Raw genomic sequence first — 144,179 nt, 5'->3', positions numbered from 1 at the left:
AGGAATGGAAATCTGAGTCTCCTTTTTTCTTTGAAATCTCTGCAGAAGTAGTTGAAACTACAAAAAAAAAAAAAATGTATTTTCTGAAGTTCAGCTATCTATGTTGTTCCTGTGCCCCATTACCACAGGTAAATGAGATGACTACATTGAATTTTAAGTTTGCTAAAAGCCATCGCATTCGTTACATGCTGTGAGTCCCACCCTTCAAGTTATTAAGACACTGTACGTATCCTCCATAAAGGAGAGAAAACATCTTTATTGGCTAAAGAGTTTAGTTTCGAACATTCTTCATAAAATGTATCTATACAGAAACAGATATTCTGCTAAAGCACAGCTACTGGTAATAGAGAACCAAATATGTTTGGGATCCAAAGATGTTCCTCAAATGCACCATACAAAAAAAAATTGCCATTAGAAACCAAGAAATTGGGTTTCAGTCTATCAGTCATTAATGGTATTATATAAGTTAGCTTAATTTTTAAACATTCGTTTTAAAAGCCCAAGGTCAGACCCATTTTAGAGATGCTCATGGATTTCTGAAAATAAGGTCTAAAGCATCAAGATGGTACCAGAATAGCCTTGCAGGATGGGCTCCCTCCCTCCTAAGTTTACGTGGTTACCTTGCTGTCTGGAACCTGGTAGAGGGCAGGCCCAGGTGGCCAGTAGACATTAGCCACCCCACACCCCTTCTTTCTCCCTTCTTCACTCATCTAATGTTTGTCGGGCACCTTTATTTCTGGTGACTCCTAGTAAAAAGTTTTGCACAAAGAGTATCTGTGTGGTAATTTCTGTGCTGTTCTAAGTTTTCTTAGCAGAAAAGTTTCATAGCACTAATAGGTTCTTTTTAGCCTTTTATTGTTTTGAGATCTGGTTACCAAGTGGCTTTGGCAGCAAGAAACACCTGCAATCCTAGCTCTCAAGTGGAACATTTGAAGTCGAGGTTAAAAGTTCTCGAATAGCATTGCCGATTGCTTAACCATATTCAAATACCTTGTCTAAGTTCAGATGACTTTGTTTGCCAAGCAATTTTTATAAATTAGTATTGCTTATCTCAGTACAAAGTTGTGACACGAACAGTGCTATTTCTTCTATTGTTTTATACCTCTTAGTTTTGATTCTCTAACAGGATTGTAAATGTCAAATGTCTGTCATCACAGGCCATGTCTTCTTCTTAGGATGATGTGAGGCACATAGTAGGCTCTCAATAAATGCATTTATTGATAGAATATGTTTCTAACATTTTAATCTCACTTACTAGTCCCGCTTACTTGTTTCGGCTCTTAATTGCACAACTAAATCTACATTTACATTGAAAATTCTTTGAAATATATTCCATATTTTTTTCTTTGGCAAAGTGACCACTTTAGTGGTAGACTTCAAAGTAGAATAATGAAGTACAGTACATATCTTCTAATCTAGTCATGCAATTATAGCATTTCTTACAGTATTAACACTCTGTCACTAGAAAATCCTCAGGCAATAATGACTAATAAGGAAAGCATTTCCTGGCAACTAATGACCGGCATGGGGGCGCTTGCTCTTGACCCAAAGCCAGCAGCCCTCAGCCCAGCTGGCTACTGCCTAAACCGGACATGCCAGGCCTCCCTCTGAGGTTACTGTGTATTTATTTATAAACTGTTAGTATAGTGACAAGAAATTTAAAATGAGACAATGTTTAGGTGCTGTTCAGAGGAAAGTACCTGTGGGTAGATCGTGATACTTTTTTAGTTGTAATTACATGACTCAGATTATTCTTCCTCTCTGTGGGTGACATAATATATATTCAACATTTAGGACTTAAACGTTAAATAAAATCTGCTTTTGGAAGCACATAGAAGGTACAGAGGTGATAACAATAATATAGCTAGCACTTATTGAGCCTTTATAAGATGCCAAGTTCTATGATAAGCACTTTACATGCATTAATTGATTTAATCTTCATAATGAATCTGCAAGGTAAGTAAGAAGAAACAGAGGCACAGATAGGAGAAAATAACATGTCCCAAATCCATAAGTAGTAAGCAGTAGAGCCTGGATTTAAGGCAAGGCATCCAACTTGATGCCAACTGCTATTCTGTGTTATTACAGTTCCAATAGCAAAACAAAGCAAAAACATTTAAGCCATTATTAACAAATTGTAAAATACCAGAAGTCTTGTATGTACTACTCTATATTGCTTCTCTATAAGATGGCCTCAAATTTTTTCAACAGAAAAATATTTGGAAGTTACGAAATGTTCTTCAGTTAACTTAGATAACACCCAACAAATAAGACAAAATAAATGCTTAAAAAAATAAAAAGTACATTGTCAGTGAGACTATTATCAGAGTCCACGAAAATGTTGAAATATATTTTCATCTTATGATAATAATATTGCAAGAAACTTACAGTTAAAATTTTGTAAGTACCTGTATGAGTAAAGCGGAATGAGAATGCACAGAGAGAAAGTTTTTCTTTCCAGAAATATTTCCCTTACAGTCTGGAAACTTCCTTCACCTTTTTTCTTATTACAACACTGTCCACTAATTGGCAATTTACTTTAGTTAACAAATTTCCATTTTTGAAACACAAGTGCCCCTGGAGAGTAAAGATAGCCTCCTCATTAGTTACTCACATCAAGGTAAAAATTATTTCAATGAGCTTTCTCTTAATATCTAGCTTAATGTTTAGCCCTGGGGTAATTTGAGGTGCAAAAGATAGTTGGAATGGTGAGTGGAGGGCTGAGTTATTTTGAAACAGGAGAATTTGAGTTGTAAGAGCTATTGTAAGACCCCACCACAGGGAAGCCTCAAGCAGGAATTGGAACATACGTGGGAACCAAGAAATAGAGATTAGAGGGAGAGCTTATCACATTTGCAAATGCAAACATTGTGACCTACAAATGCATTTAGAAGCAAGGGCTTATCCCTTTTCCAGACCCTAAGCACTGGGAAACAAGTGATAGTGATACCACAGCACTAAGAATGTCTCCTCCTACTTGGCCTGGTGTTGCTGGGCCAAAGCCAAAGCCTGGATCCCTGTTCCCTCCAGGCCCATCTACAGTGCCCTCTGCCACCTGTCACCTGCTACAGCCCATCAGGTGTTCTCCGTCCAGCTGCTTTCAAGGTCCAAAGTAATTGGCAGCTGAGTTCAGTACCTGAGAAATTGTATTGCCTTTTCTCTGTGTCTGGGACTTATTTTATTGCATTAAAAAAATTTAACAGTCTTAACTTGGCTCAGAGGAGTCTAGAACTACAGCACAGGGAATTTTTTTAATCTAATGGGGCGTAGGGTATAATGCAAACATATTCAGTTCTCTGTACTTATGGTGCATTCTAGCACAAAGAAGGACTAGCCTCCTGACATTAGCATTTTAGCTACAGGGCTGTCACTTGTTGGTTCTTAACCTTTACTCTGCTACTACAGACCTAATGGATGAGGGTCACATATGCATCATAGTATGCCTATGGGCATACTGAATTTAAAAATAAAAAAAAAATCTGATGTAATCTGATTTATCTATTTTTGTTTTTATTGACTGTGCTTATGATGTCATATTCAGAAAATTATTTCCAAGGCAAATGTCAAGAAGGATCTCCCCGATGTTTTCTTCTAGTAATTTTACCATTTCAAGTTTTATGTTTAAATCTTTAATCCACGTTGAGTTAGTTTTTGTGCATGGTGATAGAGATCCAATTTCTTTCCTTTTTTGTTGTTGGTGCTTTTGTTTTTTTGTTTGTTTGTTTTTTGCATGTGGGTGTCCAATTTTCCCAACACCATTTGTTGAAGAGAACATTTTTCCCCATTGTGTGTTCTTGCTACCCTTGCAGAACATTAGTTAATGGTAAATGTGTGGGTTTATTTCTGGGTTCTGAATTCTGTTCCATTGGTTCATGTGACTGTTTTCTATGACAGTACCATATTGTTTTGGTTACTGCAGCTTTGTAATTTATAATTTGAAGTCAGGAAATTTGATGCATCCATCTTTATTCTTGTTCAGGATTGCTTTGGCTATTCAAGATCTTTTATAGTTTCATTTGAACTTTCTGATATTTTCTACTTCTGGAAATAATGCTGATGGGATTCTGATAAAAAGATTTTGCACAGTAATAGAAATAATCAGCAAAATAAAAAGGCAATTTAAAGAATAGGAGAAAAATTTGTATACCATCTCACTAATAAGGAGTTAATATTCAAAATAGATTAGAAACTCATACATCTCCATACCAAAAACACAGATAACTGAGTTAAAAAATGGGCAGAGGACTTAAATAGGCAATTCTCAAAAGAAATCCAGATGGCCAACAGGCAAATGAGAAGGTGTTCAACATCTCTAATCATCAGAGAACTGTAAATCAAAACCACAATGAGGTATCACCTTACACCTGTTAGGATGGCTAGCATCAAAAAGACAAAAGAGAACATGTGTTGGTGAGGATGAGGCAAAAAGGAAGCCCTTGTACAATATTGATGGAAATGTAAAATAGTACAGCCATTATGGAAAATAGTGTGGTAGTTCCTCAAAAGATTAAAAATAGAACTACCATATGATCTAGCAATCCCATTTCTGGGTGTAGATCTAAAAATAATTGAAAACATGATTGCAAAGAAATATCTGCACTTTAATGTTTATTTAGCATTGACTAAGATATGAATACAGGTTCACTGTAGCATAAGACAAGATATAGAAGCAATATAAATGTCCTATGATGGATGAATAATGTGGTATGTATTCATGTGTGTGTGTGTGTGTGTATATATATACACACACATATATATACACACATACATATATATATATATACACATACATATACATACACAACGAAATATTCTGTAGCTTTGTTTTTTTTTGAGATGGAGTCTTGCTCTGTCGCCCAGGCTGGAGTGCAGTTGCATGATCTCGGGTCACTGCACCCTCCACCTCCTGGGCTCAAGCGATGCTCCTGCCTCAGCCTTCCGAGTAGCTGGGACTGTAGGCATGCGCCACCACACCCGGCTAACTTTTTGTATTTTTAGTAGAGATGGGATTTCACTGTGTTAGCCAGGATGGTCTTGATCTCCTGACCTTGTGATCCACCCACCTTGGCCTCCCAAAGTGCTGAGATTATAGGCGTGAGCCACTGTGCCCTACCAGTCTAGTTTTTAAAAAGAAGGAACCTACCCATTTACAACAACATGAATGGAGCTGTATAGCTTTATGCTAAGTGAAATAAGCAACACACAAAAAGAGAAATACCACATGATCTCACTTATTTGAGGAATCTGAAATAGTCAAATTCATAGAAGCACAGAGTAGAATGGCAGTTGCCAGGGGCTGAGGGCAGGGGCAATGGGAGGATATTGGTCAAAGGATACAAAGTTTTAGTTATGCAGGATGAATACATTCTAGAGATCTAATGTACAGCATGGTAGCCATAGTTAAATAAGTATTAAATTTGCTATAAATTAAATAATAAAAATACTATGTTTTTACTTGAAATTTCCTAACATTATAAATCTTAAATTGTCTCACCACATATATACACACATTGACATACAGAAATGGTAACTATGTAGAAGTGAAATACACTAATTGCCTGGAATTTAGTCATCATTTCACAATGTATGCAATAAATGCAATTTTTATACCTCCATGATATCTCAATAAAGCTGTTTTGAAAATGAAAAGCAAACAAACAAACCAAGTGATATAGTATGGCTGTGTCCCCACCCAAGTCTCATCTTAAATTGTAGCTCCCAAAATTCCCATGTGTTGTGAGAAGGACCCGGTGGGAGGTAATTGAATCATGGGGGCTGGTCTTTCTCATGCTGTTCTCATGAAAGTGAATAAGTTTCACAAGATCTGATGGTTTTATAAAGGCAAGTTTCCCTGCACAAACTCTCTCTTCTCTTTTTGCCTGCTGCTATTCATGTAAGACATGACTTGCTCCTCCTTGCCTTCCACCACGATTGTGAGGCCTCCCCAGCCATGTGGAACTGTGAGTCCATTAAACCTTTCTTTTGTAAATTTCCCAGTCTTGGGTATGTCTTTATCAGCAGCGTGAACATGGACTAATACACCAAGCAAGCACTTTTACATTAGAAGTAACTTGTAATGCCTACAATTGTTGGTACATCAATATTGGTAACACACTCTACATGCTGTAGAAAGGCTGCAGGCTGTTGGTGGCCCCTTGGCAGCACTATTGTAACACCCTTCTTTTCTTAAGAAAAAATATTCACTGCATATGAGTGGATTATACAATAAACTTCAAACCCACTCCAATTATATGTTTTCTTACATATCTATAAAATATAATTTTTCATAATATGCCAGTCATGTAAATATTGCATTAAGTAGTAACTAATCATTTTCCATATCCCTCACAAGTCATGTCACTCACCAGTATGTCATGGCCCATCATGTGAAATCATTGCACCAACAAATTAAAAGGCCAATATCAAATTTGATGTGGATATTACCTCTCTGTCTTACAAGGTATAAACTAACCCAGGATTAATCAATTTCTTGATTGGTTATTGTTATAGGGTTGAATTGTGTCCCTCCCCTCCCCAAAAATCACATGTTAAAGTCTTAATCTCTAGTACCTCAAAATGCGACCATATTTGGAAATAGGGCCTTTTAAGGAGGTAAGGACAATAATATGAGATCATATGGGTAGATCCTAATCCAATATGACTGCTGTTCTTATAAGGAGGTTACGACACAGACACACAGACCATGTAAAGACAGAGACAATCTACCAGTCATGGAGAGAGACCGAGGAAACCAATACTGCCAACAGCTTGATCTCAGACTTCCAACCTTAAGAGCTGTGAGAAAATAAATTTCTGTTGTTTACCCAGTTTATGGTACCTTATCATGGAAGACTCAGAAAACAAATAGTCATTGACTCTAAATGGCTGAATTTTACTATTGTCAGATTTCTTCTCTAAATACATCACAAATACTGAAAAAAAAAATGTCTGTACTGAGAATCAAAAATGTGTGTTTTTATTTGTAGTTTTCTTGTTAATTACCTTTGGTAAACTAAAAATTTCTCTTTGTCTAAATCACCCCTTCAGTAAAATTAGAGATTTTACTAGATTTGTTCTCTCCTGCTTCAACCAGAACCACTCTACTTTTATTATTTTATATCATGGTCTTATGTAAGATTCCATTTGAAGATGACTTCAATTACTAAAGATATCCTTAAGACCATAGCCAAATTCGACAATTTCACTTGCCAACCATCTTCTCTAATTTCATTATATGATAATTGTCAATAGTCTATTCTGAAATATAGAATATATATATAGTGAATCTATGATAGTTCTACTTTAAAGTTATTACTTTGCCACTTGAATGACTTATATCCATTTAAGACTTTATTTCTGAGATGATCAATAGGTATTTTATATTTAGCAAATAACAGATATTAGATTCTATACAAGTCCTTACTCTCTCAATTCAAGATAAATCTATTGGGCTAACTCACTTTTATTAAATGCTTTTCATGTTTAAAAAATAATGTGGGCGAGGCAAGCCTTATAGGGATACTTTACATTTATGAAAATTGTTTACTCTGTTGCTTTCTGGATTTAGTGGCCTACAAACAAAATACAAAATCCTCTTCCCCCACCACGCCAGCTCCAGTATTCTTATTGATTTCCTAAAGTTGTAAATAGTCATAAAATCTAATAAATTTTGGTACTGGCCTTTTGAATCTCATGCAGTAAGTTTAAGTGTAGCTAGAGAAGCTTTATTTATTTATTTTTAGTACATTCACCAAGTGGTTCTAATGAAATGGGTATGAGGATTGGCTTTGAGGAACTACTGCATTACACAAAGCCAGTGATGAGGTGGAGATGGGAAGGTTAGCCAGGCAAGATGAGTGAAAAGGCAGAAAAACACTTCATCTTGGGGTGGGGGTTAGCGTAGGGATAGTGAGGTATGGAAAGGGAAGTAAAGAGGGAAGAAAATAACACTGTGTAGAAATAAACCACAGATTATGCAACATCCCAGTCTGGTCATTTTATTTGAACTATTCTGACTGGCTTAATCTTCCTGTTGTCAGATTTCTTCTCTAAATACATCACGGTTGACTCACAAAGAACAATGAGATTGAAGTGAAAGACCCATGTAGAGATCCCTCCTTGAAAAAAAATTTCTTAAAACCAAGTCCTCCAAAAGAAAACTGATTTTTAGAGGTTTTAAAAGGGCTGTTTTGGCCCTGATTCCAGTTACCAAGAATTCTCAAGATGCAGGTAGAGTATCCCATTAAGCATTCAAGAGATGTTTTTAATAATTAAGGGACACAGGCCGGGCATGGTGGCTCATGCCTGTAATCCCAGCACTTTGGGAGGCCAAGGTGGGCAGATCACGAGGTCAGGAGTTCAAGACCAACCCAATCAACATGGTGAAATCCTGTCTTTACTAAAAATACAAAAATTAGCCAGGGGTGGTGGTGCACGCCTATAGTCCCAGCTACTCGGGAGGCTGAGGCAGGAGAATCACTTGGACCTGGGAGGCGGAGGTTGCAATGAGCCGAGATCGCACCATTGCACTCCAGCCTGGGTGACAGAGTGAGACTCCGTCTAAAATAATGATGATAATAATAATAATAATAGGACACATATTTTCTTTGAATTTTCTGTAATCTTTCAAAATGTTAGATATCTGGGAATCTTAGGATGAATTACATTTTCCTTTTGGCAGGAAACACCACTTGCTGATTGAGTTTGAAATGAAAGTGTCCCCTATTGCACATGGAATGGGTGACAGGACAATTCCTGTGTAGCACTGTTAGTATTGCCCCCTGCAGTACAGATCAGCATAGTTACACCTACCATCCATCACATGGAATACACACACACACACACGAAAGAAAAGAAAAAAGATTCTTGCCATTTCTCCGTCAGGATTTTTAAATTAGGATGCCTGTCAATTACAAACATTTGCATTTCCTTTCTTGGCTCACTTTCTCTTCTTTTATACTTTTTGCTTGTATTTTTCTCATCTGTAATCATACTCTTCTATCATTTTGTCTAGAAATCCAACTAAAACATAGAGCTGCCTCTGGGGAAATTCTGTGCTTTTCGGTAAGCTTCTTGCTTTGCCTCAGAAGTTCTACCATTTGACTCATGGAGTGTCCTTCACTACAAACTTCTGTCACTCAGAAAGAGAAAGATGCTCTGTTTCCCTCACTCCCAACCTTCCACAGCGTGTCTGGCTGGGTCTCAGCCCACAGTTTCTGAGTTGGTATCAGACAGTAAGTCCCTGGAAACAGGGATTGGCTACTCTGTGGCCCTTAGCACACTGTAGATCAAAAACAGTTAACTCACAACAAATATCGCTCTATGGACAGTGAGAAAAAAATTATTATTTTTCCATTATACGAAAGCTATCATTATGGGATATTTTAATTTTTTTTTAGAAAACAATTTTAAGTTCCAGGCCAGCACTCTGATGGTTAGACATACTACACCCTACTTCATTTAGGCCGTGCTGATGCCTTTACATATCTAAAAATTTGTTCATCAACTCCCCTCTTTGGCATAATGTGTCAAAAACTGATGCTCCAGACTCTCAAAGAACTGTGATTGCCTAACACTGGAACCAGTAACAGCACGAATAGATTACAATTCATTATTTTCTAGTCATCAGGTTTCACATTTTTGTAGGTTAGATTCTAAGTATCTGTGTGCTCTTTTTAATTTGTTGTTTCGTCTAGTATCCTCTCTAATCCTGACTTGTTGGCAGACACATTTGGGGAAAAAAAATTGTTGATCGTATTCTGTCTCAGCGAGACCATTTGGAGAAATAATAGAGATCACTTCCACTTAAAATACATCCACCATGTGCTTCTTGATAAAATTCTTTAATTACTTAATTCCCCTTTTAAAACAGTGAGCTTAACTTCTCAATTTGCAAAATGAGAGCCTTTGCAGTTCAATTAGGAATTGAGCCAGTTATTCATGTATATATATTTACTGGCATGTTTTAATCTCAAACTAATTTAAACACCATTATTTTTAAAACATTTATTGTTAGTATAATATACAAATTTAAACTCTACAGAAGAGTATATCATGGAAAGATGTGTTGTTTACCTCTCAAGTAAAAAATAATTCATAAAACCATATATAGCCCTATTTTATCTCTCTGTATCTGTCTACCCATGTAAAAAATAATTCATAAAACCATATATAGCCCTTTTTTATCTCTCTGTATCTGTCTACCCATGCCCTAATTTGGTTTCAAAAGAATTTAAGATACAATTATTATATTTTGACTTTTTGTATATTAAAAAATGTACCACTGACCCAGAATTTTGGACATTAAAGGTTAATATATATTATCTTACTGAAAAAAATTTTGAAATACTTTTTCAAAGTTAACTGTAAAAGCCACAGCACAGAGTTTGAGGTAATACTTGTCACCAAAGACTCAATATAGTACATAGTCCCTAAATATTTTTTCCATGATTTGTGTTATGTCTTCAAAATTTGAAGAAAATAATATATAATATAGGGCTGGCATGGTGGATCATGCCTGTAATCCCAGCACTTTGGGAGGCTGAGGTAGGAAGATCCCTTGAGCCCAGGAGTTTGAGACCAGCCTAGGCAATACAGTGAGACCCTATCTCTACAAAATGAAAATTAAAAAAAAAAAAAATAGGCAAACATGGTGGCAAGCACCTGTGGTCCTAGCTACTTAGGAGGCTAAGGTCGGGGGATGGCTTGAGCCTGGGGAGGTTGAGGCTGCAGGGAGCTGTGATCATGCCATTATACTCCAGCCTGGGTGACAGAGTGAGACCTTATCTGAAAAATAAATAAATAAAATAATAACAGTATAATATGTATCTGTGAAACAGGTTTTAATAACTGATTTCAATTTGCTAGTACACATTTTGTAGTTTAAGATAAACAATTGTCTTAGAAATAATAAAATACATTTCAATAACTATATTCTTTAATCCACTCTTATCCCAATGGTCTACTGCCAACCTTCTCAAACGTGATTTTTTTATAGTTGTATACCAAAAGACATTCACACTTTTGTAACGCAGCAAGCTTTGAGCTACAGAATTTTGTTTTAATGTTCCAAAAACATCATGCAGTTTCTAAGCTCCAAAGTCTCTTTGTCCACTTATTCATCCATCCATCCAATAAATATTTAATGAGTTTCCGTTATATACATTACTCTGCTAATTTCTGGAGTTACACACAGAAAAGAAATGGACAGAGGTCTCACTCAATGTTGTTGTAATCTTGTACGTTAGATATGTCCACATTTAACCATAAAAGGAATTATAAAATAATTGCTGTGGATAAGGTTCTATATGAATCTAAATGAGCTCCAAAAGTAGGGTCTGGGAAGGAAATGAAGAAAGGCTTGGAAGAGGAGGTAGTATCCAAAGTGGGACTTCCAAGTCACATAAGGAAAAGTGGATATAAGAAAATGATTTAGGGAAGACATTAGCAAAGCCAGAAAGAAAGGAAAGCTTGCATCATATAAAGAAAATAATAGGTAATTAATTTGGTTCTGGCTCATGAAGAAGAGTCATGGAAAATATATATGGAAAGTTTAGGCCAGATTCTACAGTCTTACATGCTAATCTATTGGACTTTGACTTTTACAATTTGTGGCCAGCCGGATGAGACACACATTCTATTCTTGGCTTTCAAAGTACCCTAAGACCTAGCCTTGGCCAACTTTTCCAACAGTGGTTGTAGGTGCTCTATTAATGTCTGTTGATTTGCACTGGAAGTGAATTTCCAACTGTGCATTCGCATGTTGTCTCCAACTTTAGTAAACTACTTTACTTAGCATTTCCCACACATAGCCTGAGATCTCTAGTTCTGTGGCTTTGCTCACAGTTTATTCCATTTGTCACTTCCTGTCCGTTTTGCTTGTTAACATACTCTTTTTCCTCATCACCCACGGTTCATTCTAAATCCACTAACTAGAAATAAACCCTATCTTCTTTGTATTTCTATTATTTTTACTTGTAACATTTACCACATCCTGCAATATGGTACAATAATTTGAATATATTCTTAACTTTCTTATAGGATTATACATATTTAAAATGCAAAAAGAAGAACATTTAAAACACTGTCCCATTGAATTTCAATGAAATTTCATCCACAATGATCAATTAAGCTCTTAAGGATATGAAAAGAATTGGGATTTGGCTGATATGAGATGAACAGGACAGAGACCCTGAGGGCTGGGGACTTGCAATCTAGTGTGGAGGTTAAATACCTTCACTACTCAAATATCAGGCAAACTCAGTAAATATACAGGGAAAATTCCCTAAACCTTCTAGAGAAATAAAAACCTGTACTGCAGGAAAAAAAAACAGTTTTATAAAAGATTCCCAAAACTATTAACTAGTTCCACCTAAAAGCAGCAGCAAAGATAATCAAATACATAAAATGAGCATATTATTCAATTCCCCAACTTAAAATCATCTAATGCTGGTGACTGAGTAGGTACTTACAAGTCTGCTCTATGAGCTCCATCTTTCCCAAGATATTTTTCATTGCCTGTGTGTGCCAGAAAACTGGAAAAACGTTTAACTTACTACAAGTGATTGATCCAAAAGTGTGGCAGCAGTCCTGCTATCCAAAAATACCAGGTGAAATAGCAGACAGCCAGATATGCACAGCTGGATATGTTTTGCCTCTTTTGGGTCGTCCAAGTTTACCACATGTCAGTTCAGCAATTTAGGATGGATTGGAGACAATCCAGTAGAAAGAAAGGGAAAGTTGTGTTGGTTGCAGTCTGCAGAAGTTCTCTTTCTTGTGTTCTTAATTCATCTCTTTCTCAGATGTTTGTGGTTTGTTTGTCTTTTCAGTTGTGGCGGTGGTTAATACTGCTGATGGGAAAATAATTTGTACAACCTGGGCAGATCTTTTAAAGTTGTAAGTTTACTGAACGTTAATCTGCAGGTGCCCAAATATTACCTATTTGAAAACCCATGTCATCATTGCATAAACTCCTAAAATTTGCATCCATCAATGAGATTTGCCAGTTTTCTTTTTAATCCTTTACCACCCACTTGAAGTGGCTAAATTTAGATGTGTTCCACTGTCTGCTTCACTCATTTAAATAACTGCAATTACAAGCTGACCTGCAAAATAAAGAGCCATAATAGGATGCTTATTCAGATCAAACTATCTTAAATGTGTGTAAGAAATATGACTATTCTAAGGGTCCTTAACAAGATAAGGGTTAGGCCAAATTTGAAGGACAAGAGGAAACTATTCTGTCTGCCATTGCCCCAGGCCTTGGTGTAGTAAAGGAGGTCTACTTGTTTACAATTACTTATAATATTAATCTATTTCACTAAATATTTATTTTTCTAATTGAAAGTCGCTATTATTTTTTTTGCTCCATTACTTTTTAGCACTTGCCACCTCCCCTCAATCCTCTAACATTGCCTCTTACTATTCCTCCATCAAAGCACCAAGCATCAGATAGCAATGCTTGCATTTAATTGTGAAACAGCTTATTTGCTGTTTTTACATAAAGGATATAGAAGCAAGTTGTGGGGCTGTAAAAGGGTACTAGGCCAGGACTCTAATTACATTGCTGTCTTGCTGTAAGCCAACTATACAAATGTGGGCAAGACACTGCACCTCCATAGGGTTAAAAAGCTCTCGAATTTAACCATTCTCCTCCATTATCCTTGACAACAGGGTCAGGGAAGCACAGTTCTCTTTCTGTATATTAAAATAAAGAAATAACCAGATTTATGAAATTTGTAATACATTTCCTTGTTTATACTTAAACAAATCTAACACACTGAAAAATGTACTCTTTGTATAATCGCATGTGGAAATAACACCAACACTCTAAAAATGTAGGCTCTTTGTGAATGTGAGACTTGAGTAAATGGCTACTTTTCTCATACCTCAGTTTTGGCTGTGCCTCCAATTGACTCATTTTTCTTTCTCTGCATTACTGATTTGTAACTGTACTGCACCATTCTAGTCTTGTCTTCACTTTGGAGCCATCCTTGATGCTGATCAAATCATTTTAATATATATGTGATTGACACTCCCCCATTTTTTGCCCACAACTCAACCATAATGAACTACCCACTGAAGTTCTTAGAGTATCTCATTCTCTCTTACATATGTGTTTGAACTAGTTGTTTCTCCCCCTAAAATTATTCTCAGATATCTCCTTTTGTTTGAAATTCAAGACATCATGGGCTAGAGAATACCATCCCTGACACACCATTCTTAGCAAGACCAGAGATCTGTCCTCTAAAAGTGGCCTGATTTTACACATCACACACTCCATGTAATTATGTGTTTCTAATTAGCATGTCCTAGATAAATTTATAGTTAACTGATTTTACTAAATGTATACTTAAAAGTATTTGGAATTTCAATAATCAACTTGTTCACAATACACCATATTTAAATCAAAACCAATAGGATTTGCAGTATTGGCATTCATTAAAATGATTTTGTGGTTAAGGAGAATAGGTTAGATAAACAGCACTAGGATGAAAGATGATTATTCATAAACTAAATTATGTAGCAACAAGAACCTTGCCGAACCATCTCATCGGCTCAAGTAGGACTCATGGGTAGGGCTTTGGGAAACTTCTTCCTTAACTGCGGTAAAGCTCATTTACACCAGAAGCAGATATTTTCTAAAGACCAGAAATACATTTCAGGGGCAAATGAATGAATAGTGACAATGTAAATTGTTAATTTCCCCCCTAAAGACTTCACATTTCAATAGGGCTCAATGTTTTAAGCTCAGCTTAAGAATCCAGGACTAAAGGAAAGCATTTTCAGAATTGGAGCAGAAAAGTGTGTGTGTGTGTGTGTGTGTGTGTGTGTGCGCGTGCACGCGCGCGCATACCATTCTCAGCAACCTAAAATTGTATAAGTAATTTTTCCCTATATATAATGCTGTGTTTGTGGAGATTGTCTTCTGACAAATTAGAATTAAATTTCCTTAAAGACCTGTACTAAATTTCATATTTCCCTTGAATTCTCCAATATTGCTTGGCATATACCAAACATTTAATAAAATTACAGCATTAGTTGATATTTATTATTACTGCCTACTGAAACAATATGGATCAGAAAAATGGTTATGTTCTTATGCTCCAAAAGTTGTTTCCCCAAATCATGATCCCCATTTTTTCTCTTACTGAAAGAAGACTCAAAGGCTAGAGACTGAACCACATGAATCCTCAAGGTTTCTTTTCAACTTTTTTTTTTTTTATCACTATAGCAATAAATTGGAGGAACCCACTGCTGTGATTTGACCACGACCCTCAGCATTGATTCATCTCAGGATCCTCAAAAGCACTGCTGATTTGCAGTGTCAGAGGATCCAGATCAAGTACATTTAAAGTGCTCTCAATCAAACGCAAAAAGGATTGACTACCTTAAAGATCCAGGCTTTGATTTCAACAGTCAAGAAATTATTTCTGGCTCCACTTTCAAGGAAAACCAAAAAGTTAAAAAGAGAGAGATGGTGATAGAATATAAATATAGTTAAAATATTTATAAGCTATAAGATTGCATTTGGCAAGATCAACTTTTCTTCTACAATAGTGGGAGATGTTCTGTGGCATTCCAAGTTGGCTCTGTGATGATATATTCTCAGTATTAATGTGTCATTTGAGAATGTCTTGATGTTTCCCACATTGATTCTCATGTCATTTCCCCACCATGCCTAACAGGCACAGGAAATGGGCAACAGAAACAAAAGTTTCAGGTACCATGATGAAAATGACAAAGTCTCCTTAGCCTTGGGTATGGAAAACAGCAGCAGCCTGGTGCTTCTCTAGAGCAGCTCTGACAGTCACCAGAAGAGAGGGGGTTGTTGTGAGCAACAGTAGCCAGTGGTGTGCAAAGAACTTGAGAGATGGAGGTAAATGCCAGGAAAAATACAAGTTCAGGATACTACTTTGTACTTTATGGAGTCATAAAATCTTTATTCTGGAAAGTTCAAAGCCCTTGACAGACATTTCATTAGTCCTCCCTCTCTCCTTTGAGGTACACAGGTGGCAAGTGTAATTATTGTCATTTTTATGAATGGGAAAAAATGAGGCATGGAAGGTTAAGTAACACATTGAAAATTACATAAAATCACATAAACAGAAGACTCCACCGACCCCCTCCCTGATGCTTCCTTAAATGCCCTATGACCTTTTTCACTATGTTGGTCTTATATCACGCTTTTCCTAAAAGCAAATGCTTTAAACAACCTCTTCTGTTCATTAACATATGCTGCTTCTAAAATTTAGAAAAAAAGGAGGCTAAAAAAATAAACAGAGTCTTGGTTTATGTTTCAAACGACCAAATAATTCTTTCTATGCTACTGATATAATCTCATATATCAAATTTATTATATTTTTAACAGAACTTACAGTTGATTTTCTTAGTTCCAGTACTTCCTCTAAAAGATGCCTTAAATCCACATTGCTCAAACACATCCTCTGATTCTAAAATCTATATGTTAAAATGAACTCATGATACTGCTAAGCATCTCAGAAAAGATGAGTCAGATGACGCCTGTAAGGACCAAGAAAAGAGAACGAACTCCCCTTCTTCCTTACAGCTGGCAGAGAACCACCAAGTGGCGATGTTGGAACTATGCACTGCACTCCACCTCCATGTCCTGAAAAGACATCTTTGCTTGGCAGCTCTTCCAATTGAAACATAAAAAAAAGAGATGGTAATAGCAACCAAATGGAAAAAGCTGAAAATTACTAGAGAAGGGGGAAATTTTAACTTCTAAGAAGATATTAGAAAGTGGAAACTTTACAAAAATTCTTCTCACCAATGAGGTTGTCCAAAAATCACCCAAATTTATTATAGAATAATAATAAGTAAATTTGTGCATGAATCAGTGATGATGTAAAACTATCCTGTAAGTATTACTGAAGGGTTGTTTTTTTTTCCTATTTAATTTACCTTCAAAGTAAGGCTTCCAGGATAAGGCTTTCTACTGTACTTCATTATACAATGCCATGTTGACCTGATATGTTACCTCAGATGTGAATCTAATAAGGTTTGATTTGTTATGATAAGACTAAAATGAAACATATCACTTTTTTCATGTCTCCTTCTTATGAGCACAGGTGCAATAAATAACCAGTTTCAATATGGGAAGTATCTTGAGTCTGATTCTTAAAGACACCTTTAAAAAGATGATTTTTTCTACCATATGCAGTTTATATAGGAAAGTATAACTGTGTAGCCAAACCCCTGTCTCTATTAGTGCTAAAATCGAGTTGAAAACTAAATGCCTGGCGACCTCACGAGGATAATTTACAGGAGTTTACACTCCCTGGTAATACGGAGTGCTTTTTCTCATCTGCCCTTATAAATGTACAAACTGGAAACCATTAGAAAAAAAAATTGGTTTAGCTTTATCCCATACGTTACTAATTGCTCTCTTATCAACATATGAACATATTTTTATGTATAAATACCACGTTTCCTTTTGTCTTTTAATATACTAAAAAAAATACCGATTGCTAAATACTGGCTTTGAAGCTGGTCTTAGGCTCTTAAAATGGCTGTCAAATATGATATTGATTTATTAATAACTCCCATATGGTTAAAAAAAAAAACCTTTCCAGATCTTTAACATCTTTCAACCATTGCAGTTAATTGTTGTGTTGAAATACTTTTCTTGATCATTCTTACCTAATTCCTTTGTATAAGATTATACTTACTTATTTCACTGCTTAAGGATTCACATTGCTTTGGAGTTCATTTTTTCCATAAGAAAATACTTTATTCCTGTGAGAGAGAAATGCAGTACTCATATATAATGCGGCTGTGAAATAAATGTAATACTTTATGTACTATTGTAAAGAGACCTTCTAAACTCTAATTTCCTGGGCTGATAGTGAATAATACCTATGTCTATGCCTAATAATCATTCATAATACTTTATTTTTTTCTAACAAAAATGACAATCAGTATGGCACATGTTATAAAATGAAACCTTTAGCATATTAACAGCTTCCAAGACATGATTTATGGCCAGAATAACATTTGTTGTATTTATGTTACCACTGCAACTACTACTATTATTAATAATAAAAAGGGTTTATTTCAGAAATTATACAACTTAGAAATTTAACTTATAGGTGATTGACAGATGGAAATGCTTAACCATTTTTAGTTCAACCTCAACATTGTAAAGGTAGCATTTTTATGTTTCTTCAGTGCCTTCTTTTCTTCCTGACATTCCTAAATATACAGCCTTGGAAGTCATTACTTTCCTGGCTCCCCACTGGTATTTCTCTTTATAAGCAACACCACTTTTTACAAGAGATCTCTCCACTATAAAATTCATCAGAGACTGTGTGTTTAACATACTTCACCTGAATCCCGCTCTGTCTACTATTATATTTTTGCTTTATTCGTTAATTCTGAAGACTAACTTTTGTCCAGAAATAAATGGTCTAATGGAAGAAGGGCATATACTTTTATTTTAACTGTATTTTATTGGCAAAGGATGCCTATAAAACTTTGTTTCAAAGAATTCTGAGGTTATTTAGAAGGTCTTTGGAAAAGGCTCCATAGGTATAGAAAAGGGAAGGACCAACTATGTACCTCCCTAATCAAGATGTATCTATATTTCCTTAGGAAAGACAAATTCCCTCATCTCTATCCTCAATGGAAACTAGATATCAATATATATTGAACTGCAACCAAATTCAAGTTGCCAAGATAAAAGCGACATCACATTAATATGTCTTCTAAACAGTCAGCATCTCTATATTTGTATTTCCAAGGTAAAATTTTTAGCTGCAGATGAGTCTTAGAAAATAATATTGATCATTTACTCTGTAGAAAGAAATACTAGGATAAAATTTTAATTCAGTTTATTGCCTTTAAATTTCCAGGGACATACATATTTTTTACTTGATAATAAACATGCAAAACCTCAGTAGAAACTGAATGTGAACATTTTTTAAGATAACTTGAATAAAATGTAACTAATACTCTGATTTACTGGGAAATAATTTAAAACCCAAAACATAACAACTATGATGTTCAAAATACATTGAACATAACTCATTCTCTGATTCAGGATGTACTTCCTGACTTCACAGTGCAATCTGGTCATGTTTATGCACACTGATTACAAAATAAGGTCCTGAAACTGGACAGAGGCAGTATGCACAGTCAAGAAGTGCTGGAGGCAGACATACTGTGTTGGCCTCCTCACCCATTCATTTTTATCAGCTCTGTGCCTCAGCTTCCCCATCTGGAAAATGGGGATGATAGTAATACTACCTACAGTTCTGACACCTTCACTTAACACATAGCAAGCCCTCCATAAGTGTTAGTCATTACTGTCATTATGTCATAAAGTATGCAAAATTGACCTGGACTTTTTTTATAATTGAAAGACAGACATTGAAGCATTTGTTGTATCTGTGTGTTGGGTTTGGTAGTATATTTAAGCATTGTGTTTATTTTATTTTGACAAATCCATATTTTGATCTACTTCCTTATTATGTTTTTCTTATGACTAACAAAATATGTCCTGAATACCCCAAATATAGATATTTGTACTTCCTTATATTCGAGCTGTTCCAGATAGTTTACTATTTATTTTGATCTATGATAACTTCATTTATACTATCCGATGAAGACAAATATTTATTAAATAAAGTCATACCTTTAGTATAAATTCCACCATTTTAAAAAATGAACAGGCAGTTTTGGAATGACATCCATTGACTTTTATAAAGAAATTCTTTTTAAAAAATGTAAATTGATCTCCCTTCTTAAACTCTAAAGAACATGGTATTTTCATACCTCATTGAGTGAGATATTGTTTTTTATGTTCTACTTCAAGAGAGGAAAATTTTTATTTTAAATTTTGTGGTTGAGCAGTGAATATGTAAGCTGAGTGGAAATTTCTACCCAGCTTGGATGCTTTGCTGAAGGGTGCTGAGAATGAGATTAGAACTGAGTCCTGTATGCCTAATGAGTAACAGATTTTGATATAAAAACAAGATTCTGTATTTGGATATCTTTGATCTAAGACTACTAAAAAGAATAATAATTGTGGTTATGGGCAAGGGCCTGTTAAAGATGGGAAAATTAGAACTTAAAAAACAATCATTGACTCTAAATATCCAAACTAATTTCTAAAAAGAAATACATTATTTAAGTGTGAAAATATTTGACTATTTTTTTCTCTTGCCGGTGTCTTTTCTCATATCTGTCAGCACTAAAAGCCCTGGCATGCTCTAAAAGTTTGTTTTGTCAGTCTTGGATCCCACAGAAAAGAATGTAAGGGATCCTATGGGTACTAAATTTATAACCTTAGATATGTAGGGTTTGATAAGCATTCAAATATTTTGTTGACTAACCACATCAAATCAAAGCTGTGAATTTCACCAATCACTAATGATTCCAAGGAACTTGGATGAGATCATTGTATGCAAATCTCCAAGGGTTTAGGGCTTAACCCAGGACGCTTGAAGGTGAAAGGCAAACCCCCTCTTGGCTGGGTCTTCCTGCTAGTTTTGTGTAATTATCAAATGGGCCCTGGGAATTTGTCCAGCAGCCATCCAAACACAGAAACATACACATTTCACTTACAGTTAGTACTGTGGCTACCTTGTAATAGAAGAAAGTCAGCAGGTTCATGTTTACGTAAAATGCTTTGAGACTTTAACTCTGAACCAGTCCAATGACCTTTAGCATTGGGAATGCTGAAACATCTAAGAGCACTCCACCTCCAATGCTGGTTCTGGAAATGGCAGAGCAAATTAGTTGATGAGGCTGTGAAACTCCCAGAAGCACTTCTTCTGGATACTTCATTTATGGGAGTGGGAACTAAGCATATCTGAGGGGCGGGAAATGTCACTTTACTGCTGGTAATGCTGTAACTCAGCTGTGAGCAATTAGGAGTCTTGCAAACTGAAGGCTCTCAGAATTCCACAATTCCAGGCAGCATGGAGCTTGTAAATGTGTGCTTGTAATATGTGTCCCCAGTACACACATTTGTGACCAAATCATTAGAAATCTTTCTAGAAAAAATAATAGGTCATAAGTACAAAATTCTAATTTGTACTTCAAATGTTTCATGGATAGAATATAAAGGTGGGTCCTCTTGATTTTTAATCCTATTATAAACCTGTAAAGATTGGATGGCTACGAATGCAAAGTAATCTTGCCCTGCTCATGTGTAGTAATATCTGCACACAGTAGGAAACAGGTCTCATGATCATTATTCTTGCTCTGTGTTTGAAACCAAGTGTTAATATTAGTCAAATATAACTTCTTAGAATGAACATTGGCATTTACTTTGTTGATAAATTACTATATTAAATATATTTTTTAGATTTTCCTGCCACGAATTAAGGAAGAAATTGGTATTTAAGAACAAAAGGTACGTGATACCATGTACATACAATGTACCAGAGGTACGTTTCAACAACGTGATATGTTAACTTGAAATATTTATGATTACTTCATAATGAATTAGAAATCAAGACCATGACTGAAGCATATCCATAACTTTATGACTTATTCTGCATTCAGAACTAGCTAAAGAAAACAATGGCCTTGGTGTATTACAGATGTTCTTTAACCCAGCCGTTTTTAAAGTCCCCGTTTGCTTTAAATAAAGCAGCTCCTACTGTAAATGCCTTTTATTTCTTGATTTTTAAAAGAAATTCCGTGACTTTTCTACTAAAAAATCCCCAGTCCTGACTGTGCACTCTTTCTGCTAGGACATGAGATTCCCCCCAAAATATCTGAAAGACATAAATGTTTCGGAACTTTTTCAGCAGAAATAAATTCCTGTCATAAAAACATCATGAGCTCATTCAAGCCAGGCTCAATAGCAGTTGCCTGGGGGCAAATAGATTAATCAAAACCAGGAATTCTCTCTCCCACACCTCTAGGAGTGAGTCCCTAACATTTCTGTAGCATATAAACAATTTGCCTATAACATAAGGGCAGCTAAAGGGAATATTCTTAATATTTAAAATATAATCTACTTTTTTCCCTTCACAGAGATTTTTTTTTGCCTGTGTGCTTAAATATTGTTTTCTTTTCCCTATAACTCTTCCTCTTCTATTCTTCAACTAAATTATTTAGTAAATGCATTAATCTCAGCCTTTATTTGTGCTCTAATGCTTTTCTGATGGGCTTCTCCTCCACAGCTGCCTTTTTAAAAGCTGCATTTTGTGTACCTCTTTTAGACAGCTCCCAATATAACCAGATGCAAGTATAGCTGGGGGCAGCTGGAGATATTCACCATCTATGTGGAAAAGAACTTGCATTAGTATTAACCTCATGCTTTCCCTGCCACTAACTTTAGTGACATGTGATGGTGACAGTGATGGTAAGTTGCTGCTGCTTCTTTCTTTCTTCATTACTAGTTCCTTCTATTTGATTAACATGACACAAAGTTGCTCAGGGTGAGACAAATCCTGTGGAAGACTAGAGAACATAAGAAACCATCTGTACGGTTCGTGGAGCCTCTCAGGCCTCGTCTGCTTAGGGCCATTATCTACTTGCAACTCCTGCTAGGGCTGTAAATGCCAACAATAATGTTTATAATATTAACAGACAGTTATCAAACAGAACCGGCTATTAGGGTAAAGTTCCTATTCCAAGGATTCGAGTAGGTGTATCCTTTTCTATCTTCACCCACCAGGCCAATCATGAAAATATTTTTTAAATTGCTTTTATTTGATATATTCTAAGAATATATCCTAGGGTCTTTTCTAATCAGAGATCCTACTGATTATGTCACCAACTGAAACCCATAAACATCATATTTGTCCTGGAATGCACACACCTAACATTTTCCTCTCATCTGCATGAAGCTGAATACATGTTTTCTATTTATCTCAACCTTCTATTGTTCTTTCTTTCTGATTATTCTCTTTATTTTTTCCTGGGGTCAGATCTAAAACTCATTCTACCTACACTTTTCTTGATTTCTGATAGTTCTGCTATTTTAATATATCAATGCTTTGAAATCTTGTTTTTTGTTTGTTTGTTTTTATTTTGTTTTGTTTGGGACGGAGTCTCGCTCTGTTGCCCAGCCTGGAGTGCAGTGGCGCGACCTCGGCTCACTGCAAGCTCCACCTCCCGGGGTCACACCATTCTCCTGCCTCAGCCTCCCGAGTAGCTGGGACTACAGGCGCCTGCCACCACGCCCGGCTAATTTTTTTTTTTTTTTTTTTTTGTATTTTTAGTAGAGACAGGGTTTCACTGTGTTAGCCAGGATGGTCTCGATCTCCTGACCTCGTGATCTGCCCACCTTGGCCTCCCATAGTGCTGGGATTACAGGCATGAGCCACCACGCCTGGCCTGAAATCTTGTTTTTTAGGTTTACTTTAATATGGATTGTTTCCCCCCATCAATCTGCCCAATAACTTCAGTACTTGCTTGCTCACCTGCCTGCTATCAGTGTCATCTGGAGACTCACAGTTTTAAGTCTCTGGCTACCCAGGTTTGGTACCTCAGTAGACACAGATTTTTTTGTAGACACGTACTGATGACACCACTTGGAGGTTCCTCTCTAGGAAATCCAAGAAACCCCTTATACTACTGGACATCTGTGAGTGGATGTACTATTGCCACTAGAACTATCCAAGCCTATTTGGACATATGCAGTACATATGTCCTTAGTATATATTTTACAGAGAGGTTATGTAAAGTTATCAATGGCATCGAAAGTCTTTTTTCCTCTATGAAAATGATGGTGTTTTGTTTTTCTGGGGACAGAGTTATAACTCTTGTAGTTGTGACCTTTTGCTTGCAGGTTGTTTTGACCTCCCACAGAAAATCTCCCATATCTCTGTTTCACAAACATCTCTCTGCTTGGACTATAATTACTGCTTCCTAGCTATTTAAAATAATGCCACTCAAAAGTCTTTGGTGTCTTTCCAGACTTAATTTGGTCTTTGTTTTTCCCAGTAGAAGGCACACCTGTTTGCTTTTTAGGCCCTATTTACATGTGCACTGCAGCAGAATTGAACGGTTGAAAGTATTATTGCAAGGTTGGTGAATTGGCTGCATTCCAGAGCTTTGTTGTGGGTGGTCCTGTCCTGTCATTGGCGGTTGAACATGACATTAAGATTATATTTGGAAAACTGCTCAAGGAGCAGTGAGTGTTATCCATAACAGATCCAAGTCTCCAGCACTAATTTATAGGGCATGAGTTAGATGGCCAATCAATACTCATTATGATCTAGTCTCCTGCATGCTAACCTTTATGCTATAATTTTCAAATTTGTGCTTATTTAATTAGTGTTCTTCTAAAACTGTGAAATCTGTTCTTTTTATAATCTTCTGTGTGATTATAGCTATTAGTATGAGATGCTTGTCATAAACTCTGTTGCCTTTAAAGTAACACTAGTACACAGTGTTTTGACCATAAAGAAAAGAAAGAAAAGAGAAGATAGAAAGTCAAAAATCTGTTGCATATGATTTACTTTTTTCCTAATGGCATAGGAATTGGCATTTAAAGGTTTTCTGATATTGAGACCTTTATGTAACACTTTATTCATGCCTTACAGAGATGAAAGTGTCAAAGAGAGCCTGAAGTTCATGGCAGGTACATACTTCCAGGTGTGCTGTGTTGGCTTAATCAGGATTCTATAAAATAACTGAAAACTAGTTAATAGTTCTGAGTCTCAGACTCCATTTCTGTTATTTATATGACATATTGAATGAGACTTATCTACAAGCCAAGTATGTGCCAGGTGCTGGGGAAACAGAGGAGCTGGGTTGGGAAGGGACAGACACACTTTGCTGGATGTGGGAAAGTTTCATGGAGAAGAAGACAAATGAGTGGAGTCTAGAAAAATGGAAGGTTTGAGGGGAAGGAAGGTGAGGAGAGCGGAGGGAAATCCAGGACAGGAACAAACGTTAAAGCTCAGAGATCCTACTCAGCATAACATGTTTGAGGAAATACAAACAATAGTGATTCTATTTATCAATTGCTTATTGTGTGCTAGGCTCTGCTATAATTATATTATCAATATTATTCAGACATTTAAAACTCTGTGGGATAAGATGGAATATTGATTCATAGATAGACTCATGCATACATAGATAATTGATAGATTATGCATGTATATTTAATTCTTAGAACATCCTTACAATCTGAATAAAATTATCTTAGCGTAGATAAAAACACTAAGAATCAGAGATACTGAGAAACATATCTAGTACTACACGCTAAAACTGTCTCCAAAGTCCATGTTCCCTTTTCTATCCCACACTATGCTTCTGTCAAATTATATTCACGTCAAGTCATATTCATAACTCATCTAAAGATAAAGCAAATTGTAGTTTCCTCCAAGGCAGTTACTATGTCTTATAATTCCTTTCAATAGTCAGAATCACTAAGATATGGCACATTTAATAATGATAATGCCCTTTTAAAAACTGCTTTTCAGCTCTGGGTCAAATACAATGACTTAGAAGTTCTAAGTAAACATTGCAATTAGAATCCAATGATCCCTTTACTCCCTACACACATATATACACATCAAGGTTCACAGCTTTCTACCATTCCAGGTAACATCTGGAAAACAAGGTAAAAAAATTATAATGACTAAAAAAAAATACTGTAAACACGTAATAAGTAAATTCCTTGGGCTAGAATTTTTAAAAACAAACTAATTGGAATAATATATTGGTAATAAATCTAAATACTTCTTGATATAAAATATCAAAATTTCATAGGGACCAATTACTTCCTTTCTTGGGACTTCATTCTTAGGAACCCCTCACTGCCCCCTCCACCACAAGGTAACAAACAAAAGGTAACAAACCCTATTATTTATAATATTAATTATTAAAATGTTATACATCAAATATTTAACAATGGGTGAACAACAAAATGATGGCTGACCCTCTGCTACAATTTGCCCCTCTTCTAGAGTTTACATCTCAGTTTTTACAAAAATAAAATACCTAAAACTTGATAATAAAATAAAAAAGAACACCTTGTCTTTTCAATGCAATGTTGCAGTATTATTGAATAAGCTCACTCAAGGAGGTGCCTTTATGTGACTCCCGTATGTTACATACTAAAGGTTCCCATTCTGTCAAAGTACATGTAAACTTGAAGATGTTTGTGTTATCAAGGAAGCAATTATGGTTTTATTAAACTACAGCATATTAACTACTTTGGTATCTAACCTAGTGATGCTATTCCAGCACTCCTTCTTCAATCCTACATAAATCCTCTCCCTTTAATTCTCCTTTGAGCCAGCTCTATCTTTCTGTTGATTTTCTCATTCATAATATTTGTATGAATCATATTTTTAATTTTTTGAAAAAATATTTATTGACTTAGTAAATGGCACCAATTGTTTACCCAAAAATACTGAGGTCAGCCTTAATTTTTTCTCTTTCTCTTACATCTTATAATTAACCCATTAATAAATCATGTTGCCTCTACATTCACATTTCACTACTTGTTTCAATCTGGCCTAAATTACTACAGTATCTGTCTAATAGCTCTTCAACAACCCCTCTTGTCTCTGTCTACGACCAACCCTCTACAAAGTACTCAGCAGGTAGGTACTTTCAAACTTTCAAAGACTCTGACATATGAATAAGTACAAAGTTTTATTATGTGTCCCCAGCCCTAGTCCTATACATTTTCACCTCTCAATGATGCCAACCTCATTTCGCACCCCTCTGTCACTGGATGAAAACATTCCACATGGACTGGCTTGCTTTTTTTCTCCAAACTTGAGGCGTGATTATACCTCAAGGCTTTTGAACTTTATCTTTTCTTCCCTCTGCCCATGTTTTCCCAAAGATATTTTCATGACTCACTTCTGCCCTTTTTCACATGTCTTTAAATGTCTCGACCTCAGAGAGATTTTCCTGACCATCTTATCTAAAACAGCCTCTCACCCACTGGCTTTCTATCTCCTTTTCTGCGTTTCCTGAATTAATTAATTAATTAATTAATTAATTTATTTATTTATTTATTTATTTATTTATTTTGCTTTAAAACACTCCTCACTACTCACCATCTTATTATGTATTTTTTAATAAGTCTCTGCCTCCCTGACTAGAATGTAAGCTTCATGAGAACAGTTTTAATGCCTTCAGAAAATCATTACATAATACCTTAAAAGGAAAAAAATATCCATATTGTGGTTTCATATTCTTAAGTTTTTCTGCCTACTCCTTTCCCTATGTTTCTTTGATGTTGAATGCCTTAGACTACCTGTGCCTAATATCTAGGACTGTCCTTGGTGAAATGCTACAGCAGGGAGTTTCCTTACCCACTTCTTGTCTGTTTTCCATTCTTAAATCCCATTTCTTTGGTCCTTCCCAGAAGATGTTTATTCCTGCTCTAAGAACTGAATTCTGATAATACTAAAATCTTAATTTGACATTTTTCCTAGTGGTATTTTTACTTAAAGGGAATACTCAAATCTTAAAGGACTGACTTTTTAAAGGTGAAATTTGAGACTTTTGACTTGATCTTCAGGTTATACTTCAAAGACGCTGCCCTGGTACCTGCACCCAGGTCATTTTCTCTGTAGCTGTTAATCACTCATAGTGGCTGTGTTTGGGATATAAGCATGTAACCTAAAATTGCCACTTTAGTCTCCAGTTCAGTGGAGAAGGGAGCTAGCTGAGCATTTTTAGTAGCCATGGCTAGTCTCCCAATTCGTGATCCACATGGAACTTATATTCCAGGCACGCAAGTATGTCAAAATACTTTACCTTTGACAAGCAATGCTTTCCAGAGAGATGACTAGTTCTAGCCAGTCAGTGTGGTCTTGAACTGCAGTGTCATCTCTGGCAAGAACTTTCAAGCCTGCTTAATGTTAACATCAATTGCCATAATGCACTTTGACACTATTTGGGATTTTACACTAGGTAATCTAACCTCTCTCAAGTCAAAATCGATGCATCCAAGAATACCTCAGAAATTGAAAAGTTCAAGTATAATCTTGAGTCTACTTTACCCCTACTGTGGTCCTACATAGACAACAATGGATGTTGTGCAAAAATCTGTGCCTCGAGTATTTTCAGACACATAATGTGTAAAACTGATTTAGAAAAAATAAGATTTGGGATAGTGCATCACTTTGAATTGCACTTTATAAGTTATTTTACATCCTTTTTTGGAGTGAAGTGTTCTTATTCAAAAGTTATATATAGATAGTCTCTATAATTATATATGTCTCTCAGTGAAGCAGTTACTGGTTCTAAGTACACCTCTTATACCTTGACAAGATACTTACATAAGTAGACGAGATCACTGAAAAATAAACATCACATGACAGTTTCTCCTTCCAATGAGACAATTTTGAGTGCAGGTGGGGTGTGAGTAAAATCAATCAGACCTCTTATTTGACTGATTTATACACCTTCATTTTATCAAAAGTGTCCCATTTGACTCTCTGGATAGACATACCCCAAAAACAGTCTAAACAAGTCAAGTGTTCATTGTGCTGGAGTCCAACTCCACTAGAAGGCAGGAAGACAAATTTTATGTTCTAAAGTCCTTTCTAGCTCTATGAATAACTAATTATAAGATACACGAATATTTCTTAGTTTCATGAAATGCAATAAGATGAAACTGGACTCCATTTTTTGAGGCCCACTTCTAATGTCCATATTCAACGTTGGTGTGAATAATAACTACCTCTACACAACAAACTTGTTTTCTAACTACTGTGTCTCTGGTACATCAATCATATTCATTTGCCTTTCCACTCCTCTCAATCTATGATGGTTAGTTTCTAAGCCGGTGTGTGTTGGCAGAATGAAGGAGAAAAGAATGGTGAGAAACTAGAGAAAAACTATTTCAATGCCTACCTATGTCCTGATTGGTATTCTACATTGTTTTTCTGAAACATTTGGAATTATATGTTGAGATTTAGGGGCTAGTTTTATAGCCCCATCTGGCCTTAATTCTGTACATACAACTGGACAACATGAATTGGTCCACAATTTTGGTTTATGTCTCTCTGTTCCGGTTTGATCTGAAAATGAAATTTTACTCTGCACTAAATGAAGAACTTGGCTATGAATTGTGCTTATAAAATAAAACAGGTAATATTTTAAATCTTTAAGATTACGTTTGAAATTTTTTTTAAAAAAAGGTTTCCTTTGGAAACAATAAATCATACCTTCCAATGTGTATCCACCACAAAGTTTTCTTAAGATCAGTTTTTCCTTTACATTGATAATTAAACTTAGCAGTATTAATATTTATTAAACACCTATGAGGTGCCAGTAACAATTCAGAGCACATAAAAGAGGTGGTCTCTATTGTCAAAAGTGTTAAAAGTTGTTTTATGCCCTTGTGCCTAATCACATGCTGGCCAGAGAGAAAACATTTTTATCAGTGCCCATCAGAGCTGTTGCTTTGTGTGTGTGTGTGTGTGTGTGTTGCCAGGATGTATCCATCCTACTAGTATAATTCTAGTTAAATGCCACAAAATCTGTAGTAAATGCTTTCGAAGGTGCATATCTCCATTCCAACGTTCTTTTCAAAATCAAATCAAATTTGAAAAAAAGAAAAGAAGATAGGTAACTAGATAACAATAGCTGGAAAGGAATGAATCACAAAGATTGGTAGGACAGATGGTCCCTGCTATGGAAATGATACATACAATCAAATTAAAGGAATCAAAAGATAGATAATGTAGGTTAAGTTTTTCATTCAGCTTATATAGCACAAAGACACTTTAATGAGAGTTAAAAGAAAATAAAGTCAGTTCATATATAAGGAAGTAATTTTCATTCTGTAAGTAATGAACGTTTGGGATGGCCTTCCAAGCGGGATTTTTGAGGCGAAGGACATGGGGGTTATTCAACAATTGGATGCCTTACTGTAGTACATTCTAATCTGCTAAATAGTATTTTTTTCTTATTTCTTATGTTGTTATAACTGTACAGTCAAACAATGATTTTCAGACCCTAATTAGAACCAAATCTACATAAATGATGCTCATAATAAATCATACAGGGCAAATGGCAAGAAATAAAAGGGAGCTATAAATGCATGCCTGAAGTCAAATCTGCGCTCTTCAAATCTCAGTTATAAGAGAGAAAATATACTAATTAATTAATTTTAAGTACCATTAGAGGAATTTTAAGTGTATTGACTTTTCATCCCTCAATCTATGGCTTTAATACACTTTTTAGATCTTGGTAATTTAGGAACTGTATTGATGCTAAGAAGATAGATAGTCTTATTTGTTGAAATATGTATTTAAAATGTATTAAATATATATTCATATATAATCCAAATTAAAAACAACAACAAACAATTTAAATGCCTTGGGAACAGGAGCTAATGAAACAACAGAATTGGAACAGGCCTCCAGAGGTCATATGTCATATTTGCTATGCAATTCCCCTCTCCCAGAACACACACACACACACACACACACACACACACCAGGATTGTGTTACACAACCTAAGTAGTGCTTACTTTCTGGTTAAAAATCAAACAGAAAAGTTGTCAGTCCCCATATCTCTGCATTTCTAGGTTCTCACTATATGTGATAGCATTTAATGTACATACACAGTGCCTGATGATGCATCCTTGCTTCAGTGGGTTCTGGAAAGTTCTTCTAGGTCTAGGTAGCAAAGCTTTCACTTATTCATTCTTCCTTCTGTCCATGGATGCTTAATGAACACTACCAGGTTAGATAGATGAGACATAAATATGATCAAAACATCATCATTGACCTTTAGGAGTTTAGGTGGCAAGATACACAAATAAGCCAGTATATAGAGTGTAGTAATAAGAATGACAATACAGCATGATAAATCTTAAAAGAGATCTATACATGTTGTCATGAGAGCAATAAAGAGGGGCACATAAATTGCACTGGAAATTCAGAAAAATATTCCTAGGAGAAAAAAAAATGCTTATGTGGAAAGTAACTGAACAGAGACAACAGCCAAGGACATTTGAAGTAGAGGGAACAACATGGGAAAGAAACACCGTGGCGTATTCGGCAAACCAGTAGTAATTCAGAACAGCAAATGCAAAGAATTTGCATGGAACACTGGCAAGAGACTGATCTAAAGGGATGCATAGAGCCTAACAATGAAGGGCATAACATGGTAACCTTTAGTCAACCTCTATCCTGGAGATTCAGGGAATTGTAGGAGGACATGGAACATGCCCGAATCTGAATATGTCTGGAATACAGGGGACAGTTTGGAGGAATGTTAGCGCAAGTCAGGGGGCTTACATCTATAAGTAATAGAATCATAGTGATAGTTCTGAAAAATAGAAGTCTTGCTGGGAATGTAGAAGAGCAGACTGATTTGAGAGTTATTAGGGAGCAATAATCTATAAAACTTGGTGACTAATTGATTTTGTAGATTACACGAGAAAGGGAGATCTGGTATCCCTCCTAGGTCTCTTAAATAAGAAATGTATTTTTAAAAAGTCTGGGGGAAAGAATTACACATTTCCTGTTCCATTTGACATTTCTGTGGCATATCCAGATAGAGATGACTAATGAGCTAGATAAATGTGAAGCTTGCCAAAGGTATAGGAGTCAGTAATAGTTAATACCATGGCTTTGGGGAGGAGTATATATAATATGAGATGAACTAAGGGCTGAGGATGAATGGCTGCAGGTAAAGTTATGATGTATCAATATGGTGAACTATTTCACAATAGGAAAATAAATATTTCTATACAAGTATGTCTCTCAACTGAAGATCACAGGCAAAGGAGAGTGTATAGCTTTTCTTGTTAACACATGCTAATATATTTATATTTTATGTATATATATTTATATATATATATATATACACACACACACATATATCTCCATATATATATATGGAGAGAGAGTGAGTCGAAGATCTCACTGCCACACAGGCTGGAGTGCAGTGGCACAATTATGGCTCAATGTAGCCTCAACCTCCTGGGCTTAAGAGATTCTCTGGCTTCAGCCTCCTGAGTAATCTCTCTATGTTGCCCAGGCTGGTCTCCAATGCCTGGCCTCAAGCAATCCTCCTGACTCAGCCTCCCAAAGTGCTGGGGCTACAAGTGTGAGCCACTGCGCCTGGCCACACTGATACATTTTATAATTATACAATTTACAAATGGGTTTCTTTCTAATCTACTCAGAATGACTGTACTGGAGAAAGTTTTTTAAATGTCTAAGATGAAAAAACAAAATACCTGAGTGAAGTAAGGCACACTGAGTCTATGTTTCTCACTAGATGGAAATCACCCACGGGGCCCTCAGAAGGGGCAAATTTTAAGAGGTTTATACTTCTTAAGGATGGAGGATGTTCACCAAGTACAACTGTTTTCTCTTTTTCATATTTCTATGGAACAATCCCCTTCTCTAGGTGAACCGCAAGACTTCAAGATGCCATATTTGGAACCTCATTAAAAAATATCCATGCTTTCTCTGTAGCAATGATCTATTTATGTATGCATTTATTCTACAAATATTTATTGAGCCTCTCTACTGCAGCACTGTTGTTGGTGCTAGCAATACAGCAATGACAAAGCCAGTACTGCCCTGATCTTATGTAGTTTACATTCTAGATAAGGGTATAAAGGGAAATTGCAGGTTTTAGGGGAGAATAGACAGCTTTTATAGAGAAGGTTGTCAAGGATGGTCTCTCTAATGAGATTACTTGCAAATGAAAGACCATTCAAATGGAAGACCATTCAAATGGAAACTAAACAAAGTGAGAATGAAATGTGAATACCTGGAACAAGAGCATTTCAGGCTGAGTGAACAGCAGGTGCAATGGCTCTGAGTGGATTATACTCAGTGTATTTGAGAAGAATCAAGGAAGCCAGTGAGATAGAAATTCAGTGATCAGTGGGGAAGGTGGAATGACATGGTGGCCAGAATCCACATCATGTAGGTCTTCAGGAGATGTGAGGAAAACCTTGGATTTACCAAGCAGTTTAGAAGTCCTTGGAGAGCAGAGTTCGGGAGAACTATGTCATTTATGTCACTCTGGCTGCTGTGTGCAGGACAGATTGCAAATACTCAGAGTAGAAGCAAAATAAATAGGAATCTATCATAGCAATCCGGACAAGGGATAAAATACCCTGCACTTAGGTAGGAGCAATTAGCAGGAAGCAGTTGGGTTCAGGATATATTTTGAAAATAGAGTGATTGGCTAGCTGATGGGTTGTCTATGAAGTGTATGAGAGTCAAAAAAGACATGAATGCAGTTTATTGATTTAAAATTTAAAAATTATATAACTATATTGGAGCTTAGGGGAGAGGAAGTGGGCCATGGTGTAAACTAACTCATTCTTTATTATAGCAAATATAAATAATGACTGATAGTGATTTTAAAAAGGCCAGGGAAAGCATACAATAGTCACATGAAAATAATTTCCAGAGGAAACAACTAGAAAAATTAAAAATATTTGGTTCCATCAAGTGGGAGTAGGCAGTGTGAAGATAGAAGAGGGAATAGAGGCTATAAAATTTTTCTTTATAAATCTGCTAATACTAGCAGATTCTAAAAATTTATGTGTATGTATTCATTTAATAAAATAAGTGATTATATATGCATATAATATATTTATATTTATGTAAAATGAATATATTATCAATGAAGGAAGCAGGTGCAGACCAAAAATGTTAAGTTTGATGAGAGTAAGAAAGAGAAAGATTGAATGAGAACAACATGAAGAAGCCAGGATGAGCAGAGTATGTTTGTTTGCATTAAATATGAGTGTTTGAGGGTAATCATACCCAATCTCCTTTTGAATTCAGAATAAGCTAATAAATTGACCAAAAAAATCAAAGCGATAGAGTTCAAACTAACTACCTTATCACTGGTTCAAGCTGGTTTAGAAAATATACATGAGCCACAATTAGGCCTCTATCAACACTCCACTAATGTCTAAACCTTGAGAAAAGCCCACTCGTCCCATATGTGTTGAACTCTAATAGAGGATATGGAAAGAGATGGGGTCTCCAGACCTGCCTTCAGAAGGGAAGCTTCAGCCCTGACCCTGGCTGCTCGCCATCTGGAACTTGGAGCAGAACCAAACATCCATTCTCTGGGTAGGTAAGAAAATAAAAAATTCAGAAAGATGGGGATATGCATCACCATTTCCTTTTCTCAATCATAACCAACTATGCGAGTAAAGCATCAGAAAGAAAGGTGGAACCTACTTCCAAAAAAAAAAAAAAAAAAAAGAGGAAATCCTGACAAAATTTGAAGCAAATTGATTCCAAAGAAGTTTAGGTAAAAATAAGAACATCTGAGAATTTAATCCTAGCAGATTTTCAAAGTAATGGGATTTAATATGCCACTACAAGTGTTTCTCAGAGAGAAGAAGAGATGCTTTTCTTCCTTGTTTTTGGAGAAAATCAACACAAGGATAATAAAGTGCTTAGATATAGCCCTGTTAACAGTTTCTATGACATCTGATTTTCCCACATTTCTCTCTACCAATGGAGAAGCAATAATCTGCTGAGTAAGTGGGAAAGGTGTGGTGGGGCTGGAAGGGAGAGATTTCAGAGAGATATGTATTTAAAACACATTGCAAACAAAGATGTTAATCAATTTTCTCATTGAAGAAAACTGATGATGGATGTTTTCACACAAAAGAATATGGATCATAAGACACAATGAAAATAACATACACATCTGAGAAACCAGTAAACATTCTTTTTGAGAATGAGTATGCCTGTCATGCTCAGGCAGGTGCCCATCTTCTATACCTAATTCTTCTAGGTAAGAAAGTTATCTTCTAGGTAAGAAGATATTCTTCTAGGTTATTCTTCTAGGTAAGAAAAAGTTATTCTTCTAGGTAAGAAAAATCAATCCTCAGAATGTTTGCATGTTTACAAATAGCTTACCTTTATAAAACATGTACCATATGATCTGTTCCCACCTCAATGAGTGAACTCATGGGCTCCATGAGACTTGAGAATTTAACAGTCACATTGTCCTCCACATTCGGTTGTTTAGCAAGTCTCATGGCTGTAAGAATTTGAAGGATGTCTTGCTTTGCCCAGCACTTGCCTCATCTGCACTCATTCTCTTATGAGGTGTGTCATATGAATGTCATTTTAAATAAAAGGCAACTCTTTGCATTTAACTAATTTTATGTTTTATGTTATTCAAGTGCTCACAAGAGCTTGCTTAGTTAAACATTTGTAGGTGCCAGTTGACCTCAAGGGGAAACTCTGAAATGTTCTCTCAAAAGTCTAGGATTTGTATAATTTCTTTGATGTCTGGCTTTGCTTTATTATATGATGAGCAGATGTGTATTATTCTGATATATAGTATTAACTAAGTTACAGTTTTAGTTGATTAAATAAGTAAAGGGAAACATATTGGTTAATCTACATAGACACACACACACACACACACACACACACACACACACTCAAAATCTGATCTAAGCAATCAAGGTGAGGAGCAACTGGAATATACGAAATAAAGCAGGGAGGTTTTACCAGAGAAGAATGCTGAGAAGGATGGAAAGAGGGAAGAACTACATTGTCATTGAGAAAGAAGGAAAGAAGGAAAGCTAGAAAGTTGGGCAGCAAAGTATAGAAAGTGGCAGCTATTAGCATTTGTGTGAACTGTGGACCCATTTTGTTTGATAAAGAATTGAAACTCCTTTCAGAAGAATATGTGTAACTATCCATATGTAAAAGTTTGCATATATGTTCATAAGTGGAAGTTAGGAGTGCTCTATCTAGCACAATGCCATAACATGTGCATTTTAAAGACAACACATGGACCAAAGTATGTCGAAAATCTAGTTGTGCTTTAAAGGACATTCAAAGATTCAGAGATTAAGCTATAATTTTCTTTTTAACACAAGGGCAAAAAGTAGTGAAAAATACATAGTCTTACTCCCCGGAAGAAAAGTGAGCCTGAATATGATGCTTCCGGACAAGTGCCTACAGGCTAGACAGATTTCCCACTATTTCTGGAAATTGAACAAGTTACTTGAAGAGCTCTGCCAAACCCAATCCCATTTACTTCACTTTCTCCCCTGCAGCACAGAAGTTCCCCAAGGTAGTAAGAGTTCCCTGGAAATGCGAGTTTAACATGATCCATTGTCAACTTGAGCAATTTGGAATTCCTCCTGGTAACTGACCAAAAGATTTCTATAACTAGTTGTGACTTTCTTAAATTTCTATTTTTAAACAGGTGTCACTATGGAGCCCAGAATGACCTGTTTCCAGGTTAATGAACAAGCAAGCATAAATAGATATTCACAAAGAGATGAGAATTTTCATTTAAGTAATAATTACAAATTTAAGAGTCTTTTATGGTCCTACACACCTAAGCATCTATAACCTTTTTTTCTTAGTTACTCAATATTTTCTCCGCAGTATCTCGTAGAAACCATATACAAACTGTAAAGTCACTCCTTAGTAAATTTAGTGCATCTTAAAGGAATGTGGTATCTTAGTAAATTTACGTGCATCTTATGAGAATATGGTATCTCATTTTGACTTCTACAGCAAGCTGTAGAACACTGAGGTATAGGCAGTCTGTTCAGAAAACTGGTTGTCAAGGAAACAGCACCTTCATCCAATAAAAAAACCAAAGGGATCTTCCAACAACATCTTGGGGAGGAAATATTTAAGCATTTCCTGCCCCTGTGCATGTTTTACTTTGATCTATAGATGAGGATATTAGTGGTTTTATTAGTTTCTTTATAAATCAGTTTTTTAAAATGTTTTTCTCCATTAAATCTTAAACAGGAAGACAAAACTGATGTGTTTACAGGTATTAATACTCACTTTACATTTCATGGCTCTTCTCAGAGCATCCTTAGCATATGTTAGAAAAAGTTTACATGAATCAAACAGTAAAAGGTTCTAAATCTCTTTTACGTGGCAAGCATTCGATTTTCTAATAATCAAAATATAAAACCGCAGCACACAATTCCTCACTCTCTTTTCTTCTTGACTAGCTCACATGGTTCTGACGTATACAGAGACTAGCTAATGGGAGAAACATGGAGTGAAATGCTTCGAGAATGATCCAGAATTAAGTTCCGGAGACAACATTTATTAGCTATTGCTTCATGTGTCTAAGTCCCCCTTTTTCTTATCTGTAAAAGGAAAATAATAATACTCCATCCAGGCAATTGCGGTAAAGAAACACTAAAGCAAAATATGATAGTGTTTTGTAAATCACAAGAGACAACTGCAACCAGGATGAGAGGTACGTGAAACACGGTGCTGCATGGTGATTAGGAGGGTGCATACAGGAGCTAGACAGACCCGCATTATTACCCTGAATCATCTACTTGTTGACTGTGTCATTTCAGGAAAACTTTTCATAGGTCTCAATGATCTCATCTGTAAAACAGGCATAATAATATATATGGGTAGTTTAAAGGATATTATGAGGCCTTAATGAGATACTACATGTAAAGCCATTAGCAGTGTCTAAAGTATCTCTCACTGTCAGGAAATGGAAGAATGCTTAACTTCTTAAATCCAAACAGATGAAATACTTTCTGGAAAAAGCAGAGATGTATCTTATGAGTAGCAATAAGAAGTGAGTTGGTTCATTTTGAGAGGGGTTGATACATTTTGAGAGAAAAATTTGAGTTTCAGAAGTAGAAGTCATGAAAGGTGAAAGTTCTTGAAATAGCAGCTAACATGTTGAAGGAAAGGGTGATTTTCTATATTATTTAGTAATTTGGAAATGACTATTGACTTGCCCTTCCCAGCAATAACTGCAACGTGATGACATTATTGATAGGTACACATGAATTTTAATAGATAATTTGTATATTATACATCTTTGTATTTTACCTGCCACCACCCATTTCAAATCTTCATGATTTTATTCCAGATTACTACATTATCTTTGTCATTATTATCTCCCACAAATGGTTACAACATTAATATTACTAAAGTAACATTTTTCATCATGGGATTCTCTAGGGAAAGAAGGAATTCTACTATGTGTTCCATTACAACCAAGAGCCGCTCCAATCCCACATAGACCTGCCTTTTGAATCCTGTCTCCCATTTCATTCAACAAGAACCCCTTCCTTTATGCAGGTTATCCCAAACTACCATTAACATTTTGGGGCACTCTTACCCTTTTCCTTGTTTATTCAAATACCACCTATTCTTTAAAAACTGTGCTCAAGTTCTACCTTTTAACAAATGCTTCCCTAACCTCGCCAGTAAGCTCCTGATCTCACCTTCCTCTGACTTTCCATAGCACTTCTTATCTCGCTTTCATCTGTCACTTGGTCAGATTTTGTTTGCTTTTAATATTTTTGCCTAATCTCTTCAACTAGAGACAATAACCATTTATTAACTTTTTAATAACCCTCACTGCTAGCACAATGCCTGGCACATGACATGTATTCAAAATATATTTGCAGATATACTCAAGTTTTGAAACCATAGCCTTGGCATTGTTTACATTCCGTCTATATTACATTTTCAAATAAATAGAATTCTCTCTTCACCCACACTAAAATTAACTGATGTATTCTAAATACATGTCTGAATGCTCTCAGACTCAGCTGTCAACTCTTATTTTTGAGTAGCTAAAGGAGAGAATGATCTGACATTTCGAAAATCTTGGTACATATCCTACTTTCTCTAGCACAAGAAAAGGTCTGTTAACCTAAAATTCCTAGCTGTGAAATTCTTCTCTTTGCCTTTCAGCTCAAGTTTTCCTTGAATGAAATGTTATCTCCTACACAGATAACCTAAGAATAAAATAGCATCATAGAAGCAAGGCAAAAAGGTAGTTATTTTTATTGATGTGGGCAAAAGATAAACTTAAGATCTATTGCAGAAAGCATGGTTCACAGGAACATCACAGAATTAGAAATTCTTGGTTACTAAAATAGGTCTTGTTTGATAAGTATCTTCTTCCATTTCTTCACATATAAAATGACTGCAATCATGATTTTAAATAATATGTCACTTCCCATTGTTTTCCTACTTCTATTGGGTGAATTCTAGAAAGAGTCATAATGGAACTTCCTTCTTACACCTTCTAGAAAATTAGATGTATAGGCAACATTCATTCAGTTTCTACACTGTTCTCTGGGATTCTTAACACAATATAAAATGTCAGCCTTCAAAGAGCTACAGGTCAAAAAGGGGCATAGGTTAAATGAGATTAGAAAATCTGTTGGGTTAAAGAGGGGAAAAAAAAGCAAGTCTGTGTGAACCAAAACTCTCCTGAAACTTAATCCCTTATAACATTTGCATAACGCGTGACTTGTAGAGCACTTGTATTTATCCCATTTTGATTCTCATAAAGACCTTGTGAGGTAAGCCTTGGCTACACCTATATTCTTCCCTCTCTCAATCCAGTTTTTATTAGCATCTGAGGAAAATTGTGGTACAAAGAGATTGATGGTTTTGCCAAAATGGTGTACTATTAGTGGCTGAAGCAGGACTCTAGATTATAAATGGTGATCAATGTGTCAGAGACATTTGAACCAGAGAAAATTCATCTTAAATAAGGGCTGGGTAAAATGAGGCTGAAACTTACTGGACTGCATTCCCGGGGGGTTAGGCATTTGAAGTCATAGGATGGATAGGAGGTTGGCCCAAGATACAGGTCATAAATACCTTGCTGATAAAACAGATTGCAGTAAAGAAGCCAGCCAAAACCCAGCAAAACCAAGATGGTAACAAGAGTGACCTCTGGTCACCCTCACTGTTCATTCTATGCTAATTATAATGCATTAGGATGCTAAAAGACACTTCCACCAGCACCAAAACAGTTTACAGATGCCATGGCAACATCAAGAAGTTACCCTATAGAGTGTAAAAGGGGAAGAAGCCCTCAGTTCCAGGAACTGCCCACACCTTTCCTGGATAACTCATGAATAATCCACCCCTTGTTTAACATATAATCAAGAAGTAAAAATAAGTATCCTTAGTCCGGCAGCTCAAGCTGCTGCTCTGTCTATGCACTAGCCATTCTTTATTCCTTTACTTTCTTAACAAGCTTGCTTTCACTTTGCTCTGTGGATTTGCCCCAAATTCTTATGTGAGATCCAAGAACCCTTTCCTGGAGTCTGGATCGAACCCCTTTCCAGTAACAAATGCTCTTAACATGAGTCAAGTACTTCTCAAGACACTGCTATAAAACCAAACGTATGGCACCCTCTAAATATAGCGCCCCCCCCCCCGCCCCCACCACCACCACTGTCCCTTTCCCAATAATTTACTGTTTAAAAGAGGTCTGATTTATACAGGAATGGCAGTGGTTCTCCACCCCATTCACTTGGAAATTCCTAGAAGTGGGGAGAAAAACAACCTTCTTAGGTATTTGATAAAATGTTATGTTCATATCTAGACATTTCTAGAAGTTCATGCAACAAGGTCATGATTCTAGAGTAGAAATCATAGCAATGAGAGAGGACAGAACTTTTATGTTGGTGAGATTAAGACTCTTTTTACAGATCTAGCCCCCAGACAAAGAATGTCCTTCCCTCCTCCTGTGACTTCCCTTCTTATGCTGACAGTGCAGCAGTAGCACAAAAGACTGCTGGGAACCAACAGCACCCAAATAAAGAAACTTTTCATTCGTAAGATGAGGGCATTTGAAGGGTATATAGCCTTCAAGGACTTTATGCAACTACATCAACCATTGAAAGGTTTACATGGATGCTTTTTAGTAATGTCTAAGAACTAGGTTGCCAGCCTTTATTTCTGGTTGGAATTTTCACTGCTGATGAAATCTTGAAGTTCATCATTTAACAAAAGTTAACACTGTTAGGAAATTCCTCTGCAACAAAAAATAAGACTTCCCATAACAATGGGAAGGTAGTATTTTAAGGAAGAATGCATGCGATCTTTCTGAGCCTACTAAACCCTTGAACCACTGTTTTCACTGCAGCGGGGATTCAGTTGTAGCCATGGTGAGCAAATAATCAACAGCTAACATTCTACCACGAACACATTCATGTCCCAGATGCAGCTCTAATGCAAGTTCTCTGATGTTAGGTCATTTATCTTCACCAGGTAACAACAACACAACTAGTAAGTGGCAGAGCCAGAACTCAAATCCAGGCAGTGTTTCTCCAAAGACCATGCTTTCTAATTCTGACTCATGTCTTTCCTCAGCTAGACTTTCATAGTACCCCTTTCTCTCTCTGAAAGTTTTGTTGAGATTGTAGAAGGCTAAAGGAGGTGAGGAAAAATATAGAAGACCTAGCAACAACAATCTTCCATGGATGATTTCAGCCTATTTTTGTAATACACACCAAAGACTGGGAAAACAGTGAGAAATTGAACCGATGACCTGGAAAACCAGCTCAGGTTAGGAAATGTCAAGTCAGTGGGACTTGCTGAAGGGATGGAGATGAAAGCAAATAAGATTCTCCCACACCCCCTTTTATTTTTATTTTATAAAATGAAAAGAAGGAAATGAGGATGATCTTCATTTTTTTGTAATAAGCCATGCTTTGTTATATGTCCTGCAAGGCAAATTCATATATATCCTCCCCATTGTCTGTGCAAAAACTGCACTCCTTAAAGAAAGGAAATAAGTAGCAAGTAACTCTGAGACTGCAGCTAGTATTCAGCAAAAATATTTGTAACACAAGTACATCAAAGTCACTAATTCATATTTCACTGTGCTACGAACCTGAAAATTCTCATTAAAAATAGCATTTCCTGAAGTGCCACCAGGATATATTGACTGTTAAAAGTGGCACTTCCTGATTGTCTACTGAAGCCCAAGTAAAGTATTTATTATGCTGTTACATTCAAGTATTTTTTTTTTATTTTCATGGTGTAATGAAAATGCATTTGTCTGCTGTAGCAGCCTTGATTCTTTCCCATTATATTTGTTCATATAATCACTAATCTGCCAAATTTAATAGTTTACTAGTCACTACAAAAACGTCTTCTGACTTTAAGTTGGAATAGGAATAAATCGGTTATATATGCTTCAGGAAAATAAATAGATATATGTGCAAATTTCAGGAAGGATTTTGTGATGTTTACACATTTTGCAATTTGGTCTGAGAACTTGCTATTTTCGGTATAATGGGATTTCAAATACAAATAGCTAAGTTTTATTGACCATTCTCCATGCGCCAGGCACTGTGCTAAGTATTTTGTATGTATTAACTCATTTAATCCACGTATTAGCCCTATACTGTCAGTACTATTGATTCAACCATTTTACAGAAGCATACCGAAGGTTACTCAGTGAGTAAGTGGTACATCTCAGATTTAAACTCAAGCAGTCTGGCTGTAAAGTGGGATTTCTCCACCTCAGCACTATAAACATTTTAGACCAGATAATTTTTATTGTGGGAGGCTGTTTTGTACAGTGTAGTCTGTTTATCCGCGTACGTGGCCTCTCCCTCCAGTTGCCAGTAGCACCACTTCTACCATTCTTCCTTCCAGTTGTGACAACAAAAAATGCCTTCAGGCATTGCCAATTTCCCCTGAGGGATTAAAATGCCCCCTGGATGAGAACCACTGCTCTAGAATACACATTCTCAAAGCAGGCAATATGGCCCTCAAGAGGACAAAATTTGGATCTAGGGGGTACAAAAAAATTCTACTCTTTAATTTATGGAGCACAGATACGTAAGCAGCACATAAACAGATATATAATATATTTGTAGCAATAAAATTTCATTTAAAAAAGTGTCTGAAATGCTCCTTAGGAAGAAAATAATGAATAAAAGGTTGAGAAACACTGGGGTAGAACTTGTACTCTTGATCTCTATGCTATACCACACAGTAACAGGCCAGATGTGTAAGTCTGAACTCTAGAATGAACCCTAATTTGAATACTCCCTGAAAATGATCAAGGAGATACTCTCTCTGACTTCCTCCTAGAATGAGACCATTATCTTCACCTTCCTGAGGTTTCACCATCATCATTTCAGGCCTATGGATTGGAAAACTTGGTACTTGTGAGGTTTGGGTTCAACAAAACACTTCTATTTTTCAAACATTTTCATTCCAGCTAAAACTGCAAAACCGTATTAGCGAAAAGCAATTTTTCTTAAACTTTTTAATCCTGGGTGTATTTCAAAGGAAATTTATCCATATAACGTTCTCATTCATTTACTCTTAATTCATCAAGATGGTGTTTTGTAAAAAGTAGTTAACAACGAAGGAGCTGTATGTGTGTTTTGTTTTGTTTTGTTTTTTAACTTGAACCAGGAAGTTGGGCTTTGCTAGGGCTAAATAGATTTAAAACCCTTTAACTTTTTCAATACTTAGCTAAATATAATTTTCTCTCTTTACTAATCATTAATTTGAAGTCTACTTTTTTGATGTAAAATGTTTTATGGTAGAAAAAGTAACAGAGTGAACAAATGCACTTCATTACAAGAGAAACTAAAAAATGGAACATAAGAACAAGAATGTGGCCAGAAAATTGTATGTTTGCAGAATACACTGCTTCTGTAATCTAATTTGCTATAGGTTGTACTTAGTAATATAAGAATTACATATCTCTTTAAGAAGGTAGGGTTATAATTGTCAAATATTTCTCTGTTTGAGATAATGCTGTGTATTTATAGGAGACTTGCTAGAAATTCCTTCCACTTCTTCCTCCATCCCTACCCACCTCCCTACAATCTTTTAACTTTGTGGCCCCCTTTTGTCTCTTTGAACATAGCTAAAATCATTGCTAAAATAAACAGTGGGTTTCATTAGGACTAAATGTATACGAAAGAAACAGAATAAAACTCTAGCACGCATCTTTAAAAGGTGCTTTACAATTGTGTGTTCAATTATATGTTGAACATATCCATCCAAAGGTAAATGCTAAACTTTTAGACATGTTATATTAAAAAGCAAAGCAATCAAATGGTTTGGAAAAAGTTCTACAAAATTCTGAATAACCAAACTCTCAACTCTTTTATGAAGAGAAAAAAATAAACTGTTTCCATATGAAAGAAGATGATGGTATCATTTCCTTTTAGTATTTCCTACACGAATCTAGCTTCTGTGTGTTATGCAAATGCATTAAAAATAGGCAAAAACAATGAATTCAAGAAATAAGTCAATATACTGAAGATACTTAAATGCAACAGAAAGGTGTAGAACTGTGCCAGCAAAAGATTGGTTTAGAGACAGTTCCAAATCATTTTTTTATATACACAATTCTACGTCCACAAATAAGTACAGTGTCCTATTGAATCCATATAGCTATGAGATGGCCCAGAAATCTACATTTTACAAGCTTCCCATCCAAGGTATATGCATAGTGTGTTTGAGACCCATTGATTTAGATAATGGTAATAACTGATTGTTGGACTAACGCAAAGGATTAGATTATCAAATAAGACTTACGTGAGGCAGAGATCTTACCCATTGTCAAGACTTAATAAATTATTACAAGAATATAGGCACTTTTTAAAATCTTAAAGGGACCAGAGAGAGGTCTGGGATATTGAGAGGGGCTCCCAGGTCCTTCTTACCCACATTAGACATGCCCATCTGGTTCAGAATAGATGAGGTCTCTAAGTGAGGTCCAGGGTTTCCTCATACAGCGGGAGCATTTCAACTACAAAACATCTCTACCTCCAGAGAGCTGTAGAGACCACGTGAAATTCCCCAAGGCCATGTTTGGCTTCTACTTACTCTTGGTAATCCTTATCCAGGGACATTTTGCCAAGGACATTTCAGAGACAAGGTTTCATTCTCCTAGAACATATTATTATTTACCCAGAGTCCCATTGAAAAGGACTGGAGGCATCCCCTGGTATAAGTCAGTGGATCACAGGCTGGCTGTTTTAACTCCTTCCTCACAAATATAAATGTAGTGAGTATGCTACAGACCTGTGATATTCTATGTTGAGTGCTTTCTCAGGCTCCTGGGCTTGGACCTTCTCTATCCTTTCTACCTTAGTTTCCAAACCAACACTCACCCAAATCTTTGTTGAACTAAAACTTATGATATAACTGAGCTCCTCCTCTAATATTATTTATAATATTTTGTCATGGGTTAATTTTTCTCATGTGAAGTCTAATTCACTGTGATCAATGATTGCTTTTATTTATCGATATGACATCTAAGTTGATAGAAACAGAAATGCATAAGAATGAAATGAATCACCAATTTAAGATTTGAGGATAAAAGATAAATATTGCTGCTCTTTTCAGTTTAAACTAATTCTAGACATGACAGAGGTCTTGATATGTTTATAAGATAATTAAATATAAATAAAAATTTTAAATAATTTAAAATACTTCCCTCTCAAAATGACAGTACCATCTTTTTCTTTCACTGAACTCATAAAATTAGATTAAGATGGTATAATTCTGATTTGTTCATTATTAAAAGTTGCATGTTTTCAACTAGGAAAGGACGTACTTCAAATGTATTATATTTTTAAAAGTTCAAATGGCAAAATACATTGGGTTGAAGGCTGATATAATATCTCTATGGCAAAGGAACCTACAGGAAAGTTTTAGAAACCATCATATTGATTCTAATCAATTTTGCCGTGGAAAACACTAACAACCCAGCACTTGTACTACCACAGGAAAAAAAATCCTTGGGATCCTCTGTCAATGCAAGTGGCAGGGGCACTATCCAGCTGTTTGGAGCAGCAGCAGCAGCAAGTGACAACCTAGAAAAGTATTAGGGTGTAGCATTGAGTCGGTCTCTCCATACAGGCAGTTACTATGTAAATCTTTGAGGGGTTCAGTTATTAATGCATACAGAAAGCTCACAGCATATAGTTCCTTCCCTCTAACATTGCATGCTAGTTCAGATAAATATTTAAAGTAGCACGTACCAAAAAGTTAAAAGACAATATCTTAAAGCACTAATTTTGTGGTAGAGACTTTCTATAGGAGATGGAAGAAAGGTGAATTCAGGAAAATTGAGGAAGATGAATTGCAGAAGATGCTCATGTAGAAGGTAAGACAGTGTGAATTTGGTCCTTTTCAACTCACTGCCACCAATAAACAAGAGGCAGGGGAATGGTTGAATGTTTAATAAATAACCTGTCAAAGGAACTTGTAGATGAATGAAATAAAAATGGTGATGGTTAGGTCATGTTAAGTCATTCAGACATTCTACTGTTAGTTGTTTTTTATATATCAATACATTTTTTCCTATAGCCTGGAGATATAGTGAGATAAAACTATTTTGTATATTTAATCAAATGTCGTTTGCGTTTTCTGCTTAAATGCTCACTATAAGGATTTTTTAGTAGAAAAAAATGCATAGTCCTCCTCAGATCAGGTTTCTGGCCATAACAATTCATATAACCTTATGCTTTCTATCAGTGATGCTGCTAGTACCTAAGAACTATTGGCTGCAACCATCTAGCTCCTGTGAGACCTAGCAAAGGAAGTTTTAAAAAAGATATTAACAAAGGATTGTTTTTCAGTTTTTATCTGAAAAACATTAACTGACAAGGAGACTTATGATCAACAAAAAGAAATTAAAAATGTTTACTACCCCAATAGAGTTACATGACTAAATGAAATATAGTTTCTCAGCTCTGATTCTAAATCTTTGTCTTTCCACCTGAGAAAAGGGGGAACTGAGATACAATTCATCATTATTTCCATAAAGGAATCCACACAGGGACTTTCATTCCAAATTAATCAAAAAATGAGTCTTGAATAAAACTAAACATTTTTATACTGAATAGAAAAAAAGGCTTTGCTCTTTACAACTGTACAGAAATGAAAGAAAATAGGAATATTTGAAGCATAGGAAGAAAATATACTTTTTCAAGGGTTGTTTTTTAATCTTTATTGTATGTGTATTCAAATATGGCAAGAAGGACACATTGGGAAGCTCTTGAGGCAGTCCAGGTAAGAAATGGTGGTGGCTTGGACCAGCCTGGTGGCAATGGAGGTAGTGAAAAGATTGATCAGGTTCTGGATATATTGTGCTTTCATCTTGGCTCTCTGCCATCTCTTCCCAACATAGCAGTCCAAGTGATCCTGTAAAACCTGTCAGATCATGATACTCCCACTTTTTCTCCATTTTATCTAAGCAAAAACCCAAGTCTTTTTTTAAATTTTTAATTTTTTTATTTTTTATTAAGACAGAGTCTCACTCTGTTACCCAGGATGGAGTGCAGTGGTATGATCTCGGCTCACTTCAACCCCAGCCTCCCAGGCTCAAACGATCCTCCCACCTCAGCTTCCCCAGTAGCTAGAACTACAGGCACATGCCACCATGCCTAGCTAATATGTGTGTGTGTGTGTGTGTGTGTGTGTGTGTGTGTGTGTGTATTTTTTGTAGAGACAGTGTTTCACTATGTTGCCCAGGCTGGTCTCGAACTCCTAGGCCCAAGAGATCCACCCGTCTTGGGCTCCCAACCTGCTGGGATTACAGGCTTGAGCCATCATCGTGCCTGGCCAAAAGCTCAATTCTTTACAAAAAGTAGGGTAACTATACATTTTATTATCCAAACCAGAGCCCTACGGAATGTGAAAGGTTATTATTACAGGACAAAGAGCTTAAACTTGGGCTATTCCAGACAAAATGATGAGACCCTGTATAACCTGGCCTTTGAATACCTCTTTGACCTCGTCTACTACTTTCTCCCTGACAGTCAGCAATAAACCACTGTAGCCTCTGGGATTTGGTCTCTGCTAGGAATGTTCTTATTATGCAGATCTAAATGTCTCCCCACTAATTTCTTCAGGTTCTTTTCAAAGTCACCTCTCAGTGAAAATTTCCTTTGCCAACTTACCTAATAGAGTAACTGTGACCAACTTTTTTCTAACTTCTTTAATTCCTTATTTCTCCCTATAGAACTTCTCACTAAACTAACACACTCTCTATATATAGTGCAGGTTTTTTAAATAGGTAAATTTGTGTCATGGGGGTTTGTTGTACAGATTATTTTATCACCTAGGTATTAAGCCTAGTACCCATTAGTTATTTTGCCTGATCCTCTCCCTCCTCCAAACTTCCACCCTCCGAGAAGCCTCAGTATGTGTTGTTCCCCTCTGTATGTCCGTGTGTCCTCACCATTTAGTTCCCACTTATAAGTGAGAGCATACAGTATTTGGCTTTCTGTTCCTGTGTTAGCTTGCTAAGGATCATGGCCTCCAGATCCAACCATGTTCCTGCAAAGGACGTGATCTCATTCTTTTTTATGGCTGCAAATTATTCCATGATGTATATGTACCACATCTTCTTTATCCAGTCTATCATTGATGGGCATTTAGGTTTAATTTTATCTTTGCTATCATGCAGAGTGCTGCAGTGAACATGTGTGTGCATGTGTCTTTATAACAGAATGATTTACATTCCTTTGGTTATATACTCAGTAATGGGATTTCTGGGTTGAATGCCATTTCTGTCATTAGTCTTTGAGGAATCACCACACTGCCTTCCACAAAGATTGAACTAATTACACTCCCACTAACAGTGTATACACATTCCTTTTCTCCACAATCTCACCAGCATCTGCTGTTTTGTGACTTTTTAATAATAGGCATTTTGATTGGTTTGAGATGGTATCTCATTGTGGTTTTGATTTGCATTTCTCTAATGATTAGTCATGTTGCGCTTTTTTCATATGATTGCTGGCCACATGTATGTCTTTTTTTGTGAAAAGTGTTCATACCCTCTGCCCACTTTTTAGTGAGGATTTTTTCTTATAAATTTGTTTAAGTTCCTAATAGATGCTGGATATTAGACTTTTGTCAGATGCACAGTTTGCAACAATTTTCTCCCATTCTGTAGATTGTCTATTTATTCTATTTATAGTTTCTTTTGCTGTGCAGAAGCTCTTTAGTTTAATTAGATCCCATTTGTCAATTTTTGCTTTTGTCACAATTGTTTTTGGCATCTTTGTCATGAAATCTTTGCCCATGCCTATGTCCTGAGTGGTATTGCCTAGGTTGTCTACCAGGGTTTTTATAGTTGTGGGTTTTACTTGTAAGTCTTTAATCCATCTTGAGTTAATTTTTGTATATGGTATAAGGAAGTAGTTCAGTTTCAATCTTCTGCCTATGGCTAGCCAGTTATCCTACCACTGTTTATTGGAAAGGGAATCACTTCCCCATTGCTTGTTTTTGTTAGATTTGTCAAAGATCAGATAGTTGTAGGTATGTGGTCTTATTTCAAGGTTATCTAACCTGTTCCATTGATCTATGTCTGTTTTTGTACCAGACCATGCTGTTTTGGTTATTGTAGTCCTGTAGAATAGCTTGAAGTCAGGTAGTGTGGTGCCTCCACCTTTGTTCTTTTTGTTAGGATTTTCTTCACTATTTCGGCTCTTTTAAGGTTCCATATGATTTTTAAAATTAGTTTTTTTCTGGTTCTGTGAAGGATCTCAATGGTAGATTCCTAGAAATAGCATTGAATCTGTAAATTGCTTTGGGCAGTAAGGCCATTTTAACAATATTGATTTTTCTTATCCATGACCATGGAATGTTTTTCAGTTTGTTTGTGTCATCCCTGATTTCTTTGAGAAGTGTTTTGTAATTCTCATTATAGAGATCTTTCACCTCCCTAGTTAGCTTTATTCCTAGATATTTTATTCTTTTTTGTGGCAATTGTGAATGGAATTGCCTTCCTGAGTTGGCTCTTGGCTTGACTGTTTTATAGGAATACTAGTAATTTTTGCACACTGATTTGTATCCTAAGACCTCACTGAAGTCGTTTATCAGCTTAAGAAGCTTTTGGGCTAAGACTATGGGGTTTTCTAGACATAGGATCATGTCATCTGCAAACATGGATAGTTTGACTTCCTCTCTTCCTATTTGGATGTCCTTTCTTTCTTTCTCTTGCCTGATTTCCTGGCCAGAACTTCCAATACTATGTTGAATAGGAGTGGTGAGAGAGAGGGCATCCTTTTCTTATACAGTTTTTCAAGGGGAATGCTTCCAGCTTTTGTCCATTTAGTATGATGTTGGCTGTGGGTTTGTCTTAGATGGCTCTTATTATTTTGGGGTATGTTCCTTCAATATATAGTTTGTTCAGAGTGTTTAACATGAATAGATGTTTAATTTTATCAAAAGCCTTTTCTGCATTCATTGAGATAATTTTGTCTTTTGCAAAAGCATGAATGAAACTGCAGGTCACGATCTTAAGTGAAATAACTCAGAATCATAAAATCAAATACCACATGTTTTTGCTTATAATTGGCAGCTAAATAATGTGCACAGGTGAGTATAGAGTGTGGAATAATAGAGATTGGAGATTCAGAGGGTGGGGGTAGATGAGGGGGTGAATGATGAGAAATTATTTAATTGGTACAATGGACACTATTTGAATGATGATAACACTTAAATCTCAGACTCTAGCACTATTCAATATACCTATGTAACAAAATTGCCATTGTACCACTTAAATTTATACAAAAAATTAAAATAAATACCACTTTAGCCACATTCCACAAATTTGAACGTCCATTCCTTTTACTGTCTTTCCATTTTAATATGTCTCTGTAATATTTATATTACTTTTTTGTTTTTGCTTTTAGTTTTAATTTTTCAGACATTAATTTTTGGCTGTATTTTGTTATTAGTTTCCCATTTTATTGCCTTACGGCATATAAACTGGTCTATATGTGTTGGTTATTTTTATAATTGTTGGGGCTTCTTTTGTGGCACATAGACAATTTTTTTTTTTTTTTTTGAGATGGAGTTTCGTTCTGTCACCAGGCTGGAGTGCAGTGGTGTGATCTCGGCTCACTGCAACCTCGGCTTCCCAGGTATTCTCCTGCCTCAGCCTCCCAAGTAGCTGGGACTACAGGCGTGTGCCACCACATCCAGCTAATGTTTGTATTTTTTGGTAGACACAGGGTTTCACCATGTTGGCCAGGATGGTCTCGATCTCTTGAACTCGTGATCCACCCGCCTCGGCCTCCCAAAGTGCTGGGATTAGAGGTGTGAGCTACCGCGCCCAGCCTGGACAATTTTAAGAAACATTCTGTATGAGTTGCAATGGGATTCCTGTTTCTAAATATCTATTACTTAAAACTTTTTAAGTTTATTGCTGAATATTATTAATGTTATTAATTTTTGTTTAAGCTATCAATTTCTGACAGACGTGTCATAATTTATTGCTCATGACAAAAAAAATCACAATCTATTGTTCTACTAATATTTTTTGTCTAATTTTCAGTATTTGTTTTAAATTTTTGAAGTTTTCTAGATAGGTGGTGAGCCAGTTAATTAATTGTCTTTCAACTCCAGATCCACCTTTCACTGTCTGTCTGTAATTTTGGGACATTTCTCACTAAGCAGCTGGTATGATGTCAAGCTTTGTCAGTAGGAAGAACTGACAAATATCAGAAGAGTTTCCCTTCCTGGCTTCTGCTTTGCTTCTTTTGTTCCTGTGGCACTGGCCTGGTACGCAAGAGACTCAGTGAAGCTCACTCCCTATTCCTGGTAGGTTCAATCCCACCCCCAGGGGTGGATTCTCAGACGCAAATGGAATCTCTCAAGGCAGTTTCTGGAGAGTTCCATGGTTGCCTAAGCAAGTTTCCAAGCAGTTTTCCGGTGACAGCTTCCAGTGAGTTCAACAGCTCCTTTACCCCACTGTTGGCAACTGCCTGCTGGCTTTCCAGAGTATAGCTGTTACACAGGTTGACTTTCTATTCATAGCAAATTTAACAGCACCCTCAGTGCTAAGCAGCTTCCCAGTGAATTTTGTGAACACAATAGCAGATAGTTCTCTGTTCATCAGCTATGGCTCTCTGACTTTGGACTAGTTCAGGAACAACCTAGCAAACTTCTCTAACATCCGGTGGGCTGCAACCATACCTTCTCCTGTGAGGTCTGAATCTCAGCCTTAGGAGGATTCACCACCCCTCCCTCACCTTCCAAGAATGTTTCCTCCTTGACTATTCTCCATTAGTTCTAGGTTATTCTTTAAAGATAATTATTTCTTATTTCCTCTTAGTTAATTCTCTATAAGAAATAAGCTTTTATAATAAATCTTTCCTGCTAAAATTCTGTGTGATTTCTGTCTCCCCAGTACATCCTGACTGATACACATGTACACATATGAAGATCAAGATAAAAAGACTGAAAGAGTTTATTACTCATGAGGCCTAACTTACAAGAATTGCGAAGTTGAAGTGAAATAATACTAGACAGCAACACCAAAACATATGAAAATATAAAGCTCTTTGCTGGAGATAAATATATGGACAAATACAGAATCCTGTAATTTGTAATGGTGATGCATAAATAAATTTAAATTCAGGTATAGAATTTAAAATATAAAGGCACAAAAAATATAAATATAAAAATATGTTGATACAAAATATTAAAACCTGTAATTTGTGATATTAATGACATAAAGTGGAGAATACATTGAGGAATAGAGTTTCTGTATGCAATTGAAGTTAAGTTGTTATCAGTTTCAAATAGATTGCTATCACCATAACTGTAAGAGTTTTATATAATCACAATTAAAACAAAGAATATATCTATAGAAATACACAAAAGAAAACGAGAAAGAATCAAATCATGTCACCACCAAAAAAATGAATAAAACACGAAGAAAGACAGCAAGAGAGAGAAACAGGGACAAATACATGACATACCAAAAACTACTAACAAAATTATAATAGTAAGCTCTTTCCTATTAGGAACTACTTAAAATGAAAATGGATTAAACTCTCCAATCAAAAAACAGAGTAGTGACTGAATTTAAAAACAAAGATCCAACTATATGCTCTCTACAACAGACTCACTTTAGATATAAAGACATAAACAGGCTAAAAGTGAAAGGATGGAAAATGATATTCCAGGAAAATAAGAATCAAAGCCAAAGAATGACATTATGTAATGGCCGGGTGCATTGGCTCACGCCTGTAATCCCAGCACTTTGGGAGGCTCAGGTGGGAGGATCACGAGGTCAGGAGATCGAGACCATCCTGGCCAACGTGGTGAAACCCCGTCTGTATTAAAAATACAAAAATTAGCTGGGCGTGGTGGCGCATGCCTGTAGTTCCAGCTGCTCAGGAGGCTGAGGCAGGGGAATCACTTGAACCAGGGAGTCGGAGGTTGCAGTGACCTGAGATCACGCCACTGCACTCCAGCCTGGCGACAGAGTGAGACTTCATCTCAAAAAACAAACCAACAAACAAAAAAGACATTATGTAATGATAAAAGAGTTAATTCACCAGGAAGACATAACAATTATAAATATATATCCACCTAATAGTAGAGCACTCAAATTTGTAAAGCAAACATTGACAGCATTGAAGGGAGAATTTGACATTAACAAATAATAGTAGGAGATTTCAATACCACACTTTCAGTAAAGGAAAGATAAGCCAGAAAGAAGATCAACAAGAAAACAGAAAATTTCAATCACTCTGTAGACCAACTGCACCTAACAAGCATGTATGGAACACTCCACCCAACAACAGCAAAATACAGATTATTTTCAATGTACATTTCTGTACACAGAACATTCTCTAAAATAGATCATGTGTTGGGGAAAAAAAGAAAAACTAGTCTTAACAAATTTAGGATTAAAATCATATCAAAACTCTTTTCTCAACCACAGTGGAATGAAACTAGAAATCAATAACAAAAGGCAAACTGGAAAATTCAGAAATCAGAAATATGTGGAAATTAAACAATATACACTTTTTTTTTTTTGAGACAAAGTCTTACTCTGTCACCCAGACTGGAGTGCAGTGGTATGATCTGTACTCACTGCAACCTTCACCTCCTGGGTTCCAGCTATTCTTCTGCCTTAGCATCCTGAGTAGCTGGGATTACGGGTATGCGCCACCATGCCTGGCTAACTTTTGTATCTTTAGTACAGAAGGGGTTTCACCGTTTGGTCCAGGCTGGTCTCGAACTCCTGACCTCATGTAATCCAACTACCTCGGCCTCCCAAAGTGCTGGAATTACAGACATGAGCCACCGTGCCTGGCCACAATACACTCTTGAATAACCAATGGGTCACAGAAGAAGTCACAGCATAAATGAGAATATATTTTGAGACAAATGAAAACAAAACCAATATACCAAAACTTATAAAATGAAGCAAAAGCATTATAAAGAAGGAATTTTATAGTGGTAAATGACTATATTATAAAAGAAGAAGGATCTAAAATTAACAACATAACTTTATACCTCAATGAACTAGAAAAAGAACAAACTAAACCCAAAGTTAGCAGAAGGAAGGAAATAAGTATTAAGAGGAGAAATGAAGAAAATACAGAATAGAAAAACAATAGAAAAAATTAACAAAACACAGTTGGTTATTTGAAAAGATCAACAATCAACAAACCCTTAACTACACTAAAGAAAAAAAAAACAACAAAAATCAGAAATAAAAGGGGAGACTTTACAACTGATGTACAGAAATAAAAAGGATCATAAAAGACTACTATAGACAATTATATGCCAACGTAATCTAGAAGAAATAGACAAATTTCTAGAAACATACAACCTCTCAAGAAGAAATCATGAAGAAATAGAAAATCTGAACAGACCACAAAAAAGTAAAGAGATTTAATCAGTAATCAAAAGCCTTTCAATTAAAAACAACAACAACAAAAAAAAACAAAAATACAACCCAAGACCAGATGGCCTCACTGGATAATTATTCCAAACATTTGAAAAATTACCACTAATTTTTCTCAAACTCTTCCAAAAACTTGAAGAAGATAAAACACTTCCAAACTCACTTTATAAGGGCAGTATTGCTCAGATAACAAAATGAGACAAAGATACTGTAAGACAAGAAAAGTACAGGCCAATTTCTCTGATAAATATTAATATAAAATATCCTCACCAAAATCCTAGCAAACCAGATTCAACAACATATTAAAAGAATTATATGTCATAACCAGGCAGCACCTATTCCTGAAATGCAAGGATGGTTGAACATATGAAAAACATTCAATGGAGTAGACCAGATTAAAACAATGAAGGGTAAATGCCACAAGATTATCTCAAATGATTCAGAAAAAGCATTTGACAAAATTCAACACCCTTAATGATAAAAATACTCAAAAAACTAGTAATGGAAAAAATGATTTCAACATAATGGAGACCATGTATGAGAAACCCATAGCCAACACTATATTCAATGATGACAAACTGGAATCTTCCCCTCCAAGAGTGAGAACAAGATAAGAATGTCCATTCTCATGACTTATATTCAATATGGTACCGGGAATCTTAGTCAGAACAATCACGTAGGAAAAATAAATGAAAAGTATCCAAATTGGAAAGGAAGAAATAAAATTATCTCTGTTTGCAGAAGACATATCTTATATGTAGAAAATCCTAAAGATTCCATATGAAAAAAATCTACAGAAGTAATAAATGAATTTAGCAAAGTTGCAGAATAATGAACACAAAAATCAGCTGCATTTATATTCACTAATAATTTGAAAAAGATACTTAAAAAGCAATTCCAGCAAGGTGTCGTGGCCCACCCGTGTAATTTCAGCACTTTGGTAGGCTGAAATTGGAGGACCACTTCAGCCCAGGAGTTTGAGACTAGCCTAGGGTAACATAGTGAGATCCCGACAATACAAAAAATAAATTAGCCAGGCATGGTGGCATGGATGTGTAGTCTCTGCTGCTTGGGAGGCTGACAGAGGAGGACTGCTTGAGCCCAAGAGGTCAAGGCTGCATGACCCATGATTGTGTGTGCCACTGCACTCCAGCCTGGGTGACAGAGCAAAAACTCTGTATCAAAAAAAAAAAAAAAAAAGCAATTCCATTACAATATTACAATAGCACAAAAAAAGGATAAAATACTTACAAATAAACTTAACTAAGGAAGTGAAGGCTATACTGAAAAATACAAAACAATGATTTTCAAAAAAAGAAGACTTAAGTGCATGGAAAATATCCCATGTTCATGGATTAAAAGACTTAAAGTTGTTAAAATGTCTAAACTACCCAAAGTGATCTACAGATTCAATGCAATCCCTACCAAAATGTCAATGCTATTTTTTGCCAAAAAAAAAACAAAATCTAAAATCCATATGGAATCTCAAAGGGCCCCAAATATTAAAATCAATCTTCAGAAAGAAAAACAAAGCTGGACGCCTCACACTTCCTGATTTCAAAATATCTTACAAAGCTACAGTAATCAAAATGGTATGGTACTGGCATAAAGACAGACATATAGAACAATGAAACAGAATGAAGAATCCAAAAATAAATCCTCATATATATGGTCAAATGATCTTTGACAAAGGTGCCAAGGGCTTCACAATGGGGAAAGGATAGTCTCTTCAATACATACTTGTGGGAAAACTGTATATCCACATACAGAAAAATAAAATTGGACACTTACCTTAAATCATACACAAAAGTCAACTCAAAATTGATTAAGGACCTAAATTAAGGCCTGAAACCATAAAATCCCTGGAAGAAAACATGGGGGAAAACTTCCTTGAAATTGACCTTGACAGTGATTTTTTGGATACGACATCAACTGCTCAGGCAACAAAAGCAAAATAAACAAGTGGTACCATATCAAACAAAAAAGCTTCTACAGAACAAAGAAAATAATGAAATAAAAAATTTACCTACAGGTTGGGAGAAAATATTTGCAAACCATATAAGCGGTTACTATTAAGAATATAGAAAGAATTCCTCCAACTCAACAACAAGCAAACCAAACAATCCAATTCAAAATAGGCAAAAAGATTAAATAGACATTTTTTCAAAGATATATAAATGGCCAACAAGCACATGAAAAGATGTTCAACATCACCAATCAGTAGGAAAATGCAAATCAAAATCACAATGAGATATTTCCTGACATCTGTTAGGTTGGCCATTGTCAACTAAACAAAACAAAAGAAAAACAAAATAACAAGTGTTGGTGAAAATGTTGAAAAATTACAACCCTTGTGCACATTTTGTGGGATTGTAAAGTGGTGCAGCTGCTTTGGAAAACAATATAGAGATCCAACAAAAATTAAAAATAAAGCGACCATTTGATTCAATGATCCCCATTCTGGTTATATGTCCAAAATAATTGAAAACACAAAGAGATGCTTGCATACCCATGTTTATTGCAGCATGATTCACAATAGCCAAGAGGTAGAAGCAACCTAAATGTTCATCAGCAAATGAATGGATAAAGAAAATGTGATACACACACACACACACACACACACACACACACACACACACACACACACCTGGAATATTATTCAGCCTTAAAAAGGAAGGAAATCCTGTCATATGCTACCACATGGATGAACCTTGAGGACATTATGCTAAGTGAAATAATACAGTCACAAAAATACTAATATGGAATAATTCCACTTATATGAGGTTTCTAAAATAGTCAAACCCTTAGAAACAGAAATAGAATGATATTTGCCAGGGGACAGAGAGAGGGAAAGAGGAGTCAATCAATAGGGGCAGAATTTCAGTTTGCAAGAGTTCTAGATATCTCTTTAAATAACCATTTAAAAATGGTTAAGATGGAAAATTTTATGTTATGTAGTCTTGCTACAATAAAGAAAAATAATAACACACTTCATCTCAGTGGGTGCTCTGATGTATCTAATACATCTAGGTAAAGATTTTGTTAACCACTCAGAATGCATCGTTCTTTAATCTGAAGACCTATGTCCTTCTTCAAGCACAGTGTAAACAGTTCTTGGCTATTCCTTCAAATATTGCCTCCTCCAAAATCTGATTCTGATATCTCCCTTTGAAACTCTTATGAAAGAAATAACTTCCCATTCTGTGTTATTCATTAGTGTATTACTCAGATTTTCATGATCTTTATCTTTCTGTGCTGAATTCTGGGTAATTCTTTTGCAGCCTTATTCTTTAATTCAGTAATATTTTAAATGGTGTTTTATCTACTCTTAAATCCACCCAGTAAACTTTAAATTTTAGTAACTGTTTTTCTGGGAGCTTTATTGTTTTTTCTTATTTTCATGATGTTCAATTTTGCAGTTATATTTTCAGGCCCTTGTTTGACCTCTTTTATTACCTTAAGCATTATTATTTTATTTTATAATATCTCAAAATCTGTTCCACTATCTCAAGTTCTTGGGATCCTAATGAATCTGCTGACTCTCCTTTATGGGTGATATAAATCCATATATAAGATTGACAAATTATTTCATGTGTGCTCCTACTCAACAGTTTTTTGCATTTGTTTTTTGTTTTATTTCATTTTGCTTTTTCTCTTGAAGTTTATCATGTCATAGAGTTCACATACGTCTCTGCTCTTTCCTAGTATTTTTTAAAGTCTTGAGGGAGTTTTTATTTTACTGTTTTCATTTAAAGTTTCTATACTTAAGAAACAGGAAGCCACAAAGAAAGTATACATTTAAAAACCACATTTATGCTGTTCTGAGAGTCATTTTTTTCCACAGGTGACCATTTATTTCAGCTGCCTATGAAATAAACAGATTCTCCTTTGCTGCTTCCCATGCAGAAGAAACCATTTTTCTCTTTCCTTTTTGATAGTATTGGGCAGGACTTGTTTGGGGCAGTTACAGATTATCTCTAGCCTAGCCTCAAAGCCATGGCTCCCAGGCTCAGCTCCCAGCCCGGAGATTCTAAATCTCTAAACATTCATGGGCCACTGTGGTATCAACTCCTGCTTACCACTATTCTGGCTTTGAGTTTCTTTTAATTTAATTGGGAATTCTTCTGGCTTTCTGTTAAATGTAAGATAGATAGATAGATAGATAGATCGATAGATAGATAGATAGATCTAGCTAGCTAAATATTACAAAATTTCTGTATCTCTGGGGTAGGAAATCTACCCCAAACTTCACCTTACAGATTTTAAAAGTAAACCCAGAACATCTATCTCTAGTTGTGAAAACTGAGACACAGAATTATTAAGTGACTTGTCCACGGTTAGTGACAAAATATGATTTTGGATATCATACACTTCTAATACTTGATAGAGTTCTTCTTTGTTTTTCCTACATAATAGTGGCTGAGACATATGTCCTGTAATGTACCAAGATGAAAGTGGATACAATCTTATTCATGAATTTTTCTTAATTTGGACTATATAGACTGCAGAATGTACATGAAATGACACAGGAATTGCTTCCCTGAGAGCCCAACTTTTTCTTTTAATGACAAAAATCTTTATCAATGCATATATCTTTGCATATATACAACATTTATGTCTGTATATACAGATATTATATATATGTGACATACATAAGTAACATTTGAGTGCTAACCACAGGCTAGACACTTTTCCAGTTGCTTAACCTATATAATCTCATGTAATTCTTGCAATGATTTTTGGTAATCAATGATAAGGATGATTTGCAAAGAAAGTAACTTATGCTGCATTAATGCAGTTGTGAAACGATATGAAATCTAGTATTTTCTTCAAGTCTGAGGTTAATGTCACCCAAAAAAGAGAGCTTCACAAGACTGTCAAATCTGAAAAACAGAAATGTTATGGGAAGGAAAAACTATCCTACCCCAAAGGAGAAAAGCCGGTCTTCAACACCCATTCAGCTTTGGCTCTCGGTGTAGAAAAGGGAGTGACATTTGGCCTATCTCTCGTGAGTTTGTTGAATTTATTTGACAGGTCAAAGGAAAAATCTATAATTTTTCACTCTCACATGTGTTTCTCTAAAGCTGCTGGGATTTCTGAAAATTTAAATTATCTTAAAAATAACTCCAAATATCTGTGTTAGGCCTTTCTTGCATTGCTATAAAGAAATACCTGAGACTGGGTAGTTTATAAAGTAAAGAGGTTTAATTGGCTCATGGTTCTGCAGGCTGTAGTAGAAGCCCAGCACCTGCATCTAATTAGCTTCTGGGGAGACCTCAGGGAGCTTCTACTCATGGTGGAAAGCGAAGCGAGAGCAAGCACAACACATTGCAAATGCAGGAGCAAGAGGGATTGGTAGTGGCGGAAGGGTGCCACACTTTACAACAAAAGATCTCATGAGAACTCACTTGCTATTGCAAGGACAGCACCAAGTCATGAGGGATCCTCCCCCATGACCCAAACACCTCCCCCAGGGCCTTCCTCCAACACTGAGGATTACAGTTCAACATGAGATTTGGGCAGGAACAAATATCCAACTATATCAACACCTAATCAATAATGTTTAGTCTCTGCTAACATCTATATTCTGTCTTCTTCATTTGAAATTGTTTAACTCATAGGGTGACATGTTTTCACATGTTTTTACTAAGCCATATTCTAAGAATTTTGGAAGCTGTCACAGTGGGGGGAAAGCTTTGGGAAGTGATCTGTGTTTTGTGGCCATGCTTCTAAGTATCCTTACTGACTACCAAGGAAGAGCTTGTGTAATGGAAAAATATTTCTTATACAGTACACAGAATAATATTAACTGTAAAATCTAACATTTCCATTACTTTCCTTAGTATAAAAACCATAATCATGTATAAAAGCTTAAGGTCTGGAATACTGTACAAGAATAACAATAGAACAATTATGTGTTGATATTTATTAAATATACACACGTCCCTATGTATTATTTTCCAGTAAATGTTTTAAAATAGTATTCTCTCCTATTACCATTTATTGAGTTCTTACTATTTGCTAGGAAATTTATGTTCTTACTGTATGTCAGGCACTTTTAAAATAGATAATCACTTTTTTCCCACATTTTACAAGTGAAAAAACTGTTACAGAAAAAAGGTTGGAAGATCTTCCAAGGCCACATGGCCTATAAGTGATAGAATCAGGATTTAAGCCTAGTCAGTCTGACTTTAAAGTATAATGATACATAATGTTAGCAGGTCAGATTAAGTACACATTTTTTGATGATTTCATTAAGATAGCTGATACAATATTTTATGAAAACCTTATAAATCCATGGAATCAACAACTAGACAGAATTAAAACTTTGTAATCAATTACAACCAAAATGTCCTCATTCATCCATTCAATACACCATTATTAAGCGTCTACCATATTTCAGATACTATGTTACAGGCTGGGAATAGAGCAGGGAAAAAGGAGGATAAATGATCCCTATCCTTATGGATATTTTTAAAGAAGGGACGCAGCTAACACAAAAACCAATAAGTAATGCATACAGTATATGAGATGGTAAAGGCTATGGGAGAAAATAAAGCATAAAAGGGGGCCAAGAAACATACAGGGTTGGGGGATGACAGGTTGTCATTTGAAAAAGAGTGTTCAAGGAAGGCCCTGATGAGAAGGTGACATTTGAGCAAAGGCCTGAAGACAATGTGGGAAAGAGCCATATGCATCAAGGCCATTTTTTGGATGAAAATCAATAATTTGCATGAAAACACTGATGATCTGTTGTCTACCTATGCAGTCAACATTAAGGTAGGAGAAATTCCTAGTACATTATTTGATAAAATTAGGATATAAAGTATCTCAGCAATTGAATTATGAACCAGATTTGACTCAGTAAACTTTAGAATGAATAAACACACACCCTTTGCTTGGGCAAGAAAGTTAATAATTACGTTAGTATGGAAACACAGTTTAACAGGAACATATTTGGAAAATACTTAACAACTACATTCTAAGAGGATATGCTTCCTTCAGAAAATATACTGGGTTAGTAATAATAAAACTTATTACCTTATAGAGTTTAGTATTATTTAGTTTTATTGATACGAGATTGACTCAAGTCCAAACTGGTAAACCTAAGTTGATATGAGCAATAATAGAAGAGGTCCAACTTGGTTTTTGTTAGGAAAGTCTTCTCCAGGCTATCTAGATCAAGGAAGCTGCATAGGGGAAAACTATTAATAATTGTAGAATTAGTAAGGAGAATTAAATGTAGGAGGAGAAAACCTGGAGATTATTTGAAGAGTAATCATATCGGCCAAAGTTAATTGATTGATAGGACTGTCAATCAGTAGAATTCCACTAGAGAGGCTTTTTATAACAATAAGTCTTCATGAGGGAGGGTTAGGAACTGAGAGATGATAATATTAAATTGGGAGAAACATATACAATTACTACAAATCCAGTTCCCTTAGGGAGATGGTTGAAATCCTTAAGAAAACTGGTTTTGTTTTGTTTTGTTTTGTTTTTAGGCCTGAAACTTGTAGTCAGGGAGGGGAACCATTTTGTAAGCAATTTCAGCACTTGGGACAGCTTCAGGTTGTGGGCTGTGCCTCACACCTGTAATCCCAGCGCTTTGGGAGCCTGAGGTAGGAGGATCGCCTGAGGCCAGGAGTTTGAGACCAGCCTGGGCACCAAAATGAGACCCTGTCTTTACAAATACTAAAATAAATAAATAAATAAATAAAAATTAGCAGACATCATGGCATGCACTTGTAGTCCTAGCTAGTAGGGAGGCTATGGCAGGAGGATGGCTTGAGCCCAGGAGTTCAAGGCTGCAGTGAGATGATTGCTCCACTGCACTCCAACCTAGACAACAAGCAAAAAAAAAAAAAAAAAAAATCTGTTTATCAATGACTATCATCACAGAGTTAGTTAATTTTATCCTAAAACTTTACTACATGAAATTTTAGACAACCAACATGTAGAAAGACTCTCCTGTAACACTGCTGGCACGCTTTATCTGAATCCAAAACCCATGCTGCTTCTCACTCCACTAAGACGGCAGATCTAAAAACGGTAACTTCAGCATCAGCTGAAAGAAATATATCAGTCTAATATCTCCCATTTAGAATGCAGGCAATTCTACAATGCTCTCACCATACCAACTTGCTTTTTACCAGTATTAACTAGAAAATAATAGGAAAAAACAATTTTAGAAACACACCAAAAATGAAAAATTAGGTTAAAATTTAGTCAAAATGAAATGCAAAATAGAGTACCGTAAATCTTATTTCCTACTCTTCATAGCTATATAACCTTGGGCAAGGTATATAACCTCTTTTTATGTCAATTTCCTCATCTGTGCAATGAAGATAATAATAATATCTACCTCAAAGAACTATTGTAAAAATTGATAAAATGATTCATATGAAGCCCTTAGACAAGTACTCTGCAAATAGAAAACACTCAGTAAATATTAGTAAGCATTTCCACTATTTTAATTTTAAAATACTTTTTTAAACAGCACAAAGCTTATGAAGGAAAATTGAAATCTAATAAATTGGTAAATAAATAAATAAATAATAAAATAATTAAAGCCAGAGAAAGAAAGGAATGTTCAAAAAACTGGAGAAAATGAATACTAAGATAAAAACAAAAATGAAGAAAGCAAAGATAAATTAAGAGACAGAAGTGAACAGATTTGGAGTTGAGCTAAAATTATGGGCAAAACCCTTTTAAAATGCAAAAATGTAAGATTAAAACTGCAACAAGCTAAAATCAGATTGAAATAAGCAAAAGTACTATTCCAATATATTGAACATTTCTTCAGAGCTTTTGAAGTAGGATATCTCCCACCACTTGAGGTCCAAAAGTTTCAAGTGATAACAATGACTTAATCTTATGTGTTAGAAAATCCCTCAAATAATAATAATATTAATAATAGCTAACACTAAGTTCTTATGTAACAAACAATATTCTAAATCTGCATTTGTTACCTCACCTAATTCTTATCACAACACTATAAAGTATGCATTATTAATATCTCTGTTTTACAGGTATAGAAGCCTAGGAAGTTAAGCAATTTGCCCAAGGTTAGACCTCTAGTACCGGGCAGAATTAGGATTTCAAGATCCGAGTTCAATATAAAAGAAAAAGAGGCATAGGGTTATGGGCATACTGAAAACTAGAAATTTGAAAGACAGAAACAGGTATTTAGAGAGAAATTCTGAAATCTTCATGATTTGTCAGCTAAACACTCATTATCACTCTGAGAAACCTATTTTAAAGATCAATGTGAGTTTTCAAGGGCTTAGTATTAGATTTGTGGTTTTAGTTTGATTTGATGTAGTTTGAGATGAATCAGAATATTCAGATTGGTCTTTAAATAACAGCAGGACAACTCCACAAGACCTATCACATGGGGTCACATAAAGATTAATGAAGGTTGTCAGAATATAATCACATATTAAAACCAAGATGTTTGCACACATTTTCTACCTCTCCCTCTTAATTAATCCCTATTTTGGGGTGAATAAAATTATTTAAGTACATATGACATGTTCTATCATTTCATAAATAGTTTACAGGAAATCTGTTTGTTACATATTAAGGTCTAAACAGAAACAGAAAGAAGGTCAAGGAGAGGAGAAATCACAGAATTTTTCTTTCTTTCTTTTATGGAATAAATCATGCAGAAAAACTGTAAAGATAGGTGGAAAGAGTCTTGTCAAAACATTGTTGTATTTATGTCTTCAGGCCCCCTGCCACCATTTGTGTAACAGTGAGGAAAAAGAACAATAACAATTGTTTTCACATTTGGTAAATAAGTGTAAAAAATGTTCAAATTATAATGTAATATATTGCCTCCCAGGAACAAGTTGTTCATCTGTTAATCAAGTGAGTTTTGTATCATCATGGAATTGGAATGCTTTTGGTAAACTGTGTCTTAGACAAGACCATATTCTCTATTTTGTCAAGAATTTAGAAAGAAAATTGTTTTGCCTTGATCAACAGAGGGTCCTGTAATTAATAAGTTAAGATACAGTGTTTTCTCTCTTTAAGTACTTCATAGTTACTTCTTACTTGTTTTTTGAAGTAAGTATTTGAAAGGCAAAATGAAAAGAAAATAATAAGAACATTTGATTCTTGGACCTGTCATGTAAATGAACCTTTTCCAAGTTTGCAGCATAATGTCTATTATTATAATTAGAGCTTGGAAAGCTAATTCATAGAATAACATCAAACTTAACATTTTCCTGAACTGAATTGAACCTTTTGTGGTTCAGGGAAATTTAGTTCACTTCTTGAAGCCTTGAAAAAAATATGCTGGTTTTAATTATAATGCCTATCAGAAATAGTTCCTTGTCATCATTCTATACTAACAAGGCATGTGTCAGACTAGCACAGTTCAATGCAATATTTCATGCTTCTTGCCTTTTGACCTCCTTCATTTTCCTCATGCTTAGTGTCTATAAGTGATTAATTGATACAACACTAGGATTGATTGATATAATAATAGAAGTAAGATATAAAAGGTTAGGAACATAAAGAAATTTCTGCTCCTTCATTAGTCCAAGGAAGCTGTGACAGCTCCACTGCAGAGGCAATGGCAAAGGGGCTTTCAATTGCCCCTGGAGGCTCTGTCCAGGGAGTTGCTGAGTTGCTGCTGGCTAGAGGCCCAGGCCTGGAGGAACAGTTCAGTGAGGAGATATGGCAACAGGCATCCACATAACAGTCTGGCTACTTTGTCCTAGGGCTGCTGCAGTATGCTGGGGGTCCACTCCAGTCACTACCCCCTGACTAACAAAGGAGCAAAGACCCTAAGTGCCTTTTCCACACCTCCAACAAGCTGCAGTTGACCCAAGGAGAGGAAGCCAGTCTGACTCCCATGGGTCCCACACACCCCCTACTGCTTGTCACCAGACTGAGAACCCGTGGCTTGGGCCCACAACACAGACCCTCCATCCTGGGCTGATTGCACTGAGCTACTGCTGACCCGCATCTCTCTGGGGTGGAAGCCCCAGGAGACAAGCAAACTCTGGTGGGACAGCAGCCAGCTGATGTGGAGCCCTGAGTGTTTGGTGCTGGAACATCTGTAGTGAAGCATGGCCAAAGATAGCCATCCCCCTGGGTTCAACTTGCTCCCATAAGAGACTTTGTCCCTAGGGGAACTGTTGGGCCTGATCTCTGCGGGGCAGCCTTGAACATCACCCTGGCCTGGTCTGACCTGAGCACTCCTTGGTCTGCTGGCAAATCCTGGGGCCCCAGCCTGACCATGCCTACTTACAGTGCAGTCTCAGGTACCTTGAAGGCCCACACCATATCTTCTGTGCCAGTGGACCATGTCAGACAGATGGAGAGCTCCAGCCAGGAGGCCCCTATAGCTGCACACCAGCCTGAATGTTCCGTCTTCATATTGCAGATTCCTCCAAGCCATGGCAACACCCCACATTGCTTTGCTGGTGCATGTCTACGCTCTGCCTTACTTGACTTGCCAGAACGCAGGAGTGTAGTATGCCCCCCAACCCCAACTGCCAGCAAGGTCTGCCCCTGCCAGTACCCAGCCCTTGCTCAGAGAACAGGAACCATCACACACCCTGAGTGATCACTCCTGCTTACGGGGCAAAGAGAAGGCACCCAGACCTGTGCCAGCCAGCACCCTGCCCCAAGTCAACACCACCTCCAGTGCAACTGTGTACACAGTCTCCAGCAGGGGCCCCTACCTCCCTCCCAGCTGCCTTACCTCTACCACTGTGGTGAATGGCCACAGGGAGGCAGGCACTCCTGCATCTGCTAGTACTCTGCTGCAGCTGCCACACCTTGGCTCCCCCAGTGCAGTGGACTCCAAATCTCAAGGAGCCCAAGAACAAAGTTGGGGTCCAATACTAGTCTCCCAGAGTTAGAGCACACAGTCCAGAAGTTGGGAGTTGAGCATTGGCCCCCTAAAATCTCCCAGAAATGAAGCCAGTCAGCTGAATCCACCTTATATAACACAATCAAACACTTGAGGTCATCAAATAAGATAAAAGAAAAAAAATTTAAAGGTCAGCAATCACAAAGATTGAAGGTAGATAAGTACACAAAGATAAGAAAGAATCAGTGCAAAATGCTTAAAACTCAAAAAGCCAGAGTGTCTGTTTACCTCCAAATGACCACATCACCTCTCCAGCAAGAGATCGGAACTGGGCTGAGGCTGAAATGGCTGAAATGACAGTAGTAGAATTCAAGAATATGGATAGGTATGAAGTTCATTGAGCTATAAGAGTACATTGTAACCCAATTCAAGGAAGCTAAAAATCATGAGAAAACATTGCAGGAGCTGACAGACAAAATCGCCAGTATAGAGAAGAATGTAACCAGCCTTATAGAGCTGAAAAACACACTATAAGAATTTTATAATGAAATCACAAGTATTAACAGCAGAATATACAAGCAGAAAAAAAAAGAATCTCAGAGCTTGAATACCGGCTTTCTGAAATATGACAGGCAGACAAGAATAGAGAAAAAAACAATGAAAAAGAATGAACATAAGCACCAATAAATATGGGATTCTGTGAAGAGACCAAATCTGTGACTGATTGGTGTACCTGAAAGAGATGGTAAGAACGGAACCAATTTGGAAAACATTTCAGGATATCATCCATGAGAACATTCCCAACCTAGCTAGAGAGGCCAACATTCAAATTCAGGAAATGCAAAGAACCCCAGTAAAATACTTTACACAAAGACCATCCCCAAGACACATAATCTTCAGATTACACAAGGTCAAAATGAAAGAAAAAATGTTAAAGGGAGCTAGAGAGAAAGGTCAGGTCAACATAAAGGGAAGCCAGTCAGACTAACAGCGAACCTCTCAGCTGAAACCGTACAAGCTGGAAGAGATTGGGAGCCAAGAGTCAACATTTTTAAAGAAAAGAAAGTCCAACCCAGAATTTCATACTCAGCCAAACTAAGCTTTATAAGCAAAGGAGAAATAAGGTCCTTTTCAGACAAGCAAATCCAGAGGAAATTTGTTATCACCAGACCTACCTTGCAAGAGCTCCTGAAGGAAGCACTAAACAAGGAAAGGGGAGATCACTACCAGCCACTACAAAAACACACTAAAGTACACATACCAGTGACACTATAAAGCAACCACATAAACAAGTCTGCAAAATAACCATCATGATGACATCATGATGACAGGATCATGACATGGATGACAGGATCAAACCCACACATGTCAATACTAACCTTAAATGCAAATAGACTAAATGCCCCAATTAAAAGACACAGAGTGGCAAGCTGGATAAAGAACCAAGACCCATTGGCGTGCACAAAACAGACTTTCAACCAACAAAAATCAAAAAGACACAAAAGGGCATTCATTATGGTAAAGGGTTCAATCCAACAAGGTCTAACTATTGTAAGTATATAGGCACCCTGCACCTGACACAGGAGCACCCAGATTCATAAAGCAAGTTCCTAGAGATCTTCAAAAGACTTAGTCCCCCACAAAATATTATTGGGAGACTTTAACACCTCATGACAATATTAGACAGATCATCAAGATAGAAAATCAACAAAGATATTCAGGACCTGAACTCAGCACTGGATCAAATGGACCTGATAGACATCTACAGAACTCTCCACACAAAAACAACAGAATATATATTCTTCTATCACCACATGGCACATACTCTAAAATCTATCACATAATTAGAATTAAAACACTCCTCAGCAAATGCAGAAGAACTGAAATCATAAGAAACAGTCTCTCAGACTACAGCACTATCAAATTAGAAATCAAGACCAAGAAGTTCACTCAAAACCATACACTTACACGGAAATTAAATAACCTGCTCCTGAATAACCTTGGGTAAATAATGAAATTAAGGCAGAAATCAAGAAGTTATTTGAAACTAATGAGAACAAGGATATAACATACCAGAATCTCTAGGACACAGAGAAGGCAGTGTTAATAGAAAAAATTGTAGCACTAAATATCCACATTAAAAAGTTAGAAAGATCCCAAGTTAACAACCTAAGATCACAACTAAAAGAAGTAGAGACCAACAACAAACAAATACCAAACATGGCAGAAGACAAGAAATAACCAAAATCAGATCTGAACTGAATGAGACAGAGATGCAAAAAAAAATCATTCAAAAGATAAACAAATCCAGGAGCTGTTTTTTTGAAAAAAAAAAATTAGTAAAGTAGATAGACCACTAGCTAGACTAATAAAGAACAAAAGAGAAGATTCAAATAAATGCAATCAGAAACAACAAGGGGGTATTACCTCTGACACTAGAGAAATACAAATAACGATCAGAGAATATTATGAACACCTCTATGCACATAAACTAGAAAACCTAGAAGAAAGGGATGAATTGCTGGACACATACACCCTCCCAAGACTGAACCAGAAAGAAATTGAAATCCTGAACAGACCAATAACAAGCTCTCAGATAGAGGCAGTAATAAATAGCCCACCAACCAAAAGAAGCCCAGGACCAGATGAATTCACAGCTGAATTCTACCACAGATACAAAGAAGAGCTGGTATGATTCCTACTGAAGCTATTCCAAAAAACTAAAGAGAAGAGACTACTCCCTAACTCATTCAAGAGGCCAGCATCATCCTGATACCAAAACACGGCAGAAATACAACAACAACAGCAAAAAAGTAGGCCAATATCCTTGATGAACATCAATGCAAAAATCCTCGACAAAATACTGATAAACTAAATTCAGCAGCACATCAAAACGTTTATCCACCATGACAAAGTAGGCTTTACCCTTGGGATGCAAGGTTGGCTCAACATACACAAATCAATAAATACGATTCATCACATAAACAGAACTAAACACAAAAAACATATGATTATCTCAGTAGTCTCAGTAGATGCAGAAAAGGCTTTTAATAAAATTCAACATCTACCCACGTTTAAAATTCTCAATAAACTATGTGCAGAAGGAACTTACCTCAATAATAATAGCCATCTATCACAAACCCACAGCCAACATCATACTAAATGGGCAAAAGCTGGAAGCATTCCCCTTGAAAACCAGCATAATACAAGGATGCTATTCAACATAGTATTGGAAATTCTGGCCTGGGAAAACAGGCAAAGGAAAGAAAAAAAGGGCATCCAGACATGAAGAGAGGAAGTCAAACTATCTATCCATGTTTGCAGATGACATGATCCTATACCCAGAAAACCCCAGAGTCTCAGTCCAAAAACTTCTTAAGCTGATAAACGACTTCAGTGAAGTCTCAGGATACAAAATCAATGTGCAAAAATTACTAGTATTCCTATAAAACAGTCAAGCCAAGAGCCAACTCAGGAAGGCAATTCCATTCACAATTGCCACAAAAAAGAATAAAATATCTAGGAATAAAGCTAACTAGAGAGGTGAAAGATCTCTATAATGAGAATTACAAAACACTTCTCAAAGAAATCAGAGATGACACAAACAAATGGAAAAACATTCCATGCTCATGGATAAGAAAAACCAATATTGTTAAACTGGCCATACTGCCTAAAGCAATTTACAGATTCAATGCTATTCCTATTAATCTACCATTGAGATTTTTCACAGAACTAGAAGAAACTAATTTAAAAATCATATGGAACCAAAAAAGAGCCCAAATAGCCAAGGAAATCCAAACAAAAAGAACAAAGCTGGAGGCATCACATTACCTGACTTCAAACTATACTACAGGGCTGCAGTAACCAACAAAGCATGGTCCCGGTACAGAAACAGATATATTGACCAATGAAACAGGTTAGAGAACCCAGGAGTAAGACTGCACACACACCTACAACTATCTGATCTTTGACACACCTGACAAAAACAAGCAATGGGGAAAAGATTCCCTATTCAATAAGCAGTGGTAGGATAACTGGCTAACCATAGGAAGAAGACTGAAACTGAACCCATTCCTTATACTATAAACAAAAGTTAACTCAAGATGAGTTAAAGACTTAAATATAAAACCCAAAACTATAAAAACCCTGGTATACAACCTAGGCAATACCATTCAGGACATAGGCATAGGTAAACATTACATGACAAAGACACCAAAAGCAATTGCAACAAAAGCAAAACTTCAAAAATAGGATCTAATTAAACAAAGAGCTTCAGCACAGCAAAAGAAACTATAAACAGAATAAACAGACAACCTACAGAATGGAAGGAAATTGTTGCAAATTATACATCAGACAAAAGTCTAATATCCAGCATCTATAAGGAATTTAAACAAATTTACAAGAAAAAAATCAAACAACCCCATTAAAATGTGAGCAAAGGATATGAACAGACATGTTTCAAAAAAATACATACATGTGGTGAACAATCATAAGAAAAAAAGCTCAAGACCACTGGTCATTAGAGAAATGCAAATCAAAACCACAATGAGATACCATCTCACACCAGTCAGAATGCCTATTATTAAAAAGTCAAGAACAGACACCAGTGAGGCTGTGGAGAAAAACAATGCTTATTACACTGTTAGTGAAAGCATAATTAATTCAACCATTGTGGAAGACAGTGTGGTAATTCCTCAAAGACCTAAACAGAAATGCCATGTAACTGAACAATCCCACTACTGGGTATAAAACCAAAGGATTATACATCATTCTATTATAAAGATATATGTATGCATATGTTCATTGCAGCACTCTTCACAACAGCAAAGACATGGAATCATCCTACATGTCCATTAGGGATAGACTGGAAAAAGAAAATGTGGTACATATACAGCAGGGAATACTATGCAGCCATAAAAAAGAATGAGATCATGTCCTTTGCAGGGACATTGTTGGAGTTGGAGGGCATTATCCTTAGCAAACTAATGCAGGAAGAGAAAACCAAACACTGCATTTTCTCACTTATAAGTGAAAGCTAAATGATGAGAACACATGGTCACATAGAGGGCAACAACACATAGTAGGGGCTATCAGAGGGTGGGAGGAGGAAGAGGATCAGGAAAAATAACTAACGGGTACTAGGCTTCATACATGGGTGATGAAATTATCTGTACAACAAACTCCCATGACACAAGTTTACCTATGTAACAAACCTGCACTTGTACCCCTGAACTTGTATTACGAGTTTGAAAAAGAGAGAAAAAAAGAAAATTTTAAAATTTAGGGAAAAAAATGAGTTTATACAACCAAAACGAGGTCAAAAATACTCAAAATAATTGGCATGGTTTCCCACACCCTGGGGTAGTTGGGTGGGGGAGAGGCATGTCACTATGTAGCTGTTCATTTTTGATGATTCTAATGTCTTTCATTTCCAGTTTGGGATTTTACTCGTATGGCCATATTCTGAATTTTAAAAATTCAAAATGGTACCATTTCCGAAATCATCCATATGACTTTAAATTCTTCCTGTCCAGTTCTCCCGTATACTCTCTCATATAAAAATTAGTGTTTAATCCAACCTAATCTTCAATTTTTTAACTTGTCTATGTTATTAATAATGACTTTTACTAAGCAAACATACAGTTTTTCATTCAGTATTCACAGGTAAGTATTTTCCCCATTGGGAAAATGCGAAAACTTTGGCTTCAGGAGGTAATTTAAGTTGATCAGCAATGCACTCCATGTGTCTTAAGTCTGCCTAAGTGTAAAGCTCATGTTCTCAATCACCACAAAATATGCCTCCCATCTTTAGTTTCTTCCCTAGTTATCCTAGATTACACAATTAATCAGTTCACCAACATAGTCTGTAACATCTTCAAATTTCTCTCTTGACTTTTTGAAGACCCCATTCTCCACTACTCTCAAATTCTAGATCAAACCATTTCTTTTTTCTTCTTCTGTTCTTTGCTTCTGAGACATGTTAGAGGAAATTAAGTTTCTCTGGTCAAAGGCTATATTATAAAAATATTATTTCAAAACAGAGCTTTACATGTGCAAAGCAACATAAACTTGTTTTCTTCCTCAAAACCTCAAATAGAAGCTATCAACAATTCTTAACTCAGCTTTAGGGAGTTCCTGAACTTTGCTTTTGTAAGCAAAACCTATGCTTATGTTCCTATTTTTTGATAATAGGACAATAATATTGATTAGATTCTCCAAAAGTCTGTGATTCAAAAAGATTGTGCAAAATTGCCCTAAATCTTCACTATTCTTAACCTCCTTCTTAGTCTCAGAAGCACATGAACTTCTTCCAAATTTAGAATTATTAATTACGTCTTCCTTATAAATTAAAGCTTGTTATCATTACGAAATGCTTATTTTTAACTTTTATTTTTAACTGTAGCAATGCTTTGGGATTTGTGCTTTCTGTTGGATATAATGCAAGTATATCAGCTTTCTTTTGGTTAGTGTTTGCGTTGTACAGCTATTTCCATCCTACTACATTTGACTTACATTTAAAGTATGTCTCTTATAAGTAGCATAAAATTGAATTTTGAATTCTTGACAGTCTCACAATCTTTGTCTTCAGCTGACATATTATAACATTGCTAAAATATCTAGGCTTAAATCTGCCACTCACTTTTTCTGTTTGTCCCATCTGTCCCCCATGCCTCCACCTTGTTTTATCTTCTTTGGGAGTTTGTATTTCATTTTTCTAATTTTCTTTTCCAATAGATTATTAGACATGCTTTTTCCATTCTTTTTAAGTTATCACAGAGATTTCAGTATGAATTTCTTATTTATTGAAGTCAAATGTAAATTAGTACTTTCCCACTTCTCAGACAATGCTTTAATAAATTATCATCAGGCCAGGTGCAGTGGCTCATGCCTGCAATCCCAGCACTTTGGGAGGCCAAGGCAGGCGAATCACCTGTGGTCAGGAGTTTGAGACCAGCCTGGCTAACATGGTGAAACCCCATCTCTACTACACACACACACACACACACACACAAACAAACACACACAAATTAGCTGGCATAGTGGCATGCACCTGTAATCCCAGATACTTCGGAGACTGAGGCAGGAGAATAGCTTGAACCGGGAGGCAGAGGTCGCAGTGAGCCGAGATTGTGCCACTGCACTCCAGCCTGGGCAACAGAGCGAGACTCTGTCTCAAAGAAAAAATACATAAATAAATAATTATTAAAATAATAATTTATCTTTCTTCCAAGTTGCATACTATTGTTTTCTTGCAGCTCCTCAGAAATTGTTTTTTAATTTAGATTTAGTTACCTATTTACTTTTTTCAATATTGTTTAAGCCTTCCTAAATCTCTGAGCATTTATCTGGGATCATATTCTTCTGCCTGAACATTCCTTTTAGTATTTCTAAATTTCAGATCTGCTAACAACAAATTATTTGCTTTTGTTGTCTGAATATGCTTTTAATTTACATTCATTTTTGAGGTATAGTTTTATGTAGAATTTTATTTTAACAATTCTAAGTTGACAATTATGTTATTTTCTGACCTTTAAATTTATCGTTCAATTTTTCACTGGCTTTCATTGTTTCTATATAGAAGTCAATAATTGGTGTTTGGAAGATAATATGTCTTCCCTTTCTCTCTCTGTCAGATTTTAGCTTTGTTTTTTGTCTTAGTTTTCAACAATTTTACCATGAAGGTGTGGTTTTCCAACCTTGATAAAAGACATCAATCCATAGATTTGGGAAGTACTATGGCCCCCAAGACATGTAAATGCAAAGAATATCACCCCATCACCCCCACAGAGTATCTAGCTTATTTTCAGGAGGTTTATTCTGAATCCCTAGATCACCATTGCCAAAAGTACTGTGAACTTCCTCCAACATTAGGCATGACATGTGTATTTCTCATTTATCCATGATTCTGATATTTATTTCTCTACTTTATCTTCTACTCAGGCTCTAATCATACTCAAATATCTCCCATACAAAAAATATTTTAAAATACTACCTCAACTACAAACTGGTGTCTCCACTAATTTCTCCTTTACTATAATTAACTTACACTTAAATAGTTTGATTTTGAAAAGAAAAATCAGTCCCCATTCCTACCATCTTCTTTTTTAACATTTCATTTATTTTTGTACTGCAGTAATATAGACCTCTTCCAACAAAACAACCCTCTTGAGGTCACCAGAATCTTTCTTCATGATTACTGAACCAATGGCTTTATTTCAATCTATAATGAAGCAGACTTAACTGCTTCAGTGCTACTGAACCATCTCTAATTTGTTAAGGTTATTTATCCTTGGTCTCTGTGACTCTGCTTGTTCTTATTTCTCTTATTGCCTTTCTAAATATGGGTTTTCATTCTCCTTGTTTACCCATCTCTAAGAGTTTATTTATGGTTGCTTCCTCAGTTACCTTCACCTTTTATAAAATACTTCTTCTTAAGTAGCTATGTCTTCACATGTACCTTTTAAATCAATACATTTTCATCTGCTGTTTAAGTCTTTCTTCCAAGGTACGAGTCTCAAATTTCCAACTAATTTGTGAAAGCTTCAGTTTTATCATTAGCTACCTCAATCTTAAAAAGTCTTAAATAGAACATAATTTCCTCTGTTCCCTGCACCAGACTTATCATACTTATCATGCTGGAAATATCCCATATCTTATCTCGCAGTATAAAACATCACATCTCCAAATTTGGACTCATCTTTGACCTCTATCTTTTTTTTCCTCTGTCAGATCCTTTTTATTCACACTATTGAACTCTCCAAGTCATATCCTAATCTCCCTTGCTACCTTGATAACCCTAATAAATTTTTGATGGTGACTTAAATTTAGTGAATGCTTATAGAGTTCTAAGCATGCTATAATCATTACCTCATTTAATCCTCACAATAAATCAATGAAATCGATATTCTCATTCTCAATTCAGAGATAGGTAAATTAAGACTAATAGAGAGTGAGTAACATACTAACACCATGTAGTTAAAAAACTGGAGGAGCTGGGTTTTGGAAACAGAGAGTTTTGCCAGTTAGCAACTATGCACAGTGCCCATGCTTTGTGATTTGCTTATAGTAACAGCTTCATGAAGATTCTCTATCTCCACACAGTCCTAACCAATCAAACCTCCAGATTCCTACTAGAATTATCTTACTGAAGATAAATCTGATCATACCTTGCCCTTGCTTAAAACTTGTTTTGGTGGCTTTCCATTGTGCACAGAATAAAATGACAGTCTAATATCATCAAATCTTGCCCGGTTTAATTATTTCCTTGGTTGCCACTCTTTCCCCCTGCCAGTGCACGCTATAATCATCTTCACCAATCCCCTTTCTTATCTCCTAATCTGAATTTACATTTATCCTCTAATCACCTATATTCATCATCTTTCTCTGACTACCTCCTAATTATGTATCTCTCCTCAAATTGTGATTCCTCCATGAAGCGCTCCATTTCCCTTACGTTTTTCAAAATATTATTAATGCAGTATCACTATGTATTAAGTCACTTTTGCATACATGTCTGTTAAACGTCACCTCCACTCAGTGCTACTTTAAGATAACACTATTTTTTTCATTTATATATCCATCAGGAAGCATCGGATATATGCCAGTGAGAACTCAGAAAAGACTTTTTGTATACTCTGGGCCACTGAGCATTACTAGACCACACTGCAAATGCAGAATTTTATCCCACTTAGTGAATGCGTTCTGCACCTTGTGTGTTTTCTTGCACTGGGGACCTATCTTTATACCACTTATTATGTGTTCTTGTGGAAAGCTATGCTGTATCATGGTTGATAAAAGCTGTGCAAATAATAATGCTGAACCTGCCAAAAGGAAACAAAGAGAGAGTTTCAAGTTGGATGTTAAAATGAAACTTCTATACAAGTTGTGTTTTCTTCAAGGACATGGCTTAAAAAGAAGGATAGGATAGTAACAGCAGCGTGTAAGGAGCAGTGAGGGTCTTTGATATTATGGAGCATCCTAAATATAAATGCATCCTGAGATAATACAGGCATAATTACATAAATAGTAATCAGAGAAATAATGACTAGAGATATGCTAAGACTTCAGAATATTAGAAGAACATTTTATAAATGACTGGCAATTCTTAATGCCAAGAATACATCTTCACAGGGACAAGACTATAATGATTCTTTAGAATTCGGTAAGAAACCATGCTTTGTTCATATTTATTTTTCAACGTTTAACACAGTACCTGGAATTATGTATGAGCTGAAAAAATATTTTTTAAGTAATTTGAATTGGCTCCCTTGCCAATTCAAGGTGGATAAGATCACCTAGGGAGTAGTGAGAAGGAAAGAGGGCAGGGCAGCATAGTGGTTGAGCATGTGGTTTCTGGATTCAGACTACCTTGTTCACATCCCAGCTCTACTGCTTACAAGCTCTGTGACTTTTCCTATATTTTCCTTCCTTTGGTATTTCCTTTTAGACATTAAATAATTTGCAGGAACAATAGTACCTATTCACAGGGTGGTTGTGACAATAGAATGACTTAATACATATAAAAGTGTTTAGAAAGGTTCCTGACACTAAATAAGCATTCATTAATTTTTTTTTTCTTCTAAGACAACAAATACCCAAGGAAATTAGTACTTCAAAGAGAGATAAATTGATGGGTGGGGAAGGAGGAAGAGAAGCCTGAAAAAGAAACTGAGGAAAAAGTGGCTAGAGTGGTAAGAACATGTGCGCGTACACACACACGCCTATGTATACACACACACAGCAGTGTATGATCATCCGACCCAAGGAAAGGGTGTTTCCAGAAGGAATTGAATCAATAGTACTGAATGAGGCATGAAGTAAAAAAAAAGATAAGCCATGGATGATGCTTCCCTGATTTAGGGAAAAGGAGGTTTTTGTTGACCTTGAAACAAGAAGTATAACACAAATCACAGTAGACTGAGAAATGAGCGGAGGTGGAGAAGTGGAGGTAGAGATCAATAAATAACTCTTTCAAAAACTTTGAAAGAGGAGAAGGACAATGTAGCACCATTCTCAGTGGAGAGACATGTAAACAAATGTAAAGATGCAGTATTAAATTGTAAGTGCGTTGGGATTACAGGCATGAGCCACCGTGCCTGGCAACTACACACTTTTAAACAACAAGATCTCCTGAGAACTCACTTGCTATCACACGAACAGCAAGGGGGAAATCCACCCCCATGGTCCAATCACCTCCCACCAGGTCTCTCCTCCAACACTGAGGATTACAATTCGACATGAGATTTGGCCAGGGACACAAATCCAAACTATATCAGGTTCTTATGCTATTCATTTATCTCGAAATGGCAGCCAAACTGCAGTTGCAGACCTCAGTCTGTGGTACCTATCAAGGAATTTAACTTTTTCTTACAATGTCATGCCTTATCTCTGTTTCTTGGGAGCACTTTCAGTATCACCAGCAGCACTTCATATGGGTCTCATAGTGTTATTCAAGGTTTACAATATTGCACTAAACATGCACTAAACATTTGCATACCTACAAACCCTGGACCCATACTTATAGATCCTAATATGATTTGAGAAAAAGTGAAGTCATTACATGACAACTTAAAGCAAAGGAGGGTAAAGGATCTAAAGCTGGAGAAGTTTATGCCAGCAAAGGATGGTTTGATAATTTTAGAGAGACGTTTGGCTTAAAAAATATCAGGATGACAGGGAAGCAGTTTCTGCAGACCAAGAGGTAGCAGATGAGTTTCCACATATCATTAAGAAAATCATGGAGGAGAAAGTATATCTGCCTGAACAGGTTTTTATTGCAGATGAAAGTGCCATATTCTGGAAAAAGAAAATCCACAAAGGACATTTATTAGTAAGAAAGGAAAGCAAGCACCAAATTTTAAGGCAGTAAGGAATAGGCTAACCCTATTGTTTTATGTAAATGCAGTTGGGTTTATGATCAGGACTGCACTTATCCATAAAGCTGCTAACCCCTGAGCCTTGAAGGGAGAAGATAAATACCAGTCACCAGTCTTTTGGTTGCACAGCAAGGCCAGGACAAGAGCCCCTTTTATGGATTGGTTTCATAAATGGTTTCTCCCTGAACTCAGGAAGTTCCTTGCCAGTATCTTTCAAAGTCTGTTTCGTAAGTGGATTTTCAACTACGCAGGGATCTGCACTTCTAACCTCCACATTGTTAAATGGTCAACTATGTATATTAGAACATATCATTCAAAACTATATATAACAAACACCTAGTATGGCACTGTTGTGTATGCAGTCAGTAGAGGGTGCCATGATAGTTCTACTATAAATGGAATTTCTAACCTAGAAGAGAGTGTAGAAAATCTTGGTATATAGGAAATATGTATTAATAACTTTAATGCAAAGTAGCAAGTAACAAATGCACAGTAAATGCTATTGAGTTTAGAGAGAGAAAGAACTAGTGTAGTCAGAGAAAACTTCTTAGGAGAAGTGATTTTTTACTTGAACTTCATGAATACCTAGGATTTGGAAATACAGGTGGTTTGTGTGTTTCATTCCAGGTGAAAAAGAAAAGCTTCATAGAACGCAAGAGATGGAAAGAGCTATAGAAGAAAATTGAAAAATTCTCAGAACATATATTTTCATATTTCTCAACATTTCCATAAAAGAGCATTTCAAGTGGGAGACACTTGCACATAAAAGAAGAACTGCACTAAATGAGAATAATCTAGGCCAATGGTCAAAGTGCGGAGAGTGAGGATTACTCTCACACTTGTTTTACTCTCCTTTTTCACAGCTTTAGAAAGCAGTAGAAACCATAAGAAACAACATCCTAAGAAAACCATGGGCCCCCAAGGGTAAGAAAGACTCTATCAGAGACTTCAAAATTCATGGCAACAGAAACTCTAGGGATTAATATTGATAGTAATAGTAAATGTTAATATCAAAAATATTAATGTTATTTAAATATCAGCACTGATAGCATTAGTGTTAATACTATTCCTAACGGCAGAATTGAGCATCAGTATCATTAATCATAATAGCTTAAAGCCTCAGTGGGAAACGGCCATATCTTATCTTTCAAGGATGTGCAGCTAGAGCCTGTACAGAGGGTATGCCATGGGGGAGGTGAGGGCAGCTAGCAAGCCAGATATATTGTACAATAGAACAAGTCTAGACTAGACAGTATCTCAAAGACATTTCAAGTTCTTTGTGTATCAGAAAGCTCACTATATGGAAGCCCTTCTCAATGCAACTTCTATGAACCAATTGAAGTGATGAAGGTAGAGGGGGCAGTGAATCCAAGGAATATATTCATAAGACTATTTAATAGCAAAAATTATAAATTATCCCCCTGTCTGTTTATCCCTCTTTCTAGGTATGCTCAGTAATGGAAAGTACTAGTGCTCCTTACAACCTAGATCCAGAACACATCTAATTCTTTAGCCATGAATGAAGCAACCAATACATGCAAAAAGTTAAGGGGAATGTTTAAGCTGCTTTTCTTGAATTAATTCATAAATGTCTGTTGGGATATTCAGAAAAATTCGAAACTGTAAGTTTGCCTGGTTTTGCAGAGCTATAAGCTTTGGAGTAGAGCCCACTGCTGTGTTCAGGTTTCATTAGAAGCCAGATTCAGGGTGAGTCTTGACAGTTGATCCATCATAAAACTTACTCCCACCTCCCTCTGTGCAAGTCTTACTGGAGAAAAGCTTAAATAAGAAGGAAGCGAGAAAATGGGGGTGAGCAGAGGGTAGAGGTTGTGGGGGAGCTAGCACAGCTGTGGGTCATTAACAATAATCACTGCCCGCCAGCATGAAAGGAAGCAGAGCATGAGTACCCCCTTTTCTTCCCTTTCCCTGTAAGAAGCCATCTGGACAAGGCAGTTTGGAATAACCATTAGTAAGGGAATCTGATTCTGTTTGACTTTATTTAAAGTCCTCTTGTAGACCATGCCATTGCTTTGGCTTTGAAATCTGGAACTGAGAAGCCCCAAAATAAAAGCACACCTCTCAGTTTGCAGCACCACGTTGTTGACCTAAATGAAAGTTCGCAGCAGAGAGGGAAGTTATTCCTCTCACTGGGAGACGGAGGGAGTGTGACGCACTGCAGAGGCCAGGGGCTCTGTGTTACATTGCATTCTGATTTGGGTCGACGGTCCAGCACTATCTCTGCTGTCTGGTAGAAATGTTAATGTGCTTATAATCACCACTTTACTTAAAAACCCAGCTCTAATATTTATTTAGAAATAAAATAATTTGAAGGAAATAGTTTCAAGAAAAAAGAAAAAGAAAGAAACTCCTAAATTTGGGAATATAAAATCTATTTATGGCTTCACTTTTTTTCTTTCGTCTGGCTTCCCTTATTTCATTCACCAAAGTCATTCGACGTGAAATTTTAAATTAAAAAAAAAAAGCCATTGTAATTATTCACTTAGTAGATGAAACAGCACTCTACTACTTCTAGTCCATTTACCATCTTTTAAATTTGTTTATACTTTGAAGATACAGAAATATATTCAGTTAAAACAATCTGTTTGAAGACATGGATTTCAATTGACCAGTTTTATTTCTTCTTACAGAGAAGTGATATATTCCTCTTTGAAAGTCATACAAAATAAGACACTATACTTTATAATGAAATCACATAGGAGTTTTAGTGGCCTTTTATTAGGAATTAGTTGCTTCTTGATATATTTTAAAGTTTTTTATTGTGAGTTTTTATCATTAGATAATAATAATGTGGTACCGATTATTTTAATAATATAAGGATAAACTTGAACACTCAAAGTTAGCTCCTCAGTGTCTCATAAGTTACATATTGGCTCAAAGTTGTTGGCTATAAAACAGTATGTTGGGTCAATGGGTAAAGAGCAGGATTCTGTATTTTGGCATGTAAGATGCGCACAAATTGTCAAACATGGGAAGTCCAGTTGGAAAATGTATACGAATGGCCAAAAATTTAGGCTTTCTCACTAAAAAGAATAATTTTGTCCCCAAACAAACTCCATATACTTTTTTGTTGAACATAGAATGTTTGTAATTATAGTAGTAATAGTACTGAAGATGAGAAAAGATTGTGACATTAACAGAGAAAAATGGTATTTTACCTAGAAAACAATTTCCCTATAGCAGCTTCTGCTTTGTAATATTTTACAGAATCCTTAACATAAAACGTAGTATTTTAAAATAGTGTAGATTTGCTAGAAAGACATAGTATACATTTGATAGAGAAAAAATCAAAGCAAATATAATTTTATGCTTGATTATTTTTAGACTTTTTAAAAAAGAATAGTTTTTGTTGTCACTTTGGTTTCAGTAATAGAAAAACTCAAGAAATTGTATTTTCTCTACCTTATTTGATGTATTTATACAGTTATATATTTAGCCCTGTTTAAATTGATCAATCAAGACACGAGGCTAGAAAGCTGCTAATGCTGCCTTGATGTTCAAAACCCCTTTGTGTGAAGGTTGACTCAGAGAATTATGTCAGTTAGATTTTTTCCTCAAGATCTAACTGGCGCTTGGTTTACAAAACTCAAAATGAATCCAACAAAAATAAGCTGGAAAAGGACTAGCTGTCCTCATTTGTCCTGCTGTCCTCTTTTCAAGCTATTTTTTTCCTTTCGTGGTAAAGTTTTTACTTTGGGGTTTCTAAAATGCCACAGCTAGCTGTATTTACATTTTGAATACCTAGTCATGTGAAAGCTTTAATTCTCTATTGGCACAGCTTTGAATGATGTGTTTCTTTGAGAATGATCCAAATAGAATGTTCTGGACTCACAAACAGCTGATGCTACCTCTTATGTGTATGAAAAGAACAAGCAGAGTCTTCACAGTAATGGAATGATTCTAGAATAATTTGTACTGCTGCTAGAATAATTTGTACAACTAAAATAATTGGATCGCTTTAAAGACAATGTTATTAGAATCATATGTTCAGTTCCTGTTATAGTAGATGCCCGACCAGAGGGAGGACCTTGACAGAAATAAAGTGTCATTATCAAGAGAAGTTGCGCAATGTGACAGAATGAAAGGAAAAGAAAATCACCTTAGAATCACTTAGGGAGCCTGTCCTTGAAAGGAAAGGCTACCTTGAGGACTTTGAAGGGGCTTTAGTTACTAGGGTAAAGATGTGACTAGTTCTGTCTTGGAAAACAAAACAATACCTGGGAATCTGGGGGTTATCAATGAGTTTAAAGGAGTGGCTGGTACGACTTGATAAAGTCTGCTGAAGCAAACAAGTCTATATCACCACTTCTTGGGCCAATTTCCAGCGTGAGTAATAGCTGTATTCAAACTAAAATAGCTAATTGCTATAGCTAAAAAGCTTTCTACTCAAGCCTGAGGCTGAGAAGTCACTTTTCTGTGAAAAATTGCTGTGAAAGAGCACCAGCCTCCACTCTAATCCCATACCCAGCCTCCAGGGACATCCTCTCCTACTCTGCCCTTCACTCCTGCCACCTGAAATTCACACCCCACCCACTGTTTCCGTGACTTACTTCAGGGAGACTCAGAAACCCAGCTTCCATATTTTGAACATGTAATATTTGTGTACTTAAAATCTCCTCTCCGGTGTTTGAAAACATTTCAAAGTACCCATACAAAGCTTTTGCTTTTCTCCTTAGTTTCCTCCAACCCTAATCTTTCCCATCTCAATAAGTGGCACCACTGGCCCTCTGATGTCATTTCAGGAAGTCATCATTGACGATTATCTTTCTCTCATGCTTTACATCCAGTTCATCACCAATTCCTGTTAATTCTACTCCCAGAGTATATATTGAGTCCATCCATTTCCACTGCTACCTCTTTAGTTAAACTCATCATTATAGACAAACGTAATGACCTTCCCACTGCTCTCTCCACTGCCTCTCTTGTCCTCTATGACCCATTCATCAGACAGCATACAAGGTGATTGTTTAAAAAATGCCTCAAAAACTCACTCTTCTTTGCTTAAAACCTCCCAATGTCTTCCCTCTGCTCTTAAAATATATCCAGCCCCTTCACTATAACTCCAAGATACTACATGATATTTATCTTAACTCCCCTCTTCAACTTTATTCCATATGATTGCTGCTCAGTTTGTTACAGCCACCCTGGTCTTCTCCTGTTCCTACAATATGCCACACTAGTTACTTCCTTAGAGCCTATTCATCTACAGGAATTGAAAACAACCAGACTGATAAAGAAAATGTGGCACATATACACCACGGAATACTATGCAGCCATAAAAAAGAATGAGTTCATGTCCTTTGCAGGGACATGGATGAAGCTGGAAACCATCATTCTCAGCAAACTAACACAGGAGCAGAAAACCGAACACCACATGTTCTCACTCATAAGTGAGAGTTGAACAATGAGAACATGTGGACACAGGGAAGGGGAACATCACACACCGGGGCCTGTCAGGGGGTTGGGGGCAAGGGGAGGGAGAGCATTAAGACAAATACCTAATGCATGCGGGGCTTAAAACCTAGATGATGGCTTGATAGGTGCAGCAAACCAGCATGGCACATGTATACCTATATAACAAACCTGCACGTTCTGCCCATGTATCCCAGAACTCAAAGTAAAATAAAAAAAGAAAAGAAAACAACCAGACCATAAGATTACACATTCCATGTGCAGCCACCACAGTTTCATCCTTTCTTGTCAAACTTCTCAGCACACAGTTCTCAAGCATCACTCACTAATGTCACTAGTGCATGCATTATCATCAAATCTAATGTCCTCTTGTCTTTTTTGTCCTTGCTAAAGCAATGGACATTCCTGTATACATTCTATCTTTCAGAAATTATTTCCATGGGTTTTGGGGAACTTGGTGGCAATGGGTATCAGAGGAAACTTACCATGTTAAGAATTATGCTGCCAGGGCTGCTGAGTTCTATTTCCAGCCCTGTCACTTATTAGATATATGATCTTGAGAAAGGTACTTAAACTCTCTAAGACTCAATTCTCTCACCTACAAATTCAAGCAACTACTTGGTGGTGTAATGTACATAAGGTGCCTAGCACAATGCCTGGCATAGAGTGAACATTAAATAAATAAAACCTATTATTATTATATGGTTCAATAGCCAACTTTAAAAAGAAGTAGTATTATGTATAATCACAAGAAATCCTGAAATCATTATTATTTGGTATGAGAGGAATGAAAATAAACCCTTCTAAGACCATCAAAACCCATTTATTCAACCATTTTGCTTTATTGTCTTTCTGCATTTGAACTCTGGGTTGAGCACAACTTGCTCTCACAATAATGATTTAAACTAGTGAAGGCCAAAAAGCCAAATTTTCCCCAGGCTATAAATGTGATAAATTTAAGATGTGTTCTAAGAGAGTGATACATTGACCCAAATTCACTAAAGTACTTCTAATTACGATGTTGTTTATTACTATGACAAGTGTTTTGACCACAGGACTGATGTTAGATTCAAAGAGAGGTTTTGTTAACTTGCTGTAAATTTTAAAGTATGTGGGCTGTGTTTTGAACAAAACATGAAGCTCTAATAATAGCAGGATCATTTTTTAAAGCTCCAAGAAATACATGGGTAGACAATCATTTTTATTTAAAAGATATCTTATAATTAGATTAAAATGTTTTTTTCCCCCATACTGAAAAAAAGACAGGGTTAGCTGTTCAGAGGCTGAGATAAGCATTCTACCTACAGGCTTCCAGAAAACCTAAGAGAATGACACATGGCCTCCAGAAAGCAGATGGCAGAACACTAGCACATACAAAAGATGGTAGGGATTCAAGGAGAAAAAATAAAACGATGCCAGCACTCAAAAATTACCTCATTAATGGCTTCCTTGGATTATTTACTGCTTGAAATGTGAGGGAAGCATCTATCAGGGGTTTTCCTCCAAATTAAAACAAATAATAAAATTACATATGATTTCAGTACATTTGCTTCAGGCTCTTAAAAGATAGGAGGGGAAAGAGATGAATAGCTCATGTTGCTACCCATAAAGACATAAGGAATGTACTAAAAGGCACCGGTATTCAGAGAGGCACATTTCCTAAGATGCTACTTGCTCTCCAGAGTGGCCAAGCTGATGCTGACTGCAGCATATGCATTATTGTTGGTCATTAGCCCATCTGATCCTCATAACACGAGCAAGGAGAATTTGGGTCACACATCCTTAAATCAAGACCTGGGCCTTTCATTTAAATTGTATTAAGTGTGGAAAAAAGAAACATCTAATTTAAAATGGTAACACACATCCAGCTTTCACAACTCTTCTATTTTTCCTTTTGTGATTTCTTTCCTCCTCCAAGGTCTTGCTTTCAGTTACAAATAATACAGAAGTGTTTTTCAAGGTAAGATCCAATAATCAATGACGTCAGACTTATCATGGGGGGCGTGGTGACTAATCAGGCATATTCCTTGGCCACACCCTAGACCTAGTGATCCAGTTAAGCTCCCTCTCCAATTTGAGAGCTACTGGGTTTTTTGAAAAACATTTCTTAAAGAATTGAAATCTCTTTTAAAGTCCTTAAGACAGCATGACCTGTGTCTTGTTTATTTTTAATCCCTCAAAATGCTGAGCAAAATTGCTGGCATAAAAAAGGTAACCAGTAAAGATCTGTTACATAAAACAAATGAACAGCAGTTGAATTTCAGGCACCAGCATTAATCAGGTGATCCTCCCTGTGTTCCACAAATACTATCCAGCCAATCTTTCTACTAAGCAGTATTAGGGACATTGGGGAGTACCCTGGGAACAGCTACTTTATAGTAGCTTCAGGGTCCCAGTGAGGTAATGACTATGAGGTGGTACTTTCTTTTTTCTTGCAACACAAAATGGCACAGTAGCTCTCCTAAGCTGAGGCTACAGAAAGGAAGAGAGCTGCTTACAAGGGGAAATATATTCAATTCTAGATTTGAACAGTTGATTGGAGAGTTGTTATTTGATCTCAGAGGAATTAGCTGAATACTTAGTTATACATTTCTGTCAACTGCTGCTTCCTATGGGAGGATTTCTGTATAACAACGTCTTACAATTTTCATCTAAGGAATTTTGTTAGTTACTTTTAGCTTCCAGGCATATGCAGTTTTAAACACCCAGGATAGTATGACCTAATGGGAAATTGTTTCAATCTGCAACTGATTTACCAATATAAATGCCAGTGTAAACCCAATGGCCAATCTTATAAGTGTGTAGCACCTTATAGAGTTTTCAAGCATGCTCATAAATAGATAGGATAAGTACCATTGTAAGGTACAGTCACTAAGGAGTAGTCAGTGCAGGGACACAACTGATCCCTTTGTCTTTTCCCTCTGTTATCCATTTAATTCCCCCTTTTCTCCAGCTATCCCCTCAGTAACTCTCAGAGATTTACTTGGTGGTGTAACCCAAATTCTCCTTGCTCATGTTACCAGGACCAGATCAATAGTCCTACTTGGGGAATGTGTTGTTTCCTGTGCCAAAAGAGGCCTACCAGGTACTATGCTTCCCCCTTTTTTGTAGTGGGCAATGCAAGGTATAACAATTTGTGTTTTACATTAGAAGGATGTAATGGCACACTCTGACTACTGAAGCCCTAAAAACTTACTGTTGTGATGAGTCCCAGGATCTTCATGAGGTTTGTTTTCTACTCTCTGTAGCACGTGTAACTTACCAAGGCCTCCAGCATACCAGCCACCTCTTACTCATCTTGCTAGATCAACATGATGTCATTGATTTGATAGATCAATATGGCATTCTGTGAGATGTCCAGGTCATCCTAATCTATTCAGACTATATCAGGACAGAAAATAAGAGAAAAACTGTGAACATATACTGCTGCCTATTCCATGTGGATGCAAACTATTTCTGGTCCTCTTTCCTAACTAAGATAGAAAAAAAGCACATTTGTCCAATCACTGCATGCTTATGACATACCTGAAGCCACATTAATCTACTCTAGCCAAGGTACTACCTTTGGTATGGCAGACACCTACTAACATATCTACCCACTTACCAGAATCTGTAATCACAGGCATTTTCCCTGATCATTATCAAAGATAACGGTAATCTTTGATAATTATTTCTGTGTTTCACTAGACCCCTATGTTCTCTTCAGGAACATAATTTCAGTAATTCCTCTCTTTTTCTCCTACATCAAATTTCTTTCTCTTCATTATTATTACCATTAACATGTATAAGATAGACACATGCCCTTATTTATTTATTACAATAAAACCTCTTGACCTGATTTTCTTTTCTAGCTACAGAGTCATTTCACTTTTCCCTTCTGCAACAAAACTCATAGATTTGCTAAACCCCATTTCTCTCTCACAGTTCTCTTTTAAACACATTCCAAACAGACTTTTATGACCACCAATCTACCAAAGCTTCTCTTTTCAACTTGACCAATATCCAAATGAGATCCAATGGTCATATTTTAGTACTTATTTTAATTTACCTAATGAAACATCTAATGCATATGATCACTCTTTCTTAATAAATTTTATTCGTCAGTCTGTTTTTGTGTTCTTTCTTGGTATCTATTGCTAGTTCTCTTTCTCCTCCACGGTCTTTGGGCTTTTTCTTTTCTGCGTACACACTTTTGCTCTGTCATTCAGTATAACCACCTCACAGCTTAAGTACTGTCTACGTGCTGACAGTCTCACAATTTATGTCTCCAGACCAGGCCTCTCCCTTAAATTCCAGATTTGCCTATCTTCCTTTCTACTAAATACACCCACAGAGATGTCTAATATTCATCAAAAAATCAGTAAGTCTAAAATTAACTTCTGATCTCACCTGCAGCTTCCCACATCTCAATAAACAGCAACTCCTTCGTTTGGGACAAAGGCTTGGTATCCTCTTGACTCCTTTCTTTTACTTGTAACCTACATCCTTTCTGTCAGGAAATCCTGATGATTTTGCCTTCAAAATACATCCAGAATCCAACCATCCCTTCTACCATCTTCCTGGTTTGATCCATCATCATCTCTCAAATGGATTCCTCAAATAGACTTCTCACTGGTTTTGCTGCCTAACTCTTACTTCCTTCAGTCCATTTCTTTTTTATGGGATAGGGCCTTATTCTGTTGCCTAGGGTGGAGTACAGTGGTGTGATAATGGCTCACTTTAGTCCATTCTTAATACATCAGCCAGATAGATTGTAACATTTATCTGCTCCAAACCTTGCTAATCTCTTCAGTCTCCAAAAGATAAATGCAAAATTCCTCAAGAGTTCCTAGAACCTTAGATGATGTGATCCCCATTACTCTCTAGCTCACTTCCTTTCTCACCTACTCTTCACCAAATCTCCTAGCTATTCTGGAGTATTTTAGGCAGGATCCCATCACAGGATATATATATTAATAAGATATACATGTATATAAATACTTGTGTGTATATATATATACACACACATATATAATGTGTACGTATATATTTATATATGCATATATGTATATATTATATATTACATGTGCATATTATAAATATGTATATTATATATGTATTATATGTGTGTATATTACATATTATATGTGTATATATACATAGATACACACGTATATGTACATATGTATGTGTGTGTGTATATATACATATTTATATGTATATGTACATATTTATTTTTATATATATATATATATATATATATATATATATAGGGTCTATTGACTATGACTGGAATATTCTTCCTTCAACTCCTGCAGGTATTTGCTCATATGTCCTTTCTCAATTGGATCTATTCTAAACACCCTGTTTAAATTGAAACTGCCTTTTCTCATGACCCCTGAAATCCTATTCTGCTTTAGCTTTTCATTTTCCCTTAGCACTTACATTGTTTTACATGTGATATAAATTATTTATATATTATATATGTTCTTTCTTCTGGTTAGAATGTAGGCTTCATTTCCTCAGTGATACCCAAACTCTTAGGATAATATTGGCATAAGAGGGCCTCAAAAAAATATTTGATGAATGAATAAATGGACTTCATTAACATTACAAAACAAGATCTGAATAAATAGGTATATTGTATCACAAAAGGATAGACTATCTTAACAATATCAATTCTCCTCAAATTTACAAAAATTCAATCCCAAATAATTGATCTTAAATTACAAAATTCAAAACTAAATCCAGACTATCCCAAACAATTATAAATGAGAAGAATAAGATTGGTAGTGGTATTGCCACTGGTCTAGATAAATAGATCAATGGAATCAAATAAAGAAGATATACTATGTAGCAACTTTGAACATTATAGTGATGGCCTTGCAGATCACCAGTAAAATAAATGAAAATGAGAAATTCATATCATATGAAAAGTATAATTATATTCCCATTTCACAAAATTAATTCCAAGTTGCTTAAAGAACTAAATATGAAAATAAAACCTTAAAGCATTTAGAATAAACATAGGAGACTACTTTTATGATGTGGTGTAGAAAAACATTTCTTAACCAAGACTTCAAAGAGACAAATCACAAAAGAAAAGATTAATAAATGTGACTCCATTATGACAAAGCACATATAAACAAAGTCTTAGCCACTTAGAGACAATAGTGGCAAAATATTTAACGGCTGAAAGATTAGTATTTATAATATATGCATTTTAAAAGCTTACAAATCTCTAAGAAAAAGAGAAACTTCACAAACAAAAACATAAGCATGGATATCACAGAATAAATGACCCATATAAATGTGGAAAGATTAAAACTACAATAACATAGTATTTACGGCCATCCAAGAAATAAATATTAATAACTCTGGCAATATTAGAAGATGACACTAGTATAAATTGGTACTATTTTAGAGAATAATCTGAAATATCTAATGAGAGTAAAAAATACATACCTTAAGACTCTGCAACACCTTTAGGCAAATCCTCTTGAAAAAATATTACCTCTATGCTCAAGGAAATATACAAAGTTGTCCCCTATGAAATTTCTACAAATAGCAGTTAATGACAAGACAGGAATTTGTAGTCGAAGAAGACAAATTTATAATTTGATATATTTAAGCTGAGTCATTTGAAACATGATGAAAAATGTGGTTGATGGTTGGAGTAGATTGTTTGAAATAAAGGGAACCAAGGAATTGTAAAATCAGGATGTTAGAAGTATCCTTAGTGAAACTACAGGCAAAAGATGAAATGGAGATAAAGGCTACAACCTAATTATTAGAATTCTTGAGAAATACAGAGAGTTTCTCTCTGGAAAGAAAAACATTAAAGAGGATCATGAAAGGGGGAGACTTGCACTTCAAAAGAGAAATCTGATTTAGTTTGCAAAACAATAATGGAAATTGCCTTGTGAGTCAGGAGAAGAGAGAAAAGAATATCAACAGACAGATCTCAAAGAAACATGAGATGACAAAGAATAAGTCTAACTAAATTAATGCAGAAAGAATAGCAATTTGCATGTCACTTATATGCAGTTCTCCATTTATTCCATGTTTCTTTATTTTCAGTTGTAAAGATAAAGATTGTATGATGTTACAAAACATCCAGAATTATATTTCTAATCTTTTCCAATTGTTTGATTAGAAACCTTGACGTGATCAAGAGTAATTATCAAAGCAAACACCAGGCTTGGCAGTCAGGCAGATGTACAGCCTCTTCCTCTATTGCCTATGATATTCTGAATAGGAAGGTGATATAGCTTGGATATATGTCATCTTTAAATCTCACATTGAAATGTAATACTCAGTGTTGGAGGTGGGGCCTGATGGCAGGTGATTATTGGATCATGGAGGTGGATTTCTCATGGTTTAGTTCCATCCCCTTGGTGCTGTCCTCCTGATAGTGAATGAGCTCATGAGATCTGGTTGACTAAAAGTGTGACACATTACCTCCCACTCTTTCCTTGGTCATGTCTGACTTGGTCATGTAACATGCCTGTTTCCACTTTGCTTTCTGCCATGAGTGAAAGCTCCCTGAGGCCTTTACAGAGGCTGAGTAGATGCTGGTGCCATGCTTCCTGTGCAGCCTGTGGAATCATGAGCCTATTAAAACTCTTTCCTTTGTAAATTACCCAGCTTCACGTATTTCTTTATACCAACACAAGAATGGACTAACATAGAAGGCATAGCTTTGTTGATCACTTTTGGTTGAATTTGAAGATGCTGTAAACTGAAGCCCATGTGAAGAAGAAATAACCCTTTATCATTTTATATTGCATCTGTTTGATTCTTCTCTCTTTTCTTCTTTATTAGTCTTGCTAGTGGTCTATCAATTTTGTTGGTCTTTTCAAAAAACCAGCTCCTGGATTCATTGATTTTTTGAAGGGTTTTTTTGTGTCTCTATTTCCTTCAGTTCTGTTATGACCTTAGTTATTTCTTGCCTTCTGCTAGCTTTTGAATGTGTTTGCTCTTGCTTCTCTAGCTCTTTCAATTGTGTTGTTAGGGTATCAATTTTAGATCTTTCCTGCTTTCTCTTATGGGCATTTAGTGCTATAAATTTCCCTCTACACACTGCTTTGAATGTGTCCCAGAGATTCTGGTATGTTGTGTCTTTGTTCTCATTGGTTTCAAAGAACATCTTTATTTCTGCCTTCATTTCATTATGTACCCAGTAGTCATTCAGGAGCAGATTGTTCAGCTTCCATGTAGTTGAGCAGTTTTGAGTGAATTTCTTAATCCTGAGTTCTAGTTTGATTGCACTGTGGTCTGAGAGACAGTTTGTTATAATTTCTGTTCTTTTACATTTGCTGAGGAGTGCTTTACTTCCATCTATGTGGTCAATTTTGGAATATATGTGGTGTGGTGCTGAAAATAATGTATCTTCTGTTGATTTGGGGTGGAGAGTTCTGTAGATGTCTATTAGGTCCACTTGGTGCAGAGCTCAGTTCAATTCCTGGATATCCTTGTTAACTTTCTGTCTCATTGATCTGTCTAATGTTGACAGTGGGTTGTTAAAATCTCCCATTATTATTGTGTGGGAGTCTAAGTCTCTTTGTAGGTCTCTAAGGACTTTCTTTATGAATCTGGGTGCTCCTGTATTGGGTGCATATAAATTTAAGACGGTTAGTTCTTCTTGTTGAATTGATCCCCTTACCATTATGTAATGACCTTGTCTCTTTTGATCTTTGTTGGTTTAAAGTCTGTTTTATCAGAGACTAGGATTGCAACCCCTGCCTTTTTTTTGTTTTCCGTTTGCTTGGTAGATCTTACTCCATCCCTTTATTTTGAGCCTATGTGTGTGTCTGCACGTGAGATGGGTTTCCTGAATACAGCACACTGATGGGTCTTGACTCTTCATCCAATTTGCCAGTCTGTGTCTTTTAATTGGAGCATTTAGCCCATTTACATTTAAGGTTAATACTGTTATGTGTGAATTTGTTCCTGTCTTTATGATGCTGGCTGGTTATTTTGCTCGTTAGTTTATGCAGTTTCTTCCTAGCCTCAATGGATTCCACAGAAATACAAACTACCATCAGAGAATACTATAAACACCTCTATGCAAATAAACTAGAAAATCTAGAAGAAATGGATAAATTCCTCGAGACATACACCCTCCCAAGACTAAACCAGGAAGAAGTTGAATCTCTGAATAGATCAATAACAGGCTCTGAAATTGAGGCAATAATTAATAGCTTACCAACCAAAAAAAGTCCAGGACCAGATGGATTCACAGCCGAATTCTACCAGAGGTACAAGGAGGAGCTGGTACCATTCCTTCTGAAACTATTCCAATGAATAGAAAAAGAGGGAATCCTCCCTAACTCATTTTATGAGGCCAGCATCATCCTGATACCAAAGCCTGGCAGAGACACAACAAAAAAAGAGAATTTTAGACCAATATCCCTGATGAACATAGATGCAAAAATCCTCAATAAAATACTGGCAAACCAAATCCAGCAGCACATCAAAAAGCTTATCCACCATGATCAAGTGGGCTTCATCCCTGGGATGCAAGGCTGGTTCAACATATGCAAATCAATAAACGTCATCCAGCATATAAACAGAACCAACGACAAAAACCACATGATTATCTCAATAGATGCAGAAAAGGCCTTTGATAAAATTCAATAACTCTTCATGCTAAAAACTCTCAATAAATTAGCTATTGATGGGAGGTACCTCAAAATAATAAGAGCTATCTATGACAAACCCACAGCCAATATCATACTGAATGGGCAAAAACTGGAAGCATTCCCTTTGAAAACTGGCACAAGACAGGGATGCCCTCTCTCACCACTCCTATTCAACATAGGGTTGGAAGTTCTGGCCAGGGCAATTAGGCAGGAGAAGGAAATAAAGGGTATTCAATTAGGAAAAGAGGAAGTCAAATTGTCCCTGTTTGCAGATGACATGATTGTATATCTAGAAAACCCCATCATCTCAGCCCAAAATCTCCTTAAGCTGATAAGCAACTTCAGCAAAGTCTCAGGATACAAAATCAATGTGCAAAAATCACAAGCATTCTTATACTCCAATAACAGACAAACAGAGAGCCAAATCATGAGTGAACTCCCATTCACAATTGCCTCAAAGAGAATAACATACCTAGGATCCAACTTACAAGGGACATGAAGGACCTCTTCAAGGAGAATTACAAACCCCTGCTCAATGAAATAAAAGAGGATACAAACAAATGGAAGAACATTCCATGTTCATGGGTAGGAAGAATCAATATCATGAAAATGGCCATACTGCCCAAGGTAATTTACAGATTCAATGCCATCCCCATCAAGCTACCAATGACTTTCTTCACAGAATTGGAAAAAACTACTTTAAAGTTCATATGGAACCAAAAAAGAGCCTGCATTGCCAAGTCAATCCTAAGCCAAAAGAACAAAGCTGGAGGCATCACGCTACCTGACTTCAAACTATACTACAAGGCTACAGTAACCAAAACAGCATGGTACTGCTACCAAAACAAAGATATAGACCAATGGAACAGAACAGAGCCCTCAGAAATAATGCCCCATATCTACAACCATCTGATCTTTGACAAACCTGACAAAAACAAGAAATGGGGAAAGGATTCCCCATTTAATAAATGGTGCTGGGAAAACTGGCTGGCCATATATAGAAAGCTGAAACTGGATTCCTTCCTTACACCTTATACAAAAATTAATTCAAGATGGATTAAAGACTTAAATGTTAGACCTAAAACCATAAAAACCCTAGAAGAAAACCTAGGCAATGCCATTCAGGACACAGGCATGGGCAAGGACTTCATGTCTAAAACACCAAAAGCAATGGCAACAAAAGCCAAAATTGACAAATGGGATCTAATTAAACTAAAGAACTTCTGCACAGCCAAGCAAACTGCCATCAGAGTGAACAGGCAACCTACAGAATGGGAGAAAATTTTTGCAATCTACTCGTCTGACAAATGACTAATATCTAGAATCTACAATGAACTCAAACAAATTTACAAGAAAAAAACAAACAACCCCATCAAAAAGTGGGCAAAGGATATGAACAGACACTTCTCAAAAGAAGACATTTATGCAGCCAAAAGACACATGAAAAAATGCTCATCATCACTGGCCATCAGAGAAATGCAAATCAAAACCACAATGAGATACCATCTCACACCAGTTAAAATGGCAATCATTAAAAAGTCAGGAAACAACAGGTGCTGGAGAGGATGTGGACAAATAGGAACACTTTTACACTGTTGGTGGGACTGTAAACTAGTTCAACCCTTGTGAAAGTCAGTGTGGCGATTCCTCAGGGATCTAGAACTAGAAATACCATTTGACCCAGCCATCCCATTACTGGGTATATACCCGAAGGATTATAAAACATGCTGCTATAAAGACACATGCACACGTTTGTTTATTGTGGCACTATTCACAATAGCAAAGACTTGGAACCAAGCCACATGTCCAACAATGATAGACTGGATTAAGAAAATGTGGCACATATACACCATGGAATACCATGCAGCCATACAAAATGATGAGTTCATGTCCTTTGTAGGGACACGGATGAAGCTGGAAACCATCATTCTCAGCAAACTATCACAAGAGGGAAAAACCAAACACTGCATGCTCTCACTCATAGGTGGGAATTGAACAATGAGAACACATGGACACAGGAAGGGGAACATCACACACTGGGGACTGTTGTGGGGTGGGGGGAGGGGGGAGGGATAGCATTAGGGATATACCTAATGTTAAATGACAAGTTAATGGGTGCAGCACACCAACATGGTACATGTATACATATATAACTAACCTGCACGTTGTGTACATGTACCCTAAAACTTAAAGTATAATAAAAAAAATTAAAAAAAGAAGAAATAACCAAATTTTTTCTCTTTCATTTTTAATTTGCTATCCTTATTGGATATCAGATTTATGATAAGTATTTTAAATATCAATTTAGTCTGGAATCCTGGAAAAGAAGGAAAGAAGGAAGGAAGAAAGAGGAAGAAAAGAAGGGAAAAAGAAAGAAATACGGGGTTAAGCAAATCTATTAAATTGGGTTATAGACTATATTACCAGTTGAAAGGGCCTCAATGTTTTAAATGAAGCCATGATAAAACAGTAAAATTAATTACCAAAGGGCCACATTAAGAACGGGAAAAAGACCCATTGAGTAGACAGGCAAGGAAGGGCTGATTTTAAGAACCTCTTATGGCATTCTACTCTCCAACCAGGCCCCTTGTCATCTAAACCATCGGATACTGCAAAAGAACTTCTGTTTTTTCCTCACCCACTATTCCTAATCTTGAATCTTATTTAATGAACAAATACTGGTTAAATATAGACTTAACATTAAAATGTATTTACTCAAATATATTGATCTTATTAAAAATAATATTAAAACTTCTTGAGATATTCTCAATAGTTGGCTTGATTTAATTTTTGAAAAGTTCCAAAGAACTATTTTTGAGCTCCAGTGTTTAATAGTCAAAAATTGGGGCATAGACCCATCACTACCTTATGTGGGATCTGCCTCTCTGCGCCATATACATGTGTGGAACTCAGAGCAAGCCACGTCCCCTCCTCAGGCCACAGTTAATTCATATGATGGTGGTTAACTCATTCAAGCAGATTCAGAATCCCTTTACCCAGAATTTGGAATTGGGACTAAGAGAGCAATTCAGTTCCTTTCCAGAAAGGAATTTAGCAGTGTCTTGTTTGAGAACCTGAGAAGCAGAGTGAGTCAATGTATGAAGAGAAAGAACAAAGCATATGTGAAGGGAGGAATAGGAAGCCTCAGAGAAAAATAGAGAGTAAAGATGAGGAGAGGAGCTGGACAAAGTATTCTTGGTTTCAAGGGCTTGGATGCATTTCAACTGTAGAGTTTCACGAAATCATTCAGTCTTTTTATAGTAAGTTATTTCTCCTTAAGCTGGTTTAAATGTGTTTTCTGTTATTTGAAAACCAGAGTCCTAGCTATTATAACCACTTTCTAATCATTACTGATCATGAATTACTAATCCCTATGCCTACTTACATTTTTCAAATTATAAACTCCTTCAGAATAAAGTCTAGTTTATAATCATGTTAGTGACCCTGCTTCATCAACCTTCTCTCTGGGCTTCACCTCAAAGTATTACTCTGCAATACAGTGATTGAACTGCTAAGAAAAGTCTGTGGGATAGATGGATTTATTGAGTGATAGAGGCTTCAATTGTCTAGACTTGTAAGTGTGCGATGTTCTCTCTTCTGCTTTTGCCCCCACCCTTTTTATTTCGACCATTTAAGATGAATTTTTAAATACCAGGGCCATGACTGATAGAACAGCTACTGCTCTCGGGTGTAAAAAGAACATGATGGTACAAATGACAAGTTACCTTCTAGAGTAATCTAAGCCTATGTCTACTGAACCAGTTTTCCACAAATGAAATACATTTAGTTGTACGCTCCAGTTCTTGATTATTTGGGAAAAAATAGCACAGAACCCTGAGGCCAGATGCCTTGAGTTATGTCCTAAATATGCCTGTAAAAGGTTTTGTTTGTTTTTTAATGGTATGAAACACACTGATTAACATATTAGTTAATGCCTTTCTTATATATAAAAGAAGAAAGTTGAATTACTACATGATCTCTAAGATGCCTTCCAAGTTTTAACATTCTTTGACTAAATTCTTTATAGAAGGATTGACATTATAAACTATCAACAGCCATTATAACACTTCTGTTGAATTTCAACAGATGGGACAACCACAGCAAGGCACCAATTGCTGTTAATGGCAACTAAATAGGACATATGTATATATATGAAGAGTTGTTTCCTCTCCACAGACAAACTGCTTTTTCTTGACTTTTTAAATATGCTTCACCCAGCATGTAACTGTATTCTTAATTAATATGTCCTTTTACAGGATTTTTCTTTTGAAATTTTTTTCAGGAATGGATTTTAATCCTAATAACTGAAGTAGGTATAGTTTAAAAAATTTGAGGCGGGCGGATCACGAGGTCAGGAGATCGAGACCATCCTGGCTAACACAGTGAAACCCCGTCTCTACTAAAAAATACAAAAAATTAGCCGGGCGTGGTGGCGGGCGCCTGTAGTCCCAGCTACGCGGGAGGCTGAGGCAGGAGAATGGCGTGAACCCAGGAGGCGGAGCTTGCAGTGAGCCGAGATCGCGCCACTGCACTCCAGCCTGGGCGACAGAGCGAGACTCCGTCTCAAAAAAAAAAAAAAAAAAAAAATTTGTAAGTTATTTTGTATGTCAAATCATACTTTTCTCAAACGACCATGATCTTAAAAAAAATTTCATTAACATTTTATTTATTTACATTTTTACTTTTCTAGAGACAGGATCTTGCTCTGTCACCCAAGCTGAATATTTTTAATGTCTCTAAGAAACAGGAATAAAACAAGTTGCATCCGAAACTTTCATAAGCTTACTGTATTGAGAAAGTTTCCAAGCCCTGACACAGGGAGAGGAACCCAGATGGAGCACAGTGGTCTCTTTACATTGAGGAGACAGAGTTGAAAGTACAGGAGACTAAGGCAACAGGAGTTTTAGGGCAGAATACTGGAGGGGAGAGAGTCACACAAAAATAGAATCCTGGATGTTTGCAGAGCTCTCTCCACTTGAAGTCTCCAGCTGATTATTCATCTGAACATACATGTGAAATAACTACTTGAGGTCAGGTAAAGAACCACCTGAAAGAATTAGGGAGAACAGTTCCCACGGATCATGTAGCACTAATAATAGTTGGTATTCTCATCAGCCAGAGTGGTAAAAACCTTGCAATACATGCAGAGTTAAGTAGAGTACCCAGAGAATATTACCTCAATTATGGAAGAAAATATAATTTTAATATAGTCATATCTAGCATCCAATAAGGCTATATTCACAATGTTTAGCATTTAAATAAACATTATTAGGCATTCAAAGAATCAGAAAAATATAATTCATAATGAGGAGAAATACCAATCAAAACTGCACGATATGACACAGATGATAGAATTAGTAATACAAGGACTTTATATGGATATTCTTATGCTCAAGGTAGAAGAAATAAAAAGCACATTCAGAAAGACCATAGGTTTTTTGGACAGAGGATTAATGCGTTTATTACACAAATTACTAACTCGTTTCTCATCTATGAATCTAGGTTGATAAGCTCTTGGAATAAGAAAGCCCAGCCTGGCAGCCATGGACCTTTGTTGTGGTCAGAATGAGTTGCAAAGATAATAAGGAGAGTTCCCTTCACCCAACTTCTCTACACTAGCCTCTTACATAATTATGGTACATTATTAATAGCAGGAAATTAACATCAATACAATGTTATTAACTAAAGACTTTATTTAGATTTCAGCAGTTTTTTCCCTAATGTTCTTTTTTTAAGCCATCATCGATCTTCTAGAGGTGAAAAACAGAGGTTGAAATAAAAAGTTAATGGTATAGGATTAATAGCAAATTATACTCTTTAGAGAAGAAGACTAGTGAATATGAATAAATAAAAATAAAAACCAACCAATATGAAACAAACACAGAGAAAAAAGAATTTAAACAAAAACAAATAGAGCAACAGTAAAATGTGAGGCAACTTCAAGTAGCCTAACACACATGTAACTGGAAGACTTGCAGAGAGACAGACAGGAGCATTAAAAATATTTATATTGGCCAAATTTATAATGGCCAAAATTTTTCCAAAATTGATAAAATTCTAAACCTGCAGATCAAAGAAGCACAAGTAAAAGAATCATCAGAGAAACTACACAAAGGCACATCATAATCAAATTTGCCTTAAACCAGTGATAAAGAGAAAATATTAAAAGAAGAAAAAAAGACTTACTTAAAGAGAGGGACAAAGATATGAATGAAGCACTTTTATCAAAATAGAAGATAGTTAAGCAACATCTTTAAAATATTGAAAGAAACATTTGTCAGCCTAGATTTCTATGCTATGCAACAATATTTATGAAAACAGAAAGCGAAACAAAGACTATTTTTCAGACATACAAAATCTGAAAGAATTTTTTACCAACACTTAAAAAATGTTAAGAAAAATTGTTCAAGCATTCAGAAAATAATACCATATGGAAATCTGTAGCTACACAAAGAAATGAAGAGCACAGAAATAGAAAAGACATAGAAAAATTTTAACTAAGTTATTCTTATATTTTAAATAACTTAAAAAAATAATTAGCTAGTTAGTTGATTTCTGACAAAGGTGTAGAGGCATTTCATTGGAAAAAGGATTTTCTGTTCAAAAATGGTGCTGGAACAATTGGCAACCCATATGCAGAAAGAAAAATATAGACCATACCTCACACCATACACAAAAATTAACTCATGATGGACAAGAATGCACTGAGGGTGAAGTAGGATTCTCCTACCCCTCCCAAAGCCAAAGCAAAGGCTTTGAAGGCCAAGAAGGTAGTGCTGAAAGGCATCCATAGCCATACAAAAAAAAGATGATTTGTGGGGGCCCAAGACACTGTGCCTCCAAAGGCAGCCCAAATATCCTTGGAAAACCCCAGGAAAAACAACCTTGGCTACTATGCCAATATCAAGTTCCCCTGACCACTGAGTCAGCCATGAAGAAGAAAGAAGACAACAACACACTTGTGTTCATTGTAGATGTTAAAGCCAGTGAGCACCAGGTCAAACAGGGTATGAAGAAGGTGTATGACACTGATGTGGCCAAGGTCAACACCCTGATCAGACTCATGGAGAGAAGAAAGTATATGTTCAACTTTCAACTGGTTCCTGATTATGATGCTTTTGATGTCACCATAAGATATAAAACAGACATTAACAAATGTTGATGAAGGTGTAGAGAAAATGGATCCCTTAGACATTGCTGGTGGAAATGTAAAATGGTGCAGCCATTTGGAGAACAGTTTGGGAGCTTCTTAAAAAGTTAAACATAAAACTACCATAAAACCCAGCAATTTCACTCCCAGGTGTCTACCCAAGAGAAATGAAAACATATGTTCACACAAAGACACCCACATGAATGTTTACAACAGCATTATTCATTATAGCTGAAAACTATAGACTCTATCTGGGTTCCTGTCCTTGTACCATGGCTTGGAAGCTCTCTCAATGTCATAAGCTGATAAAAGTTTAGTGCTCAACTTGTTTTATTCTTGTTTCTTAGAGGCATTAAAATATTAATAAAATTTATTTTAAGATTAATTATGATTATTGTGAGAAAATTATAATTTGATATACAAAATAATTTATAACTAAAATTTTAAAATTATATTGACTTTCAGAAAGTATAACCTTACTATAAGTAAAGTTCTTATACTATATATGATATAATATAATCCAATACTATATGAAGCTAGACTGTGATAAATTAAAGAGGTACACTACAGACTTTAAGACAACTACTAAAAACTCAAAATGTTATAGCTAATAAATTAATAATGTAGACAAAAATTAACTTTAAAATACAGCTAATTCAGCAGAAGGCAAAGTGGGCACAAGGAACAAAGAAATATGGGATGTATAAGAGAAAGTAACAAATTATAGACTCAAACACAATCATAGAGATAATCACATTAAATATAAAATATCTAAATACTCCAATTAAAAGGCAGAGGTTGTCAGATATATCAAAAGGTAAGACTCAACTATATGCTGCCTACAAGATTCTACTTAAAATATGAATACACAAAGAGATCAATATGGTTTTGCTGTGTTGCCACCCAAATATCATCTTGAATTGTGGTTCCCATAATCCCCATGTGTCGTGGGAGGGATCAGGTGGAGATAGTTGAATCATAGAGGTGGTTTCCCCCATCCTGTTGTCAGTGATAGTGAGTTAGTTCTCACAAGATTTGATGGTTTTATTAAGGGGCTTCCCCCTTCACTGGGCACTCATTCTTCTCCTTTCTGCCATCATGTGAGGAAGGATGTGTTTGCTTGCCCTTCCGCCCAGATTGTAAGTTTCCTGAGCCTCCCCAGCCCAGCAGAACTGAGTCAATTAAACCTCTTTTCTTTATAAATTCCAGTATTGGGCAGTTCTTTATAGTAGCATGAGAATGGACTAACATGTAGATTAAAAATACGTCAATGGAAAAAGACATATCATGCTAAAACTATTTTTTAAATCTGGAGTATCTGCATAAATATTAGAAAAAGATGATTTCATAGCAGATAAGATTACCAGGAATAAATATCCATGAAGAAGTCAATTCATGAAAAAGATAAAACAAATAATCTCAAATGTTTATGTACCTAATAGCATAACTTCAAGGATTATAAAGAAAATCCACAATGGAGCATATCATGGAACTAAGACAATATAAGATAATCAACAATTATAGTCAAAGATTTCAACTTACCTCTCAATAATTAGTAGAACAAAGAGATGTAGAATCAGTTAAGATACAGAAGATTTGAACAGCAGCATCAATCAACTTGATCCAATTCACATTTATAAAATACTTCACACAAAATAGCATAAGGGACACTCATTTCCAGTGCCCGCAAAACATTTACCAGGCAAGACTATATTCTGACCCACAAATTTTAAAGAACATAAATCATACAAATGTATTATCTGACCAGAGTGAAGCTTAGGTAGACATTAATAACAGAAAGATATTTAGAAAATCTCTAAATGTTTGGAAAATAAAAAACACACTTCTAAATAACCTATGGGTTAAACAAGGATGCAAAATGAAAACTAAGTGAATGAATTTGTGGAATTAAATTAGTGTTTAATTTATAGCACTAACACCTATATTAAAAACAAAAGGTTTAAAATTGGCCAGGTGCGGTGGCTCATGCCTGTAGTCCCAACACTTTGGGAAGCCGAGGGAGGCAGATCATCTGAGGTCAGGAGTTCAAGACCAGCCTGGTCAACAGGGTAAAACCCTGTCTCTACTAAGAATACTGAAAATTAGCTGGGCATGGTGGCACATGCCTGTAATCCCAGCTACTTAGGAGGCTGAGGCAGGAGAATCACTTGAAACTAGGAGGTGAAAGTTGCAGTGAGCTGAGATCGAGCCATTGCACTCCAGCCTGGGAAAAACAGTGAAACTCTGTCTCAAAAAAAAAAAAAAAAAAAAAGAAAGATCTAAAATTAATGACCTAAGCTGCCACCTAAAGACACTTTTAAAAAAATAGCAAATCAAACACAAAATAAGCAGAAACAAAATAATTAAGATTATAATCATATAATTATTATATTAATTATGCATAATTATATCTAATTGTACTAATTAAATATTTCTGATAATTATATAATAATTCAAAGCAAAAAATTCAATGATATGGTAAACATAATGTTCTCCATTGTTTATAAAGGTCAATGAAAATAAAAAACAATTGTTCCTTTGAAAAGATCAGTAACATAAATAAACCTAGTAGATTTGTCAGAAAATATAAGAGGAGAAAACTCACAAAACACCAATATCAAGAATGAAATAGGAATCATAACTGTAGATCCCACAATTATAACTTTTAAAGTAATTAAATTTGTCTTTTAAAACTTCCCAAAATAAAAACTCCAGGCCCATATGATTTCACCAGTGGATTTCACCAAATATCTAAGGAAAAAGGATTATCAATTCTATACAAATTCTTCCATAAATTGAAGAAAAGGGAATACTTTTCAAGTCATTCTCTAAGAAGAGAATTAACTGAGAGGAGGTCAAAATATCAACATTAACAGGAGTTTGAAAGAAGTCAATTCCAAGTCTCATAGATGACCTTGAGAGGCTCAAGACTTCAGTAGAAGAAGTCACTGCAGATGTGGTGGAAAGAGACAGAGAACTAGAATTAGAAGTGGAGCCTAATATTGTGACTGAATTGTTGTAATACCATGATAAAATCTGAATGGATGAGGAGCTGCTTCTTCAGGACGAGCAAAGAAAGTGGTTTTTTGAGATAGAATCTACTCCTGAACAAGAGGCTGTGAACATTGTTAAAATGACAACAAAAGATTTAGAATATTACATATACTGAGTTGATAAAGCAGCAGTAGGGTTTGAGAGGATTGACTCCAATTTTGAAAGAAGTTTTACTGAGGGCAAAATGCTGTCAAGCAGCAACACATGCTACAGAAAAATCTGGGGGAAGGAATAGTTAACTGATGCAGCACCCTTCATGGTGGTCTTATTTTTTAAAATTGCCACAGGCACTCCTACTTTCAGCAACTACCATTTTCATCAGTTAGCAGCCATCAACACCAAGGCAAGGCCCTCTACCAACAAAAAGATTATGAGTAGCTAAAGACTCAGATGATTGTTAGTATTTTTTTGCAATAAAATATTTTTAAATTAAGGCATGCATATTGTTTTAAGCATAATACTATTACACACTTAACAGGCTATGGTATAGTAAGAACATAACTTTTATATGCACTGGGAAATCAAAAGATTTGTGTGAATTATTTCATTGCAATATTCGGTTTATTGTAGTGGTCTGGAACTGAACCTGCAATATCTCTAAGGTATGTCTGTACTATGTTCATGAATCAGAAGATGCAGTATCATTAACATACCAGTTCTTCCCAAAGTTATCTACAGATTCAATGTAAATTCAATCAAATTGCCAACAGGGTTTTTGTTTTGTAAATATCAGTGTTGTTAATTCAAATATTTATATGAAAAGGCAAAGGAACAAGACTAGCCAAAACAATTTTGAAAAAGTAAAAGTTGGAGGACTCACACTACCTAATTTCAAGTTTGATTATAAAGCTGTGATAAAAACAGTATAGTACTGAAATTTTATAGATCAATGAAATATAGTTCAGAAATAGACCTACACGTATATGATAAATTGATTATCAACAAAGGTGCAAAGGCAAGTCAATGAAGAAAGGATAGTCTTTATCAACTAGATATTTACATATAAACAACAATGGGCCTCATTCCATACCTTCTACCATACACAAGTATCAATTCAAAAGGGATCATAGCTCTAAACTGAAAATCAAAAACCATAAACTGGCTAGAAAAGAATATAGGGAAAAATATTTGAGACCTTCAGTTAGGCAAAGCTTTGTTAGATATTACACTAAAAGCACAAGCCATAAAGGAAAAAGTGGTAAGTTGGACTTTATCAAAATGCAAAACTTCTGTTCTTCAAAAGGCACAATTAAGAAAACAAAAAGATAAGCCATAGGCTGGTAGAAAATATTTGCAATTCATATATTTGATAATGGACTTGTACCCTATAAATAACTCTAAACTCAATAATAAGAAAACAACATTTCAGTTTAAAAACAGGACAATGATTTGTATAGACAGTTCATAAAAAAGATATATCAATGGAAAATAAGCCTATGAAAACATAATCAATCTCAATAGGTATTAGATAAGTGCAAATTGGACCCAAAATGAGACACCATAACTCATTTATTAGAATGACAATATTAACAAACAAACAAAAACTGGCAATACCATGTGCTGGCAAAGATGTTTAGAGCAATTGGAACTCTTTTTACATTGCTGATAGGAATACAAAATGGTACACCCACCTTAGAAAACTGTTTGTCAGTTTCTGATAAAATTAGCATACACTTATTATATGATCCAATGATCCTACTCCTAAATATTTACGCTAGAGAAATAAAAACACATTCACACATTCTGCACATTAATGCTCATAACAGCATTAACTATTATCACCAAAAACTGGAAACAACCAAATTTTCTTCATGTAAAGAATGGATAAATAAATGTGCCTATTCATATCATGAAATACTACTTAGCAAAAAAGAATTAAAAATCTGCTAATACACATAACAATATTAATAAATCTCAAGTGCATCACGCTAAGTGGAAGAAGTCAGACTCAAAGGGTTTAGACTATATGATTCAATGTATACGACATTCTGGCATGAGAAAAATTATAGGGACATAAATCAGTTGCCAGAGACAAGTTGGGGGAGAGGATAACTAAGGACCATGGGGAGATTTTTGAGGTATGGGAACTATTCTATATTTTGATTTTGATTGCATTTACATGACTGTACTGTGGTTGTCAAAACCTACAAAACTATCTTCTAAAAGAATAAAGTATTATATTTTGATAAAATAAGACACAAAGAAAAACCAGCTTCATTTTTCAAATAGAAATACAAAGTCATTTCTATGAAAATAAAAGTTCAATAAATCTAATAAAAAGGTCTACAGTATTATATACTCAACAGTATGGGAGATTATGTTATTACTCCAAAATATTAAGAGCTCCATTCTGAGGTGGACTATATACAGCAAGCAGATCTTCGTTATTTGCAGATCTGTGTTTGTGAATTTGTCCACTTGTGAAAATTTATTTTTAATCTCAAGATGATAGGGCATTTTCATGGTCATGTGTGAACACTTGCAGAGTGGCAAAAAACTGAGTGACCTGACATATACGTTCTCAGCTGAGGGAAAACAACGTGATGCTCTGTCTCTATGTTTCAGCCATCATACTGTACACAAGTGTCCTTTTCTTGGTCTACTTAGTGACACCTTTTTCACATTTTAATGCTTTTTATTGGTGATTTTTGCCTTTTAAATTGGCCCTCAAGCATAATGCTGAAGTGCTATCTATCTAGCGTTCCTAAATGCAAGAAGGTTGTGTGATGTGTCTTATGTTACAAACTATGTATACCCAATTTTAAGAGTATCTCTAGTTATAAGTCAATTATTGAATAAACACATAATATGCACACTCTAATAAAGTTAATTGCTATAATCTTTCTACCTTTACAGTTAAATAACTTTCTTTTAATATATGTTGAATTCCACCTTTTTTGAGATTACTGGATATGGTTGTAGAAATAATATAAAGTTAATAAGTATTTTTATTTATACTTGATTGAATGCTTTTGAAAAATAGAATTTAACAATAATTAAAATTATCAAGGTGGGTTTTCAAAAAATTTCATTCTTACAACCAGCATATGAAGCAGACAGTATTATTATCCCAGTTTTAGAGACGAAACATCCAGATTCAGTGTGGTTACACTAACACCTTCAAGGTTAAAGAAGCTAGTGCCTGAGGGAACCGTTTTAAACTCTAGTGGGTCGGACTCCAAAGCTCTTGCTCTCAACCACTACAGGAGTGCAATATTGGCACAGTTTTTCTTGTCTTTTTCATTTTTTTGTAAATGACATTTTAAAAATAGTACAGAATTTCAAAGGTCCAACATCATATTCATTAGTTTGTATCACCTTGCCTTTACAGTCAACAAATTTAATTGGGGAAGAGGCATATATCAGAAAGATTTTTCTATAATTATTTCAGAAATTATCACATTGATCTTGTAGATTGCCCTATTCATGAGCATTCACGTGTTGTTTTTAGAAAAATAATTAAATGTCCCTTTCTTCATAAATAAAGCTTTATATAATGCATTTTGATGGAAGTGAAGGTAGTGAAAGAAACTATTTCCTGATGTGTAACCATCTAAATGTATGTGTTTTTCACTTTGTACTTCATTCTTCATTTGTGAATTTGCTCACTCAAATTTATTTGTAATCTCAAACAGATACCTGTGGCACTTTCATAGTCACTTTGTGCAAAGAATGACTAGCACACTTGTAGGTCAAAGTTCCTGTTCATTGAATATATGAATCTTGTTGGCTCTGATTTAAAAAAAAAATTAATCTATCAACCTAGAAAATACCTGATTTAGTGTCTTGCTACTGCCATAAAGTTTCCTCTGTTGTATGCTTCCCTCTCTAATACATGACAGCCTGTTGAATTATGCAAAAAACAAATACAAAAACGGAAAACACTGTATCTACTTTTTGTTTTGAGTTTTATATGGTTATTTTTGAGAGATAATAAATACGGAAAATTCAATAGCAAATTTAATTGATTGGGAAAAGTCCATCTAACATATAAGTAACTAAAAATTATTACTCTGAGCTTATCCTTCCTTGGCCAATGTAAATCCAAATACATAAATTTAGTATTATTGGGGAAGGAAGAAGACCCTGACCTTGATTCTTTCTACATGTATGTCTAGTTATGAATTTCTGAATCCTCTTATTTGACTTTAAACCTAGATTTGTTGACAATTGTCAAGTGGGGAAGAGCTATTTTATATGAACCTATAAGAAAAAATAAGAATTAACTCATAGCATTTAGGAACAGAAGCATAATGCCCCAAAGGGAGCTTTTGGTTGCTGTCTTCGTTCATTTACCTACTACTTTCAGGTACAATATTTCCATCTTTCTTATCTATTCAACCTATCCGTTGGTCACTGGAGTGTCTTGCCAAATAAAGGAAAATAAAGGCATTGACTTTAAAAAAAAAAGTAGATATCAATAACCAAGAAGAAAGTGAACATTCCTTTTTTTTCTTGCAGATGCAGAAGACATATAACAGCTGTATTTCTAATGGCAGAAAAATTGACTCTTAGGTGGCAAGGCTGTGAATTGCTGCTGTACAATATCATTTAGACATCGGGTTTACAATCCATTTCCAAGGAAACATGCTATTTATCATTTCCCTCAATGTCATTAATCACTTTTCAAGATGTATTTCTATATCCCATCTTGTCCTCTCAAATTGATTTATCTTAAAGTCCAATTAATGACTCTTCAAATCCACTTCAAAAACAAAATTATGTTCAGATAATGGTTCTTTTTTCTTGAAGAATATAAATTATAGTAATATATAGAAACTGAAATCTATAACAGAAGAGCAATGAACTTGTTTGGACCCTAAATATATTTGGCTAATACTATGATATTCTGAACTGAGCATTCTATTGCAAAACAAAAAGGACTCAAATAGAAGCAACTCATTTGGGAATTATATTGTTTACATAATTCATATTTTTTCTTTTTTTTCACATGAACAGTTGCCATTAAAGATGCATTAAAAGCTTGCAATTCCTTTGGAATAATGTATGAAAAATGACATTAACCCTGGGAGCAAAGAACTCTTTGATTTTGTCATGACTTCTCTCTGCCCTTTCATGAAACTAAACACAGGGTGATTTTTGGCCACTGACAGGCTAGCCACTTTTGGAGTAAGACCAGTGAGCAAATTTGATTTTAAAACTGACCACGACTTTTCATTGACATTTATAGGCAGAGACAGATGTTAACTTGTAATAAATTTGAAAGCAGAATTTTATTTTCAGAGCCATGAACCAAATATGAACTTTCCAATGCCGCTTCCTCCATTCAGGCATAACTTTTCAGTATTTATTGTAATTTGGTCTGGCAATCTACTAGAAATTTTTCCAAAACAAATTAGTTGAAATATTGCAATGCCATCTTTTAAAAATCTTTATTGAGATATAATTCAAAGGCCATACAATTTACCCATTGAAAATGTACAATTTAATGTTTTCTTAGTATATGCACAGAGTTGTGGAACCATTACCACAATCTAATTTAGAACATTTTTTATCACCCCCAAATGAAACTGCATACCCATTAGCAATCACTCTTATTCTGTCCCCCATCCTTAGTTAATGACTTCCTGTTTCTAGAGATTTGCCTATTCCAGACACTTTTATATAATGGAATCATAGATTGTGAACTTTAGTGATAGTCTTTTTTTTTTTTTTTTTTAAGATGGAGTCTGGCTTTGTCGCCCAGGCTGGAGTGCAGTGGCACGATCTCGGCTCACGATAGTCTTATTTACTTAGCATGTCTTCAAGGTCCATAAATGTTGTAGCATAAATCAGTATTTCATTCCTTTTTGTGGCAAATAGTATTTCATTTTATGGATATATCACATTTTATCTATCCATGCATAAATTGATAAGCATTTGCATTGTTACCACTTTTTGACAATTATGAATAATAGCACCGTAGATATTTATAGACAAGATTTTATATAAATGTGTTAAGTTTTTTAATTCTCTTGGTTTTATACCTAGAAGTGAAGTTGCTGAGTGTCATGGTAACTCTATGTTTAACATTTTAGAGAACTATCAAACAATTTTGCAAAGCAGTTGCACAAGTTTACATCCCTACCAACAATATATAAGTGTTCCCATTTCTCCACATTCTCTCTAACACTAGTTATTGCCTACCTATGTAATTATAACTATCCTGGTGGGTATAAAGCGGCATTTGATTGTGGTTTTGACTTGCATTCCTTAATGACTAATGTTGTTGAACATCTTTTCAGATTTTTTTTGCCAATTTGTATATCTTCTTTAGAGAAATACTTATTCATAGCCTTTGTGTACTTTTAAATGCATATTTGTCTTTTTATTGTTGATTTGTAAGAATTCTAAATATATTCTGGATACAAATCTCTTATTAGATATGTAATTTACATTTTTTTCTCACTTTATAGGGTTTCCTTTTTACTTTCTTACAGTGTTTTTTGTGATGCAGAAGTTTTTAGTTTGACAAAAAACAATTTACCTGGGTTTTTTCCCCTTTGGTTGGTTGTACTTTCAGTGTTGTATCTAACAACTCATTACTCAACTGAAAGTCATGAAGATTTACTTTATAAAATGTTTACAGTTTTAGCTGTAATGTAGGTCTGTGATTAATTTCAGTTAATGCTGTGTATGGTGTATAAAATGGGTTCATCTTCATTCTTTTGCATATGGATTTTCAGTAGTTCCAACACAATTAACTGAAAAAAAAAAATTCTCTCCATTAAATAATTTGACATTTTTGCTTAAAATCAATTGACCGTATAGATAAGGATTTATTTCTGGACTCAAAATTCTGTTCCATTGATTGATAAATCTATTGTTAGGCCAGTACCACTCTGACTTGATTATTTTAACTTTGTAGACTGTTTTGAAATCATGAAGTGTGATTCCTATAACTTTATTCTTTTTCCAATATTATTTTGGATATTCTGGGTCCCTTGAAATTTTATATAAATTTCAGAATTAGTTTTTACACTTAGGCAAAAAAGCTGAGATTTTTATAGAGATTGTGTTGAATCTGTAGACCATCATGGGGAGTAATATTGTCATGTTAACATATTAAGTCCTCTAATCTATAAATATGGAATATTTTTCTATTCCTTTAGATCTTATAATTTCTTCCAATAACGTTATATAGTTTTCTGAATATATGTTTTACATTTCTTTAAACATATTCCTAAATATTTTATTATTTTTGATGCTATTGTAGATGCAATTGTTTTCTTAATATTATTTTCAGGTTGTTCACTGCCAGTGTGTAAAAACACAGTTGATTTTCATCTATTGGTCTTGTATCCTGCAACCTTGCTGAAATTGTTTACTGGTTCTAATAGTTTTTTAGTGGAGTCCTTAAGACTTGCTATGTACAAGGTCCATGTTGCTTAAGTAGAAATAATTTATTTCTTCCTTTCCAGTTGAGTCTTTTACTACTACTGCTAGCCTAATTGCTCTGGCTAGAGCAATGGAAGTATATTGGATTTTGTTTTAAAAAATTACCTATTGACATGATCACGATTTCTGTCCTTTATTCTATTAATATTGCATGTTACATTAATTCTTTTCATATGTTAATTCAACCTGAGATAAATTGCATTTGAGCATGGTGTGAATTTTTTTTGCGTGTGTTGCTGGATTCAGTTTGTAAATATTTTGGAAGAGATTTTTGTGTCAATAATCATAAAAAATACTGGTACAGTATACCCTTTCCCTGAGTTGCCTTGTCTGATTATGGTATCAGGGCAATACTGACTGCATAGAATAAGGGCATAAGTGTTTCTTCCTTTTCCATTTTCAGAAGAGTTTGTAAAGGATTGGTATTAACTTTTAAATGCTTGATAAAAATTGCCAATGAAGTTACCTGGAATGGAAATGTTGTTTGCAGACATTTTAAAATTCCTAATTAAGTCCTTGCTTATTATAAGTCTGTTTAAATTTTCAATTTCTCATTGAGTCAGTTTTGAATGTAACTTTTTAGGAACACGGTAATTGTATCATAGACTTACTGGCATACAGTACTTCATAGTATTTCCTTATAGTCATACTTACTTCTGTAAAGGCATTAGTAATGTCAACTATTCATTCCCGATTTAGCAATTTGAGTCTTCTCTCTTGTTAGCATGATCATAATGGCTAAATGTTTGTCAATTTTGTTGATTTTTTAAAAAAATCTTTTGGTTTTGTTCATTTTCTGTATTGTTTTTTCTCTATTTTATTTATTTCCACTATAATCTTTATTATTTTCTTGTTCTGTTTCATTTGGATTTAGTTTTTTTTCTGGTTTCTTAAGGTGAAAGTTTAGGTAATCGATTTAAAGTTTTTCTTCTTTTTTAAATACAGGCATTTACACAACTAAATTTCACTCTAAGCATTGTTTTAGCTGTATATCACAAATTTTAGCATGTTGTGTTCTCATTTTTTTATCTCAAAGTATTTTCTAATTTACTTTGTAATGCCTTCTTTTACTCATTGGTTATTTAGGAGCACATTGTTTAATATCCACGTATTTGTGAGTTTCCTGAAGTTCCTTTAATTGTTCTAACTTAATTCTATTTTGTCCGGAGAACATACTTCATATGATTTTAACACTGTTAAATTTGCTGACACATATTTCTTAGCCCAGTATGTTGTTTATTCTGGAATAATGTTCCATGTATGCTTGACAATGTATACTCAGAAAATTAAAGTGTTCTGTAGATGTCCATTTGTTTTAACTGGTTTAAAGGGTTCTGCATTCTCATTGGTCTTCTAAATAGTCACATCATTGAAAGTAGGCTGTTAAAGCCTCCAATTATTATTGTTGCATTGCCCATTTCATGCCTTCAATTTTGTTAGTCTTGCTTAATGCATTTTGGGGTTCTGTTGTTAAATACATATATGTCTATAATTATTATCTTCTTGATGAATCGACCCTTTTAATGATAAAACATTCTTCTTTAGTAACTTTGTCTTTTTAAAAATTCTTTGTTTGGGGGCTGGGTGCAGTGACTCACACCTATAATTACAGCACTTTGGCTGAGGTGGGCAGATCACGAGGTCAGGAGTTCGAGACCAGCCTGACCAACATGGCAAAACCCTGTCTCTACTAAAAATAAAAAAAATTAGCTGGGCATGGTGGCAGGTGCCTGTAATCCCAGCTACTCAGGAAGCTGAGGGAGGAGAACTGCTTGAACTCAGGAGGTAGAGGCTGCAGTGAGCCAAGATCATGCCACTGCACTCCAGCCTGGGCGACAAGAGCAAGACTCTGTCTCAAAAAAAAAAAAAATTCTTTTTTTCATAATATTAGTATAGTCACTCCAACTCTCTTAAGATTGCTATTTGCATGACACAAAATTTTTCATTCTTTAACTTTCAACCTATTTTTATCTTTGAATCTAAAGTGTGCTGCCAATAGACAGTGTGTAGTTGAATCTTGTTTTTTGCACAATCTAACAATTCCTGTCTTTGGTTAGATTGTTAAAAACATTTGCATCTAATGTTATTAATATGGTTTGACTTATGGCTGTCATTTTGCTTTTCATTTTCTATACATCTCATGGTTCATTCTTCTCTTCCTCCTTAACTAAACTGTCCCTTCTAGGCAAAAACTGCTGCCTTAGACTGGGAGATGAGAGTGAAGTGAGCTTCCTTTTCTTGGCTGAATCCATTGAGAATAGGGCTTAAATCACACTGAGCTGGGGATCAGGCATGTCTTTAATATAACAGACTTCCATAGTTCTTACTCAGATTTAGTATTATAGATTTTCTTGAATAAATATTTCTCCATTTCCTCTATGTTCTTAGAACAGTTTCCAGTGACTAAATGTTATTTTTTTTAACAATTTTCACCAGTTATAGTTGTTTCACTGGGGAGAGGGTTCACAGAGGTCATTACACACCCATCCCAGAAATGTTTCTGCCATACCATTTTATATGTATTCTGAGGAACTTGAGGCAATGCGCATAAGTTCTTATCAGTGTCAGAGCAATACAAAGTATATCCAATATATGCTTCTCGGATTCCTCATCTCTGATTTTCAATTTCTCTTCTGACATGGAAAAATATAAAGAAAGAAAGGACATCTGCGCACTTCTTTTTTACTTTATACTTTCAACTGACGAGTTGGAAAAGACGGTGGAACTGAACAACCCAAACGCCTGCTAGAGATTTTCAGCTTTCCACAGCTATGTGTTGCTATGGCCAGGCACAGTGGCTCACACCTATAATCCCAGCACTTCGGGAGGCTGAGGAAGTGGATCACTTTAGACCAGGAGTTTGAGACCAGCCTGGTCAATATAGCAAAACCTTGTCTCTACTAAAAATACAAAAATTAGTTGGGCATGGTGGCGCATGCCTGTAATCCCAGCTACTTGGGAGCCTGAGTCATAAGAATTGCTTGAACCTGACAGGCAGAGGTTGCAGTGACCTGAGATCACACCACGGCACTACAGCTTGGGTGACAGAGTGGGACTCTGTCTCAAAGAAAAATTAAAATAAATAAAGTGTTTATATGTAAGCACAAATCATATTCATAACAGCACTTTTGTTGGGTAGATTGATGGTACTTTTATACCTCCTGAATTAAAGTTCATATAAATATGTGCTGGAAATGTCTAGACTGAAATATGATGTCTGAACCTGTCAATGTCTGAGAGAAACCTTTTATATCAATCTGAATAGTTTAGATTTGATCTTTGCCCCTAACTCTTGTAGAGTTCTTGAAAATGTACTACAAATAATGCCTATAGCAGCAAAAGGACCTTTACTCTAAGGTATATGTGTCATAGTTGCTAAAGAACAATATTAGAAGTACATAAAAAATTCTACCAGGAATATGAGCCACTTTTGCCTCTAATGAGGTACCTGTTAAGAATATAAGTCATAATCTAATAAGAGACAAGTGGCAAATATAGTTAATGTAAATTTTTATTTTAAAAAAATGGTATTTCAAGTTTCAGCTCCAACATGTAAAGAGCTTTGAAGTTGTCACTTGGGTACTTAGAATAAAAAATAACTGAACAAATTGGGGGGAAAATAATTTTCTTGAGGTTGCAGGGCAAACCAGCTTTCAGAAATCTGGAAAGATGGACAAGTTCACAAAAACACAGCTGAATTCAGTTGATCTGGTGCAGAAGCTGCTGGAACTATAAACTTGTAGAGACAGTTAAATAGTAATGTTGATGAATGGATGAGGGTTAAGTGTAGACTTCCTTCAGAGTGAAAGATGCCTTGGAGCTGCATTCTCAATACTTTCATGGAAATCCAGCAGGTTTGAAAAGCCAAGAAAACTCACTTCTTATTTTTGGCAGGAAGAGGTGAAAGATACCATTTTGAAGTATGACCAATGTGTTCTCCAGATGAATAATAAAGGTCCATTGCCCTGTGAAAAATATTTCACCAGAGCTTTATCTCACATAGGCAGAAAAGCAACTTCAGCCCACCTCTAGCCTTCCTGTGTCATCCAAGGTGCCGGTGGGTGGTAGGGAGGGAGCAAAGGTGAAAAACTTAGGTCACAGACCAGGGACTTGTTATCAAAGAGGTTTCATGACTTACTTGCTCATGGTCACATGTCCAGTTGAAGTATAAAAGCATATTTAGTAGTTCCAAAATAGACATTCTTGAGGCTTCTAATATAGAACTGAATTTAAAATAAAATAAAAATAGTTTTTCTTTTGCAACAAGTTTGCCACCAGAACACAGGTATTGTAAAAACCACCCCTAAAAGCCACAATGGAAAGTGAATAAAATTTGTATCCACATGGTTGCCTTGGACCCCAGGTTCAGGCAAGTCCACCACTACCAGCCATCTGATCTATAAATATAGTAGCACTGACAAAAGAACCACTGAAAATTTTGAGAATGAGGCTGCTGACACAGGAAAGGGCTCCTTCAAGTATTCCTGGGTCTTGAATAAACTGAAAGCTGAGCCTGAGTATGATGTCACCATTGATATTCCCCTCTGGAAATCTGAGACCATCAGATACGACTATCATTGATGCCCCAGAACACAGAGACTTTATCAAAAACATGATTACAGCCACATCTCAAGCTGGCTGTGCTGTCCTTATTGTTACTGCTCACATATACGTCACAGTAGATGAATTTGAAGCTGGAATCTCCAAGAATGGGCAGAGCCATGAGCATGTCCTTCTGGCTTCCACACTGAGTGTGAAAGAACTAATTGTTGGTTAGCAAAATGGATTCCGCTGAGCCACTCTACAGCCAGAAGAAATACAAGGAAATTGTTAAGGAAGTTAGCATTTACAGTAATTGGTTACAAACCTGCCATAGTAGCATTTGTGCCAATTTCTGGTTGGAATAGAGACAACATGCCAGAGCCAAGTGCTCACATGCCTTGGTTCAATGGGTGGAAAGTCACCTGTAAAGATGGCAATGCAGTGGAACCACACTGCTAGAAGCTCTGGATTGCATCCATCCAAACCAATGTCTTCAACTGACAAGTTGCATCTGCCTTTCCAGGATGTCTACAAAATTGGTAGTATTGGTAATGTGCCTTTGGGCTGAGTGGAAACTGGTGTTCTCAAACCCAGCATGGTGTTCCCTTTGCTCTAGTCAATGTTACAACTGAAATAAAGTCTGTTGAAATGCACCATTAAGCTTTGAGTGAAGTTCTTCCTGGGGACAGCATGGGCTTCAATATCAAGAATGTGTCTGTCAAAGATGTTCGTTGTGGCAATGTTGTTGGTGACAGCAAAAATGACCCACCAATGGAAGCAGCTGGCTTCACTGCTCAGGTGATTATCCTGAACCATGCAGGCCAAATCCCTGCTGGCAGTGCCCCTGTACTGGATTGTCACACAGCTCACCTTACTTGCAAGTTTGCTGAACTGAAGGAAAAGATTGATTGCCATTCTGGTAAGAAGCTAGAAAATGGCCCTAAATTCTTGAAATCTGGTGATGCTGCCATTGGTTGATGAGGTTCCTGGCAAGCCACGCATGTTGAGGACTCCTCTGACTATCCTCCTCTGCGTCCTTTGGCTGTTCGTAATGCGAGATAGATGGCTGCCATGGTGTCATCCAAGTAGTGGACAAGAAGGCTGCTAGGAGCTGGCAAGTTCACCAAGTCTCCCCAGAAAGCTCAGAAGGCTAAATGAATATTATCCCTAATACCTGCCAACCCAGTCTTAACAGTTGTGGAAGAAAAGCCTCAAAACTCTTTGTTTCAACTGGCCATTTAAAAGACTGGCTAATGATAATAATGCATCATAAAACCTCTAAAAGGAAAGGAGAATGTTTTGTGGGCCATTTTTTTTTTATTTTTTTGCATGTGGCAGTTTTAAGTTATTAGTTTTTTAAAAACAACTTGACCAAAAATCTGTCACAGAATTTGAGACCCATTAAAACAAAGTTTAATGAGAAAATAAATAAAAAAGAAGGTTTGTAACATAAAAATAAAATACTTCATCAAACCTAAGCCATAAAAATACATATTTTTCCCTGAGTCTTTGGGTCTTCACTTCTGAAAACCCCCATATCATGTAAAACTTCTGTTAAATAAATTTGTTATGCTTTTCTCTTGTTAATCTTTCTTGTATATGGGTGAGAGAAAGATATTACTTTTTCTCTTCTGTAAGTTCAAAATATTTATTTTATATTGAGACATAGCAGCAAATATTTGTGGATCAGCACAAGTCTCTGGAACCAAGTCTTTTGAAAAGAGTGGTTGATTAAAGTATTTTTATTTGGCCAGTGCCAAAAAATAACTATAAAATAACTAATTTTCAAATATGTGCTATAAATTAGTTCTAAATAAATATAAATATTGAAAATAATTTAGGTTTCTAATTAGTCTTTCCAGACTGCATCAACCTAGAGAAGGTATATAAGTCACCATAAAGGAAACAAGCTGTTTTTACTGGTTCAGCTCTCATCTTCAGAATTGTTATCCGTAATGACACTTCTAGCTTCTGCTCCAGTCTCTCTGGAATACTCGGGAAAACTCAGAAGATGTCTCATATAGTGGCCTTCGAAGACATTATCAGGGTACTTACCATTCAGTATGCACCTATCTGACTCTGAGGATGGCTACAAGGATCTCAGGTCACTTTTTGCAGAGGCTCCAGGCCTGTACCCAGGGGAAATGACCCTCCAAAAGTGGTAGTTCTTGCTCCTTGCTTGAATTGCAGAGGATGAATAGAAGAAAATGGTCTAGATATTCTGAGTAATTTACATTATGATCACCTCAAGATTATCTTTCCATCTGTTCTTGGGTCAGGCTGCATTATTCTCTCTTAAAATAAAATTTTTCCCATGAAAAGATTAGTCCATCCTATAATAGAGCTAAAGAAACCTTCTAGATGTGACAAATTATAGCTATTCTTTCAGCTTTAGTTACATATTTGATCAGAAACCTCTTAATATACTAATACAGGTAAAACAGTAAAATTCAAGGTATTGGAATTTTTCCTTTTTTTAGAACACATGTACTCTTTTGATTTGACTTTTATTTTAAGTTCAGGGGTACATACGTAGGTTTGTTACGTAAGTAAACGTGCGTCATGGGGGTTTGTTTCACAGATTATTGTATCATCCAGCTATTAAGCCTAGTACTCATTAGTTAGTTTTCCTGATCCTTTCCAACCTCTCCACCTCCACCTTCCAATAGGCCCCAGTGTGTGTTGCTCCCCTCTGTGTGTCCATGTGTTATCCTTTAAGTCCCACTTGTAAGTGAGAACATGTGGTATTTGGTTTTCTGTTCCTGTGTTAGTTTGCTAAGGATAATGGCCTCCAGATTCATCCATGTTCCTGCAAAGAACATAATCTCTTTCTTTTTTATGGCTGCATAGTATCCGACAGTGTACACATACCACATTTTCTTTATCCAGTCTACCATTGAAAGGCATTTAGGTTGACTGGCTATTAGAATTTTTCTATAGGTGCTATTATTTTCCTAATAGAAATATTTATATTTAACATGTACAAAAAAACCATATAAACAGAAAGTAAATAGGGAAGTCTGTTTTACTCTAGAAGTTTCTGACTTTCCAGCACATACTACAAAAATATATACCATTTTTTTCCAGAGCAGTATAGCAACAACTCATTCAAGATTTTGAATATTGTCTTTACAAAGCTTATTATACATCATAAATTAATCTCCTAAATAAAAAATTTCTCCATTACTATTTCATCCATTATCAACTGCTAAGCTCTCATCTCCTCAAGAACGACACATTCTTTCAGTCCTAGATCTACCTGTATCACTTACACTTCTTAAGGTATATTTATACTGTGACCTCAACCTCACTCTGCTTCCAGCTGCACAATGCTTTAATTTTTATTTCATGTCATCTCTGTTGGACATACATTTAAGACAACTAGTGGTATGAAAAAGCACTCAGGTTCTTCCTATCTGTGAAATTCTGTGTTCTAGGACAAAAGATAAATCACCTATGGGCAAGGAAAGCTTTTTATGTTGTTCTTCTTGGGCCTATTTAGCTTAAAGCATTTACTGAATCATATGCTACAGGGTTCAACTGTTTTCCAGAAGATCCAATAACTTGGAGATATAAAATAATAAAAATTAAAAAAAAATAAGTAAAACAATTTGAAGCATTATATCAAAGTAAGGAAAAAAAGAACGTAACTCACTGAGAATAATGGGCAGAGTAAGTTATATTAAACTTTCCTAAACAATTATGATGGTAGAATAGAGCATATTTTCATTTCAAAGCACTAATGTCTCAAACACATGTTTTATAAATAAACTTTTAAAAAATGTTTTATTTTGAAATATTATGGGAAATGAGTATTATTTTTGTCTCCTTTTCATTTTTGTCAGTAATTATTTGCTTCAGAATAGTTTCTTATTATTAAATGTTAAGGTTAGGCTAACTCCCTTTGTGCATGTGGAAATGTAGAGGCTTAACAGTATCTTATTTTCCAAAATTGTAAGTAATGAGACTTTCTTTCCCCTTGTTGTTATTAAAATTTCAGCTGTCACTTTAGCAGTACTACTCTTTGAATATGCAATCAACTGTTTGGAAAGAAGAGATAAAAGTCAAATTTTTACTATACTAAAACATAAGTCTCAAAAGATGGAGTGGACATACTTTACCCTATTCCTCTCATTAAGTACAGATCAAAACCTCAGACATTATATGTAAAAGAAACATAAGAAGACTCTGAAAGTGGAGACAAGACTGGCTAGGGACCATGGGACCAAAGAATAACAGCAGTGTGTTTCCTGAGTTTCCCTTTTATCTCATAGATCCTGGATTGGGTGCTAAAGAATCCAGCAACCCAGAAATATCATCAGCTGTAGCTAAGAGATTTTTCTCATGAAAAGCCTGCTCTCTCTAACCAAAAGAGGAGGAAAAGGGCGCCTAGCAAGACAGAAAACTTTTAGATAATAACAGTACAACTCCAGTCAAACATTTATGGAAATGCATAACGCAGTCTCCCTGCCAACCCCATCAGCAAAGGCTAGACGGGAGCTTGGACTCCACCCTCATTAGATGGAAACATGGTACCCAAATTCCCCCACATGATAATATCAGAGAAGGTGGAGTAAGAAACCAAGACCTTCATTCCTGTCCCAAGGTAACTCCTGTCACACCTTCGTAGTGTCAGTGGAGACCATGCAGGCAATCAATCTACATGCTGACCTGGCTGTTACAAGACACCCAGTTCCCTCCTTGCCATGTTAGTGTCTGTATTAGTCAGGGTTCTCTAGAGGGACAGAACGAATAGGATGAATATATAAAAGAGAGTTTATTAAGGAGTATTAACTCACATGATCACAAGGTTCCACAATAGGCCATCTGCAAGCAAAGAGGCCAGTCTGAGTCCCAAAGCTGAAGAACTTGGATTCTGATGTTTGAGGACAGGAAGCATCCAACATAGGAGAAAGATGTAGGCTGGGAGGCTAAGCCAGTCTAGTCTCTCCACGTTCTTCTGCCCGCTTTCTATTCTGGCCGCACTGGCAGCTGATTAGATAGCACCCACCCAGATTGACGGTGGGTCTGCCTCTCCCAGTACACTGAATCAAATACTAATCTCCTTTGACAGCACCCTCACAGACACACCCAGGAACAATACTCTGCATCCTTCAATCCAATCAAGTTGACAGTATTAACCATCACAGTGTCCAAAGAGAATGAATAGGAAAAATAAAGGACATTTATGACCTCAAGCAATAATGAAGACTGCCTTGTCCTTCTGCCTAGTATCAGTAGAGGTCATGTGGGACAAAGTAACAAGGTACTTCTCCTCCTCCCAGATAGGATGATGCCATCATAGACCTAGTGAGAGCCTAAACTCCCATCCCTGCCGATCAGTAACAAAGTACAACTTCCCCTTTGTGTATCAGTGAAGGCCACCCTTACCTGGCAGTAATGAGGTAGCACTTCTGCCAGTGTGGTATTAGAGGAAGCCTGCTGAAACAGAAGATTTAAATAAGATCTGGATTCTCATAGCCTAATACTCAATATGTCCAGAATACAGTAGAAATTTACTTATCATACCAAGAACCAGGACAATCAAGTTGAATGAGAAAAGACAATCACTGCTCAACTGAAACGAATCTCAGGGATATGCGAACCTGTAGCAAAGAATCAAACACCTGTGTCATTGGAGTCCCATGAGAAGATAAAGAAGGTGAGACTAAAACAGTACTTAAAACAATGTCTGCAAATTTACCAATTTTGGCAAAAGGTACAAATTACAGATACAAGAAGCTTAGTGTAAGCATAATAGAACTTGCGGCCCATTTCTTTGCTGTCAAACTTTTCATTATCTCCTCATTCATGCAAAGAAGGAGGAGGTGAAGAAGAAAAAGAAAAAGAAGGAGAGCACAGAAGTAGGAGGAGGAAAAGGAGATGAAGAATAAGAAGCAGCAACAGTTTAGTGTACCTTAAACAGGATGAACCCAACAAATTCCATGCTAAGATGCATCATATCATACCTATAAAAACTAAAGCATAAAAAAATTGAAAGCAGCAAGAAGAACTACATCCTACCTGTAGTTTGAATAATAGCAGATTTATCATAAAAATTATGGAGGCTGGAAGAAAGTGGTAAAGAAAAAAACAACCAACCTAGAATCCAATATTCAGTGAAAATATCCTTCAGAAATTAAGAAGAAAGCAAGGTAGTATTAGATAAAGAAAAACTAAGGGAATTTCTAGCCAGCAGTGCTATCCTTAAGGGAAAGGAAAGACTGAAGAAAGTTCTTAGAACAGAAAGAAAATGATTTAATAAAAAGAATCTTGAAACACCAGGGAGGAAAAACAGAGTAACATAAAGAGTAAAAATATATATGGCAATATAATAGGTTTTTCTTCTCTTCTTTAGTGTTCTCAATTATGTTTGAAGAAAAACTTTTAACACTATGTGAATTGGTTCTTTTTAAATTTTTAACCTTCCTAGGTACACAGTAGCTGTATATATTAATGGGGCACATGAGATATTTTGACACAGGCATGCAATGCAAAATAATCACATTAGAGTAAATGGAGTATCTATCATTTAAAGCATTTGTCATCTTCTTCTGTTACAAACAATCTAATTACACTCTTTAATTATTGTAAAATTTACAATAAATTATTGTTGACTGTAACCACCCTGTTGTGCTATCAAATACTAGATCTTATCCATTCTAACTACATTTTTGTACCCATTAACCATCCCCATTTTCCCTTCTCCCCGCTACCCTTCCCAGCCTTTGGTAACCATTATTCTGCTCTCTATCTCCAGGAGTTCATTTTTTTTTAATTTTTAGCTTCCATAAATGAGTGCAAAATGTTAAGTTTGTCTTTCCATGCCTGACTTGTTTCACTTAACATAATATCTTCCAGTTCCATCATTGTTGTTGCAAATGACAGGGTCTCATTAATTTTACAGCTGAATAATATGCCATTGTGTATATCTACCACATTTTCTTTATCCATCCATCTTTTATGGACACTTAGGTTGCTCCCATATCTTTACTATTGTGAATAGCGCTACAATAAACACGACAGTGCAGATATCTCTTCAATATGCTGATTTCCTTTCTTTGGGATATTTACCTAGCAGTGAGATTGCAGGACCATGAAGTGGTTTGTAATGTATGTAGAAGAAAAATTTAAGACAGTTTTATTACAATCAGGGGAAATGAAAAGGACTTAAAGAAATTTAAGATGACTATATTTGACTCAAACTGATAAAATGTCACACTAGATGGGAAAATTATATATATATAATATTTCTATTTTCATTTTATATATAATATTTCCATGTTCATTCAGATAATGTGTTTTTGAGTGTATCTCTTTTTGTGTGTATCTATTTTTAGTGACTATTCTGGGTATATTACATTACATACCCAGAATAGTCACTAAAAATAGATACACACAAAAAAGAGATACACTCAAAAACATATTAGATAAATCAACATAGAAGCCTAAAAATACTGTCCAAGTAGCCCACGGAAAGGTAGAAAAAGGAAAATAGAGAAGTAAAAAGTAGAACAATTAGAAAACAAGAAAATAAAATGTCAGGACATAAGCCCTAACATATCAATAATTATATCAAATGTAAACCGTCTAAATACACCAATTAAAAGACAGAGGTTGGCAAGATGATTACTATTGAAACAAAACAATAACTTGAATGGATTTCAAGGGCATTGTGCACCTCAACAGAATTCCAGGGAGCGCAGCTGTCATAGTGACTCAATCACTTGTTTCAGGAAAGAACAGCCTCAGCAGCGTCATCATGAGTCTCACAAAAGCCATCAACAGCAATAGCACCAGCAAAATACAGAACTCGAGTGGCCTAAGTGATAGACACCATCAAAGGAGCAGGAAAAAAATGACAAAAATGAGTGAACATACCTGAGACCTTCTTGGCTTTTTATATAGAGACCGTATGAAGTCAACATTTATTAAGTTAATGGGGTACAGACAACACTATAATAAGCTAGTATTTTACATTTTATCAGTATTATTGTTTTACTTTCCTTCATCAAAGTTGTTACCAAAAGGAAAGAGGGAAAAAGAAAAATGTCCATGTAAATATACCCACAATAGAATTCACACTAAATTTTTTCCAAAAAATGCAAAAAAAAAATTAATAATAAGGCACAATTTCAGGAGATGCTAAGTTATAGACAAATACAGTCCATAGACCAACATACATATTGTGACCAATAAATTATTATATTAATGAGCAAGTAAACTAAAATAAATTGAGCCTCAGTTCAGCACAATAATAAACCAGGAGATTCCCTATAACTAGATGTGATTACACTTCTGATTGACATGAAATGGTAGACGTATAACCAAACTCAAACAGCACTAATTTATGTAAGTGAGGCATCATAGTCCAGTTAATGAAGTCATAAACCTACAGTCGAAACCCATGAACCTAAGGGTAGATGTATTTTAATGGCATTTATGAGAAAAGAAAAAGGAGATATGAATACAAATAATACATCTCAGACCTATATTACAAACTGCAAAGTCAGATGCAGTAAATGAATGATATTTTCCCAATTCAATGCATAAATCTGACAAACAAGCATAATGTGGGGATTGAAAAACAGCTGGATGACTGGATGACTCTGTTCACACACACAAAATGAGAACATTTAAAAAATCATTTCCTTGTCTTGGTGAAAACTTTAACTCCCATGAATTTTATTTTACTTTGGAATAAAAGCAATATACAAGTAAACAAATAAGGGAAAAAATAGTTAGTGAAGTATTTCTCTGAAGAAAATAAAGGTTTGCTGAGAAAACCAACAACAACAAAAAAAGATATTTGCATAAAACAGAGCTTGCTGTTTGTCACTGATAAAAGGTGGTATCAAAAAAAAAACTGGGCTTCTTAATCTTTTGCTTCTAACTTGTCTGTCAGCTACAATAATTTTCATACCAAAAAGAATGAACAAACTTTGATAGAATAAATGTTTAAGTCCGTTTTTGTAAGATAATAACAAAACTACACTTTCTCATTTAAATCTCCAAAATATGTTATATATGAAATGGAATATATTATATACCAGATAAAAATGCTGTCATCAGAGTAGACTGGTGATGGATCAAACCTAGTATGAAGTAATCTGATAGCAATAAATACAAAACCTCTCTTTTGTGGCCAAAAAAGCCATAACTGTGTAAGTAAAAACATGCTATTTTTTATATCCTATCTTATCACCAGACAATGTCATTATAAAATTTGAGTGATGAAAGACTGAGAGCAAAGATGAAAATAGCAACTGCTATGTTAGATGATGGGGATGGGGTGATGTGGACTTGGTAAGAGGCCAAAACCTTGTCTGTGATGAAGTAGAGATTGGTTTGGTCAGATACTGTGTTTATTTTTAAATATCTATCAAATCGAAGCATGGAAACAAAGCAGAATCACTAGAAAAGCCAATAATCAAATTACAAAAAGACAAAACACGGGTCCCTCATCAGGCATGTCAATAGTCTGGACAAATACTTATGGATAGCATTTCTGTTGTACAAGTATCTTTTTAAAAGATTGATAGCTTTACTTCTGTACTTAAAATATAATATGACATCATGTAGCTTAGCATCACTGTATAAAAACTTAGAGTATTTAATTTATAGAAAGCCCAGTTTGAGTTAATAGTGGCATACAAAATATTCATGATAATAATAATATAATTTGTTAGCATTAAGAGAAATAGCGTGTGAAGAATTAGATTGTGCTATTGGTATTTTACTACTGTGCTCTAGCTCAAATATCCATAAAGTTTAGTACTGGGAACCATAACTTAAAGCAGGAAGGTCCTCCTAGGACAGTACACCTAAAGAAGAAAGAAATTAAACATTTATTCAGGTGCAGTAGAAAAGCCTAAGTGAAAACAAGGTAGTTGGGTTCAAATATTTGAAAAATTATCATAAGAGAGTGTTGACTTGTTCTATGCAGTCTCAAGAAGTGGATCTATGACTTGTGGTTGATCTAAAAGAAATATATATTTTAATTAAATAAATAAACTCTTTGAAAATTGTTTTCAAAATTAAATGGGCTAGATCAGGATATAGTGAATTAAAAGCATAGACTGTAATAAAAGCCTTATAGGGAGAAAACTCAAATACTGAATAAGGTGAAAAATATTAAATTAGATATTGAATAATGGACTGGGACTGTTTTGACCTGAAGATTCTATAATTTTAGTTATTAAGTGTCAAAGTGCCCAAGTTGGACTTTTCACTTTACGTCCTTGACTCAGCATTTGAAGAAGTATAAAATGGAATACCATAGAGAAAAGGAAGTACATAAAGGGCAAAGGTAATTCCAAGGAAAATTAATTCTGTTCCAGTTGTGTCTTTTTTCATCTTGCTCGTCATTATCACTACTATAGCCATATAATTCTCCTTAAAATTCTTCATTGGTTCTAGACATTCCATTTAGTCTAACTTCTCAGCCTATCATTCAAATGTTTCCAATAATGAATTAATCTATAACAACTCTCCAACCCTAGCTTTTAAGTCAAGTCAAATTTATTTTTATCTTTCAAATCATTCTTCCCCACCAGAGTGTTCTCTGTTCTTATATTGTTGCCTCCCACTAAGATACGTAACAATACTGGAAGAGAGAAGCAAATTCTTAGCAAATAATTGCTGAGTTAATCAACACTTGACTATGCTCTAAGGCCTATAGCTGCATTTTAGAATTGAACTCCCATAAAGTGCAGTCTTTTCCCTCCTAATTTAAAAATATCTATTTAGTTTTGGGATCACTAACGAAGTTATAATGTACTTTTCTAACAGTTTGTACCTAGACATAACCAGTTTTAATCAGAGAAACAAATACCTAAATACCAGAGGTACAAGAGCACTTTCCCTAAAGAAATGCACAATCAAAGACAGAAAAAGAAAACAGTGTGAAATGCTACAACATGGTAAGTTCCATGTGTACCAGGGGAACCCTTAAGAGTACCCTAAGAGTGGTACTTATCATCTTCTTGTGAAAATCAGTTAACAACCTATAAAAGGAAGTAAATCTAAGTTGCCCTGAAGGAGAAAACTTAGCCCAGCAAGGAAGTATGGTAAAGGAGCTGTGAAACAAGGGAAACTGTATGTACAAAGGGCCAGAAACAAGAGGGAGAGGCATATTCAGTGACCTGAAAATGTTTCATTATAAAGAAGATATGCATGATAAAGCTGTAGAAATAACAAAGAGATAATGAAAGATCTTTGATGCCATGCTAAAAAGTTGGCATTTTTTTTTGGTAAGTGATAACCCAAAGACAGTTTCTAAGACCGTGTTCTAAGACAGATTCTAACATTCATTTCTAAGAAATGTTCGACTCAATGAAGGAGGATGTCTGCTGTTTCAAAGTTAGAGAATTTTATCTTTAGGACTTCATACTTAAATTTAACCACATTTAATTCACTGGTATTGCTAGTACTAAGCTATTACTGATAATACTTCAGTCGGTATACAATGAACAACCTAGATGCAAGTAAGCCACACGGGACACAACTCAGAACATGTCCCTAGGAGTAAGAGGTAGTCCTTCCAGAGAGAAAGAGAAAATTGATAAAAGGGAAGTGCTTAGATTCATCCCAGATAAAAAGGCATCAATATACATCCAGCCACCAAAACAGAAATAGTTTTGTTCTTAAGTTATTTGTAGGTGATTAGTTGGAACCCATGAAGCATTTCCCCTTAGAATCATTGTGGCGAATAGTAGTTAGACCCTCTACTTCTTCCTCCCTTCCAACCAATAGGAGCCAGGAACTCTGTCTTCCCTGGTCTAGGGAAATACTTTATCAATGTAAACCAAAAATAAAAGTCTAAGGGCTCCCCTACCACATAAATGGACCCCTCCTCTCAGCTAAGAGCGTTCCAAAGCTAACCTGAAAACTAGTTCAAGCCACGATGGGAAGAGGGGAGCCAGACATGCCTCATTATACCCTCCTCCCTTTTGGAATTACTGATAGAACATGACTGTTTAAGTCTGCTAAGAAATATTTATGATCTATTCTCTGAAGGCTGCTACCTGGAGGCTCAACTGCATGATGAAACTTTGGTATTCACAGCCGGGCGCGGTGGCTCACGCCTGTAATCCCAGCACTTTGGGAGGCTGAGACAGGCAGATCACGAGGTCAGGAGATCGAGACCATCCTGGCTAACACGGTGAAACCCCATCTCTACTAAAAATACAAAAAAATTAGCCAGGCGTGGTGGCGGGCACCTGTAGTCCCAGCTACTCGGGAGGCTGAGCCAGGAGAATGGTGTGAACCTGGGAGGCGAAGCTTGAAGTGAGCTGAGATCGCACCACAGCACTCCAGCCTGGGCAACAGAGCGAGACTCTGTTTCAAAAAAAAAAAAAAAAACTTTGGTATCCACAATCCCTTATCATAACCCAGACATTCCTTTGTATTGATAAATAACTCTTTCAACCAATTGCCAATCAGAAAATCTTTGAATCTGCCTATGACATGGAAACCCCCACTTTCAGTTGTCCTGCCTTTCCAGACTGAACTAAGGTACATCTTACATGTTTTGCTTGGTGTTTGATGTCTCCTTAAAATGTATAAAACCAAGCTGTACCTGACCACTTTCAGCACGTGTTCTCAGGATCTCCTGAGGACCATTGGTCACTCACATTTGGCTCAGAATAAATCTCTTCAAATATTTTACAGTTTGGCTCTTTTCGTTGACATCAATAAAGATAGGAAGTAAGATAGATAAAGGGTATGAAGGAAACGAAAGTTGATGACAGAACAAGCCCTCAAGGCAGAGTTGTCTGTGAGTGCCCAGAATATGTTTCCTGTGTAATTCTCAGGATGTTCCTCTTTCTCTGATTCTCTACCTTTTGCTTCTGACTATCTATGTTTACCTACCCAGGCCTGCTCTAATAACCAAAGTAGTCAGCCAGCCTTGTGTGCCTCTGTTGTGTGTGTGTGTGTGTGTGTGTGTGTGTGTGTGTGTGTGTGTGTGTGTGTGTGATTTTCTCAGGGTGTTGTTATTGTTGTGTTGTCCATCTACCTTCAGAGAATGAGTTAGGGCCAATTCAATAGACTAAGCTATAAAACATCCACTGTTTCCTTCCAGGGGATTTTAAACTAAGGAGGAAAAGACTTGAGTTTTAAGGATGTAAGCAGAGGAAGAGTGAGTGTGAGAAACATAAAGCACTTCTTTTGTTTTCCTCCCTCTTTTTCTTTGTCATAACTAGTTTTTCTACCCAATTCCCTTTCATGAACCCTCACCTTGTGGTGAAATTAGAAAGTGGAACTATATATCCTGTGAAGGACAAAATAAGAAATTGTGATTACAAGCTGAGTGCAGTGGTTCACGCCTATAATACCAATACTTTGGGAGGCTGAGGCAGGAGGATTACTTGAAGCCAGGAGTTTGGAATAAGCTGGAGCAATAATACAAGACCCTGTCTCTAGAAAAAATGTAAAATAACCCTGTGGTATGGTGGTGTGTACTTGCAGTCCCAGCTCCTTGGGAGGCTGAGGAGAAAGAATTGCTTGAGCCCAGGAGTTTGAGGCTGCAGTATACCATGATCGTGCCACTGCACTTCAGCCTGGGTGACAGAGGGAGACACTGTCTCCAAAGGAAGGAAGGAAGGAAGGAAGCAAGGGAGGGAGGGAGGGAGGGGGGGAGGGGAGGGAAGAGGAGGGGAGGGGAGTTGGGGGGAAGGAATTAGGACTACATTTTCATGGAGAGCAGAATTAGAGAACTGTGCAATTAAACACAGAAAGCCAAAGAATTAAAAACAGCCTTAAATATTGAATAGTTTGCTTTAAATAATTATTTTAAACATATTTAATTTTGAAATCACTGTTTTCAAGACCATACACAATATAAAGATAAAAATCAAGATAAAAAAGTAATTAATGGTTTATAATTATATTTGTTATATTCCTTGTAGAATTACACTTTGTACTTTTATAGCTTTAGTCAACTTTTACTAACTGAAATATAAGCTGTTATTTTGGGCTACAATTTCCTCAATAGAAATGTCTTTTTAATGGGGAAAAGTATCTTCTTGTCTGACAAATGCACAATGCATAAAACATTAAAGATCTTAAAATCGCAAAGTGGTATGATCCCAGAGAGAGAACGTCTTTTTACACATGGCACTTCCCTGATCAAAACAGATATGTTCTGTTATCTCTGAAATCCAGGATAGGATTTAGTCTCCTTGACCTTAACCAACCTGTGCAATAAACCAACAATCATTTAAGTAATGTTTCCAATAGCAACAACATTTAACAATGAAGAAATAAAATTCCAGCTCTAATTAATAAAATGCAACTTCAATCTTGAACTATTAAATGTTTTTTCTAAAAATCTCATGAATTCAGTAAAAAAGAAATTCTCTTAACCAAAATATTATTAGTATTAGTGAATCATAGCCAAACGAGCATAAAGCTTTTTAAAAATAATTTTAATATTAAACATAATAATGGGAAACATTTTAAAGATAAAACATTGATTTAAAAGATATAAATTATTAATCACAAATATCAGACATTAAAGGTATTAAGGAAAACTAAATGTTTTAAACAATTCCCTCCATTTGGAATCTGGTACAGTAAAATTAAATATTTAAGAAGCAAATTGATATCCCTGAAAATTTGGAGTACAAATAAATAAAACATTAGTATTTTTATTTTTAACACCTTTCATACATAATGAAGATTTGTTTTTCTTTTTTCTAAATTATGTATCTGTCTAATTTTTTTCTGAGAAAAAGTCATTAAGAACCAGAAGAACAAGAATAGATTCAACCATTCAATTCTTTGGTACTCTTCAAAGATGGGTAATAGTTGAAAACCATTATCCCTGGTCTCTATTTTGTTGTACTCCATACTATGTCTTCTCTGTTGATAAGCTGTTACAGGTCTTCAAAATGTTTACCATTTGACTTCGATGTCCACATCACATTTGTTGATTTAAAGGCTTTATTTGAGATACAACGAGTCCAGTTGCCCATCCCACTGTCGTGGTTCAAGTTATTACTCAGCTGCCATCATTGATAATTCCATTCCACCTCTGAACAGAGTATAGTATTCCTCTTAGGTTGGTGATGTTGAATAAGTATGTTTGTCACCACTTGTTTCAATCATTTTGCATTCCTGGAACTTTGACTGCCATATTTTATATGATATGGACACATCAACAGCTGAATTTCTCTGTTTATTTAAATTGATCACCTCCGGCAATAGGTTATCAGAGCTCTATTAAACAAAATGACACTTTAAATGTTCTGCCTAGAGGGTTTTCATAGGTGTTAGAGGAATAAAATTAGCTCCACTGGTTAGGATGCTGCCAATAGTTACATCCACTTATTCTTTCTCAAAACCTGACACTTAAAAATGAAGAAGAAAGCCTGCTTCCTACCCATGAGGAGCTTGCAATCTGATTCTATACTATTCATTAAACAGAATAATTTATGCGTGCTGTAAATTCAGCTGATAGAGGAGATTAGTTTGGGAAGACTGAATGCAATAGAGCTCTTCTATAATGCTTGAGGTGCGGAAGATACATTAGATTAACACATTTAATTCTAACCATGTGCCAAGAACTTTCACATATTTCATTAAAACACCTCTTTTTCACTGGGATAATTGTATTTAATCCCCTTTTGAGGAACTTAAAGCCCACAGAATGCAAATAATTTTCCCAAGATCGCACAGTTAATAAGTGGCAGAGCTAGGATATAAATAAACTGTATCTAAGCTCTAAATTCCATCATCTTTCTGCTGTACCAACAAGAACTCCTTTAGTCTATGCTGGCTTTGCAGTATTGAGGGCAATGCAGAATGGATCACAAATGAAATAAAGTTTGAATCCATTAATTAAGCTGTAGTATTGCCAGGCTTTTTGTAACAAGGTTTTCAGTTTTTCAAGCACATGGATCTCCGAGTTTGAAACCAGATGCGTAGATAATCACTATTGTCTTGCTTGGAAAGTGAAGACGGACCCATACATAGAGGCTTCTCTCTTGTGCCTACATAACTTCATTTTAGGCAGAGATCTGCCAACCAATGTGAGTCGGACCTGGAGAATATAGAATCACATACAAGCTTTTCTCCTGAAATATGCTTCTTTAATAGAGTTGAAATGAAAATCAGAAGTACCTACATTTTACTTTGAAATAGTCAGAAATGCCTTGAAGAAATAGAAAGGGACCATTGCAGTCTCCACATTTAGTGCTATTTAAAAAATTTCTCCCAACAATCCTATGCTGTAGTATACAACACAGCATATTCAAAATAGTTGTGGGAGAACAGCTGTACTGATCAGATGCAGATTTTAAAAGTGGATGAAATAGCGGTATTGTGTCATCAAATCTTCCAGCCCTGGGAGCAAATGATAAGACATGCTCTTTTTTTTTTTCTTTTTTTTTTTTCACTTGCAGGTGCAATCATTTACAACTAAATGGCAGGAATGTCTCTCACACAAGCAGTTAATATGCACTAGAATTTTCCCAGTAACCAGATGGCATGCATTTCATACCAAGCTTGTTGAAATAAGAACTGAAATCATCTGCCAATAAGTTGCATGGAAGTTTTCCACAGTCTCCTTAGGTGACCCCATTTAAGATTTTGAATTTTTTGAGGTCAGAAAGCTTATAAATATTCAGTTCTTGGTGACTCACTTTCAGGGCTGTGGTGGGGTAATTATAGAATAATTCTAGTTAGCCATCAATGAAAATATTCTGACTTTAGCTTATGTTTGTTTCTGCTTTTTTTTTCTTATTACCTTCCTCATTTTTAATACAGTCTTTACTAAGAGTGCCACCTAAAGAAAAATAATGAATCAAAACAGCCATGAACAATGTTAGTTTCTTTGACTGGAAACATCATTATTGTGAGCCCAAAACTTTAGAGAATGTATGAAAGTACAGAAATTATATTTAAAATGTTTTGAATGTAGTACACATTTGTTTTGGCCTCAACAGCATGCATTACTCCACCATCTGCTACCAATGCTCTAATATTCCTTGAAACAATATCCCTACCCTAGACCTATTCCTAGCTGGAGGAGGATGATGTGATCTGGACCTGCCTAAACAGGATACATCACAGAATTGCAGCCAGGATGGTCACATGTCCCAAGTCAGCCAATCAGGGCTAGAGAAGCACAACTATGGAATTTTTGTTGAAATTGTTAGGGAGAAATATATTTCTTTTCCTTTAGACTTATAAAATATAGACATGGAGATGCTGGTGGGCATCTTACTATCATGTAAGAGAGTTTGCTTGAGAATAAATTCAAAAGAGTGGAAAGAAGGACTTAGAGATGAAAACAGTAAAATAGAAATAAATGAGAAAGAGAAGAAATTAGAATAAGAAGAGAGGGAGAGTCAGAATGATTGTGTCCTGATGATACTTTTGAAACCCTTGATGTAGCTGAAGCCTAATTCTATACTTAGAATTGTTTTAGTTATAATAAACAACACATTCCCTGTTGGCTTAAGTTAGTATGAGCCGAGATCTCTGCTACTTGCAACTTTAAAAGTCTTGAATGATGTATATATAGGAAATTACATTGGTGCTGTTCCTAATTCCAAAAAGCAATGAGGTGTTCCCAGGGATTGATTAAATTACTCTGTGGGAAATTTCTGCTCAACTTTTGGAGCAGAGTTCATTTTCTTGGAAATATAAGTCAAAATTCTTGTTTTATCTAAATAAACCAAGACACGGATGGCTTGCTTGTCCAGTCTCACAGTAGGAGACAGCCTGTGAAGATGAGTGGGGCCATTGATGAGAAAAATTCCCTTACCCATGAATTGTTCATTTTTTCATGTTTATACACATGGACAGCAATGTCATAAGCTTCAGGGTTGTTGTGTTTTTCCCACATGTGAAGGAAACCACTTAACTTTAGAATGACTGTTTTTTCTTAGGGAAAGAAAGGGAGTAAAACACTATTTCAGATGCCATCTAGACTTATGGTTTCCTTTGTCCTTTTGGGCTCAGCTTTCAGCTTCATTTATTCAATATGGCCCTGAATGGATTTATGAGACATAACCAGGACTCTCTAGTCCATCTCTTACAGTGACTACTCCAGGTTTCTCCTGTCCTTTCACTTCAACATTTCTCTCTCTCTCGCTTTTTCTCAACTCTCTCTCTGTGTATGTGTGTGTGAGAGAGACAGAGAGAGAAAAAGAGAGAGACAGAGAGACAGAGAGAGAGATCTCCTTCTCAAAACCAGCAATTTCAGAAAACTTGTCCATTTTCAAGCTGATCTTTTTTTTCCTATGTTCCTTATCACATTCCTTCCCATCCCTCTAAAGACAGCTCTGTTGCTTGTGCATGCTTTTTTATATCCACAATCTCTCGTATTTCGATCAACTGGCTTTTTGTCTTCTGCCTTCACATATTAAAAACATCAAACTTGCCTTGGGAGGAGAAAATCCTGGGTACTACTGCCTGTATCATTCCCATACGATGGGAGTCATTAGTACCACATGCCTAGGTCTGGTTTATGTCTCCTGATGAAATCCTTGTGATTAGGTAGGGCTATGTGACTAGATCTTGTCATGGAGTTGTGAGGGAAAGGGACGTCTATCACTTCTACTAGAACACTTATTTGTCAATGCAAGATTATTCAGAGCTCCCTTGCTATTTGCTGATACCCATCAACACTCCAGAGAGTAGATGTTCCATCAACTTGGGTCCAAAAGTGAGGACACACAGAGCAGAATGCCAGCCAAAGGGCATGTAGTGGTGAAATCTTTGCTGTGTACGTTGTTATCAAGGTTTGAAAGCTGTTTGTTACTGTAGCTTAAATTGATGTATTCTGACTGACATACTTACTGTTCTGTTTTTTCTTAGTTTAATTTCTAGTCTCTTAAGAGGAAGATATTTTTTAGGTGTTGTCACTATGTTATGAACATTCCTTCACATTTAATAGGTAAATCTAGCATCCATGTCACTGAAGTTACAAACACACTCTTACACTCCTGCTCTGTGTTTCCTGCCTATATTTTGCGCTATCTTGACTTTCTGTTGCAACTCATACCTCTGATCATGACGGTCATCCTGAAATTCCCATGGATTCTGTTGCCCTCAACTCTGACTTATCAACTTCCTTTCATACTTTTCCCTGTTTCCCATGTTAATCCAAGGTTTAGTCCTGGCAGGATACTATGATGAAAAGAGCCCACACCATGGATTAAGATGGCCTCAGTTTAAATTCTAGCTTAATCAACTTATTAGCTATATGACACTGGGCAAGTCACTTAACCTGTCTCAGTCTCAATTTCCTTTTTAGTAAAATAGGGATGCTAATAATAAAAAAGCAGCACTGTCACAAGGATTAGCAACATAATTAATGCAAAATGCCTAGCTCATAGTTGAGACTAAATAATGATGACAATGATTTTTATGCAATTCAAATCCCTCTAATCTCTTTGCTTTGGGGGGGTCTATTTTTCCCTAAACAGGATGATTGTATTATACAATCCTAGAGAGCACTACTCACATTGCGTTCTAATTATTGGCTCCCCCTGAAGTGCAAGTCCAATGTGACAGTTGTGTTTAAAGTTGTAATATTGTAAGATACCATTTTAAAAGACCAGCAAGAATTCCAAATATTTTTCTTTGTCCCTGTCCTGTTAATGGCAGAAAATCCAATTCTCTGCTACTTTTCCTTTCTCATATAATTTTGGGAATTCTTGCTACACAAATATTTAACATGTTACACAAATCCATGATGGCTGTTGCTTTGATGGTCTAAACAATTGCTGCCACAGAATTTCACGGACCTTCCTCTATCTGCTATGGTCTGAAAGCTTTTGTTACTCCAAAATTCGTATGTTGTAACTTAATCCCCAGTGTCATGGTATTAAGAGGCAGAGTCTTTGAGATGTGACTAGGTAATGATGGTTCTGCCCTCATGAATAGGATTAGTGCCCTTATCAAAGGGGCCCAAGGGAGTTTGTTTGTCTCTTCCACCATGTGGGGACACAAAGAAAATGACATCTCTGAGGCACAGGCCCTAATCAGACACCAAATCCTCTGGCACCTTAGTCTTGGACTTCCCAGTCTCCAGAACTATAAGCAATACATTTTTATTGTTTATACATTATTCAACCTAAGATATTTTGTTACAGCAGCAAGAATGTACTAAGACACCATCTGTTTAACTGGCTGATTCAGGCTGATGTTGCTTGGCCTATACCTGTATTATTCCCCAAAGTAAAGCTAAGATCCACTGAAATGTTTAACTTGTTACTCCAGAAGGCTTGGAGATAAAGTACATCACAAAGAGTAGTTGATGGCTTTCAATGGAATTGGATCTGAGAAGAGGCTACACTTAGGACCCACTGGTTCAAATCTAGTACCTAGAAGGCTGTCAACCAGCTCAGCATCTAACAATGGGAAGCCCCAACTTAGAACCTAGATTCAACTCTCTTAGGACCCAGAGGAAAAAGATAGGTCATTTTCTACTCCAAGCCATGACTTCTTTCCTGCAGGAGGAATTCTCTTCCATGATGTTGACAGCCTCAATTACAGCAGAAGCTAACAGGGGAAGTAGTAAAACTGAACAGCAGTAATCCTGGCTGGAAAGTCACTGATGGTCAATTATGAAAGATCGGTCACAGGAGAAGCCTTCAATAGAAGCAAGTGAGTAATAGAAGACAGAATTGATTGGGCTCTAGTGTCAGCATGGGTTGAATCTCAGATCTATGACTTATCAATACTGTGACTGTGAGGAAGTCACTACAACTCTGTGCCTGAGCTTCTTCATAACTGAAGATGACATTAGCATCTGTATCATAGGATTGTTATGGAGATTGAATGAGATAATGCACATGAAGTACTTATATAATGTCTGCCTACTCTAAGCACTCACTACAAGTATTTGGAAGTATTCCAAATCAGGTATTATTATTATCATTATTAATAGCTAAAACCTACCATTTGTGAAGCACCTATTCTGTGCCAGGCACAATGTTAAGAACTTTACATATATTTAACCCTATGAGCTAAATATGTTATTTATATTATTGCAGGTAAAGAGAAGTTACATGACTTTTTCCAGATCAGAACTGAGACTGGAACTCAAAGCTCTCTTTTTATGTTTGCCCCCATTGTCCTGAGAATGCAACTACAAGATCCAGGAGCCTATCCCCAAATTTCACAGAGTTTATTAAAAATGACAATGTATTTGGGACACAAACACATCATCAAGGTGAAGATACCTGCTCTTCTTGTTCAGCCTCTTGCCACCAGAGTAAGAGGAAGATATTCCTATTACCTTTCTTGTCTTTCTAGATGATCTGTAAGCCTGAACTCCTGTGGCCTCCTGTTCATAACACACATATATACACCCCCACACCAACATACCCCCACATACACACCTACACACACACACACACATGCACACCTACATGTACCTCTTCTCACTCTGCAACTGCAGGTCCATATTTCAGAAAAGTATCCCTGTTGAGCACCCCAATATGTATTACTAAGCAGAAGACTTAGAAAATCAAGTCTGAAGCGAGCCTTCAAAAACACTGTGTATATTTAGCTTACAGCTGTTTGACTGAAACAACATTCCAAAGTGACCTTTCCTGGAGGAAAAAAAAAAAATCAACTTTTACCTAAAATGAAAAAACTTCCTGGACCCCCTAGAATGGCAATGTTTAAAATATTTTCAGACCCAGTATCTACTGACCTGTTTATCCCATGAACTTGAATACAATCCACAAGTTAACATCAAGTATCACCACCATGTTATTGACTCTGAAAGTAAAAACTCTTGACTAGACCCTTGAGCCAAAATTTTTTTTTTTTTTTTGAGACAGAGTCTCACTCTGTCACCCAGGCTGGAGTGCGGTGGGAGCCAAGTTTTAATTCCATATTTTCTGCTTCCAGAACATCTCCACTTGGATGCCCAGCTGTCAACTAAGAACTACACGTATAGGGGAAAACGATAGTGTACACTGATTCGAAGTGTGGCTATACAATTATCCAGTCTTGTTTGAATCCATGTCCTACTATTTGCAGCTCTGTGACCTTGAGCAACTTGACCTCTGAGACTCAATTTTCTGAGCTATAAAATAGGACTAGTAACAGAGTGTATATCACAGGGCTGTGAGAAAGAAATAATACATATAAGACATACCAGAATGCCTGGCACGCCGTACATGTCTGATAGATATTTTTCTATTTTTTCTTTACATTATTATTACTTTTTTATTTATTTTTATTTTTTGAGACGGAGTCTCTCTCTGTTGCCCAGGATGGAGTGCAGTGGCCTGATCTCGGCTCACTACAACCTCCGCCTTCCGGGTTCAAGTGATTCTCCTGCCTCAGCCTCCTGAGTAGCTGGGACTACAGGTTAGCACCACCACACCCAGATAATTTTTGTATTTTTAGTAGAGATGGGGTTTCACCATGTTGGCCAGGATGGTCTCAATCTCTTGACCTCGTGATCCATCCACCTTGGCCTCCCAAAGTGCTGGGATTATAGGCGTGAGACACCATGCCCGGCCTACATTATTATTATTATGCACAAATTAAATTCATCTTTCCTCATTATCCACAAGTAAACTTTAGTTCCACTCAATGGTACTTTTTCTTCAGGATCAAAACCTTGGAGGTTTTTAAACTTATCTTTTGTTATCCATATGTCACTTAAGTTCTTTATAGAATGATATATCAGTGAATAAATACATTATAAATGAATGAAAAAAAGGACATAATCACCAAGTACTAATTTTTCCTTTCAATAATTTTTCTCTCTCTCTTCATTCCTCCTCTCAAGAACCTGGCTTGAACTTCTACCTCCTAATCAACTCCATGAAGTCCCCAGACTAAACAGTCACCCTTTAGGTTTTTGCCCCTGTAATTCATTGTTAAATCAAATTTTCTAAGACACTGTTTTCAATTCATCATTATATAATGATTCCTGATCTCCTTATTTGATTTTATGCCAAACTTCTCATTTTGGCTTTTAGAGGTCACCATCAGTAGGCCCCTTCTCCACAATTTGATCTCTTTCTGCTCCCAGCACTGACTCTCTGTCCCCTTTCATAGAGTCCTCATCCTTATCACATGCCCAAGGCATTGGTAAAGGTAAATGTCATCCTGGCTCAGCCACCTGGAATCCCTCAAGCTTTTTAAAACCCAAATCTGATCATGCTCCTCCTCTGCACTTCATCCTGTGATAGCTCTTTTGCCTTTAGAATAAAACACAATCTCTTTGCCAACATGTTTATAGAGTCAACTATGTTTTAAACATCGTAGTAGGCAAAGATGAGCAAGGTACAGTCCTGGCTTTTAACGTGCTCAGAGTCTTAGAGGATGTGAAAGTGACCTATAAACTTGGCCCCTCCCTACCTCTGGCTCATTTGTCACTTCTCACTTGAGTCCTATTCTTCAGCCTTATTTAATGAATTGCCAGCAGTTCTCCAAATGTGCCCTGCTCCCTCACCTTCCCTTGGAAGGTTCTCCTAGGTCCACCACCACGCCTGTCTAGCTTGGGCAGTCGTCTTCTGTGTTCCTAGAGCATTCTGTGATAGCGTCTTTCATAGCATCAAAATAGTGGTAAGAAGTCTCCCCAACAGAACAGCCAATAGGAATTGTGTTAGACTCTTGTGACAGCTAGTATATACCATAAAACAATAATGTGTTACTCTCTTCTGCTTATTGGCTTTTATGTCAATGCTTTGATGCTCTTCTTCAGAAAGAAAGTGTCCATGTACTTAAAAAGTGTTATGAGCCATCCCTTCATTGGCCTTCCTTCCTTCCTCAAGGGAATTTACCTTTCACTGAAGGTTCCTCAGTCTTTTCCCACAAAGCTTGAGTTCCAAACCTTAGCATCCTTTATTGCTCTCTTTCAGGCTCCAACCTCTTAATACTTTGTACTTTTCTACCACTTAGGATTTGCAACCCTGGATCTTGTTTTGTAGACATGTAATTAAATAACAATTAAATGAACTTAGGGATCAAACAAGTCTGTTTTCAAATTGTAGCTCTGCTGTAGTAAAATTTAGAAATCACTTTCTCTTTCTGAACCTCAGTGTTTTCATACCTAAAATGTAATAATAAAAGACTGTCTTATAGAATTGTTGGGAGTATTAAAGATACACTTTATGCAAAACTCCACAGTAGCCAGAACGTGTTAGGAAATCTAGGTCTGCTTATCTATCTATCTATCTATCTATCTATCTATCTATCTATCTATTTTTCATCTATCTAAAAATGCTTTGTTGTTCAGCCCCTAGATTTTGTCACCAAGCCTGGTGCTTACTTCTTTATACTTTTAGTCAGATGGCCTCAACAGTGATGGCCACAACAAAGACTCCTGTCAGAGAATTTCCAATCACTGAGCACATGAATAAATTATTAGAGCATTTAGCTTCCTCCTGCACTCTCAGCAGAGGTCTTTTTTCTTGTTTCCCAGAGAAAATAACACCATCAGACAGGCACTCCCTGAATATCTCACTCCCAAGTCTCCAGACCTGCAGTAGGAGAATGTGCCTCCAATTGAATGTCCTCTTCTCCTACCCTGTCACAAACTTCTGCCATCAGACTCTCTCACTAATACCTCTCATACTGTGGGCTATGAGTTAATCTTTATATGAGTGAGTTAGCCCTCATACTCTCTAATAACTTTAAACACTTACTCTACTAAAACACAAAGATTATTATAACAAAGAAAATATTTCATAAAAGTATCAACTCATCAAGAAAACATAACAATCCTATATGTGCATGATGCTAATAACAGAGATGCAACACACCTGAAACAAAACCTGATAAAAGTAACAGAGGAAGTTAAAAACACATCTACAATTATAGTTGAAAATGTCAGCATTCCTTTCTCAGTAACTGGTTTATAAAAAGTTGACAAAACAAGTAATTGTTTATAAAAGAATTGAACAACCACTATCAGTCAAATTCACCTAGTTGAAATTTATATAACACTATACTCAACAACAATAGAATATATATTTTTTCAGGTACACATGGAATATACACCAAATAAACCAAATTCTGGGCCATTCAAAATAAATAAAATAAAATTCTAAAAATATTTAAAAATTGAAAGTATGCAGAGCTTATTCTTAGATCACAATAGAAATTAACCAGAAATTAATAACAGAATAGTACCTGAGAGATTACTAAATAATTGAAAATTAAACAGCACACATCTAAGTAAACTATTAATCAAAATAGAAATCACAATGGAAATTAGAAAATATTTTGGATTGGATGAAATAAAGAAACTACATAAAGAATTTGCGGAATGCAAGAAAAGCAGTACTTAGAGGAAAACTTATAAACTTGAATGCTTAAAAATCAATGATATGTTTCTATCTTGAGAAACTAGAAAAGTAAAATCAAATTAAACTAAATGTAAGAAGAAGAAAGAATAGAGATAACAAATTAATAAAAAAACAGGAAAAAAGAACTGAGAAAAAATAATGAAATCAAAGAGTGGCTCTTTGATGAGATCAGTAAGGTTAATAAACCTCTAGTCAGACTGATCAGGAAAAGTAACAGAAGACACAATAAACCGGTCTGAAGCATGAAAGAGGAAACATCAAATGCTCTAGATTTTAAGAAGATAATAAGAGAATATTGTAAAAAAATTTTATACCAACAAATTTGACAACATAAAGAATGGACAAATTTCTTAATAAAATACAGACTACCAAACTCAGTCAAGAAAAAATAGATAATCCAAATATCCACACATCTATTAGAAAAATTGAATTTATAATCTGAAGTCTTCTGCCAAAGAAAACTCTAGGTTTACTGGTAAATTTTGCCAGATTTTAAAAGAAGAAATAAAAAATTTTAAAGAACAAATGCTTCCAGAAAATTGAAGAAGGCCAGTATTACCCTAATACAAAAACTATGTAACTATTACATGAGAGGAAGTTAAAGACCAATATTTCTCATGAATACAAATGCAAAAACATTTATCACAATTTTAACAATAAAGTCCAACATTATCTAAGACTATAATATTTAATGGCTGTGATGGTTAACTTTATGTCATCTTAACTAGACCACAGGATGCCCAGATAATTTGGTTAAACACTATTTCTGGGTGTGTCTGTGAGGGTGTTCCCAGGAAAAAAAAATCAACATTTAAATTGGTAGACTGAGTAAGAGCAGATTGCCCTCCTCAGTGTGTGTAGGCACCATGCATCATCCATCCCACTGAGCACTTGAATCAAAGAAACGGTCTGAGAAAGTTTGGATTCTGTCTCTATGACTGTTTGAAGTGAGGCTTCAGTCTCCTCCTTCCCTTATACCATTGGTTCTCTACTTCTCAGAATGATACCAGCCAGCTTTCCTGATTCTCCAGCTTGCAGACAGCAGATTAGCCTATATAACCACATAAGCCAATTCCTTATAATAACATATATAATATATACATATGTAATACATGTATGTGTGTATATATTTATATGTATGTACGTTTGTGTGTGTGTGTGTGTGTGTGTGTGTGTGTGTGTGTGTGTATCTACACATGCATCTTCTATTGTTTCTTTATCTCTGGAAAACCCTAACAGATACAATGAACAAGTGGGATTCAATCCAAAAATGTTGGTTTAACATCGAAAAACATATGCAATTCACCATATTAACATATAAAAAAGAAAACAATATGATTATTTCAAAGATGCAGAAAAATTATTTGACAAAATTTAATACCCATGTAAGATTTTTTAAACTAATACATGAACAGATCAAATTTTTTGACTTCAAAAGGGAAATTTATGAAATAACCTACAGCTAGCATCATATTTAATGTTGAAAGGCTGAATGCTTTCTCCCTAATATCAGGAACAAGACAATCTGTTTTCATGACGTCTGTTAAATATTGTACTAGACAATCTGACGACTGCAATAAGGCAAAAAAAAAAAAATTCCAGGTTGAAAAAGAAGAAGTAAAACTATCTTTGCATAGATGATATTTTGATATTTTAGATTATCTTAAAAACTCTAAAAAAGAGCCTACTTGGATCTAATAATTCAATTTATCAAGGTCTCAGAGCACAAAGTCAATATAAAAAAGTCAATTATATTTTTATATAACAGTGAATATTTAAAAATGAAATTTAAAACCCATACCACTTATGATAACATCAAAAACATCAAATTCCTAAGAGCAAATATAACAAAAATTGTTAAGACCTCTACCGTGGAAACTATAAAACATTATTAAGGAAATTAAAGACTTTAATAAATGATAGTATATTACCATGTTTGGGGATTAAAAGACTCAAAATTATTTAGATGGTAGTTCTCCTCAATTTGCTCTACTTATTTAAGGCAGTCCATGTAAAGTCACAGAGTTTTGTTGTTTATTTTTGTTTTTTTTTTTATGGAAATCCACAAGCTAGTTATAAAATCTATATGGAAAGGCACAGAACCTGGAACAGCAAAAGAAGATAAAAAGCTAAAAAATTTACATTACCAGAGATTAAGACTTACTCTATATCTACAGTAATTAAAACCACATGTATTTCACAAGTACAGACCAACTGACCAGTGGGACAGAATGAAGATGTGAGAAACAGAGCCACATATGTACAATCAACTGATTTCTAACAAACTATTTATTAATATGTATTTCAGTGAAAATATTTATAATAAATTGTGCCAAGTCAATAGTGTATTCATATGGAAAACAATAAACCTTGACCCCCTACTTCACCCCATAAACAAACACACATGCACACACACACACGATTTATAGACCTGTATCAGACAGCTTCTAAAATAAAACATAGAAAAATATTTGTATTACCTTAAAATTGGAAAAGATGTTTTTCACAGGATTTTTGAAAAGCACTAATAATAAAAGAAATAGTACATTGGACTTCATTAAAATTAAGAATTTCTATTTATCAAAAGTCACTATTAAGAAAATAATGGGTATGTTTTTGTCCTCCAAGATGGCAGATTAGATGCTTTTAGCATACCTCAGCCACTTGGAAATAGCAAAACAGTGCATAAAGATCAACCCTGTGAGCTTTAATTCAAGAAAGAAAATGGGAATTCACTGGAATAGCAAAGGACACCCAAATCACGGAAAAGATAAGGTGAGCAAGCAGCCCCCATTATGGCATTTGCCTGATAAAACTGAGTGAAGCACCTGCACATGAGGTAGACAGAGAGTCTTCCTCTGAAACTCACCTTTCCACTAGGGATCTTTGCAACCTAGGCCTAGGAAGAGCATCCTGCTTGTCCCAAGCCCTGGAGCTAACTTGGGGAGTGGCTGGGAAATGCTAAAAGGAAAATACACCTGGAAAAGCTGCAGAAATTTTCCCAGGCCCAGGACTGAGAGGAGGGCTCCATTTTTAATACAGGCTCATACAAAGTCAGTCATAACTTAGTAACCAGGCAGTGTGGCTGCGCAGGCTTTCTAGTCTTGGGCCAGAGGTTGAAGTGCTTGCTCTAGAGTTGGTAAAGGAACCCCACAGCCAGATTGAGTGGCAAGTGTAGTTAATTCCCCAACAGTAGATGCTGAAATTGGGCTCTGTCCTGTCACAGGACTGGAGTACAAGCGATATGGTTTGGATCTGTGTCCCCACGTAAATCTCATATTTAATTGTAATCCGCAGTGTTGGAGGTGGGGCCTGGTGGGAGGTGAGTAGATTATGAGGGTGAAGCCTTCATGAATGGTTTAGCAATATCCTTTTGGTGCTGCTCTCATGATAGCATGGTCACAAGATGTGGTTGTTTCAAAGTGTGTGGCACCTCCCCCTCTCTCTCTTCCTCCAGCTCTAGCCATGTGAAGTGCGTCAGTCCTTTTTGCCTTCTGCCACGATTTTAAGTTCCCTGAGACCCTCCCCCAACCCCCCAACAAGAAGCTGATGCTGCCATGCTTCTTGCACAGCCTGCAGAACCATGATCCAGT

General features: G+C 35.9%; 1 pseudogene; it reads left to right on the top strand.

Annotated features, from left to right (window-relative positions):
* Positions 1-115,346: 115,346 nt before the first annotated feature.
* On the top strand, positions 115,347-116,269 carry LOC101141685 (elongation factor 1-alpha 1-like; annotated as a pseudogene).
* Positions 116,270-144,179: the final 27,910 nt, after the last annotated feature.

The sequence above is a fragment of the Gorilla gorilla genome, chromosome 1, assembly GCF_029281585.2.
Source record: "Gorilla gorilla gorilla isolate KB3781 chromosome 1, NHGRI_mGorGor1-v2.1_pri, whole genome shotgun sequence".
In the NCBI taxonomy this organism is placed as follows: Eukaryota; Metazoa; Chordata; class Mammalia; order Primates; family Hominidae; genus Gorilla; species Gorilla gorilla.
The sequence above is the reverse complement of the archived record's forward strand: the minus strand, read 5'-3'. Positions and strand labels throughout refer to the sequence as shown.